We start from the raw sequence: 118350 nt of genomic DNA on the forward strand, positions 1-118350 counted from the left end.
CTGTTTAGGTCCAGTAACTTACGAAATTGCTTACTTTTAGTCCTCTAGCAGATTTTCGGACAATTTTACCCCTATGAGTGCATATGGACTAAAACTGCAACTGCCTTTCAAAAATTGCATAGGGGTAAAATTGTCCGAAAATCTGTCAGAGGACTAAAAACAAGCAATTTCGTAAGTTACTGACCTAAATAAAAATGGACATAGTTATCGGGCTAAAATTAAAATTAGGCATGCTTAACGGACTAAAATAATACTTTTCCCTAATAGTTACTATTGATATATAATTAGACACAAATATTCTAGTCAATTTATTCTTTTCTTAAAAAATGATTGATAATTAATATATCAATAGATTTCAAAGTGCATATTATTCATAAATAAAAAGATAAAAGAATAACAAAAGAAATACAATAAATGTGCAATTAGAAGTCATCCACAAACAACAGTCAAAATCCTGCATACAACACAGAAGAGTTATGTGACATCATTGATGAAATCGATCCACATATTAGATAAAAACAGTCACTTTCACCTCCATAATAAATTGTACTATTAATATGAATAACATAAGATATGAGTTCTCTTGTGCAGATGCATTCCTGAATGAGATGATGCGAGTAATCACACTTCACTTGACAATTCAAAAGTATAAGTTATTTTCAATTGCTTTGATGGATGTGTATGAGTTCTTTCTTTTTAGCTTCATTGGCAAGTGGGAGTTCTCTTTGCTGAATTATGTTGATGTTCGACACATTACGTCCGAAAAATCTCATCGATAGCTTACCCGGTTCCCTTGGCCCAATAGGGATTGGGCAAGGGATATTGATTGGGGGACGAAAAAATGGAGAGGGAAGCACATCATCAATGTTGCCTACCGTGCATTACTTGGCTCGTGCATTTATCATATATGCAAGGAGCGGAATATGAGAAGATTCGAACATGAGGAGAGACTGCCTTTGATATTGGCTAGGTTAATTGTAGAGGATATTCGGCACCAAATAATTAGCATTGAGTTAGCTAGTTCTGTGAGTACACGTGCATTATACAGACAATGGCGTATTCCTTGGCCTATTGAGGATAGTGCCTAGATGAGAGCGTTGTGGTACTATAATTTTACACATTTATGAAGATTACATTTTTCCAAAAAAAAAAATCTCATCGAAAACCAACATCCACAATTAACATAGGATCTTCCACTATACATCATTCTTTCATATAATACCCCATTGGTGAAATTTCTAACTACATCCTTTGTAATTTATTTACAAAAGTTAAATTTTTTTTACTAATTATGTTAAACATATTCTAATATAATTAACAAAATCTTTGAACAGAAAGTAAGTGAAAAGGATGGGAAAAATACTTTTGAAAATAAAATTAGTCTATAAAGTCGGTCATACAAAACGAATTAGCAGTTATAGTTTCTCTCAACTATCTATAGATAATTTAAGAAGTTAATAGTAACTCCACCTCAGTGTTTTGGATGAAAAAAAAGAAGTTAATAACCTGACTCCCAATTGACAAAAAGAAGAGTAAAGTAGGATTTGATACCTAAAGACTTCTCTTGATCCCATTAGTAAAATAATTACACTGAACAAAAATAAAGAGACAGAAGACAACAAGAAACATTTATCACCTATCCTACACTCCCATCTTCTAGGAAATTAGGGTAAACCTTTCACATATAAGGATATATAAGCATGCCTAGTTATTGATTATATATGTGAAAAATATCCACTTACTCACCTACTCCACGAGGCGCAGGCAATATCATATTTCATAAACATGTTGAAGGCACGTACATTCACAAACTTGTATAGATTTTCATTTATGTATCACCTAACACTAAAAAAGCAACAACAACAAGATAAAACTGCAATTAAGAGATCTGTGCAGAGAGAAGTAGAAACATGCTGACGCTAATAATAAAAAGCATAAAGGAGCCATCAATAAAATGAAAGGTTTACCCCTATTCTACTACTCGATCCAGCACTGAGTAATGAACAATATTCTGATGAATAAAAATTACATAGTCTATAACTATATTGTACATAAATATTGTGAATGATAACCTAGTACTCCTTTTAATAATAAAATCGTGCATGAACCACAAACATAAAATATTAAGGCTAAAAATTTCATAAATAACAAAACCTACTAAAGGATAAATATTATAATATCACCAATAAAACATTATCAATCTTTTTTTATTAGAAGTGCCTCTTCGAAATACAAATAAAATTTAAAACAAGTAAATACAATAATGTAACAATGGGTTGAACTTCCTCTGCTCAATAGGCTTTAAGCAAAACCAAAATGAATGGTAAGAAAATAATACATTAAATTAAATTTTCAATTTGTTGATTAATCCAATTCAGATGAGAAAGAGAGATAACAGAACATTCTCACCGTGTAAAGTGAATCCTTGTTGACTGGCACTGGAAGGTTGTGTTCCCTCCTTCATTCAGCAACAGTTTTCATTCCCTGGCAAGCTATGATGTTCTCAATGTGTAAAGTGAATCCTTGTGGACTGGAGCCCCAAGGTTTGCTTCCCCCTTCATTGAGCAACTATTTCATTCCCTGCCAAGTCTTATCAGCAACTGTTTTCACTGGAAGGTTTTGTTCCCTCCTACAACAACTGTATTCATCAAATTTTACCACGTGGTCACAATGCTGTTGTCAAAGGGTTGTAAAAGTGAGGAACTTCGACCTAAGTCCAAGCATGCAAGAGCACACTATCTACCGGACAAGCAGATTTAGTCTACAAAATAAGATTGCTAAGTTTACACGTAATTTTAATTAATAAGGCATCTACAAGAATGAAACTATCGAAAAATTATAATGTGAAAAAGATAGAAAAGACTCATACTTTTAAGAGTTTTACAATGCATGGGAGGAAGGAGGAAAAGATACTCTTTCTGGAACATTCTAGCATTCATGACATTATCTTCTCACAAAGTGAATCCTTGTTGACTACTACTAAAAGGTTCTATTCCCTCTTCCGTTCAGCAACTGGTTTCATTCCCTGTGAAGTCTTAAGGACAATATTACCTAAATATAACTTTCGTAGATCTGACTCAAAAGAGTCCAAACTCAAAACTCTTATCAGGCAAGGTTACAAACCTTACTCATGTTTTAAACAAGTACCAGGAGAAAGTGACATGTAAAATGTTACAAACATTCTAACAGGACTTCTTCAATCATCCAATAGAAACTGACAACACTACCACTTACTTTGGAAGCATCCAAAACCATCAACACAAGATGTGTTGATTTGGCGACTGCAATAACCTAAAACCATACTCAAGAAGCTCCTTTAAGGCATATAATATCCTCCAAATGTCAAGTCAGTTTCACCAAGCATCACATCTAGTTTATCATCTATTATAGTCAAAACCTTTACCTTGGTACCACGCCCCTTTCCTTCAGATGCACCTTTTATAACTCCAGGAAGATCAAGGAGCTGTATTTTAGCATCATTGTAGTGAAGAATGCCCAGAATGCAAGTTAGCGTGGTGAACTCATATGATGGGGCTTCTGAATCAGAATACAAAAGCACTTAAAAGGATTGAATTATTATAATTGAAAAGAATCTTGGAAGATGAATCTATTAGAATAACTTTCTGTGCAAGCAACCATTCACATATTGACACAACAAGAAGAAATGAAAGAAGTTGCATACTTTTGGGGGCTCCAACAATTGCGTCCTCAGTTTTGCTATCTTAACCTTGAGCTGACCCAAATGATATTATGTATAATCAAACAAGTCATTATCATGATTATGCATCTTGCAGCATCGTATACACGGTCAAATCCATCATACCTAAAGTTTAGTATGCAATAGTCAAATCAAGAGCACAGTGTCTACCACACAAGCAGATTTATTCTGTAAAATATGATTTCTACATTTACATGTAATTTTAATTAATAAGACATATATCAAAATGAAACTATTGAAAAGTCATGATGTCAAAAAGATAGAAAACATTCATATTTTTAAGACGAGACATACGAGATGGAATAGTCATCCCAAGTAGAAAAACAACACATGCATCACCCTGTGCACCGAAGGGACCCCCCCGAGGCCTCTTTTGCGGCGGAGAAGGACCGACCACCTAAGTTGTGCGGAGAGGGCTAGAGTGGTCGTTCCTGTAGAGACTCTAGGGAGCCGCAGGCACAGAGCTTCCCACCTACAGTTGGGCTAACTCTTGCTCACCTTTCTATTATTCTCTTATGGTCGCCTTCCTCGCAAGCATGGCGTCGATCTCAAGCTTCTTGCTTGAAAACAAGGGATAGATTAATAAAGCGAAAGGCAAAATCCAAGCAAAACCTAACACATTTAAGCGAAATATATGAAAGGCATATTGAAATAATTTAAACATCGCATGACAATTCCAAGTAAATACTAGATGAAAAATAGTGCGTAATGTCAATCATGTGGCTAAATAGCCCCATTGCCATAAAACTATGGCGAAGTTTTCCCAACTCTTTATGATGCGTGTCTTGATGGGCGAACTGCTCCATTTCGAGACCAACCCCCGACCATCGTCTCTAACATAAAAAAATCTTTCCTTCCAAGGATCCTTAGAGGAAACAAACACTACAAAAAATGGGGGGATTTGTAACGGCTTTTTTGGAACGGCCAAATGGTTGTTCCAATACACACGGTCTTTGTAACGGCTTTATAACGGAGTGGACTTGCTGACATTATTGAGAGGATAATGAAAGTAATTTTTTTGTAACGGCCAAAAATCATTATAAAAATCGTTACAAATTTTATGTGTGCTTAAAACCATACAATTTGTAGGTTGTTACTGTTTTGCTATGGTTTTTCTAACGATTATCTATTTTTATAATGAATATTTGATCAAATAATCAGTCATTACAATGGCAATGGCAAAAATCGTTGCAGAGTATACGAAAAGATAGTGTTACAAGAACCATCACATTAGGAACTATTTTTTTTATAAGAGCCGTTATAAAATAACGACTACACTTTCTAGCGGATAGTTTTCAACGGCTATCTTGGGCGTTTCAAAAGCCGTTAAAAGCCGTTACAAAACAACTTGTATATATATATATATATATGCATTTTATTTCATTTGTTGTAAAAATTCTTATACTAACTACACACACTCTCAACATTTTGATTTTCGTGCATATATATTTGATTAGCTTGTATATTATTACTCGAATTTTGGACCATCAACTAGTGTTGATCATCAGTTAAGTTGATTGACTAGGTAACAAAGACTAATTTAATACTTTATTGTGTTTAATTAAATTAATTGTAGTTTACTTATTTTAGTTTTATAATTTTTTATTAATCTTATATCATGTTAATTAAATGTATTATCCTAAATAGTGTACATAGCACTGTAATATTTATAAATATGTAGGTCGTCAAATTAGAAAATTAATTGGATATATATATATATATATATATTTAGGTGTGAATACAGTGATATATATATCATCACGTTACGAGAATTGAGGAGATGGATGTATAATGAGAACCTCCGAGAGAGGGCAGGTCTGATTTTGGAGTTTGAAAATGGGCTTAAAACTTTCATAAAATGGGCAAATGGTCAGCATGGACATAAGGATGAAACAAAATTAGGTGCCCTTGCCGAAAATGCAAAAACACAAAGTTGAGAACACCCGACGATGTCAATTATCACCTTTGTATGTGAGGGTTTCTGTCATATCATAATTGGACTTCTTATGGCGAGGATAGGGTACAGGAGTACTTTGACTGTCCTTCTATTACCTGAGGAGCAAAACCCAGCTGCCCATGTGGAGGATAATTATTCACATTGGGGTGATCAACAACATATGGATTGGGCCAGCGGATGATTTTTGATGCAGTTGGGCCGTGTTATTTTTCTTCTTCACACGATGTTGTGCCTGATGATGGTATGAGGTCCTGCTCTGTTGATGTCGGTCCTTCTTCATATTATTTTGTCAATGGCGCCTATGATTATGAGTTAGGGTTGGTAGACTATTTTTACAATGTAGCGCATACTGCCAACCAACTATTGGGGAACGGTTGCACACAATCTCAATTGACAATTGTTGCTGAGTTGGTGGATATCAAAGTGGATGGCCATATTTTTTAGCGATCATATGATCAATCTTAACTGACTTTTTCTTGGCAGATTGCTTACTCTCGAACATAATATTTACAAGAGTGGGGGCAATATAATGTGTATGTGAGTAATAAATATTAATTTATAAGAGTAAAGAAGTAATTTTTATATATATAAGCCACGCACTAAGTACGTACATTCTACCACACTACACAATTTTCAGCATCACTATAAATATTCAAAATATTATTTTTTATACCAAATTTACTGTTCATTAATTTGACCATTCAATACACCTTCCCTTTAAAAATTCTCTATCTGAGAACTAATTTCACCTTATGATTATTATTTCGAGGGTAAAATTTCCATATCATCCGTTAACCAAAACCACATCAATAACAATATTATTTTACATATCGTTGCAATTAAAAGATAAAACATTGATTTTTTCTTCTAAAAAATGAATTGATATTATCCATTTAAAAGATGTAATAGAAATAAATGCCATTCATCTTCTCTAAATATTTTATCATATAACCTACAGAAGTCCGGCTCATACATAAATATATATATATATATATATAATTATCATATTCCAAAATACAAAAAATAAAATTTTTTATGTGCATCTAATTTTCGATTTTTTTAATCAAATATAAAGATGGCTTCTTCGTTTTAAATTGCAAATGAAGATCTAAATATTTATCAGATAAAAAGATTAAATAAAATTCACTACTATATAAAATATTAAATAAAAATAAAAAGATAACTACTATATAAAATTAATAGTTCACATCGAGATGAATAATTATAAAGGGAAGGGATAATTACACTCTCCTCTCCTAATGTTTGATGTAATTATACGTAAACTTGAGGTTTGCTTTCATGTAACAAATAAGTCTCTTCGTTAGTCAAAATTCACTGAATTTGTTAATATTAATAAGAAAACTGAACGAAAATTAATATTTACCCTCAAATAACTTATTACTGACTTATTGCAGGTCAAATAATTTTTCTCGGAGTAAACTACCCTTATAATGGTAAAGACATACCTCATCACATGTATTAAACCATGAACATGTATGAGGATAATTTGATCAAAAAAATATTTATTTGACATGCAATAAGTTAATAATAAGTCAATTGAGGCTAAATATAATTTTTTTTTTTTGTTAATATCATAAATTTCGGTGAATTTTGATTAATGGAGGGACTTATTTGTTAGACGGAAGCAAATTTCAAGAATACTAAATAATTTTTCAAATATAGGAGATCGAAATGTAATTACACTAAATTTTAGAGAAGGGGAATGTAATTATCCTAAAGCAAATGCAAATGTCAATCAAGCATTTTTATGTGTATAGTATTGTGCCTATGCAAAGGACCAATACACATAATATGGTTTAAGAATGGCGCGGAACAAAATAATGTATTGATGAAAAAATTAGAAGCACAAATATTTTTAGTGTGTAAATATTATGAATAATTAAAAATATTTAAAAATTTGCATAATTTATTTACTATTATTTGTTATTTTTTGCAATCTATTATTGTAAAAATAAAATATTAAATAATTTATTGAATTTTTCTATGAGATTCTAAATGAATTTAATATATATTTCTCAGAAAATATTTATGCTTCACACGCTATGAGTGTGCATTTTACTAGTTTTATATAAAAGTATAATAAATTAAAAATTATATGTATATTGAATATCAGATTTATTTATAAAATATCTAAATTTAATTAATTTAACAATCAAGTAATCATAATAATTATTTTAATTAGATTTAGGATTTTTTTTAAATTCGGTTAATTGGGTTAAAAACACATGGAACCGAAATTCGTTCGATTTTCTAGTTGAGTATTCGTTACATTATTTTGACATATTGAATTTTTTATTTGATTTTATTAAACAGACACCCGTACTGCAAATTTTTATAATTTATTGGTAGAATTATAAATGATAATTAGTTTTTTCTTTCAACTTTTACATTTTGGTTTCTTTCAATTTTTATTATTGTTTAACTCTTTTTTACAATTTATTTATAGTACAAAATTAGAAACTATTAAAACAACCATATAATCGAATGTCCAAAACCCCTTAAAGTGCACAAAAATCAATACAAATTAAAATAATTACATTAAAATAAAATTCATCTTATTATAAAATAGAAGAAGTTTAATAATAAAACAATCAATTAATTTAAAGGGGAAAAAAATAAAAACAATAAGGAAAAAAATACTATGTTAAATAGGAAAAACAATTATAAAGGAAAATTAGTTATCGCTAGAAGGAGGGCTTGAACCTCCGACCTTGTGGTTAACAGCCACACGCTCTAACCAACTGAGCTATTCCAGCTTTGGTTGTAGGGTTCTTTTATTTTCATATATATCGGTTACGAGATCATAAGCTATAACTACTCGCCGCTCCGGCGTCGATGGCGAGAGGAGAGTGGGGAAGAGAAATGCAGAAGAGAGCTCTGTTCTTGCTTTCAAGACGATCTTTTTCATCAGAACCAGAAATTCCGACCCTTTACTCGTTCCTGCAACCTTCAATTTTTTCACTCAAAAGAACCACTCAGCCACAAGAAGCAATTACACCGAATCCCCATCAAAAGCCCACTTCGAATTCCTTTTCCGAAGCCCAAAAATCCAATCTTGAAGCCACCCTTGAGGAGTCCCTTTGCACGAACAGCACCGATGAGGCGTGGAAGTCGTTCAAGACGCTCACCAGCTGCTCATCTCTCCCCAGTAAGCCCCTCACCAACTCTTTAATTACTCACTTGTCGTCGCTTCCTGACACTCACAATCTCAAGAGAGCATTTGCATCAGTTGTTTTCGTGTTGGAAAAGAATCCGTCTTTGTTAGAATATCAAAGCGTGAAGACCCTTTTGGATTCCATGAGGATTGCAGACACTGCCGCCCCTGCTTTTGCATTGGTGAAAAGCATGTTCAAGAATAGGTTTTTCATGCCTTTTGGTATGTGGGGCGGTGTTCTTGTTGACATATGTAGGAAAAATGGGAGCTTTGCTGCTTTTTTGGGTGTTTTCCATGAGTGTTGTAGGATTGCTTTTGATGAGAAGGTGGACTATATGAAGCCTGATTTGGCTGCTTGTAATGCTGCCTTGGAGCATTACTGTCGTGAGGTTGAATCAGTTGTTGATGCTGAGAAAGTGGTTGAAACTATGTCGGTTTTGGGCGTTAGGCCTGATGAAAATAGTTTCGGATTGCTTGCGTATTTGTATGCAGTTAAGGGGCTAAATGAGAAGGTGATTGAGTTAGAGGGTTTGATAGGTAGGCTTGGTGTTTCTGATAAGCAGAAGTTTATTCATAATTTGATTTGTGGATATGTGAAGTCCGGTAATTTTCAATCGGTTTCTGCTACTATTTTACGTGTTTTGGAAGAAGCGGAAGGACGAGGTTGTAGTCAGGAAACTTGCAATGAAGTGGTAAAAGGATTCGTACACAATGAGAATTATAAGAGTTTAGCGAATTTGATCATTGAGTCTCAGAAGCTTGAACCTACATCCGTTGTGGTAGAGAGATCTTTTGGTTATGGTGTTATCACTGCTTGTATTAGTCTTGGTTTACTAGACAAGGCGCACATAATCCTTGATGAGATGAATGCTCAAGGGGCTTGTGTTGGACTAGGTGTTTATGTGCCAATTCTGAAGGCTTATTGCAAAGAGCAAAGAACAGCTGAAGCTGCACAATTGGTTACAGAAATTTGTAGTTTGGGACTTCGGTTGGATGTTGGTAGCTATGATGCTCTAATAGAATCATCTATGTCTTGCCAAGATTTTCAGTCAGCATTTTCTCTGTTCCGTGACATGAGAGAAGCAAGAATTCAAGAGTTGAAAGGAAGTTACTTGACGATTATGACGGGTCTAACAGAGCATCATCGGCCTGAGCTGATGGCCGCCTTTTTGGATGAGGTTGTTGAGGATCCTAGGATTGAAGTTGGGACTCATGATTGGAATTCAATCATTCACGCTTTCTGTAAGGCTGGGAGGTTGGAGGATGCAAGGAGGACTCTCAGGAGGATGATTTTCCTTCAGTTTGAACCAAACGAGCAGACATATCTATCACTCATTAATGGCTATGTGGTGGTAGAAAAATACTTTAGTGTCTTAATGCTGTGGAATGAGGTGAAGAGGAAGATCTCTGCCGAAGGCGACAAAAGGTTCAAATTAGACCATAGCTTGGTCGACGCTTTTCTATATGCTTTGGTCAAGGGTGGTTTCTTTGACGCTGTTATGCAAGTTGTGGAGAAATCTCAGGAAATGAAAATATTTGTCGATAAGTGGAGGTACAAGCAAGCATTCATGGAGAAGCATAAGAAGCTGAAAGTGTCAACTTTGAGAAAGAGAAACTTCAGAAAAATGGAAGCATTGATTGCCTTCAAGAACTGGGCTGGTTTGAGTTCTTGATGATTGTTACATCTACCTTTGCTGATTTTATTTATTCAATTACACATTAGTTCATCGCTCGACAGCCAGATGAATTCAGGGCTCTCTTCAAACAAATTTTCACATTGGATCAGTGATATTTACCACTGAAAGCAGGTAACAGTAACAAAGCTAAGCCTTCAAGAACTACGGTAAATGTTCGTTCAGAGAATTACTGTAGATTCAAGTCCATATACTAACCAGCACGTCCGACGAAACAAGCTAGGATTTTAACAACCCTTTCATCGAGGTCGTTTTCTTGCTCTTACTGTAGTGCAAATCTCACGAGATATCTGGTACTGAAAAACTACATTCGAATTCGATGAACAATGAGTAGCTTTCCCTTTCTCGATTTACTGTTGCAATTTTGTTGCTATTAGGAGGAGTCAAGTTTCTGATGTATGAAAGTCACTTTCGTACACGGAAACATTGATACTAAAGCTTCATCTCTTGTCTGTTTCCAGACCAGTAAACACCTGTACTTGATGTTGCCATAATGTGAACCTACTGAAGATATGGGCAGCTAAGCTACACTTCCACTCAAAAATGATCGCTCAAAGCTCGTTTGAACTCCATTCATTGAATATGAAAAATCGAGTTTTAAGTACATTTTTTCCCACTAGATTGGAAGTTTTACTCGGGCTCGACGACTCTATTAGTAAAAAGAACGATAGATTATGTGTAGAAAGTTCAAACTAGTAAAAAGAACGACAGATTATGTGTAGAAAATTCAAACTACTTGAGTTCGACTCGATGAAATTTTATTCACAACTGCATTTCAAATATAAATTTATTGAAACTGTAATATATACCCAAATAAATTTAAAAATTATAATAAATTGGAATCCACTTGATTTATTTGGATAGGTGGTCCAAACTGGATAGGACAATTGCATGTGTTATGATTTGCAGCTTTGGTTGAAGTCAATCTTTATGACCTTTTTCTGGAAAACTGCAAGCCGATGCCCATGCTGCTCCCAAGTCCTAGTTGGTTGGCTTAAAAGATAAGAATGATTAGAGTTGGGGGCATATATATATATATATATATATGGGGTTAATTATACGTAGACTTTTTTAAAAATGTAAAATTACGCTTTTAAACAAATTTTGAATTATATTTATGCCCTGTGTAAGAATTTTCCGTTTACATCTTACTTCATTCCCTTAAAGTTTGGATTAAGACTAGCAAAAAAGAATTATATAAATTTTTAATTTTTGTCCCTTATTTAATATTTTTATGTATATGTTTGTATTTATAAAGGGATTATATAAAATTTATATATGGAGTGAGGTTAACATTATTACACTTTTTTTCTTATGAATACAAAATTATTACATGACAATGTTAAATGATGGGTAAAATTAAAAATTTGTGATATTTTTGCCAACGCCAATATTTTTCATTTAAATCACAAGGAAAAAGGGTCAGATATAAACACTACAGTTTTAGAGAAGGTCTAAATATAATTAACCATATATATATATATATAAATAGTCACACAAATGTTTTCATTTCATATTGAGGATGAAATTAATCATATTAATTGCAAAATCAAAAAAATTGAATCAATTCCAATAAGTATGATTTTAAGATTTCAAATACTACTCAAAGATAAGAATCCACCTTTTGGATTCAAGTTGTTATCACCGGACAACTCCTTGTTGGTATATAGAATTGCACGTAGTTTCTCAGATTTGGTGTAATAATACTTAAATCTTATATAATTTAAAAAAAATTATATCTAGTATCTCTAATTTTTATTTCTGCCTAATAAATAGATCAATCTATTAGTAAAAAATCACAAAATTTGCTGATACTAGAAAAAATAAATAAATGAAAATCCATAGTCATCCCCTAATTGACTTATTAGTTATTAATAATTTATTGCAGGTCAGAGAAATTTACACCTCTTATAAGAATATTTTGGTTAAAAAAATTATCTGGCCTTCAATATGTTAGTAATAAATTAATCAGGTGTTAAATATGAATTTTTATTTTATTTATTTATTTATTTTTGCTAATATTAGCAAATTCGGTGAATTTTAATTAATGATGTAACCTATTTGTTAAACAAAAACAAACATCATGAATATTAGATATAATTTCTTAAATTATAACAAAATTACATATAATTACATTAAATCTTACAAGAAGTTGGTATAATTGTTGTCGGTTTTCATTTTAGGCAATGTTCCCTAATTGTGATAAAAAAAAAAAAAGAAAGAAAGAATAGAGAACATTCTTAAACTAGTAATTGATTCAAACTCTATGAAGGAACTATTTATTTTTCAAATAGTATGAAAGTGTATGTCCGGTGCTATGAACGGATGTGATTTAAGTATAACTAAATCATATTTTACAAGAACTTTGAATTATGTGAAAATTAATCAAGATTTTTTTTAAATTAGTCCATAGTAATATATTTTTTTAATTACAATCCATCAATTTTAATTAAACTTAAAGAAGTTTAAGATCATTAAAATAAGAATGAGTGAGGGCCCTGTTCCAAATGGCACCCTTAAAATTCCTGGAGCCCGGTGGTATGTCGTCTATTTTTTTTAAAAAATTTGGCGTATAGTTGGTAGAAACGTCACTGTTTGTGTGTTGAATCTATTGCATTCTTATGTAATACCGCTGGGCTTGAACTTACTCATTTAGTCCTTATTCCTACGTGTAAACACCCGAGTTTCTTACACAATTTCGACCGATTAATTATGCAATGCGGTCTATAAAATTGCTTCAAAAGCCATCGCCTAACCGATTGAACGTTTTCTTAGATAGGATTATTTCTACCACCGCATCAGCTTTTGTGCCTAGCCGGCTTATTTCTGATAACACTTTATGTGCTTTTGATTTTAATCACTTTCTTAACACCAAAACCCGAGGTGAATAGGCTTGGATGGCGCTTAAGCTTGATGTTAGCAAGGCGTATGATAAAGTTGAATGGTCCTTTTTAAAACAGATGATGTCTAAGCTAGGTTTTCCGTCCCCTTTCATTCGCCTTGTTATGCTTTGTGTATCCTCTGTCTCGTATTCCTTTATGATCAATGGCAAACAATTTGGCTCTCTTGTCCGAAAGAGGGGACTCCATCAGGGGTCCCTTTCTCACATTGGTTTGTTTTATTGTGTACAAAATCTTTTAGTTCCCTCTTAGAGTATGTTGAACGGAAAGGTCGTCTTAGGGGCACAGCGGTCTACCAGGAAGCTCCACCCATATCTCATCTTCTCGTCGTCAATGATACGCTAATATTCAACTAAGCTTCCCCCGAAAACTCTCCTGCTATTTGCCACGTGTTGGAGATTTAGAGGTGCCTCGGGCCAAGAAATAAATTTCTCGAAATTTTCGATGGCTTTTACCAAAAACACGGGAGGATTTTTGTCAATATATGATTGGTAAAAATTATGGAGAGAATATTGCTAAGTCTTTGTATCTATCCGATTTGTTATGAAAAATAATTTAGGTTATATACAACAAACTTAAGGAATAATTATACTCTTCTCCCTTGATGTATAGTGTAATTATACGTAGATCTCTTATAGTTTGAAATATTATATCTAGTATTCCTAAGGTTTGCTTCTATATAACAAATAAGTCTCTCTATTAGTCAAAATTAATATTTATTAATGAGAATATAACCACAAAAATTAATGCTTATATATAGATAACAATACACTCATGGTGCACAGTAGGATGGGTTGACTCAGGACGGGCACGAACTAGCAGGAAAAACCCAGCCCAGGAACAACCACTACTACTGTTCATGATCGATCCTCGGACTAGAAATAGGCCCGAATTGGATCCATTTATAAACCCAGACCCAACCTATGAACTGGCCTGGATCAGGTCTGAGTGTGTCTATTTTATTTTTATTGTTTGTGAAATAGAGGTTTTATTTTGAATAATTACTTAATTTATGGTTGTATTATAAAATACATAAATAATAAATTAAATCACACAAAAAATCATAATTAAAAAAAAATAATGGTTAAGATGATATAGTGAACTTAAATAATAATTTGACAAACGAGCTTACAATAATAAACTTAGATGTAATAAATTTAAAAAAGATTTAAAATAAACTTTGGAAAAAATAAACAAAAAGTATTCATGAATTAAAGTACTGAAAATTTGGAAGTAGAGCAATAAAGATAATAAGTTTTAGAGTTTGAAAAGTATAAAAAACTACTAAAATAATTAGGTGGGAGAATAAAATAAAACTTATATGCCATGCATTTTTTTTATAAAAAAAAATGGCTCAACAAGCCCGACTCTAAACTTGGTGGTCTTAGGTCACTGAGCTGGTCCCAAATTTCAGTATTTGATCTTAAGTCACTGAGCTAGACTGGTCCCAGACGGACCTCGACCAACACAGCCTATACAACTTGTCCCACTGCGTATCATGGAATTACACGTATATGGATACTAATTATAATTTACTAAACCTATCAATTAATTTAATTATACAATAAATAGTATTATGTAATTAAATAACAAATATGAAAAAAATGTATGAGTCAATGATTATAATTAACACAAAATCATATATTTAATGAATTTATAAAACAAAAATTGATAATAAAAAAATTAAAAATCAATGATAATAACTAATAATTTCTTGTCTATGTATATATGTGTGTGTGTGTGTGTGTGTTTGTAAATAAAATATACACCTAACATAATAAAGAGACATTAATAAAGATTTATCAAATTTAAATTTTGAACAAATAAGGAAAGAGTAAAATATCTTATGATTTTGTTAGAAATTACGTCTTTCTTCTTTATTAAGCATTGTTATTTATCATAAATATTTTAATAATGTATAAATTTTGAAAACTAAATACTGAAAGTTTGAAAAATTATAAAGGTGAGTTTGAAAATTAAGGAAAATAATCTTTAATATTCTCCGTAAATATGAAACAATCGATTACCATAATTTGAAACAGTTAAAAAAATTAAAATTCTAAAAAATTAGCATTATGTGGAAATTGAAAAATTAAATAATATGATTAAAATTAATAGGAGATTAACTTTAAAAACTATAAGAATTATTTTTATATTCAAAAATCAAATTTTGGTACCACTATATAAATAATGTAAAAAAATAAAAGTTTAAATATTTTTATTATTTTCATGTGAAAGTAATTTTGAATCAATGATTTCAAAATTATTAATTTTTTTATTTATTCATGTATTTGATTACATAATTAAATAGTTTTGCATTACAAGAAAATAAAAAGAAATAAACAGTACCCACTGATATTAAAAATATATGGTTACATTGGTGGATTTTCAATTAAAAATCATTTTAACATAAAATTTATTTAGAAATTAAAAATGAAAGTAATCATTATCATAAATATATATGGGTGTTTGGAATATATATGTTATAGTAAATTAAGAAAATTATTAATATTACCATTAATATTTACCTACTAAATGTGTATTTTTACAATTAAAAAATATTTTAAATTTTTAGGAATTTACTATTTGGTCAAATTAAAGGATTTAGGCAAAAGACCCTCTTCAAATATATATATTAAGAAAGGAAAAAAAATGCAATTTAGCCCTCTATCATATGATAAATGTGCAAATTACCCCGTATAAAAAAAATTAGCAATTTACCCTTTTATATTTTTTAAAATACAGCAATTTATCCCCGTAAGGAATGTAAATTGCTTTATTTTAAAAAATACAGAGAAAAAATTGCTATTTTTTTTTTTTATATAAAAGAGTAATTTGCTTATTTACAATATCATATATGGGTAAATTGCATTAAATCCTATTAAGAAATCATAGATAGTAGATAGATAATACATAAGAGATAACGGATATGGATGTCTACTACATATTAATTTATTATTATTTTTAATTTAATAGTTGATTTGAAAATAAAAAAATATATAATTAATTTTTAAATCTGATTATCTCTAAAGATAAAAACAAAAATCAAATATAGTGTTTGGTTTTATTTTTGGCTCATCTTTGAGATTGGTCAAAATATGGACAATGTTTGCCTTGATTTGTTTTGGAAGTTTTGGTGGTCTTTTGAGATATTTTGAAACAGTGCCTCATTTGTTTTTTGTCAAAATAAGTTTATACTAATTATAGGCCTTACAACTAAAAAAATTATATACATACTCAGACATATATATAAATATATATAAAAGAGACATGATTTGACAATAAACAATAGTTTTTGTCTCTCACTAAACAACATCAAACATACCATACTTATTTTATATTATTTTCAAAAATAAATCCAAACATACATATTATTTTTGTCACATACTTATTTATCTTTATTTTTTTTCTCTCTATCTCCGCAGAACGTACCAAAACAAGTTAAAAATAAAACCCAACGTATTGAAAAATTCTACCAAATAAAGTATTGATTCAAGTTTGTTTTTTTTCCCCCCTCTGATGGGACCAGTTGCGCATCTCAATGATTCACAATTAAAAAATAGCCAAAGAACTAATAAATAAATCACAAGTTGGTGAATTATTGAAAAGCATTATTTCATTGAAGTAGCTGCAAAGCAACTCAAAATTAATTTAAATCAAATTTGTTCAATATTAAGTAATATTTGATATATTATTCAATCCATTTAAATTTAATATAAAATTATTTAATATATTTACAATTTAAAAATTTGATTTAATATATTAATAATTCAAATCAAATTAAAAATAAACTATTTAATTTACACTACCAGTACAGATTGTAACTATATATATTATGAAAAATAGTATGAAGTCAATGAAGAACACCAGCCACAATACGGCCATGTGGTGGACTGTGTACTGAGTTACGCAGCCGTGTTATCCGTCTTTTGTTCCGCTATTTAGAGATTTGCCCTCGATGTTGTATTTGTACAATTTATTTTAGAGATAATTATACTTTCCTTTTTTGAGATTTGATGTAATTACACGTAAATTTTATGAGATTTTGGAAAATTATACATTGCATATCTGAGGTTTGCTTTCGTATAACAAAAAAGTCCCTCTATTGGTCAAAATTTACTGAATCTACTTATATTAACAAAATAAATTTACCTCAATTGACTTATTACTGATTTATTGCATGTTAAATAAATCTTTTTATGATCAACTAAAGGTGAAAATATACCTCCTCACATGCATTAACATGTGAAGATATATGAGCGTTATTTGGTCATAAAAAAATTACCTCACCTGCAATTAATAAAATGACTTATTTGTTAGATGAAAGTAAAATATGAAAGTATTAAATATAATTTTTCAAATTATAAGGAATCGAAACGTAATTATATCAAATTTTAAGAAATAAGAGTATCTTAAATAAACAGTAAAATTTTGGGGGAAGAAAGGGACAAGAAAGGGTGATGTGAACCGGCAAACATGTAATAAGTACTTGAAATTGTGGGAATGTGCCTATCAATATTCCTAGCAACAAAAAGCTGCGGAATGTGCCACTGAAGATTCCATTAGTTGATTTGACTTAGCAAGAAAACTGATTCTTAATCGCCACTCCCGCAGCAATTCTTGCTCAAGCTGTTACTCAATCGATTACTCACCACAAATATCATCAAGAACTGACATAAACGAAAGAGAGCAGAATCAGTACAACGTTAGATTTTGGTCAACTCTTAGTTTTCTATCCCAAGAGCCTAAAGGGTTCTGTCTATTTCAGGTAAGTTCAAACTTCTGCAGTTTATTTGGACATTTTTTCTTGATTCATGGTTGCTATGTTGTAAAGTTTACTTTTTTATGTGTATTTGTTGAGTTTCACTGCCTGCGTGTGTGGTGGAGATCCCTCTTGCTGTGTTTATCTTCACTGCTTCTATTACAAGACTGGAAAACAGTCTGTAATTTGGATTTGATATTTAGGTTCGAAAGAGACATCATGATGTCCGAGGTGGTAATATTTTGTGGTGAACTTTTGATGTCCACTTGCAGATGTTTGTTACACACACCAGCACCTACCACACCTTTCTTTATTCAACAGAATGCCATGTTTGTGGTGATAAGTTTGAACTTTTGATGGCCACTTGCAGTTTTTTATTTCACCAGCACTCATCACACCTTTCTTTTATTCAATAGAATGTATTTATAATTATTCGTCCGTCCTCGTGGAATGATTTTGATCAGAAGTGTTACTTAAGCATGTGTATATGTGAATGATTCTCGAGTTCCTATATATGGAATGTGGATCCGTTTTCGTGCGTCCCTGGCCATTTTAACGACAGACGATTAAGACGTAGTGGATATTGAATTGGTGGGAATGTAGGCCGATGAAAAATTCCATCTGTTTTGTTCATTTGTCGTTTGTACGATGTCCGACTTATGGTCTTATTACAAGATATTGTTTGGACGGTAAGTAGTATGTTTTTACTGACTCCGGTTGGCATTGATTCCTGATCTTGTAGATCTCGTGCAATGAAAGTTTTCCTGATCCTACTGGTGGTTTTGTGGGCTGCCGTGACTCTTGAAGAGGTGAGGTCACACGGGGTTCAACCTCTTTCGCTGATTGCCATCGAGAAGGCCGTTATTGCTCTAGATAATAATGCTTATATCAAAGCCACTCCATCACTTCTTGGAGTCAATGTAAGGTTCTAGTTTGTTGAACACTGCCATGAAACTGAATTTTAGATGGTTCATTGTTGACTTACGTTACTGTTTTCAACAGGAGGAGAACAAGGAATGGATTACTGTAGAATACAGCAGCTCAAGCCCGTCAATTGATGACTGGATCGGAGTATTCTCTCCTGCTAACATCAGGTAAAAACAGAGCATTTCAAGAATTCACCCTCTATAGGTTTGTTAATTAGCTCGAAATGTGATACAACAGAGTTGACCTTATTTAAGGAATTCATACCTCAGCTCATCCACCTGCCCCCCGGAAAATCCACGAGTAGGCCCACCGTATTTGTGCACAGCACCTATAAAGGTTTCGTCCATCTATAGTTTCCGATGATTTTATTACATCAATAACTTCTAAACATGCTATTTCCAAATCAAAAAAGAGGCTGATATATGTAATCCAATCTCCCTGCAGTATCAGTTTGCAAATTTCAGCAATCCGAAGTACAGAGACACAGGCAAAGGATCTTTGAAGCTTCAGTTGATTAACCAGAGATCAGACTACTCGGTTGCTTTGTTTTCTGGTGGTGTCTCAAATGTACTATCCTGTTCTAGAATTGCACCTCAGTTTTTACATTTGGAAGATGATTTCTTGGATGCCAATATCGTGTTGACTGTTTTTTTCTTTAATTATTTTGCAACAGCCGAAGCTGGTGGCTGTGTCGAATACAGTTGCCTTTGTTAACCCAAAGGCACCTCTATACCCTCGTTTAGCACAGGGAAAGACATGGAATGAAGTGAGTTTAAATCTCCACAGCTAAAATTTCTTCAAATTGCACCGGCACCTCATTGTGTTTTATGTGAAAATTTTCTAGATGTTTTCACTACCGGTTCAGATAAACAAGTTGAGCAAATGACTAATTTCAAGTGGTGTGTTACTCAGATGACTGTAACATGGACTAGCGGTTATGATATAGATGAAGCAGAGCCTTTCGTCGAATGGGGTCGGAAAGGAGAAGAACCGAAACGTTCTTTAGCGGTTACCCTCACTATTGATCGAAACAGCATGTGCGGTGTGTTAGCTTCTCCTGTCTGGTTTTAACTTCAAGCAATAAACTGATTTGAATTTCTTCCTTTTCCATATCTATTTTTTTTTTTTAAATTATGGTTGGAGAAATAAGTGGTTATCTATGTGAAGTTTTATGATATATGCCCAACACAAGCCTACGATTTTGCAGGTGCCCCAGCAAGAACTGTCGGATGGCGTGATCCTGGATTCATTCATACTGGTTTTCTCAAGGAGCTATGGCCTAACTCAGTGTATGTTCCATTCCGGAGGATGATCTTTAGATCATTTAGTTAGCCCTTCCCCACCTATCTATTTAAGTGTCTTATTGCATATATCGACGTCCAAGAAATGAAGTTGAACTGCTGATAGATCATCAATATTCTCCTAGATTATAACATATCTCTTAGAATATCTTGTGAATTCATATCTATAAGAAATATAACTGAATAATCCTGCAGAGAAACTTATGAGTTTCTAAAATTTCAAAGACCCTTTTTATTGATTTTTCAGGTACACCTACAAATTGGGCCATAAATTGCTCAACGGTACGTACATTTGGAGTCGTGTTTACCAGTTCAAAGCATCTCCATATCCGGGTCAAAACTCCTTACAACGTGTTATCATTTTTGGCGACATGGGAAAGGTTTGTTTCTTTCTAGAATATGAACTCATGTAGTGTTCTATATCATCAAAGTGCCATCGGTTTACAAGCATGTTATAGTGCAACTTGATTTCCAGCTATTTAAAAGCTCAATTACATAATTATTTGAGAAGTGTTTCTGCTCTCGCTTTATTGTTGCAGGATGAAGCTGATGGTTCGAACGAGTATAATAACTTTCAACGAGGCTCCCTCAACACTACCAAGCAGCTCATTGACGACTTGAAGAATTATGATATAGTCTTTCACATTGGTGATATCTGTTATGCTAATGGATATCTGTCGCAATGGGATCAGTTTACTTCCCAAATTGAGCCAATTGCTTCAAGAGTACCGTACATGATCGCCAGGTGTGTTATAGATTCTTATGGAGCTTGTTAGCATGCACTTGGTTATCGTGTTGCTTTTGTCCGACACTGGTGGTCATCTCTGCAGTGGCAACCATGAGCGTGACTGGCCTGGAACAGGTTCGTTTTACGGCAACATGGATTCAGGTGGAGAATGTGGAGTCTTGGCTGAAACTATGTTTTATGTTCCTGCTGAAAATCGAGCTAAGTTCTGGTATAGTTACATATATATTTCTCTCTTATATATCGCTTTCTAATCATAACTGTGTAAGAATTAAGCTGTAGATTCTCTTACATCATTTTATCTCATTGATCCATGTTTCAGGTATTCCACTGACTATGGAATGTTCCGATTCTGTATAGCTGATACAGAACATGATTGGAGAGAGGGAAGTGAACAATATAAATTCATTGAGCACTGTCTGGCATCTGTAGACCGACGGAAACAACCTTGGCTGATCTTCCTTGCACATCGTGTGTTGGGGTATTCTTCTGCAGCATATTATGCAACTCAAGGATCGTTTGGAGAACCGATGGGGAGAGACGACCTACAAAAGCTCTGGCAGAAGTATAAAGTTGATATAGCTTTCTACGGGCATGTCCACAGTTACGAAAGGACTTGTCCCATATACCAGGTATGTGTTTCAGCAGATTTACTTAAATCATTATTAGACTTACCTTTTTTTTAAAAAAAACAATTTAACTTTGTATAAGCTGCTGAACTATAGTATTCTTGCTGCAGAATATCTGTACAAACAACGAGAAACGTTACTATAGGGGTAGCTTGAATGGAACAATACATGTGGTTGCTGGTGGAGGAGGCGCTAGCCTTTCAGATTTCTCGACTCTAAAACCCAACTGGAGCATTTTCAGGGACGAAGATTATGGTTTTGTGAAGCTGACTGCGTTCGACCATTCAAACATGTTATTTGAGTACAAAAAGAGCAGTGACGGCAAGGTCTACGATTCCTTCAGGATATCCCGGGATTACAGGGATATCTTGGCCTGTGCTGTGGATAGCTGCTCAAGTATGACACTAGCTTCTTGATTGGGATGTTACCTGCAACTCTTTGCTTATGATATTCTCAAGAACCAGGTCCCGTTGATGCTCGTTGCATCGGTTGAACGCACTTGAAGATATACATGCATTTATCAGCTTAAGTTCAGAAAGAACAACTGGGAGGAGAATTGTTTAAGTGCCGTTTGCGAGTTATTTACATTACACTTGAACTGTTAATAAAAGACATGATTTATGTACATGGAGAAATCATTGATTTAGTGCAAGTGTTTAAGGTTCTTTAAGTCTAATGTTCTGACTTTTGTCCTTCTGTTTCTGGAAACAGAGGAAAGATTCCAAATACGATTATTAGAAGTGATTATTACGTTGCTCGTGCTTAAATTAATCCATTTTTAAGCATTCTAATGAGAAAAAGAAGAGCCCTTTTCACATGAACTGAAACAACAAAATCTGAGACTCAGAGTTGAATGAGGATCTCTAATTCACAATCCACAATCTAGTGGCTCTAAAAGCCAGTGTGACATGTGACGGGCCTACCAAACATCCCCCCCCCCCCTGCCTTTCACTCAAAATAAATAAATAAATAACAAGGAAGCAATTAATTTAAGCTTCGTGCTTTCAACCAAGAACAAGATTTATACCGAAAATATTTGACTTTTAACCAATCCCTCACAACGAATGGCCATTCTTTATTTGTAGATAAATTCCATTTTCAAGATTTTCAAGACACGGAAATAGTGAACATTCTTGAGCAAATAATTTCATTTGATCAACATATTCAGAGTTCATCAGTTTTCTTGATCAAGTCCCAGTCTTTCTTTGTGGGATTCTTGGTATCAAGGTTTTCACTTTAGGCAAAGGCTTTTGATTCGTCAAGCAGGGTAAAGTTGATGACTTTCTCCTCAGAAATTGGAGACAGGTTCAAGAATCTTGGGGTTGACTGCTTTCTTCTGAAAAAATGGATTTATGGGTTGTCGCAGCAGCTGCAGGAGCTGGATATATAGCAAAGAACTTGCAGAACTTGCCAGGAGATAGAAAGGAAAGCCTGACTCCAGCCTCTTACAAACACTCGTTCAATGTTCAATCAGAATCAAGAAACTTTCTGCAGCAGTTCAGAGATAAAACCTGCCCGTTACGCAGATTAGCACGAAAGAGAGCTCAGGATGACGATTTCTTGGATGTGGAGAATCATTCAGATGTTAGTTTCTCAGAGATCGATCCAATAAGCAGTAGAAACATAGAAGCTAGTGATGATTATAACATGGGATGGGGTTCTAGCGTGTCATCAGCTGTTAGTGCAGAAGAAAAGAGTCTAGAATTTGAAGATGGTGAAAATAGAATTTTCAGCAGAACGAACAGAGGCAAATTCATTAGAAATAGAAGGAATCGCATGAATTCATTAAGGCCTGTACAGTCTTTTGGAAGTTTCCTTGATTCCCAGCTATTCGGAGAGCATGAAAACATAGAAGATAGTTCAAGTTTTCCATCCATGTCTACAATTAGGCCAGTTTTGGTTACTGATGGAAGTCAAATGATCAGCAAGTTGGTTGAATCTGTCGAGGAGATTCAAAAGAAGCCGGAGAAGTGCACTGGGAAGTTGCAGCTGAGTGGTTCCAGTGACGGGGCGGCTGGAAGATCATTCCATTCACAAGGTCCATTCAAACATCAATTTTTCTAAAAACTCCTTTTCATTTCTTATTTATTTGATGCATCTTTGATTGAAATTTAGCATATTATGTTGTTTTCAAGCTCAGTTTCGGTTTCCTTATGACTTTGTCACTTTTTCTCTTGACAGGACCTGAGACGATGCTTCTTTTCATTACTGGAATGATGGTTGGGATATTGTCTGCTACTACGGCCTGGAAAAATGAAGCTGAGAAGTTGAATTCGCAGTTGGAACAGATGCAGAATTTAGTTCAAGATTTGTATGAGGAACTTGATATGAAAGAAATGGTAATGGTGAAGGAGCTAAGTGATGAGCCTCCTGGAGAAAACGATACGCCTCAGGACTCGATTGTATCTCCTACTGATGTGAAGGTGAAGAAATTGGCTGAATTTGACAGTCTAAAAGCAAATGATAGAAACACAGAGAACCTGGAGCTGTTGAGCAAAATTGAGGCAGAACTTGAAGCTGAACTGGAGATGCTAGAAAATAACTATAAGGCATCTGCCCTGGAGAGAATATCTGGTGTTGTTGAGGTAAGCCATAGATTCAGCTTTTAGAATGTGAAGTTAATGCTTGTATACGTTTACTATTAGTGGACAGTTCTAAGAATTTCTATTAACTGAGATACTAGACCAGGAATTGCCAAGATTTAACATCTGATACTCTTGTGATACGTCAAATTGTATACTTCAATCTTCCAAGATTCCTCAGTTTTCAACTGTTTTCAGCAGCTTGATCCAGATTTTGAACCAGATATTATCCAAAGAGACTTAAAGTCGACAATGGACAATGGTATGTCTGAGTCAGGAGACGAAACGACGGATACAACCACTCATGGCTCTCCACCTGCAAATTATACTGTTTCCCCTTGGGAGCTGAGCTTGCGCCTCCATGAGTTGATAGAATCCAGGCTCCAAATGCGTATAAAGGAGCTGGAGACAGCTCTCTGTAACAGCCAAAACAGGGTTCAAATACTTGGTTCACAGAGCATTGTCTCTGGAAGGAGATTTTCTTACTGTACAACAGAATCCTCATCTGTTCAACAAAGTCCTACAGAAGAACATGACAAACAATATGGGCCTTCGGCAGAGAATCAAGAAAAGGAGACAAATGGGATTTTGCTTAGGGTGAGAGAGAAGGATCAAGAAAGTCAAGATGGGGAATATAGCAGCAATGCTGGAAAGCATTCCATCGATCGACTAATGCCACAGATTGCATACCAGGATACATCAACAAGTTTCATGTCTGATGAAGATTGCCTGAGTGAAGATAACGAGACTGATGAATCAGAAATGCTTCTGATAAAGCAGATACTCGAGAGAAGGAAATCAGGTTCCAGTTGCAATCTTAAAATTGATTAAGGTGTACAAACTCAGATGGCATACTGATAGAATACAGAAGAGTGTATAGTAAGTGTACAGGTAGGAAAATGAGGATTGAGAAAGAACATTAGAAGCACAAATCTCATGAGACAAAGAAATAAGAAAAATAAAAGGTGCCAATTGGCAATGGAAATCGAAATCATTTTTGTTTAGTAAGAAGCAGTTGCCATCTAAAGAGCTGGTTTTTGTAACATTGTTCTTGCATCAGCGTGTTGTGTAACAATGTTTGATATGATAATTGTGCCTTTTCTGGAATAGAAAATAAAGCAAAGATGTCTGTGTAGTGAAGCAAGTGCGCAAGCTTTTGCCAGATCTGGAGATTTTCTTGATTGAGAATGGCTTCAGGAAGCAGATCATATGATTGAGGTGTACGGTGAAATTTTCCATCGACCAACTGTATAATATAGGCAAAATTCCATGGCGATCACATTAGAAAGTTATAACCATTATTGGTAACCAGTTTCAAATCATTTAATCTTGAAAAAATATAATTCCAATGTACTGTTCACAAGGGAAAGACTTTTTTGTGCCTGAAATATATCAAAAAGGCCAAATACAACAGTCCACAAGACACTCCTGTAATGATAAGTACCCAGTTGAATGTTGATGCATTTTCAAATACGGTGTCATCGAAGTTCATACCAAAAACTGCAGTCACAACGGTGAATATAGTAGCCACAAAAGTAGCAGCTGTAAGAAGCAACTCAAATTGGATCAGCTGATTCTGAACATTTCCCTGTTACAACAGTAAAAATACATGAATTTTGCAGATCGTATGTTACTAAGATGTAAAAATGTTTATCATCAATCATCGAACCTTACCAGCTTTATGTTGATTAAATCCTCAGTATCCTCGATATACTCTTTAAGCTGCACTCCCATGAAAAATGGAATATGTAACATCAACATTATGAAGCAGCAAAGCACAGTTTTCATCTTCTTTCCTTTTCTTTAAGTTATTTCTTTGTCTAGGCCTAAACTGTAAATTCTTTAAAGAATCTTGCCCAAATTGTGAAGAGCAAACCACTATTATAAAGAAATTTAGCTGTTTTAAACTTTTTTCCATGAGACACGGCGTACAATAGGTTAATATTCCTATTCCAGTACTTCACATTGCTGGATCTAAGGGACTTGGTATTATTGTGAGACGTAGTTAAAGATTTTTCAAAAGATTGCTGAACTAATTTAACTACATACTTAACAATATCTTGATAGAAAAGGTAAGAAATGTTTTATTGTAAACATTTTCTTACCGATAGCAACTTGTTGAGTGTGTTGTCTATGACGACAAAGTACGCTTCAAGCAACATTTCAAGCTGATCAATGTTTTCCCCACCACTGGATGAACTCAATAAGCTTCCATGTTTAGAGGAACTGATATTGCTCAAAGCTCTCTGTAATTTGGGAACTCCACTATACGATCCCACGGGAGAAACAGGTGCAGATTTAGAGACAACGTTGACATTTTCTTTATTACTGATTGTTTGATCACATAGATCATCGTTGGTGAGGTCGTCCCTTCTTTCTTTCTTTTCTGTTAAATACATCTCTGCCATGTCTCCGTCATCATCCATTAGATGCTCTATTTCATCACAAACCTAAAATTCAAGACGGGTTAAACGACAACTACATCACCTACAAATGTCGGGCTTGACCAATTATAAATTTCTCATACCTTTTGTACACGTTGAGTCAAGGCAAGGAGGTGCCCTTTGAATCTACGCACACGCTCTAGATTGGAAGTGCTTATTGATGATGCCAATTCATCGAGCACTGGATATATCTCCTTTTCTAGTTCCTTTACCTAATAAATTCATGAAGTTAAGATGTCAAAAATACTAGGTTCCTCTTCAGAAGCTTTTGACCATTTTGTGATGATGTGATCAGGCAAGCCCTTTTGTCTAAAGCCTTTGAGCATTTATTGATCAGCTTCATGGATTGGAATTGGGAAATCAGCAGAAGTTTAAGGCATTTGGGCAACAAGTGTTAGATGCTCCTATGAAGAAGATACGTGCTGAATTTAAAACAAAGGGATTCTGCAATGCATTTCAGGCAATAGAAAACTGAAGCATCTATAAAATGACAAAAGAAGACGTGCCGTCAGCACAAACTCCTGAAACAGGCGTCTCCATTTGACCTGATACAAACAAGTAAAAACATCTCATCTCTTGTCCATTATGAATCCCCAGCATCTATCATTGTTTGTTGTTGATTTCCTCTCATTAAATTTTGGTTGGAGGATTCCATAGCCCTTTTTCCAGAGGAGTAGAAAGACAAAAATGGAAGCCCAAAACAGAATCCTCCATTACTTCAAAAGACAAAACTGCATACCTGAGCATCAAGAGACATACATGTACTTTCCAAAGCAAGCTCCAAAGCCCTGAACTCGAAAGGCAGGTCATCTGAATCACATCGCAACAACTGGTATTTACTTTGAAAAGGGAAAAAAGTACAGATATAATAAAGGCTAGAAGCAGAAAGGAAATATCTTGCATAAGATTCCACACAATGAAAGCTATACAACATGCTAATTGTGAGGGAAAATATGAAGAACTGTCATACAGTGAGACCAACGAAAGACTCATATATTCACTAAGAATGGTTTTAACTTTGACAGTTCTTTCTTATCACAGAAGAAATACTCTTATTTGAAGCCAACAATTCTTAGTACTGAGAGTTCATTATGAACATCTACCAAGTGAAACCTTTAGCTCAAACCAACTCCCAATTTATTTTTCCTTGATAGAAAAATTTGTTATGTCTTTTTATGACTCTGTTATAGTATACTTGGTCTCCCTGTCTATGGTTTATTTATTCATATGCTTAGAACTTCCCAGGTTAAACTTGAAATCAGATGACAATAGCTTCACATAGATGTGGTGATGGAATGTATGTCGGCCTCTTTTATCTTTGGTAAGAGCTAAAAAGCTACCTCAATGCCTCAGGAACACTAACACACATTTCAAGTTTACATTTCTGATTCCTCACTCGTATCAGTTCCTTCGCATCAAATGAAGACATAAATGCTGCCACAAGAACTTCATCATCTTACCATACTGATCTTTTGATGTCTCAAGACGCTTGCATAATTCAGATTTGTACTGTAGTGCGGAACCGTCCAATGAGTTCTTCAGTATAACTTCATCAGCTGTGATTATACATCTTATCTGTTCAAGACTGACTACAATAGCTTTCTCACGACCTAATATTGTGGAGGGGTAGATAAACAAAGGATCCAAAAGCCTGAGATCTCTGGAAGGCAAAGAGCAACGTCTCATTAAAGTAAATTTATCCAGTTCCACAACTTTTGAATTCCCTTTCGAATCAATCAATATCCAAGACCGACTTCCAAGATTATGACCTCTCTTCTTTAAGCCTGGAAATCCTGATCCACGTGTATTTTGACCCCCATGCAAATCTGAATAATATCGTGCAGAGTTAAGGAAAGTCATAGTTTCAGGAACAGTACTGGAAGGTGGAGGTCCTGTTTGAGCCATTTGTGTTCAGATCTATCCTTTATTTCATCCAGGCATTTACAGCTGATAAATCTCTTCATCTACGTGTTGAAATGTAGGCTATTCTTTCCTAAGGCAAAATCTTGCTGGAGCCGTCGCAGCCAAATTCTTTCCACATCCTGATGTACAACATGAAAAAGAAACGTAGTTACATAAATAGATGCAGAGTTCTCCGCAAGATTTTTACTTTTCCAACTTAATGGCCAAAAGAACATATTATCAAATGCTAAAATCCAGAACAACTATCCAGTCAATATTATTCGGGACAAAAATCCCCCAAGTTTTGATCCTGAACTACTTCCATTTCTCAAGAACCATACCATCAATATGTACAGCACATTCTGATCATCACTGCACACATTGTTTGTTCTCAGCTCTCCAATTCCCACCTATGTTTGGTTACATTAAACAAGTCAAAATGCTAAAGTTGTTAACTTTCTTTATCCAGTTTATTCAAACTTCTACTCCCAACCTATATCCAAACAAGCTTGCAACTACAGCAAATTCTTATATCAATTTGTTCCCATTTTCATTACTCTTGAAAAGACAAGCTTCGTCCGCAGTCATGTCCCAAAACATGGAATTCAGATTTAAAAGAACAAACGAAGGAATGCGAATACCACCAATCTTGATCAATTAGATGAAGCTGTCAGCCAATTTTCCATGACCAAGAATGAAAACTCTAAGCCATATGCTCAAAGGTAATACTGCTAAAACCTCAGTTGTTCCACATAACATCTTTCACATAATTTGCAATAATATCAGACACCAATTACAGTAAAGACTAGGGAAAACGAGGTAATCAAATCGAACAAGAAAAAACCCACCTCCAATTTCAATCTCTAGTGCTCGTATACACACACAAAACACGCAGTATCTGCGTCGGTAGAGACAGCTAGTGAAAATCATACCTTAGGTTCACTTCAGAGGTCGGTCTTAAAGCCGTGGATAGATAGATACATGGGATATTCACTATGTCATTCTTAACTGTCATTTCGTGTTGGCGTGTGCGAAGCAAGAGAGAGAGCTGAGCACGTTTTTACAGAAAAGGACGGTGTGAAACGCGACTTAACGTTGCAATTAATGGGTAAATTATATCTCCCATCTCTAAATTTTGCGTAATTACAAATACATTATTATTATTTAAAAAATTACAAATACCCCATAATTTTAATATATATCTAGCAACAAACTCATTCTTCTAGCCTTCATTAGGTTCTATCCAATCTTTGTTTGAACTAACCAAACTGTATTTTAAATTTTGAATTGTAATTTTATACATTTTTAAACTTTTTAAAAATACTTTATCAACTAATATGTATGAATTACTTTACCCACGGCCAACTAACTTCATATTTTTGGAAAAGGTTTTTTTTTGTTTTTATTTTAAAAAAAAAATGTTCATCTCACTATTTAAAGGTTACGTTGTTTTTTTTTTTTTCACTTGAGGTTGTATTTGATATTCGTAATTGTGTCAAATCTAAAAATATTTAGTTGTTATTGTAAATACATATATATATATATAAGCATACAATCTTGGTATTTCTTCATAATGCTTATAACCTTTTGTTTCCGTCATGATGTTTTGTAATTATAATATTTATTAATATAGTTTGTAACCATAATTTTGGTGGTCTATAAATACCTCTATGTAATTCATTTGCAAATAAGCTTTTGGAAGAATAAGAATAGAGAATCCGAGAGAATACATATCTTGTTTTCTTATATACTATTAGGAGTAATAGGCTAATAAATTTAGAATTTCTCTAAGTTTATAATACGTTATAAGCATGGCGTTATGCTCGATCAAGGAAGAATGTTAATTTTGCTCCGTATAATTTTTATTCTTTATTCATTTACCTCTACAAATATTATAGTTATTTTTATTCTTGATTATTGAATAATGAGATTTTTGCCTATTCTGTAGCCGTTGAAACAATGGATGAAAATGAAAATGATCCTCAAACTATGAAGGAATGTTGATACTGAAATAATTGGAAAAGTTGAAAAAAGGCAATACAAGATGAGCTTAATTCGCTAAATAAGCAAAAAGTATTTGGACCTATAACTCCAATACCAAAAGGTGTCTTAGCTAGTTGGCAATAAGTGGGGTTTGTACGAAAGAAAAAATGAACAAAATGAAGTTGTAAGGTACAAAGCTAGACTTATGGCTCAATGTTTTATTCAAAAGCCAGAAATTGATTATACTGAAATATATTCACCTGTAGTGGATGCAACCATAATTACATTTTTAATTAGTTTACCAGTAATTGAACAATTGCAAATGCAGCTCATGGATGTGGTAACTGCATATCTATTTGGGTCATTAGATACATATATCTATATGAAAATCCCAAAAGGATTGAATGTGCCCGAAGCATTGAAGTCAAAGCTCCGTCATATGTACTCCATTAAATTGAAAAGATCATTGTACAAACTTAAACAATCAGGATCTATGTGGTACAATCGTCTTAGTGAGTAATTAATAAAAGAACGGTGAAATTTTCATCCATCAACAAATCTATATAGAGAAGGTCCTTAAGCGTTTTTATATGAACAATGCCCATCCATTAAGTACACCTATGATAGTTCCATCGCTTGCTGTTAACAAGGATCCGTTCTGTCCTCAAGCACATAATGATGCTTTTGGGTCTAGAAGTACCATATCTCAGCACAAATGGTGCATTGACGTGTCTTGCCAATAATACCCTACCAGATATAGCCTTTTCAAATAATTTACTAGCAAGATATAGTTCAACACCAACAAAGAGAAACTGAAATGGTGTCAAATACACTCTATGTTATTTATGTTGAACAAGTGACATGAGACTATATTTTGAATGGAACGAGGATACCAAAGCGCTAAAGTAACCAATTTAGTTGGCTATTCAGATGCGGGGTGTTTGTCAAATCCACATAAAGCTATATCTCAATCTGGATATTTAATCATGTATGGTGGAATTGGTATCTCATGGCGTTCAACCAAACACACTTTAGTAGCCACCTCATTAAATCATATAAAGTTAATTGCAGTATACAAGGTTAAGCGTGAATGTCTATGGCTTAGATCACTAATACATTATATTCCTGAATCATGTGGACTGGATCAATCAAGAAAAGTCACACAGTAATATATGAAGATAATACAGCATGTATCGCCCAAATCAAGGATGATTATATTAAATGTGACAAAACCAAGCATATATTGCCAAACTTTTTCTCCACTCACGAGCTTGAAGTGGAAGACAAAGTTGATGTTAAACAGATTCCATCAAGTTAGAATTTTGCAAGTTTATTTATGAAGGCATTACCAACAAAGGTGTGCAAGCAACTTATACATAATATTGGCATTCGATAGCTGAAAGATATCTGCCTTAATTGAGGGGGAGATTATACAACTATACTCTTTTTCTTAGCCTTGATTTTTGTCCCATTAGATTTTTCTAGGCAAGATTTTAACGAGGCAGGATGCATATGTTAAGAGGTAAGCATTTAAGGGAGAGTATTGTAAATACATATATACATAAATTGATACACCCTTGGTATTCCTTCATAATGCTTATAACCTTTTGTATCTCTCATTATGTAGTAACTATCATATTTATTAATATAGTTTGTAACCATAATTTTGGTGGTTTATAAATATTACTATGTAATTCATTTGTAAATAAGGTTTTGGAAGAATAAGAACAGAGAATTAGAGAGAACACATATCTTGTTTTTTTTATATACTTTAGGAGTGATAGGCGAATAAACTTAAAATTTTTCTAAATTTATGCCTACTAGCTCAGTTAGGAGTTGAACTCTGCATTCTTGCACCAATTTGTCAGTAGTAAGCGAACAAAAAGACGACCTTGATTCTTTTCATGGTCCAGCTAACTACTTAAATGCTTTAATATTGTTGCTTTGGAGGTCCCTTCAGCTACTCCGAAAGTTAATGCCAACACCTTCTCTTAGGGATTGTTGGATGGTGATTTATTTAAATCTCTGGCAAAGAAGCTAACCCAAGATTTTGATAGTTTCCTAGCGCGGGCGGAGAAACACATCAACATAGAGGAAGCTTTGGCCTCCAAGAAGGAAGGCTAGGGGGAGAGAAGAAGGATCATAAGGAAGAAGGATCCTCTAAGAGGCCAAAGATGGAGTTTAGGGATAAAAGACCTCCTTTCAGAAGGGGTACCCCAAATACACTCCTTTGAATGCCCCCATTACGCAAGCGCTAATGGCGGTGGAGAGCAATGGGCTGCTAGCTTGGCCGAGAACGACCAAGGATGGGCCTAGCCAACTGAAATTACACAAATATTTCCAGTTCCAAAACGAATAGGTGCATACTATGGAAGAATGTCAACACTTGAAGAATGAGATAGAGAGACTTATCCAAAATGGATACTTAACAGAGTTCATTTGCCGAGAGGAAGTTCAAGGTACCAGTCCTTACTAAAAGTGACACCCATACGAGGAGAAAGACATAAGCTATTGGAATTGATCGGCAAGCCAATGTGCTAGCTCCTGTCATTTATGTTAGAGGTTAATTTTGTTCAATATAGTATTAGTATAATGAATATAGTAAAGTTCATTTGGCTGAATTTGTCGTGTTTACTATATACATGCATGGTTCCATATTACAGACAAAGCCCACAGACCATCATAACAAATGAAGTTGGGTCACGCATATGATGGTAACCATAAAACCAACTTTCGAGTGTTGGTCTGAAATGTTTCAAGTGAAAAACTCCAAAAATGGGTGGAGGTATCTATTGAGACTTATACTAATGAATGTATCCAAATAATGGGCGTCATGTTTTATTGACGATAGACATGTGATGTTATTTAAATGACGTATATCAATATAGTGACATATTTTACTGCATATCAATTTAGGTATGGTTATTTTGCATGTGAAATATGATTTTATTAGTGAAAAATTAATTATGATTAAGTTTAGGAAAATGTTTTCTAATAAAATATGTCTTTATTTGGAATGTCCAAATATTGTTTTTTGAGAGGTATATGATATTTCACATTTTTTATATACTATGATTAAATATATGTTTTGTAAAATATTTAACTTTCCAAAATTTTATGGAAAGTATTTCCATCGAAATTAATATGTTCCCAAATTTGAATTGTTTACTTAGAAATATAATTTTCTTGTACAATTTAGTTAGGTTGAACTTAATCTAATTGTGATTATTTAATATTTAAAATATAATTTTTTTATGAAAAATACATTTCAATTAAATTTGACAAATTCTTTCCTATTTCAACAAGTTCTTTAATATGATTAAATTGAATTTGTTGACAGCTTGGATTTCAATTGAGTATGAGATACTTGGAGAATCAAAGTTCTTACTTGGAAGGTATGCCCATTATTAATTTCAATTTCATATGGCAGATTTGAAAACTATTGGAGCAATATTTATTTAAGTAATATTATCCCGACGAATATGGTAAGCATTCGTCTTTGGTACATGTGTCTGTTGTGCTTACCAATACGTTAAGCTCTGCTTTGATATCACAACAGATGTTTACAGACCATTTAATAACCCATGTAATTGGGCTGCACATTGGATGGCGAATATGAAATCGACTTATGAGGGTTGGTTTGAAATGTTCTAAGTCGAAGACCTCGACACTGTGCATTGATAGTCCTACTAATACTTACACTTAGTATTGCAGTCATTGGATGAGTGTCATGTTTCATTGGCGACAGACGTTGCACGTCTATGCAGTTTCAGTGGCTTAGTTGACAAGGTGACCAACTGACTGAACTGACTCATGGGGATTGTCATATGGAAATATTGGAGGCTTGGTTGGTATAACATGAGTCCCCGACACTTATAGTACGGGATTAGCCAGGTTTTATTAATGGGTATTTGTTTGTTTGGCAAAACAAACAATGCTATACATTTTTATTTTCAAAAATTAAATCAAAAATATTAATTAATTTTTGCCACTTCTTATTTTCAAATATATTAATAAGCAATTGAACTTAGGAGGAGATAAGTGAAAGAGAAATAGCAAAATCGTCATAATTGATTTTTGACGAAGTTGATAAGGACCATTGTTTGGTATATTTGCTAGGTAATTTTCTGTTGTATTAGTCTTTAAGTAATCATCCCTAGCTGGTCTGTCGAGCGTTCGCTCATTTGTCGCTTCTATATTTCGACAAAAAAGGAGTTTGTATTATTAAAATCTTGAAAAATTTCAATCATGTAAAATAAAATGTTGTAATTTATGTTTGCTTCTCATTTGACATTTTATCTGAACTTAGTTAGTTAGATTTTTAGCATAATGGATATTGAAGAAATAGTCCTACAGGGGAGAGATGAATTAGTCTCCTAATCATCAGGGTAGAAGAAAAATCTTGACTCGACAATGCACGTTGGAAAACGGTGTTTGCCTCATTCGACAAAAATAAATAGCCTAAAATCCTTTTACAATATTAAAAAATGGTCCTTCTAATAAATTTCTTTAATTTTTCCTCTATTTCTTGCTCCAGTCCAACACTCCCATCTTTGTGTTGTCGTAAACATTCTTACTCCACCACAACGAACTCCCTTATTGTGGAACTTTGGCTTTCTTTTTAATAATGAGTTAATCCAATAGTCGAATATAATTAATTTGTCTTACTATCATTTATAAGGCCTTATTTGGGCATCGATATTCTTTCACTTTGAATTCATCTATTGCGAGGTAATGGAATATAATTTTTTTGATACATGAAAGAAGAAACTTTTGGATTGTCAGGCGGAGAAAAGAATCAATACTTTGAAGGATTTTATGTGAATAGCTAAACTTTTATTCGAATGACAAGAGTTGAATGGATATGACTTTATAAAATTGAGCGCCACATTCTCATCTCGAAAGCATTTGTTTCGTTCTGTTATTTATAGCATTTTCATTATTCAGGTTACAAGCAGGTCTTTTTGCATTGTCATTGTGTTTAATACAAAAGCTATTAGTTGTTACTCTTTAAATTATGAATAGGTATGCACTAAGGATGGCATTTTTCTGTAAATTGGAGGTTTCTAATAGTCAAGAAGTGAAAGCAACAAACCGAGAGCTTTAAATATAGATGGACTTTTCTATTACAAGATCGAATGGACCATGGTTTTCCCAAATAATATAAACCGTTTCCTAGTTCTTGTTCAGATTGTTCGACGTAACCTCAACTATGCTGATAAGAAATTCAAACTCCTGATTTTTCTTCTTTATGTGTGCACCATCGCTAGTTGCTCCACCAAACACTTTCTTGCACTGTTTGATTTCTTCAGAGGCATCCTTAACTTGAACAGGTATGTTCTTGAAAGCACCCGACTTTAAGTAATTCTTAATGGCTTTAAGATCACGAATGGCGTCATTGTAATTGCTGGAACACGACTGGTATATAGTTTTCAACCGTGAATCGTGGGTTTTATTGACAACGGAGTTTATAACAGAATGGATTTTGTTGGCCTTCTTAGATGCCAAATCAACAGAAACTTCAGCAAGGCCTCTTGCGTCCACATTTGTTGTGCGGGGATCAGACTTTAAGAGTTTGTAGCAGCTCTCAAGATTGCTAGTCTTGGAGCACAAATGCTTTATCTCAATATCCGTCAATTTGTTTCCTGTTGCGGATGGTGCAATCGACATGAAGACTGTGGGTATGAGAATGAGCACAATGGAGGTTTCGAAGATAGCCATGTTTTTCTTTCTCGACTTTACTAGGACTGATTTGCCTCAATTTGCAAATGCCGAAGTCCATCGAAGGCCTCTTATATGATAGCTCAATCAAGCTCTTACATGGATTATAGATTTTTTGTCCCAAGATTTGCCAGGTTTTATTAATGGGTATTTGTTTGTTTGGCAAAAAAAACAATGCTATACATTTTTTTTTTCAAAAATTAAATTGAAAATATTAAGTAATTTTTGCCACTTCTTATTTTCAAATATATTAATAAGCAATTGAACTTAGGAGGAGATAAGTGAAAGAGAAATAGCAAAATCGTCATAATTGATTTTTGACGAAGTTGATAAGGACCATTGTTTGGTATATTTGCTAGGTAATTTTCTGTTGTATTAGTCTTTAAGTAATCATCCCTAGCTGGTCTGTCGAGCGTTCGCTCATTTGTCGCCTCTATATTTCGACAAAAAAGGAGTTTGTATTATTAAAATCTTGAAAAATTTCAATCATGTAAAATAAAATGTTGTAATTTATGTTTGCTTCTCTTTTGACATTTTATCTGAACTTAGTTAGTTAGATTTTTAGCATAATGGATATTGAAGAAATAGTCCTACAGGGGAGAGATGAATTAGTCTCCTAATCATCAGGGTAGAAGAAAAATCTTGACTCGACAATGCACGTTGGAAAACGGTGTTTGCCTCATTCGACAAAAATAAATAGCCAAAATCCTTTTACAATATTAAAAAATGGTCCTTCTAATAAATTTCTTTAATTTTTCCTCTATTTCTTGCTCCAGTCCAACACTCCCATCTTTGTGTTGTCGTAAACATTCTTACTCCACCACAACGAACTCCCTTATTGTGGAACTTTGGCTTTCTTTTTAATAATGAGTTAATCCAATAGTCGAATATAATTAATTTGTCTTACTATCATTTATAAGGCCTTATTTGGGCATCGATATTCTTTCACTTTGAATTCATCTATTGCGAGGTAATGGAATATAATTTTTTTGATACATGAAAGAAGAAACTTTTGGATTGTCAGGCGGAGAAAAGAATCAATACTTTTGAAGGATTTTATGTGAATAGCTAAACTTTTATTCGAATGACAAGAGTTGAATGGATATGACTTTATAAAATTGAGCGCCACATTCTCATCTCGAATGCATTTGTTTCGTTCTGTTATTTATAGCATTTTCATTATTCAGGTTACAAGCAGGTCTTTTTGCATTGTCATTGTGTTTAATACAAAAGCTATTAGTTGTTACTCTTTAAATTATGAATAGGTATGCACTAAGGATGGCATTTTTCTGTAAATTGGAGGTTTCTAATAGTCAAGAAGTGAAAGCAACAAACCGAGAGCTTTAAATATAGATGGACTTTTCTATTACAAGAACGAATGGACCATGGTTTTCCCAAATAATATAAACCGTTTCCTAGTTCTTGTTCAGATTGTTCGACGTAACCTCAACTATGCTGATAAGAAATTCAAACTCCTGATTTTTCTTCTTTATGTGTGCACCATCGCTAGTTGCTCCACCAAACACTTTCTTGCACTGTTTGATTTCTTCAGAGGCATCCTTAACTTGAACAGGTATGTTCTTGAAAGCACCCGACTTTAAGTAATTCTTAATGGCTTTAAGATCACGAATGGCGTCATTGTAATTGCTGGAACACGACTGGTATATAGTTTTCAACCGTGAATCGTGGGTTTTATTGACAACGGAGTTTATAACAGAATGGATTTTGTTGGCCTTCTTAGATGCCAAATCAACAGAAACTTCAGCAAGGCCTCTTGCGTTCACATTTGTTGTGCGGGGATCAGACTTTAAGAGTTTGTAGCAGCTCTCAAGATTGCTGGTCTTGGAGCACAAATGCTTTATCTCAATATCCGTCAATTTGTTTCCTGTTGCGGATGGTGCAATCGACATGAAGACTGTGGGTATGAGAATGAGCACAATGGAGGTTTCGAAGATAGCCATGTTTTTCTTTCTCTACTTTACTAGGACTGATTTGCCTCAATTTGCAAATGCCGAAGTCCATCGAAGGCCTCTTATATGATAGCAATCAAGCTTTTACATGGATTATAGATTTTTTGTCCCAAGATTTGCCAGGTTTTATTAATGGGTATTTGTTTGTTTGGCAAAAAAAACAATGCTATACATTTTTTTTTTCAAAAATTAAATTGAAAATATTAAGTAATTTTTGCCACTTCTTATTTTCAAATATATTAATAAGCAATTGAACTTAGGAGGAGATAAGTGAAAGAGAAATAGCAAAATCGTCATAATTGATTTTTGACGAAGTTGATAAGGACCATTGTTTGGTATATTTGCTAGGTAATATTCTGTTGTATTAGTCTTTAAGTAATCATCCCTAGCTGGTCTGTCGAGCGTTCGCTCATTTGTCGCCTCTATATTTCGACAAAAAAGGAGTTTGTATTATTAAAATCTTGAAAAATTTCAATCATGTAAAATAAAATGTTGTAATTTATGTTTGCTTCTCATTTGACATTTTATCTGAACTTAGTTAGTTAGATTTTTAGCATAATGGATATTGAAGAAATAGTCCTACAGGGGAGAGATGAATTAGTCTCCTAATCATCAGGGTAGAAGAAAAATCTTGACTCGACAATGCACGTTGGAAAACGGTGTTTGCCTCATTCGACAAAAATAAATAGCCTAAAATCCTTTTACAATATTAAAAAATGGTCCTTCTAATAAATTTCTTTAATTTTTCCTCTATTTCTTGCTCCAGTCCAACACTCCCATCTTTGTGTTGTCGTAAACATTCTTACTCCACCACAACGAACTCCCTTATTGTGGAACTTTGGCTTTCTTTTTAATAATGAGTTAATCCAATAGTCGAATATAATTAATTTGTCTTACTATCATTTATAAGGCCTTATTTGGGCATCGATATTCTTTCACTTTGAATTCATCTATTGCGAGGTAATGGAATATAATTTTTTTGATACATGAAAGAAGAAACTTTTGGATTGTCAGGCGGAGAAAAGAATCAATACTTTGAAGGATTTTATGTGAATAGCTAAACTTTTATTCGAATGACAAGAGTTGAATGGATATGACTTTATAAAATTGAGCGCCACATTCTCATCTCGAAAGCATTTGTTTCGTTCTGTTATTTATAGCATTTTCATTATTCAGGTTACAAGCAGGTCTTTTTGCATTGTCATTGTGTTTAATACAAAAGCTATTAGTTGTTACTCTTTAAATTATGAATAGGTATGCACTAAGGATGGCATTTTTCTGTAAATTGGAGGTTTCTAATAGTCAAGAAGTGAAAGCAACAAACCGAGAGCTTTAAATATAGATGGACTTTTCTATTACAAGATCGAATGGACCATGGTTTTCCCAAATAATATAAACCGTTTCCTAGTTCTTGTTCAGATTGTTCGACGTAACCTCAACTATGCTGATAAGAAATTCAAACTCCTGATTTTTCTTCTTTATGTGTGCACCATCGCTAGTTGCTCCACCAAACACTTTCTTGCACTGTTTGATTTCTTCAGAGGCATCCTTAACTTGAACAGGTATGTTCTTGAAAGCACCCGACTTTAAGTAATTCTTAATGGCTTTAAGATCACGAATGGCGTCATTGTAATTGCTGGAACACGACTGGTATATAGTTTTCAACCGTGAATCGTGGGTTTTATTGACAACGGAGTTTATAACAGAATGGATTTTGTTGGCCTTCTTAGATGCCAAATCAACAGAAACTTCAGCAAGGCCTCTTGCGTCCACATTTGTTGTGCGGGGATCAGACTTTAAGAGTTTGTAGCAGCTCTCAAGATTGCTAGTCTTGGAGCACAAATGCTTTATCTCAATATCCGTCAATTTGTTTCCTGTTGCGGATGGTGCAATCGACATGAAGACTGTGGGTATGAGAATGAGCACAATGGAGGTTTCGAAGATAGCCATGTTTTTCTTTCTCGACTTTACTAGGACTGATTTGCCTCAATTTGCAAATGCCGAAGTCCATCGAAGGCCTCTTATATGATAGCTCAATCAAGCTCTTACATGGATTATAGATTTTTTGTCCCAAGATTTGCCAGGTTTTATTAATGGGTATTTGTTTGTTTGGCAAAAAAAACAATGCTATACATTTTTTTTTTCAAAAATTAAATTGAAAATATTAAGTAATTTTTGCCACTTCTTATTTTCAAATATATTAATAAGCAATTGAACTTAGGAGGAGATAAGTGAAAGAGAAATAGCAAAATCGTCATAATTGATTTTTGACGAAGTTGATAAGGACCATTGTTTGGTATATTTGCTAGGTAATTTTCTGTTGTATTAGTCTTTAAGTAATCATCCCTAGCTGGTCTGTCGAGCGTTCGCTCATTTGTCGCCTCTATATTTCGACAAAAAAGGAGTTTGTATTATTAAAATCTTGAAAAAATTCAATCATGTAAAATAAAATGTTGTAATTTATGTTTGCTTCTCTTTTGACATTTTATCTGAACTTAGTTAGTTAGATTTTTAGCATAATGGATATTGAAGAAATAGTCCTACAGGGGAGAGATGAATTAGTCTCCTAATCATCAGGGTAGAAGAAAAATCTTGACTCGACAATGCACGTTGGAAAACGGTGTTTGCCTCATTCGACAAAAATAAATAGCCAAAATCCTTTTACAATATTAAAAAATGGTCCTTCTAATAAATTTCTTTAATTTTTCCTCTATTTCTTGCTCCAGTCCAACACTCCCATCTTTGTGTTGTCTCGTAAACATTCTTACTCCACCACAACGAACTCCCTTATTGTGGAACTTTGGCTTTCTTTTTAATAATGAGTTAATCCAATAGTCGAATATAATTAATTTGTCTTACTATCATTTATAAGGCCTTATTTGGGCATCGATATTCTTTCACTTTGAATTCATCTATTGCGAGGTAATGGAATATAATTTTTTTGATACATGAAAGAAGAAACTTTTGGATTGTCAGGCGGAGAAAAGAATCAATACTTTTGAAGGATTTTATGTGAATAGCTAAACTTTTATTCGAATGACAAGAGTTGAATGGATATGACTTTATAAAATTGAGCGCCACATTCTCATCTCGAATGCATTTGTTTCGTTCTGTTATTTATAGCATTTTCATTATTCAGGTTACAAGCAGGTCTTTTTGCATTGTCATTGTGTTTAATACAAAAGCTATTAGTTGTTACTCTTTAAATTATGAATAGGTATGCACTAAGGATGGCATTTTTCTGTAAATTGGAGGTTTCTAATAGTCAAGAAGTGAAAGCAACAAACCGAGAGCTTTAAATATAGATGGACTTTTCTATTACAAGAACGAATGGACCATGGTTTTCCCAAATAATATAAACCGTTTCCTAGTTCTTGTTCAGATTGTTCGACGTAACCTCAACTATGCTGATAAGAAATTCAAACTCCTGATTTTTCTTCTTTATGTGTGCACCATCGCTAGTTGCTCCAGCAAACACTTTCTTGCACTGTTTGATTTCTTCAGAGGCATCCTTAACTTGAACAGGTATGTTCTTGAAAGCACCCGACTTTAAGTAATTCTTAATGGCTTTAAGATCACGAATGGCGTCATTGTAATTGCTGGAACACGACTGGTATATAGTTTTCAACCGTGAATCGTGGGTTTTATTGACAACGGAGTTTATAACAGAATGGATTTTGTTGGCCTTCTTAGATGCCAAATCAACAGAAACTTCAGCAAGGCCTCTTGCGTCCACATTTGTTGTGCGGGGATCAGACTTTAAGAGTTTGTAGCAGCTCTCAAGATTGCTGGTCTTGGAGCACAAATGCTTTATCTCAATATCCGTCAATTTGTTTCCTGTTGCGGATGGTGCAATCGACATGAAGACTGTGGGTATGAGAATGAGCACAATGGAGGTTTCGAAGATAGCCATGTTTTTCTTTCTCTACTTTACTAGGACTGATTTGCCTCAATTTGCAAATGCCGAAGTCCATCGAAGGCCTCTTATATGATAGCAATCAAGCTTTTACATGGATTATAGATTTTTTGTCCCAAGATTTGCCAGGTTTTATTAATGGGTATTTGTTTGTTTGGCAAAAAAAACAATGCTATACATTTTTTTTTTCAAAAATTAAATTGAAAATATTAAGTAATTTTTGCCACTTCTTATTTTCAAATATATTAATAAGCAATTGAACTTAGGAGGAGATAAGTGAAAGAGAAATAGCAAAATCGTCATAATTGATTTTTGACGAAGTTGATAAGGACCATTGTTTGGTATATTTGCTAGGTAATTTTCTGTTGTATTAGTCTTTAAGTAATCATCCCTAGCTGGTCTGTCGAGCGTTCGCTCATTTGTCGCCTCTATATTTCGACAAAAAAGGAGTTTGTATTATTAAAATCTTGAAAAATTTCAATCATGTAAAATAAAATGTTGTAATTTATGTTTGCTTCTCTTTTGACATTTTATCTGAACTTAGTTAGTTAGATTTTTAGCATAATGGATATTGAAGAAATAGTCCTACAGGGGAGAGATGAATTAGTCTCCTAATCATCAGGGTAGAAGAAAAATCTTGACTCGACAATGCACGTTGGAAAACGGTGTTTGCCTCATTCGACAAAAATAAATAGCCAAAATCCTTTTACAATATTAAAAAATGGTCCTTCTAATAAATTTCTTTAATTTTTCCTCTATTTCTTGCTCCAGTCCAACACTCCCATCTTTGTGTTGTCGTAAACATTCTTACTCCACCACAACGAACTCCCTTATTGTGGAACTTTGGCTTTCTTTTTAATAATGAGTTAATCCAATAGTCGAATATAATTAATTTGTCTTACTATCATTTATAAGGCCTTATTTGGGCATCGATATTCTTTCACTTTGAATTCATCTATTGCGAGGTAATGGAATATAATTTTTTTGATACATGAAAGAAGAAACTTTTGGATTGTCAGGCGGAGAAAAGAATCAATACTTTTGAAGGATTTTATGTGAATAGCTAAACTTTTATTCGAATGACAAGAGTTGAATGGATATGACTTTATAAAATTGAGCGCCACATTCTCATCTCGAATGCATTTGTTTCGTTCTGTTATTTATAGCATTTTCATTATTCAGGTTACAAGCAGGTCTTTTTGCATTGTCATTGTGTTTAATACAAAAGCTATTAGTTGTTACTCTTTAAATTATGAATAGGTATGCACTAAGGATGGCATTTTTCTGTAAATTGGAGGTTTCTAATAGTCAAGAAGTGAAAGCAACAAACCGAGAGCTTTAAATGTAGATGGACTTTTCTATTACAAGAACGAATCGACCATGGTTTTCCCAAATAATATAAACCGTTTCCTAGTTCTTGTTCAGATTGTTCGACGTAACCTCAACTATGCTGATAAGAAATTCAAACTCCTGATTTTTCTTCTTTATGTGTGCACCATCGCTAGTTGCTCCACCAAACACTTTCTTGCACTGTTTGATTTCTTCAGAGGCATCCTTAACTTGAACAGGTATGTTCTTGAAAGCACCCGACTTTAAGTAATTCTTAATGGCTTTAAGATCACGAATGGCGTCATTGTAATTGCTGGAACACGACTGGTATATAGTTTTCAACCGTGAATCGTGGGTTTTATTGACAACGGAGTTTATAACAGAATGGATTTTGTTGGCCTTCTTAGATGCCAAATCAACAGAAACTTCAGCAAGGCCTCTTGCGTCCACATTTGTTGTGCGGGGATCAGACTTTAAGAGTTTGTAGCAGCTCTCAAGATTGCTGGTCTTGGAGCACAAATGCTTTATCTCAATATCCGTCAATTTGTTTCCTGTTGCGGATGGTGCAATCGACATGAAGACTGTGGGTATGAGAATGAGCACAATGGAGGTTTCGAAGATAGCCATGTTTTTCTTTCTCTAATTTACTAGGACTGATTTGCCTCAATTTGCAAATGCCGAAGTCCATCGAAGGCCTCTTATATGATAGCTCAATCAAGCTCTTACATGGATTATAGATTTTTTGTCCCAAGATTTGCCAGGTTTTATTAATGGGTATTTGTTTGTTTGGCAAAAAAAACAATGCTATACATTTTTTTTTTCAAAAATTAAATTGAAAATATTAAGTAATTTTTGCCACTTCTTATTTTCAAATATATTAATAAGCAATTGAACTTAGGAGGAGATAAGTGAAAGAGAAATAGCAAAATCGTCATAATTGATTTTTGACGAAGTTGATAAGGACCATTGTTTGGTATATTTGCTAGGTAATTTTCTGTTGTATTAGTCTTTAAGTAATCATCCCTAGCTGGTCTGTCGAGCGTTCGCTCATTTGTCGCCTCTATATTTCGACAAAAAAGGAGTTTGTATTATTAAAATCTTGAAAAATTTCAATCATGTAAAATAAAATGTTGTAATTTATGTTTGCTTCTCTTTTGACATTTTATCTGAACTTAGTTAGTTAGATTTTTAGCATAATGGATATTGAAGAAATAGTCCTACAGGGGAGAGATGAATTAGTCCCCTAATCATCAGGGTAGAAGAAAAATCTTGACTCGACAATGCACGTTGGAAAACGGTGTTTGCCTCATTCGACAAAAATAAATAGCCTAAAATCCTTTTACAATGTTAAAAAATGGTCCTTCTAATAAATTTCTTTAATTTTTCCTCTATTTCTTGCTCCAGTCCAACACTCCCATCTTTGTGTTGTCGTAAACATTCTTACTCCACCACAACGAACTCCCTTATTGTGGAACTTTGGCTTTCTTTTTAATAATGAGTTAATCCAATAGTCGAATATAATTAATTTGTCTTACTATCATTTATAAGGCCTTATTTGGGCATCGATATTCTTTCACTTTGAATTCATCTATTGCGAGGTAATGGAATATAATTTTTTTGATACATGAAAGAAGAAACTTTTGGATTGTCAGGCGGAGAAAAGAATCAATACTTTGAAGGATTTTATGTGAATAGCTAAACTTTTATTCGAATGACAAGAGTTGAATGGATATGACTTTATAAAATTGAGCGCCACATTCTCATCTCGAAAGCATTTGTTTCGTTCTGTTATTTATAGCATTTTCATTATTCAGGTTACAAGCAGGTCTTTTTGCATTGTCATTGTGTTTAATACAAAAGCTATTAGTTGTTACTCTTTAAATTATGAATAGGTATGCACTAAGGATGGCATTTTTCTGTAAATTGGAGGTTTCTAATAGTCAAGAAGTGAAAGCAACAAACCGAGAGCTTTAAATGTAGATGGACTTTTCTATTACAAGAACGAATCGACCATGGTTTTCCCAAATAATATAAACCGTTTCCTAGTTCTTGTTCAGATTGTTCGACGTAACCTCAACTATGCTGATAAGAAATTCAAACTCCTGATTTTTCTTCTTTATGTGTGCACCATCGCTAGTTGCTCCACCAAACACTTTCTTGCACTGTTTGATTTCTTCAGAGGCATCCTTAACTTGAACAGGTATGTTCTTGAAAGCACCCGACTTTAAGTAATTCTTAATGGCTTTAAGATCACGAATGGCGTCATTGTAATTGCTGGAACACGACTGGTATATAGTTTTCAACCGTGAATCGTGGGTTTTATTGACAACGGAGTTTATAACAGAATGGATTTTGTTGGCCTTCTTAGATGCCAAATCAACAGAAACTTCAGCAAGGCCTCTTGCGTCCACATTTGTTGTGCGGGGATCAGACTTTAAGAGTTTGTAGCAGCTCTCAAGATTGCTGGTCTTGGAGCACAAATGCTTTATCTCAATATCCGTCAATTTGTTTCCTGTTGCGGATGGTGCAATCGACATGAAGACTGTGGGTATGAGAATGAGCACAATGGAGGTTTCGAAGATAGCCATGTTTTTCTTTCTCTAATTTACTAGGACTGATTTGCCTCAATTTGCAAATGCCGAAGTCCATCGAAGGCCTCTTATATGATAGCTCAATCAAGCTCTTACATGGATTATAGATTTTTTGTCCCAAGATTTGCCAGGTTTTATTAATGGGTATTTGTTTGTTTGGCAAAAAAAACAATGCTATACATTTTTTTTTTCAAAAATTAAATTGAAAATATTAAGTAATTTTTGCCACTTCTTATTTTCAAATATATTAATAAGCAATTGAACTTAGGAGGAGATAAGTGAAAGAGAAATAGCAAAATCGTCATAATTGATTTTTGACGAAGTTGATAAGGACCATTGTTTGGTATATTTGCTAGGTAATTTTCTGTTGTATTAGTCTTTAAGTAATCATCCCTAGCTGGTCTGTCGAGCGTTCGCTCATTTGTCGCCTCTATATTTCGACAAAAAAGGAGTTTGTATTATTAAAATCTTGAAAAATTTCAATCATGTAAAATAAAATGTTGTAATTTATGTTTGCTTCTCTTTTGACATTTTATCTGAACTTAGTTAGTTAGATTTTTAGCATAATGGATATTGAAGAAATAGTCCTACAGGGGAGAGATGAATTAGTCCCCTAATCATCAGGGTAGAAGAAAAATCTTGACTCGACAATGCACGTTGGAAAACGGTGTTTGCCTCATTCGACAAAAATAAATAGCCTAAAATCCTTTTACAATGTTAAAAAATGGTCCTTCTAATAAATTTCTTTAATTTTTCCTCTATTTCTTGCTCCAGTCCAACACTCCCATCTTTGTGTTGTCGTAAACATTCTTACTCCACCACAACGAACTCCCTTATTGTGGAACTTTGGCTTTCTTTTTAATAATGAGTTAATCCAATAGTCGAATATAATTAATTTGTCTTACTATCATTTATAAGGCCTTATTTGGGCATCGATATTCTTTCACTTTGAATTCATCTATTGCGAGGTAATGGAATATAATTTTTTTGATACATGAAAGAAGAAACTTTTGGATTGTCAGGCGGAGAAAAGAATCAATACTTTGAAGGATTTTATGTGAATAGCTAAACTTTTATTCGAATGACAAGAGTTGAATGGATATGACTTTATAAAATTGAGCGCCACATTCTCATCTCGAAAGCATTTGTTTCGTTCTGTTATTTATAGCATTTTCATTATTCAGGTTACAAGCAGGTCTTTTTGCATTGTCATTGTGTTTAATACAAAAGCTATTAGTTGTTACTCTTTAAATTATGAATAGGTATGCACTAAGGATGGCATTTTTCTGTAAATTGGAGGTTTCTAATAGTCAAGAAGTGAAAGCAACAAACCGAGAGCTTTAAATATAGATGGACTTTTCTATTACAAGATCGAATGGACCATGGTTTTCCCAAATAATATAAACCGTTTCCTAGTTCTTGTTCAGATTGTTCGACGTAACCTCAACTATGCTGATAAGAAATTCAAACTCCTGATTTTTCTTCTTTATGTGTGCACCATCGCTAGTTGCTCCACCAAACACTTTCTTGCACTGTTTGATTTCTTCAGAGGCATCCTTAACTTGAACAGGTATGTTCTTGAAAGCACCCGACTTTAAGTAATTCTTAATGGCTTTAAGATCACGAATGGCGTCATTGTAATTGCTGGAACACGACTGGTATATAGTTTTCAACCGTGAATCGTGGGTTTTATTGACAACGGAGTTTATAACAGAATGGATTTTGTTGGCCTTCTTAGATGCCAAATCAACAGAAACTTCAGCAAGGCCTCTTGCGTCCACATTTGTTGTGCAGGGATCAGACCTTAAGAGTTTGTAGCAGCTCTCAAGATTGCTAGTCTTGGAGCACAAATGCTTTATCTCAATATCCGTCAATTTGTTTCCTGTTGCGGATGGTGCAATCGACATGAAGACTGTGGGTATGAGAATGAGCACAATGGAGGTTTCGAAGATAGCCATGTTTTTCTTTCTCGACTTTACAAGGACTGATTTGCCTCAATTTGCAAATGACGAAGTCCATCGAAGGCCTCTTATATGATAGCTCAATCAAGCTCTTACATGGATTATAGATTTTTTGTCCCAAGATTTGCCAGGTTTTATTAATGGGTATTTGTTTGTTTGGCAAAAAAAACAATGCTATACATTTTTTTTTCAAAAATTAAATTGAAAATATTAAGTAATTTTTGCCACTTCTTATTTTCAAATATATTAATAAGCAATTGAACTTAGGAGGAGATAAGTGAAAGAGAAATAGCAAAATCGTCATAATTGATTTTTGACGAAGTTGATAAGGACCATTGTTTGGTATATTTGCTAGGTAATTTTCTGTTGTATTAGTCTTTAAGTAATCATCCCTAGCTGGTCTGTCGAGCGTTCGCTCATTTGTCGCCTCTATATTTCGACAAAAAAGGAGTTTGTATTATTAAAATCTTGAAAAATTTCAATCATGTAAAATAAAATGTTGTAATTTATGTTTGCTTCTCTTTTGACATTTTATCTGAACTTAGTTAGTTAGATTTTTAGCATAATGGATATTGAAGAAATAGTCCTACAGGGGAGAGATGAATTAGTCCCCTAATCATCAGGGTAGAAGAAAAATCTTGACTCGACAATGCACGTTGGAAAACGGTGTTTGCCTCATTCGACAAAAATAAATAGCCTAAAATCCTTTTACAATGTTAAAAAATGGTCCTTCTAATAAATTTCTTTAATTTTTCCTCTATTTCTTGCTCCAGTCCAACACTCCCATCTTTGTGTTGTCGTAAACATTCTTACTCCACCACAACGAACTCCCTTATTGTGGAACTTTGGCTTTCTTTTTAATAATGAGTTAATCCAATAGTCGAATATAATTAATTTGTCTTACTATCATTTATAAGGCCTTATTTGGGCATCGATATTCTTTCACTTTGAATTCATCTATTGCGAGGTAATGGAATATAATTTTTTTGATACATGAAAGAAGAAACTTTTGGATTGTCAGGCGGAGAAAAGAATCAATACTTTGAAGGATTTTATGTGAATAGCTAAACTTTTATTCGAATGACAAGAGTTGAATGGATATGACTTTATAAAATTGAGCGCCACATTCTCATCTCGAAAGCATTTGTTTCGTTCTGTTATTTATAGCATTTTCATTATTCAGGTTACAAGCAGGTCTTTTTGCATTGTCATTGTGTTTAATACAAAAGCTATTAGTTGTTACTCTTTAAATTATGAATAGGTATGCACTAAGGATGGCATTTTTCTGTAAATTGGAGGTTTCTAATAGTCAAGAAGTGAAAGCAACAAACCGAGAGCTTTAAATATAGATGGACTTTTCTATTACAAGATCGAATGGACCATGGTTTTCCCAAATAATATAAACCGTTTCCTAGTTCTTGTTCAGATTGTTCGACGTAACCTCAACTATGCTGATAAGAAATTCAAACTCCTGATTTTTCTTCTTTATGTGTGCACCATCGCTAGTTGCTCCACCAAACACTTTCTTGCCTGTTTGATTTCTTCAGAGGCATCCTTAACTTGAACAGGTATGTTCTTGAAAGCACCCGACATTAAGTAATTCTTAATGGCTTTAAGATCACGAATGGCGTCATTGTAATTGCTGGAACACGACTGGTATATAGTTTTCAACCGTGAATCGTGGGTTTTATTGACAACGGAGTTTATAACAGAATGGATTTTTTTGGCCTTCTTAGATGCCAAATCAACAGAAACTTCAGCAAGGCCTCTTGCGTCCACATTTGTTGTGCGGGGATCAGACTTTAAGAGTTTGTAGCAGCTCTCAAGATTGCTGGTCTTGGAGCACAAATGCTTTATCTCAATATCCGTCAATTTGTTTCCTGTTGCGGATGGTGCAATCGACATGAAGACTGTGGGTATGAGAATGAGCACAATGGAGGTTTCGAAGATAGCCATGTTTTTCTTTCTCTACTTTACTATGACTGATTTGCCTCAATTTGCAAATGCCGAAGTCCATCGAAGGCCTCTTATATGATAGCTCAATCAAGCTCTTACATGGATTATAGATTTTTTGTCCCAAGATTTGCCAGGTTTTATTAATGGGTATTTGTTTGTTTGGCAAAAAAAACAATGCTATACATTTTTTTTTTCAAAAATTAAATTGAAAATATTAAGTAATTTTTGCCACTTCTTATTTTCAAATATATTAATAAGCAATTGAACTTAGGAGGAGATAAGTGAAAGAGAAATAGCAAAATCGTCATAATTGATTTTTGACGAAGTTGATAAGGACCATTGTTTGGTATATTTGCTAGGTAATTTTCTGCTGTATTAGTCTTTAAGTAATCATCCCTAGCTGGTCTGTCAAGCGTTCGCTCATTTGTCGCCTCTATATTTCGACAAAAAAGGAGTTTGTATTATTAAAATCTTGAAAAATTTCAATCATGTAAAATAAAATGTTGTAATTTATGTTTGCTTCTCTTTTGACATTTTATCTGAACTTAGTTAGTTAGATTTTTAGCATAATGGATATTGAAGAAATAGTCCTACAGGGGAGAGATGAATTAGTCCCCTAATCATCAGGGTAGAAGAAAAATCTTGACTCGACAATGCACGTTGGAAAACGGTGTTTGCCTCATTCGACAAAAATAAATAGCCTAAAATCCTTTTACAATGTTAAAAAATGGTCCTTCTAATAAATTTCTTTAATTTTTCCTCTATTTCTTGCTCCAGTCCAACACTCCCATCTTTGTGTTGTCGTAAACATTCTTACTCCACCACAACGAACTCCCTTATTGTGGAACTTTGGCTTTCTTTTTAATAATGAGTTAATCCAATAGTCGAATATAATTAATTTGTCTTACTATCATTTATAAGGCCTTATTTGGGCATCGATATTCTTTCACTTTGAATTCATCTATTGCGAGGTAATGGAATATAATTTTTTTGATACATGAAAGAAGAAACTTTTGGATTGTCAGGCGGAGAAAAGAATCAATACTTTGAAGGATTTTATGTGAATAGCTAAACTTTTATTCGAATGACAAGAGTTGAATGGATATGACTTTATAAAATTGAGCGCCACATTCTCATCTCGAAAGCATTTGTTTCGTTCTGTTATTTATAGCATTTTCATTATTCAGGTTACAAGCAGGTCTTTTTGCATTGTCATTGTGTTTAATACAAAAGCTATTAGTTGTTACTCTTTAAATTATGAATAGGTATGCACTAAGGATGGCATTTTTCTGTAAATTGGAGGTTTCTAATAGTCAAGAAGTGAAAGCAACAAACCGAGAGCTTTAAATGTAGATGGACTTTTCTATTACAAGAACGAATCGACCATGGTTTTCCCAAATAATATAAACCGTTTCCTAGTTCTTGTTCAGATTGTTCGACGTAACCTCAACTATGCTGATAAGAAATTCAAACTCCTGATTTTTCTTCTTTATGTGTGCACCATCGCTAGTTGCTCCACCAAACACTTTCTTGCACTGTTTGATTTCTTCAGAGGCATCCTTAACTTGAACAGGTATGTTCTTGAAAGCACCCGACTTTAAGTAATTCTTAATGGCTTTAAGATCACGAATGGCGTCATTGTAATTGCTGGAACACGACTGGTATATAGTTTTCAACCGTGAATCGTGGGTTTTATTGACAACGGAGTTTATAACAGAATGGATTTTGTTGGCCTTCTTAGATGCCAAATCAACAGAAACTTCAGCAAGGCCTCTTGCGTCCACATTTGTTGTGCGGGGATCAGACTTTAAGAGTTTGTAGCAGCTCTCAAGATTGCTGGTCTTGGAGCACAAATGCTTTATCTCAATATCCGTCAATTTGTTTCCTGTTGCGGATGGTGCAATCGACATGAAGACTGTGGGTATGAGAATGAGCACAATGGAGGTTTCGAAGATAGCCATGTTTTTCTTTCTCTAATTTACTAGGACTGATTTGCCTCAATTTGCAAATGCCGAAGTCCATCGAAGGCCTCTTATATGATAGCTCAATCAAGCTCTTACATGGATTATAGATTTTTTGTCCCAAGATTTGCCAGGTTTTATTAATGGGTATTTGTTTGTTTGGCAAAAAAAACAATGCTATACATTTTTTTTTTCAAAAATTAAATTGAAAATATTAAGTAATTTTTGCCACTTCTTATTTTCAAATATATTAATAAGCAATTGAACTTAGGAGGAGATAAGTGAAAGAGAAATAGCAAAATCGTCATAATTGATTTTTGACGAAGTTGATAAGGACCATTGTTTGGTATATTTGCTAGGTAATTTTCTGTTGTATTAGTCTTTAAGTAATCATCCCTAGCTGGTCTGTCGAGCGTTCGCTCATTTGTCGCCTCTATATTTCGACAAAAAAGGAGTTTGTATTATTAAAATCTTGAAAAATTTCAATCATGTAAAATAAAATGTTGTAATTTATGTTTGCTTCTCTTTTGACATTTTATCTGAACTTAGTTAGTTAGATTTTTAGCATAATGGATATTGAAGAAATAGTCCTACAGGGGAGAGATGAATTAGTCCCCTAATCATCAGGGTAGAAGAAAAATCTTGACTCGACAATGCACGTTGGAAAACGGTGTTTGCCTCATTCGACAAAAATAAATAGCCTAAAATCCTTTTACAATGTTAAAAAATGGTCCTTCTAATAAATTTCTTTAATTTTTCCTCTATTTCTTGCTCCAGTCCAACACTCCCATCTTTGTGTTGTCGTAAACATTCTTACTCCACCACAACGAACTCCCTTATTGTGGAACTTTGGCTTTCTTTTTAATAATGAGTTAATCCAATAGTCGAATATAATTAATTTGTCTTACTATCATTTATAAGGCCTTATTTGGGCATCGATATTCTTTCACTTTGAATTCATCTATTGCGAGGTAATGGAATATAATTTTTTTGATACATGAAAGAAGAAACTTTTGGATTGTCAGGCGGAGAAAAGAATCAATACTTTGAAGGATTTTATGTGAATAGCTAAACTTTTATTCGAATGACAAGAGTTGAATGGATATGACTTTATAAAATTGAGCGCCACATTCTCATCTCGAAAGCATTTGTTTCGTTCTGTTATTTATAGCATTTTCATTATTCAGGTTACAAGCAGGTCTTTTTGCATTGTCATTGTGTTTAATACAAAAGCTATTAGTTGTTACTCTTTAAATTATGAATAGGTATGCACTAAGGATGGCATTTTTCTGTAAATTGGAGGTTTCTAATAGTCAAGAAGTGAAAGCAACAAACCGAGAGCTTTAAATATAGATGGACTTTTCTATTACAAGATCGAATGGACCATGGTTTTCCCAAATAATATAAACCGTTTCCTAGTTCTTGTTCAGATTGTTCGACGTAACCTCAACTATGCTGATAAGAAATTCAAACTCCTGATTTTTCTTCTTTATGTGTGCACCATCGCTAGTTGCTCCACCAAACACTTTCTTGCCTGTTTGATTTCTTCAGAGGCATCCTTAACTTGAACAGGTATGTTCTTGAAAGCACCCGACATTAAGTAATTCTTAATGGCTTTAAGATCACGAATGGCGTCATTGTAATTGCTGGAACACGACTGGTATATAGTTTTCAACCGTGAATCGTGGGTTTTATTGACAACGGAGTTTATAACAGAATGGATTTTTTTGGCCTTCTTAGATGCCAAATCAACAGAAACTTCAGCAAGGCCTCTTGCGTCCACATTTGTTGTGCGGGGATCAGACTTTAAGAGTTTGTAGCAGCTCTCAAGATTGCTGGTCTTGGAGCACAAATGCTTTATCTCAATATCCGTCAATTTGTTTCCTGTTGCGGATGGTGCAATCGACATGAAGACTGTGGGTATGAGAATGAGCACAATGGAGGTTTCGAAGATAGCCATGTTTTTCTTTCTCTACTTTACTATGACTGATTTGCCTCAATTTGCAAATGCCGAAGTCCATCGAAGGCCTCTTATATGATAGCTCAATCAAGCTCTTACATGGATTATAGATTTTTTGTCCCAAGATTTGCCAGGTTTTATTAATGGGTATTTGTTTGTTTGGCAAAAAAAACAATGCTATACATTTTTTTTTTCAAAAATTAAATTGAAAATATTAAGTAATTTTTGCCACTTCTTATTTTCAAATATATTAATAAGCAATTGAACTTAGGAGGAGATAAGTGAAAGAGAAATAGCAAAATCGTCATAATTGATTTTTGACGAAGTTGATAAGGACCATTGTTTGGTATATTTGCTAGGTAATTTTCTGCTGTATTAGTCTTTAAGTAATCATCCCTAGCTGGTCTGTCAAGCGTTCGCTCATTTGTCGCCTCTATATTTCGACAAAAAAGGAGTTTGTATTATTAAAATCTTGAAAAATTTCAATCATGTAAAATAAAATGTTGTAATTTATGTTTGCTTCTCTTTTGACATTTTATCTGAACTTAGTTAGTTAGATTTTTAGCATAATGGATATTGAAGAAATAGTCCTACAGGGGAGAGATGAATTAGTCCCCTAATCATCAGGGTAGAAGAAAAATCTTGACTCGACAATGCACGTTGGAAAACGGTGTTTGCCTCATTCGACAAAAATAAATAGCCTAAAATCCTTTTACAATGTTAAAAAATGGTCCTTCTAATAAATTTCTTTAATTTTTCCTCTATTTCTTGCTCCAGTCCAACACTCCCATCTTTGTGTTGTCGTAAACATTCTTACTCCACCACAACGAACTCCCTTATTGTGGAACTTTGGCTTTCTTTTTAATAATGAGTTAATCCAATAGTCGAATATAATTAATTTGTCTTACTATCATTTATAAGGCCTTATTTGGGCATCGATATTCTTTCACTTTGAATTCATCTATTGCGAGGTAATGGAATATAATTTTTTTGATACATGAAAGAAGAAACTTTTGGATTGTCAGGCGGAGAAAAGAATCAATACTTTGAAGGATTTTATGTGAATAGCTAAACTTTTATTCGAATGACAAGAGTTGAATGGATATGACTTTATAAAATTGAGCGCCACATTCTCATCTCGAAAGCATTTGTTTTGTTCTGTTATTTATAGCATTTTCATTATTCAGGTTACAAGCAGGTCTTTTTGCATTGTCATTGTGTTTAATACAAAAGCTATTAGTTGTTACTCTTTAAATTATGAATAGGTATGCACTAAGGATGGCATTTTTCTGTAAATTGGAGGTTTCTAATAGTCAAGAAGTGAAAGCAACAAACCGAGACTTTTAAATATAGATGGACTTTTCTATTACAAGATCGAATGGACCATGGTTTTCCCAAATAATATAAACCGTTTCCTAGTTCTTGTTCAGATTGTTCGACGTAACCTCAACTATGCTGATAAGAAATTCAAACTCCTGATTTTTCTTCTTTATGTGTGCACCATCGCTAGTTGCTCCACCAAACACTTTCTTGCACTGTTTGATTTCTTCAGAGGCATCCTTAACTTGAACAGGTATGTTCTTGAAAGCACCCGACTTTAAGTAATTCTTAATGGCTTTAAGATCACGAATGGCGTCATTGTAATTGCTGGAACACGACTGGTATATAGTTTTCAACCGTGAATCGTGGGTTTTATTGACAACGGAGTTTATAACAGAATGGAGTTTTTTGGCCTTCTTAGATGCCAAATCAACAGAAACTTCAGCAAGGCCTCTTGCGTCCACATTTGTTGTGCGGGGATCAGACTTTAAGAGTTTGTAGCAGCTCTCAAGATTGCTGGTCTTGGAGCACAAATGCTTTATCTCAATATCCGTCAATTTGTTTCCTGTTGCGGATGGTGCAATCGACATGAAGACTGTGGGTATGAGAATGAGCACAATGGAGGTTTCGAAGATAGCCATGTTTTTCTTTCTCTACTTTACTAGGACTGATTTGCCTCAATTTGCAAATGCCGAAGTCCATCGAAGGCCTCTTATATGATAGCTCAATCAAGCTCTTACATGGATTATAGATTTTTTGTCTCAAGATTTGCCAGGTTTTATTAATGGGTATTTGTTTGTTTGGCAAAAAAAACAATGCTATACATTTTTTTTTTTCAAAAATTAAATTGAAAATATTTAGTAATTTTTGCCACTTCTTATTTTCAAATATATTAATAAGCAATTGAACTTAGGAGGAGATAAGTGAAAGAGAAATAGCAAAATCGTCATAATTGATTTTTGACGAAGTTGATAAGGACCATTGTTTGGTATATTTGCTAGGTAATTTTCTGTTGTATTAGTCTTTAAGTAATCATCCCTAGCTGGGCTGTCGAGCGTTCGCTCATTTGTCGCCTCTATATTTCGACAAAAAAGGAGTTTGTATTTTTAAAATCTTGAAAAATTTCAATCATGTAAAATAAAATGTTGGAATTTATGTTTGCTTCTCTTTTGACATTTTATCTGAACTTAGTTAGTTAGATTTTTAGCATAATGGATATTGAAGAAATAGTCCTACAGGGGAGAGATGAATTAGTCCCCTAATCATCAGGGTAGAAGAAAAATCTTGACTCGACAATGCACGTTGGAAAACGGTGTTTGCCTCATTCGACAAAAATAAATAGCCTAAAATCCTTTTACAATGTTAAAAAATGGTCCTTCTAATAAATTTCTTTAATTTTTCCTCTATTTCTTGCTCCAGTCCAACACTCCCATCTTTGTGTTGTCGTAAACATTCTTACTCCACCACAACGAACTCCCTTATTGTGGAACTTTGGCTTTCTTTTTAATAATGAGTTAATCCAATAGTCGAATATAATTAATTTGTCTTACTATCATTTATAAGGCCTTATTAGGGCATCGATATTCTTTCACCTTGAATTCATCTATTGCGAGGTAATGGAATATAATTTTTTTGATACATGAAAGAAGAAACTTTTGGATTGTCAGGCGGAGAAAAGAATCAATACTTTGAAGGATTTTATGTGAATAGCTAAACTTTTATTCGAATGACAAGAGTTGAATGGATATGACTTTATAAAATTGAGCGCCACATTCTCATCTCGAAAGCATTTGTTTCGTTCTGTTATTTATAGCATTTTCATTATTCAGGTTACAAGCAGGTCTTTTTGCATTGTCATTGTGTTTAATACAAAAGCTATTAGTTGTTACTCTTTAAATTATGAATAGGTATGCACTAAGGATGGCATTTTTCTGTAAATTGGAGGTTTCTAATAGTCAAGAAGTGAAAGCAACAAACCGAGAGCTTTAAATATAGATGGACTTTTCTATTACAAGATCGAATGGACCATGGTTTTCCCAAATAATATAAACCGTTTCCTAGTTCTTGTTCAGATTGTTCGACGTAACCTCAACTATGCTGATAAGAAATTCAAACTCCTGATTTTTCTTCTTTATGTGTGCACCAGCGCTAGTTGCTCCACCAAACACTTTCTTGCACTGTTTGATTTCTTCAGAGGCATCCTTAACTTGAACAGGTATGTTCTTGAAAGCACCCGACTTTAAGTAATTCTTAATGGCTTTAAGATCACGAATGGCGTCATTGTAATTGCTGGAACACGACTGGTATATAGTTTTCAACCGTGAATCGTGGGTTTTATTGACAACGGAGTTTATAACAGAATGGATTTTGTTGGCCTTCTTAGATGCCAAATCAACAGAAACTTCAGCAAGGCCTCTTGCGTCCACATTTGTTGTGCGGGGATCAGACTTTAAGAGTTTGTAGCAGCTCTCAAGATTGCTGGTCTTGGAGCACAAATGCTTTATCTCAATATCCGTCAATTTGTTTCCTGTTGCGGATGGTGCAATCGACATGAAGACTGTGGGTATGAGAATGAGCACAATGGAGGTTTCGAAGATAGCCATGTTTTTCTTTCTCTACTTTACTAGGACTGATTTGCCTCAATTTGCAAATGCCGAAGTCCATCGAAGGCCTCTTATATGATAGCTCAATCAAGCTCTTACATGGATTATAGATTTTTTGTCCCAAGATTTGCCAGGTTTTATTAATGGGTATTTGTTTGTTTGGCAAAAAAAACAATGCTATACATTTTTTTTTTCAAAAATTAAATTGAAAATATTAAGTAATTTTTGCCACTTCTTATTTTCAAATATATTAATAAGCAATTGAACTTAGGAGGAGATAAGTGAAAGAGAAATAGCAAAATCGTCATAATTGATTTTTGACGAAGTTGATAAGGACCATTGTTTGGTATATTTGCTAGGTAATTTTCTGTTGTATTTGTCTTTAAGTAATCATCCCTAGCTGGTCTGTCGAGCGTTCGCTCATTTGTCGCCTCTATATTTCGACAAAAAAGGAGTTTGTATTATTAAAATCTTGAAAAATTTCAATCATGTAAAATAAAATATTGTAATTTATGTTTGCTTCTCTTTAGACATTTTATCTGAACTTAGTTAGTTAGATTTTTAGCATAATGGATATTGAAGAAATAGTCCTACAGGGGAGAGATGAATTAGTCTCCTAATCATCAGGGTAGAAGAAAAATCTTGACTCGACAATGCACGTTGGAAAACGGTGTTTGCCTCATTCGACAAAAATAAATAGCCTAAAATCCTTTTACAATGTTAAAAAATGGTCCTTCTAATAAATTTCTTTAATTTTTCCTCTATTTCTTGCTCCAGTCCAACACTCCCATCTTTGTGTTGTCGTAAACATTCTTACTCCACGACAACGAACTCCCTTATTGGGAAACTTTGGCTTTCTTTTTAATAATGAGTTAATCCAATAGTCGAATATAATTAATTTGTCTTACTATCATTTATAAGGCCTTATTTGGGCATCGATATTCTTTCACTTTGAATTCATCTATTGCGAGGTAATGGAATATAATTTTTTTGATACATGAAAGAAGAAACTTTTGGATTGTCAGGCGGAGAAAAGAATCAATACTTTGAAGGATTTTATGTGAATAGCTAAACTTTTATTCGAATGACAAGAGTTGAATGGATATGACTTTATAAAATTGAGCGCCACATTCTCATCTCGAAAGCATTTGTTTCGTTCTGTTATTTATAGCATTTTCATTATTCAGGTTACAAGCAGGTCTTTTTGCATTGTCATTGTGTTTAATACAAAAGCTATTAGTTGTTACTCTTTAAATTATGAATAGGTATGCACTAAGGATGGCATTTTTCTGTAAATTGGAGGTTTCTAATAGTCAAGAAGTGAAAGCAACAAACCGAGAGCTTTAAATATAGATGGACTTTTCTATTACAAGATCGAATGGACCATGGTTTTCCAAAATAATATAAACCGTTTCCTAGTTCTTGTTCAGATTGTTCGACGTAACCTCAACTATGCTGATAAGAAATTCAAACTCCTGATTTTTCTTCTTTATGTGTGCACTAGCGCTAGTTGCTCCACCAAACACTTTCTTGCACTGTTTGATTTCTTCAGAGGCATCCTTAACTTGAACAGGTATGTTCTTGAAAGCACCCGACTTTAAGTAATTCTTAATGGCTTTAAGATCACGAATGGCGTCATTGTAATTGCTGGAACACGACTGGTATATAGTTTTCAACCGTGAATCGTGGGTTTTATTGACAACGGAGTTTATAACAGAATGGATTTTGTTGGCCTTCTTAGATGCCAAATCAACAGAAACTTCAGCAAGGCCTCTTGCGTCCACATTTGTTGTGCGGGGATCAGACTTTAAGAGTTTGTAGCAGCTCTCAAGATTGCTGGTCTTGGAGCACAAATGCTTTATCTCAATATCCGTCAATTTGTTTCCTGTTGCGGATGGTGCAATCGACATGAAGACTGTGGGTATGAGAATGAGCAGAATGGAGGTTTCGAAGATAGCCATGTTTTTCTTTCTCTACTTTACTAGGACTGATTTGCCTCAATTTGCAAATGCCGAAGTCCATCGAAGGCCTCTTATATGATAGCTCAATCAAGCTCTTACATGGATTATAGATTTTTTGTCCCAAGATTTGCCAGGTTTTATTAATGGGTATTTGTTTGTTTGGCAAAAAAAACAATGCTATACATTTTTTTTTTCAAAAATTAAATTGAAAATATTAAGTAATTTTTGCCACTTCTTATTTTCAAATATATTAATAAGCAATTGAACTTAGGAGGAGATAAGTGAAAGAGAAATAGCAAAATCGTCATAATTGATTTTTGACGAAGTTGATAAGGACCATTGTTTGGTATATTTGCTAGATAATTTTCTGTTGTATTAGTCTTTAAGTAATCATCCCTAGCTGGTCTGTCGAGCGTTCGCTCATTTGTCGCCTCTATATTTCGACAAAAAAGGAGTTTGTATTATTAAAATCTTGAAAAATTTCAATCATGTAAAATAAAATGTTGTAATTTATGTTTGCTTCTCTTTTGACATTTTATCTGAACTTAGTTAGTTAGATTTTTAGCATAATGGATATTGAAGAAATAGTCCTACAGGGGAGAGATGAATTAGTCCCCTAATCATCAGGGTAGAAGAAAAATCTTGACTCGACAATGCACGTTGGAAAACGGTGTTTGCCTCATTCGACAAAAATAAATAGCCTAAAATCCTTTTACAATGTTAAAAAATGGTCCTTCTAATAAATTTCTTTAATTTTTCCTCTATTTCTTGCTCCAGTCCAACACTCCCATCTTTGTGTTGTCGTAAACATTCTTACTCCACCACAACGAACTCCCTTATTGTGGAACTTTGGCTTTCTTTTTAATAATGAGTTAATCCAATAGTCGAATATAATTAATTTGTCTTACTATCATTTATAAGGCCTTATTAGGGCATCGATATTCTTTCACCTTGAATTCATCTATTGCGAGGTAATGGAATATAATTTTTTTGATACATGAAAGAAGAAACTTTTGGATTGTCAGGCGGAGAAAAGAATCAATACTTTGAAGGATTTTATGTGAATAGCTAAACTTTTATTCGAATGACAAGAGTTGAATGGATATGACTTTATAAAATTGAGCGCCACATTCTCATCTCGAAAGCATTTGTTTCGTTCTGTTATTTATAGCATTTTCATTATTCAGGTTACAAGCAGGTCTTTTTGCATTGTCATTGTGTTTAATACAAAAGCTATTAGTTGTTACTCTTTAAATTATGAATAGGTATGCACTAAGGATGGCATTTTTCTGTAAATTGGAGGTTTCTAATAGTCAAGAAGTGAAAGCAACAAACCGAGAGCTTTAAATATAGATGGACTTTTCTATTACAAGATCGAATGGACCATGGTTTTCCCAAATAATATAAACCGTTTCCTAGTTCTTGTTCAGATTGTTCGACGTAACCTCAACTATGCTGATAAGAAATTCAAACTCCTGATTTTTCTTCTTTATGTGTGCACCAGCGCTAGTTGCTCCACCAAACACTTTCTTGCACTGTTTGATTTCTTCAGAGGCATCCTTAACTTGAACAGGTATGTTCTTGAAAGCACCCGACTTTAAGTAATTCTTAATGGCTTTAAGATCACGAATGGCGTCATTGTAATTGCTGGAACACGACTGGTATATAGTTTTCAACCGTGAATCGTGGGTTTTATGACAACGGAGTTTATAACAGAATGGATTTTGTTGGCCTTCTTAGATGCCAAATCAACAGAAACTTCAGCAAGGCCTCTTGCGTCCACATTTGTTGTGCGGGGATCAGACTTTAAGAGTTTGTAGCAGCTCTCAAGATTGCTGGTCTTGGAGCACAAATGCTTTATCTCAATATCCGTCAATTTGTTTCCTGTTGCGGATGGTGCAATCGACATGAAGACTGTGGGTATGAGAATGAGCACAATGGAGGTTTCGAAGATAGCCATGTTTTTCTTTCTCTACTTTACTAGGACTGATTTGCCTCAATTTGCAAATGCCGAAGTCCATCGAAGGCCTCTTATATGATAGCTCAATCAAGCTCTTACATGGATTATAGATTTTTTGTCCCAAGATTTGCCAGGTTTTATTAATGGGTATTTGTTTGTTTGGCAAAAAAAACAATGCTATACATTTTTTTTTTCAAAAATTAAATTGAAAATATTAAGTAATTTTTGCCACTTCTTATTTTCAAATATATTAATAAGCAATTGAACTTAGGAGGAGATAAGTGAAAGAGAAATAGCAAAATCGTCATAATTGATTTTTGACGAAGTTGATAAGGACCATTGTTTGGTATATTTGCTAGGTAATTTTCTGTTGTATTAGTCTTTAAGTAATCATCCCTAGCTGCTCTGTCGAGCGTTCGCTCATTTGTCGCCTCTATATTTCGACAAAAAAGGAGTTTGTATTATTAAAATCTTGAAAAATTTCAATCATGTAAAATAAAATATTGTAATTTATGTTTGCTTCTCTTTAGACATTTTATCTGAACTTAGTTAGTTAGATTTTTAGCATAATGGATATTGAAGAAATAGTCCTACAGGGGAGAGATGAATTAGTCTCCTAATCATCAGGGTAGAAGAAAAATCTTGACTCGACAATGCACGTTGGAAAACGGTGTTTGCCTCATTCGACAAAAATAAATAGCCTAAAATCCTTTTACAATGTTAAAAAATGGTCCTTCTAATAAATTTCTTTAATTTTTCCTCTATTTCTTGCTCCAGTCCAACACTCCCATCTTTGTGTTGTCGTAAACATTCTTACTCCACGACAACGAACTCCCTTATTGTGAAACTTTGGCTTTCTTTTTAATAATGAGTTAATCCAATAGTCGAATATAATTAATTTGTCTTACTATCATTTATAAGGCCTTATTTGGGCATCGATATTCTTTCACTTTGAATTCATCTATTGCGAGGTAATGGAATATAATTTTTTTGATACATGAAAGAAGAAACTTTTGGATTGTCAGGCGGAGAAAAGAATCAATACTTTGAAGGATTTTATGTGAATAGCTAAACTTTTATTCGAATGACAAGAGTTGAATGGATATGACTTTATAAAATTGAGCGCCACATTCTCATCTCGAAAGCATTTGTTTCGTTCTGTTATTTATAGCATTTTCATTATTCAGGTTACAAGCAGGTCTTTTTGCATTGTCATTGTGTTTAATACAAAAGCTATTAGTTGTTACTCTTTAAATTATGAATAGGTATGCACTAAGGATGGCATTTTTCTGTAAATTGGAGGTTTCTAATAGTCAAGAAGTGAAAGCAACAAACCGAGAGCTTTAAATATAGATGGACTTTTCTATTACAAGATCGAATGGACCATGGTTTTCCAAAATAATATAAACCGTTTCCTAGTTCTTGTTCAGATTGTTCGACGTAACCTCAACTATGCTGATAAGAAATTCAAACTCCTGATTTTTCTTCTTTATGTGTGCACTAGCGCTAGTTGCTCCACCAAACACTTTCTTGCACTGTTTGATTTCTTCAGAGGCATCCTTAACTTGAACAGGTATGTTCTTGAAAGCACCCGACTTTAAGTAATTCTTAATGGCTTTAAGATCACGAATGGCGTCATTGTAATTGCTGGAACACGACTGGTATATAGTTTTCAACCGTGAATCGTGGGTTTTATTGACAACGGAGTTTATAACAGAATGGATTTTGTTGGCCTTCTTAGATGCCAAATCAACAGAAACTTCAGCAAGGCCTCTTGCGTCCACATTTGTTGTGCGGGGATCAGACTTTAAGAGTTTGTAGCAGCTCTCAAGATTGCTGGTCTTGGAGCACAAATGCTTTATCTCAATATCCGTCAATTTGTTTCCTGTTGCGGATGGTGCAATCGACATGAAGACTGTGGGTATGAGAATGAGCACAATGGAGGTTTCGAAGATAGCCATGTTTTTCTTTCTCTACTTTACTAGGACTGATTTGCCTCAATTTGCAAATGCCGAAGTCCATCGAAGGCCTCTTATATGATAGCTCAATCAAGCTCTTACATGGATTATAGATTTTTTGTCCCAAGATTTGCCAGGTTTTATTAATGGGTATTTGTTTGTTTGGCAAAAAAAACAATGCTATACATTTTTTTTTTCAAAAATTAAATTGAAAATATTAAGTAATTTTTGCCACTTCTTATTTTCAAATATATTAATAAGCAATTGAACTTAGGAGGAGATAAGTGAAAGAGAAATAGCAAAATCGTCATAATTGATTTTTGACGAAGTTGATAAGGACCATTGTTTGGTATATTTGCTAGGTAATTTTCTGTTGTATTAGTCTTTAAGTAATCATCCCTAGCTGGTCTGTCGAGCGTTCGCTCATTTGTCGCCTCTATATTTCGACAAAAAAGGAGTTTGTATTATTAAAATCTTGAAAAATTTCAATCATGTAAAATAAAATGTTGTAATTTATGTTTGCTTCTCTTTTGACATTTTATCTGAACTTAGTTAGTTAGATTTTTAGCATAATGGATATTGAAGAAATAGTCGTACAGGGGAGAGATGAATTAGTCCCCTAATCATCAGGGTAGAAGAAAAATCTTGACTCGACAATGCACGTTGGAAAACGGTGTTTGCCTCATTCGACAAAAATAAATAGCCTAAAATCCTTTTACAATGTTAAAAAATGGTCCTTCTAATAAATTTCTTTAATTTTTCCTCTATTTCTTGCTCCAGTCCAACACTCCCATCTTTGTGTTGTCGTAAACATTCTTACTCCACCACAACGAACTCCCTTATTGTGGAACTTTGGCTTTCTTTTTAATAATGAGTTAATCCAATAGTCGAATATAATTAATTTGTCTTACTATCATTTATAAGGCCTTATTTGGGCATCGATATTCTTTCACTTTGAATTCATCTATTGCGAGGTAATGGAATATAATTTTTTTGATACATGAAAGAAGAAACTTTTGGATTGTCAGGCGGAGAAAAGAATCAATACTTTGAAGGATTTTATGTGAATAGCTAAACTTTTATTCGAATGACAAGAGTTGAATGGATATGACTTTATAAAATTGAGCGCCACATTCTCATCTCGAAAGCATTTGTTTCGTTCTGTTATTTATAGCATTTTCATTATTCAGGTTACAAGCAGGTCTTTTTGCATTGTCATTGTGTTTAATACAAAAGCTATTAGTTGTTACTCTTTAAATTATGAATAGGTAGGCACTAAGGATGGCATTTTTCTGTAAATTGGAGGTTTCTAATAGTCAAGAAGTGAAAGCAACAAACCGAGACTTTTAAATATAGATGGACTTTTCTATTACAAGATCGAATGGACCATGGTTTTCCCAAATAATATAAACCGTTTCCTAGTTCTTGTTCAGATTGTTCGACGTAACCTCAACTATGCTGATAAGAAATTCAAACTCCTGATTTTTCTTCTTTATGTGTGCACCAGCGCTAGGTGCTCCACCAAACACTTTCTTGCACTGTTTGATTTCTTCAGAGGCATCCTTAACTTGAACAGGTATGTTCTTGAAAGCACCCGACTTTAAGTAATTCTTAATGGCTTTAAGATCACGAATGGCGTCATTGTAATTGCTGGAACACGACTGGTATATAGTTTTCAACCGTGAATCGTGGGTTTTATTGACAACGGAGTTTATAACAGAATGGATTTTGTTGGCCTTCTTAGATGCCAAATCAACAGAAACTTCAGCAAGGCCTCTTGCGTCCACATTTGTTGTGCGGGGATCAGACTTTAAGAGTTTGTAGCAGCTCTCAAGATTGCTGGTCTTGGAGCACAAATGCTTTATCTCAATATCCGTCAATTTGTTTCCTGTTGCGGATGGTGCAATCGACATGAAGACTGTGGGTATGAGAATGAGCACAATGGAGGTTTCGAAGATAGCCATGTTTTTCTTTCTCTACTTTACGAGGACTGATTTGCCTCAATTTGCAAATGCCGAAGTCCATCGAAGGCCTCTTATATGATAGCTCAATCAAGCTCTTACATGGATTATAGATTTTTTGTCCCAAGATTTGCCATGTTTTATTAATGGGTATTTGTTTGTTTGGCAAAAAAAACAATGCTATACATTTTTTTTTTCAAAAATTAAATTGAAAATATTAAGTAATTTTTGCCACTTCTTATTTTCAAATATATTAATAAGCAATTGAACTTAGGAGGAGATAAGTGAAAGAGAAATAGCAAAATCGTCATAATTGATTTTTGACGAAGTTGATAAGGACCATTGTTTGGTATATTTGCTAGGTAATTTTCTGTTGTATTAGTCTTTAAGTAATCATCCCTAGCTGGTCTGTCGAGCGTTCGCTCATTTGTCGCCTCTATATTTCGACAAAAAAGGAGTTTGTATTATTAAAATCTTGAAAAATTTCAATCATGTAAAATAAAATGTTGTAATTTATGTTTGCTTCTCTTTTGACATTTTATCTGAACTTAGTTAGTTAGATTTTTAGCATAATGGATATTGAAGAAATAGTCCTACAGGGGAGAGATGAATTAGTCCCCTAATCATCAGGGTAGAAGAAAAATCTTGACTCGACAATGCACGTTGGAAAACGGTGTTTGCCTCATTCGACAAAAATACATAGCCTAAAATCCTTTTACAATGTTAAAAAATGGTCCTTCTAATAAATTTCTTTAATTTTTCCTCTATTTCTTGCTCCAGTCCAACACTCCCATCTTTGTGTTGTCGTAAACATTCTTACTCCACCACAACGAACTCCCTTATTGTGGAACTTTGGCTTTCTTTTTAATAATGAGTTAATCCAATAGTCGAATATAATTAATTTGTCTTACTATCATTTATAAGGCCTTATTTGGGCATCGATATTCTTTCACTTTGAATTCATCTATTGCGAGGTAATGGAATATAATTTTTTTGATACATGAAAGAAGAAACTTTTGGATTGTCAGGCGGAGAAAAGAATCAATACTTTGAAGGATTTTATGTGAATAGCTAAACTTTTATTCGAATGACAAGAGTTGAATGGATATGACTTTATAAAATTGAGCGCCACATTCTCATCTCGAAAGCATTTGTTTCGTTCTGTTATTTATAGCATTTTCATTATTCAGGTTACAAGCAGGTATTTTTGCATTGTCATTGTGTTTAATACAAAAGCTATTAGTTGTTACTCTTTAAATTATGAATAGGTATGCACTAAGGATGGCATTTTTCTGTAAATTGGAGGTTTCTAATAGTCAAGAAGTGAAAGCAACAAACCGAGACTTTTAAATATAGATGGACTTTTCTATTACAAGATCGAATGGACCATGGTTTTCCCAAATAATATAAACCGTTTCCTAGTTCTTGTTCAGATTGTTCGACGTAACCTCAACTATGCTGATAAGAAATTCAAACTCCTGATTTTTCTTCTTTATGTGTGCACCATCGCTAGTTGCTCCACCAAACACTTTCTTGCACTGTTTGATTTCTTCAGAGGCATCCTTAACTTGAACAGGTATGTTCTTGAAAGCACCCGACTTTAAGTAATTCTTAATGGCTTTAAGATCACGAATGGCGTCATTGTAATTGCTGGAACACGACTGGTATATAGTTTTCAACCGTGAATCGTGGGTTTTATTGACAACGGAGTTTATAACAGAATGGATTTTGTTGGCCTTCTTAGATGCCAAATCAACAGAAACTTCAGCAAGGCCTCTTGCGTCCACATTTGTTGTGCGGGGATCAGACTTTAAGAGTTTGTAGCAGCTCTCAAGATTGCTGGTCTTGGAGCACAAATGCTTTATCTCAATATCCGTCAATTTGTTTCCTGTTGCGGATGGTGCAATCGACATGAAGACTGTGGGTATGAGAATGAGCACAATGGAGGTTTCGAAGATAGCCATGTTTTTCTTTCTCTACTTTACGAGGACTGATTTGCCTCAATTTGCAAATGCCGAAGTCCATCGAAGGCCTCTTATATGATAGCTCAATCAAGCTCTTACATGGATTATAGATTTTTTGTCCCAAGATTTGCCAGGTTTTATTAATGGGTATTTGTTTGTTTGGCAAAAAAAACAATGCTATACATTTTTTTTTTCAAAAATTAAATTGAAAATATTAAGTAATTTTTGCCACTTCTTATTTTCAAATATATTAATAAGCAATTGAACTTAGGAGGAGATAAGTGAAAGAGAAATAGCAAAATCGTCATAATTGATTTTTGACGAAGTTGATGAGGACCATTGTTTGGTATATTTTCTAGGTAATTTTCTGTTGTATTAGTCTTTAAGTAATCATCCCTAGCTGGTCTGTCGAGCGTTCGCTCATTTGTCGCCTCTATATTTCGACAAAAAAGGAGTTTGTATTATTAAAATCTTGAAAAACTTCAATCATGTAAAATAAAATGTTGTAATTTATGTTTGCTTCTCTTTTGACATTTTATCTGAACTTAGTTAGTTAGATTTTTAGCATAATGGATATTGAAGAAATAGTCCTACAGGGGAGAGATGAATTAGTCTCCTAATCATCAGGGTAGAAGAAAAATCTTGACTCGACAATGCACGTTGGAAAACGGTGTTTGCCTCATTCGACAAAAATAAATAGCCTAAAATCCTTTTACAATGTTAAAAAATGGTCCTTCTAATAAATTTCTTTAATTTTTCCTCTATTTCTTGCTCCAGTCCAACACTCCCATCTTTGTGTTGTCGTAAACATTCTTACTCCACCACAACGAACTCCCTTATTGTGGAACTTTGGCTTTCTTTTTAATAATGAGTTAATCCAATAGTCGAATATAATTAATTTGTCTTACTATCATTTATAAGGCCTTATTTGGGCATCGATATTCTTTCACTTTGAATTCATCTATTGCGAGGTAATGGAATATAATTTTTTTGATACATGAAAGAAGAAACTTTTGGATTGTCAGGCGGAGAAAAGAATCAATACTTTGAAGGATTTTATGTGAATAGCTAAACTTTTATTCGAATGACAAGAGTTGAATGGATATGACTTTATAAAATTGAGCGCCACATTCTCATCTCGAAAGCATTTGTTTCGTTCTGTTATTTATAGCATTTTCATTATTCAGGTTACAAGCAGGTCTTTTTGCATTGTCATTGTGTTTAATACAAAAGCTATTAGTTGTTACTCTTTAAATTATGAATAGGTATGCACTAAGGATGGCATTTTTTCTGTAAATTGGAGGTTTCTAATAGTCAAGAAGTGAAAGCAACAAACCGAGACTTTTAAATATAGATGGACTTTTCTATTACAAGATCGAATGGACCATGGTTTTCCCAAATAATATAAACCGTTTCCTAGTTCTTGTTCAGATTGTTCGACGTAACCTCAACTATGCTGATTAGAAATTCAAACTCCTGATTTTTCTTCTTTATGTGTGCACCATCGCTAGTTGCTCCACCAAACACTTTCTTGCACTGTTTGATTTCTTCAGAGGCATCCTTAACTTGAACAGGTATGTTCTTGAAAGCACCCGACTTTAAGTAATTCTTAATGGCTTTAAGATCACGAATGGCGTCATTGTAATTGCTGGAACACGACTGGTATATAGTTTTCAACCGTGAATCGTGGGTTTTATTGACAACGGAGTTTATAACAGAATGGATTTTGTTGGCCTTCTTAGATGCCAAATCAACAGAAACTTCAGCAAGGCCTCTTGCGTCCACATTTGTTGTGCGGGGATCAGACTTTAAGAGTTTGTAGCAGCTCTCAAGATTGCTGGTCTTGGAGCACAAGTGCTTTATCTCAATATCCGTCAATTTGTTTCCTGTTGCGGATGGTGCAATCGACATGAAGACTGTGGGTATGAGAATGAGCACAATGGTGGTTTCGAAGATAGCCATGTTTTTCTTTCTCTACTTTACTAGGACCGATTTGCCTCAATTTGCAAATGCCGAACTCCATCGAAGGCCTCTTATATGAGAGCTCAATCAAGCTCTTACATGGATTATAGATTTTTTGTCCCAAGATTTGCCAGGTTTTATTAATGGGTATTTGTTTGTTTAGCAAAAAAAACAATGCTATACATTTTTTTTTTCAAAAATTAACTTGAAAATATTAATTAATTTTTGCCACTTCTTATTATCAAATATATTAATAAGCCATTGAACTTTGGAGGAGATAAGTGAAAGAGAAATAGCAAAATCGTCATAATTGATTTTTGACGAAGTTGATGAGGACCATTGTTTGGTATATTTGCTAGGTAATTTTCTGTTGTATTAGTCTTTAAGTAATCATCCCTAGCTGGTCTGTCGAGCGTTCCCTCATTTGTCGCCTCTATATTTCGACAAAAAAGGAGTTTGTATTATTAAAATCCTGAAAAATTTCAATCATGTAAAATAAAATGTTGTAATTTATGTTTGCTTCTCTTTTGACATTTTATCTGAACTTAGTTAGTTAGATTTTTAGCATAATGGATATTGAAGAAATAGTCCTACAGGGGAGAGATGAATTAGTCTCCTAATCATCAGGGTAGAAGAAAAATCTTGACTCGACAATGCACGTTGGAAAACGGTGTTTGCCTCATTCGACAAAAATAAATAGCCTAAAATCCTTTTACAATGTTAAAAAATGGTCCTTCTAATAAATTTCTTTAATTTTTCCTCTATTTCTTGCTCCAGTCCAACACTCCCATCTTTGTGTTGTCGTAAACATTCTTACTCTACCACAACGAACTCCCTTATTGTGGAACTTTGGCTTTCTTTTTAATAATGAGTTAATCCAATAGTCGAATATAATTCATTTGTCTTACTATCATTTATAAGGCCTTATTTGGGCATCGATATTCTTTCACTTTGAATTCATCTATTGCGAGGTAATGGAATATAATTTTTTTGATACATGAAAGAAGAAACTTTTGGATTGTCAGGCGGAGAAAAAATCAATACTTTGAAGGATTTTATGTGAATAGCTAAACTTTTATTCGAATGACAAGAGTTGAATGGATATGACTTTATAAAATTGAGCGCCACATTCTCATCTCGAAAGCATTTGTTTCGTTCTGTTATTTATAGCATTTTCATTATTCAGGTTACAAGCAGGTCTTTTTGCATTGTCATTGTGTTTAATACAAAAGCTATTAGTTGTTACTCTTTATATTATGAATAGGTATGCACTAAGGATGGCATTTTTCTGTAAATTGGAGGTTTCTAATAGTCAAGAAGTGAAAGCAACAAACCGAGAGCTTTAAATATAGATGGACTTTTCTATTACAAGATCGAATGGACCATGGTTTTCCCAAATAATATAAACCGTTTCCTAGTTCTTGTTCAGATTGTTCGACGTAACCTCAACTATGCTGATAAGAAATTCAAACTCCTGATTTTTCTTCTTTATGTGTGCACCATCGCTAGTTGCTCCACCAAACACTTTCTTGCACTGTTTGATTTCTTCAGAGGCATCCTTAACTTGAACAGGTATGTTCTTGAAAGCACCCGACTTTAAGTAATTCTTAATGGCTTTAAGATCACGAATGGCGTCATTGTAATTGCTGGAACACGACTGGTATATAGTTTTCAACCGTGAATCGTGGGTTTTATTGACAACGGAGTTTATAACAGAATGGATTTTGTTGGCCTTCTTAGATGCCAAATCAACAGAAACTTCAGCAAGGCCTCTTGCGTCCACATTTGTTGTGCGGGGATCAGACTTTAAGAGTTTGTAGCAGCTCTCAAGATTGCTGGTCTTGGAGCACAAATGCTTTATCTCAATATCCGTCAATTTGTTTCCTGTTGCGGATGGTGCAATCGACATGAAGACTGTGGGTATGAGAATGAGCACAATGGAGGTTTCGAAGATAGCCATGTTTTTCTTTCTCTACTTTACTAGGACTGATTTGCCTCAATTTGCAAATGCCGAAGTCCATCGAAGGCCTCTTATATGATAGCTCAATCAAGCTCTTACATGGATTATAGATTTTTTGTCCCAAGATTTGCCAGGTTTTATTAATGGGTATTTGTTTGTTTGGCAAAAAAAACAATGCTATACATTTTTTTTTCAAAAATTAAATTGAAAATATTAAGTAATTTTTGCCACTTCTTATTTTCAAATATATTAATAAGCAATTGAACTTAGGAGGAGATAAGTGAAAGAGAAATAGCAAAATCGTCATAATTGATTTTTGACGAAGTTGATAAGGACCATTGTTTGGTATATTTGCTAGGTAATTTTCTGTTGTATTAGTCTTTAAGTAATCATCCCTAGCTGGTCTGTCGAGCGTTCGCTCATTTGTCGCCTCTATATTTCGACAAAAAAGGAGTTTGTATTATTAAAATCTTGAAAAACTTCAATCATGTAAAATAAAATGTTGTAATTTATGTTTGCTTCTCTTTTGACATTTTATCTGAACTTAGTTAGTTAGATTTTTAGCATAATGGATATTGAAGAAATAGTCCTACAGGGGAGAGATGAATTAGTCTCCTAATCATCAGGGTAGAAGAAAAATCTTGACTCGACAATGCACGTTGGAAAACGGTGTTTGCCTCATTCGACAAAAATAAATAGCCTAAAATCCTTTTACAATGTTAAAAAATGGTCCTTCTAATAAATTTCTTTAATTTTTCCTCTATTTCTTGCTCCAGTCCAACACTCCCATCTTTGTGTTGTCGTAAACATTCTTACTCCACCACAACGAACTCCCTTATTGTGGAACTTTGGCTTTCTTTTTAATAATGAGTTAATCCAATAGTCGAATATAATTAATTTGTCTTACTATCATTTATAAGGCCTTATTTGGGCATCGATATTCTTTCACTTTGAATTCATCTATTGCGAGGTAATGGAATATAATTTTTTTGATACATGAAAGAAGAAACTTTTGGATTGTCAGGCGGAGAAAAGAATCAATACTTTGAAGGATTTTATGTGAATAGCTAAACTTTTATTCGAATGACAAGAGTTGAATGGATATGACTTTATAAAATTGAGCGCCACATTCTCATCTCGAAAGCATTTGTTTCGTTCTGTTATTTATAGCATTTTCATTATTCAGGTTACAAGCAGGTCTTTTTGCATTGTCATTGTGTTTAATACAAAAGCTATTAGTTGTTACTCTTTAAATTATGAATAGGTATGCACTAAGGATGGCTATTTTTCTGTAAATTGGAGGTTTCTAATAGTCAAGAAGTGAAAGCAACAAACCGAGAGCTTTAAATATAGATGGACTTTTCTATTACAAGATCGAATGGACCATGGTTTTCCCAAATAATATAAACCGTTTCCTAGTTCTTGTTCAGATTGTTCGACGTAACCTCAACTATGCTGATAAGAAATTCAAACTCCTGATTTTTCTTCTTTATGTGTGCACCATCGCTAGTTGCTCCACCAAACACTTTCTTGCACTGTTTGATTTCTTCAGAGGCATCCTTAACTTGAACAGGTATGTTCTTGAAAGCACCCGACTTTAAGTAATTCTTAATGGCTTTAAGATCACGAATGGCGTCATTGTAATTGCTGGAACACGACTGGTATATAGTTTTCAACCGTGAATCGTGGGTTTTATTGACAACGGAGTTTATAACAGAATGGATTTTGTTGGCCTTCTTAGATGCCAAATCAACAGAAACTTCAGCAAGGCCTCTTGCGTCCACATTTGTTGTGCGGGGATCAGACTTTAAGAGTTTGTAGCAGCTCTCAAGATTGCTGGTCTTGGAGCACAAGTGCTTTATCTCAATATCCGTCAATTTGTTTCCTGTTGCGGATGGTGCAATCGACATGAAGACTGTGGGTATGAGAATGAGCACAATGGTGGTTTCGAAGATAGCCATGTTTTTCTTTCTCTACTTTACTAGGACCGATTTGCCTCAATTTGCAAATGCCGAACTCCATCGAAGGCCTCTTATATGAGAGCTCAATCAAGCTCTTACATGGATTATAGATTTTTTGTCCCAAGATTTGCCAGGTTTTATTAATGGGTATTTGTTTGTTTAGCAAAAAAAACAATGCTATACATTTTTTTTTTCAAAAATTAACTTGAAAATATTAATTAATTTTTGCCACTTCTTATTATCAAATATATTAATAAGCCATTGAACTTTGGAGGAGATAAGTGAAAGAGAAATAGCAAAATCGTCATAATTGATTTTTGACGAAGTTGATGAGGACCATTGTTTGGTATATTTGCTAGGTAATTTTCTGTTGTATTAGTCTTTAAGTAATCATCCCTAGCTGGTCTGTCGAGCGTTCGCTCATTTGTCGCCTCTATATTTCGACAAAAAAGGAGTTTGTATTATTAAAATCCTGAAAAATTTCAATCATGTAAAATAAAATGTTGTAATTTATGTTTGCTTCTCTTTTGACATTTTATCTGAACTTAGTTAGTTAGATTTTTAGCATAATGGATATTGAAGAAATAGTCCTACAGGGGAGAGATGAATTAGTCTCCTAATCATCAGGGTAGAAGAAAAATCTTGACTCGACAATGCACGTTGGAAAACGGTGTTTGCCTCATTCGACAAAAATAAATAGCCTAAAATCCTTTTACAATGTTAAAAAATGGTCCTTCTAATAAATTTCTTTAATTTTTCCTCTATTTCTTGCTCCAGTCCAACACTCCCATCTTTGTGTTGTCGTAAACATTCTTACTCCACCACAACGAACTCCCTTATTGTGGAACTTTGGCTTTCTTTTTAATAATGAGTTAATCCAATAGTCGAATATAATTAATTTGTCTTACTATCATTTATAAGGCCTTATTTGGGCATCGATATTCTTTCACTTTGAATTCATCTATTGCGAGGTAATGGAATATAATTTTTTTGATACATGAAAGAAGAAACTTTTGGATTGTCAGGCGGAGAAAAGAATCAATACTTTGAAGGATTTTATGTGAATAGCTAAACTTTTATTCGAATGACAAGAGTTGAATGGATATGACTTTATAAAATTGAGCGCCACATTCTCATCTCGAAAGCATTTGTTTCGTTCTGTTATTTATAGCATTTTCATTATTCGGGTTACAAGCAGGTCTTTTTGCATTGTCATTGTGTTTAATACAAAAGCTATTAGTTGTTACTCTTTAAATTATGAATAGGTATGCACTAAGGATGGAATTTTTCTGTAAATTGGAGGTTTCTAATAGTCAAGAAGTGAAAGCAACAAACCGAGAGCTTTAAATATAGATGGACTTTTCTATTACAAGATCGAATGGACCATGGTTTTCCCAAATAATATAAACCGTTTTCTAGTTCTTGTTCAGATTGTTCGACGTAACCTCAACTATGCTGATAAGAAATTCAAACTCCTGATTTTTCTTCTTTATGTGTGCACCATCGCTAGTTGCTCCACCAAACACTTTCTTGCACTGTTTGATTTCTTCAGAGGCATCCTTAACTTGAACAGGTATGTTCTTGAAAGCACCCGACTTTAAGTAATTCTTAATGGCTTTAAGATCACGAATGGCGTCATTGTAATTGCTGGAACACGACTGGTATATAGTTTTCAACCGTGAATCGTGGGTTTTATTGACAACGGAGTTTATAACAGAATGGATTTTGTTGGCCTTCTTAGATGCCAAATCAACAGAAACTTCAGCAAGGCCTCTTGCGTCCACATTTGTTGTGCGGGGATCAGACTTTAAGAGTTTGTAGCAGCTCTCAAGATTGCTGGTCTTGGAGCACAAATGCTTTATCTCAATATCCGTCAATTTGTTTCCTGTTGCGGATGGTGCAATCGACATGAAGACTGTGGGTATGAGAATGAGCACAATGGAGGTTTCGAAGATAGCCATGTTTTTCTTTCTCTACTTTACTAGGACTGATTTTCCTCAATTTGCAAATGCCGAAGTCCATCGAAGGCCTCTTATATGATAGCTCAATCAAGCTCTTACATGGATTATAGATTTTTTGTCCCAAGATTTGCCAGGTTTTATTAATGGGTATTTGTTTGTTTGGCAAAAAAAACAATGCTATACATTTTTTTTTTCAAAAATTAAATTGAAAATATTAAGTAATTTTTCCCACTTCTTATTTTCAAATATATTAATAAGCAATTGAACTTAGGAGGAGATAAGTGAAAGAGAAATAGCAAAATCGTCATAATTGATTTTTGACGAAGTTGATAAGGACCATTGTTTGGTATATTTGCTAGGTAATTTTCTGTTGTATTAGTCTTTAAGTAATCATCCCTAGCTGGTCTATCGAGCGTTCGCTCATTTGTCGCCTCTATATTTCGACAAAAAAGGAGTTTGTATTATTAAAATCTTGAAAAACTTCAATCATGTAAAATAAAATGTTGTAATTTATGTTTGCTTCTCTTTTGACATTTTATCTGAACTTAGTTAGTTAGATTTTTAGCATAATGGATATTGAAGAAATAGTCCTACAGGGGAGAGATGAATTAGTCTCCTAATCATCAGGGTAGAAGAAAAATCTTGACTCGACAATGCACGTTGGAAAACGGTGTTTGCCTCATTCGACAAAAATAAATAGCCTAAAATCCTTTTACAATGTTAAAAAATGGTCCTTCTAATAAATTTCTTTAATTTTTCCTCTATTTCTTGCTCCAGTCCAACACTCCCATCTTTGTGTTGTCGTAAACATTCTTACTCCACCACAACGAACTCCCTTATTGTGGAACTTTGGCTTTCTTTTTAATAATGAGTTAATCCAATAGTCGAATATAATTAATTTGTCTTACTATCATTTATAAGGCCTTATTTGGGCATCGATATTCTTTCACTTTGAATTCATCTATTGCGAGGTAATGGAATATAATTTTTTTGATACATGAAAGAAGAAACTTTTGGATTGTCAGGCGGAGAAAAGAATCAATACTTTGAAGGATTTTATGTGAATAGCTAAACTTTTATTCGAATGACAAGAGTTGAATGGATATGACTTTATAAAATTGAGCGCCACATTCTCATCTCGAAAGCATTTGTTTCGTTCTGTTATTTATAGCATTTTCATTATTCAGGTTACAAGCAGGTCTTTTTGCATTGTCATTGTGTTTAATACAAAAGCTATTAGTTGTTACTCTTTAAATTATGAATAGGTATGCACTAAGGATGGCTATTTTTCTGTAAATTGGAGGTTTCTAATAGTCAAGAAGTGAAAGCAACAAACCGAGAGCTTTAAATATAGATGGACTTTTCTATTACAAGATCGAATGGACCATGGTTTTCCCAAATAATATAAACCGTTTCCTAGTTCTTGTTCAGATTGTTCGACGTAACCTCAACTATGCTGATAAGAAATTCAAACTCCTGATTTTTCTTCTTTATGTGTGCACCATCGCTAGTTGCTCCACCAAACACTTTCTTGCACTGTTTGATTTCTTCAGAGGCATCCTTAACTTGAACAGGTATGTTCTTGAAAGCACCCGACTTTAAGTAATTCTTAATGGCTTTAAGATCACGAATGGCGTCATTGTAATTGCTGGAACACGACTGGTATATAGTTTTCAACCGTGAATCGTGGGTTTTATTGACAACGGAGTTTATAACAGAATGGATTTTGTTGGCCTTCTTAGATGCCAAATCAACAGAAACTTCAGCAAGGCCTCTTGCGTCCACATTTGTTGTGCGGGGATCAGACTTTAAGAGTTTGTAGCAGCTCTCAAGATTGCTGGTCTTGGAGCACAAATGCTTTATCTCAATATCCGTCAATTTGTTTCCTGTTGCGGATGGTGCAATCGACATGAAGACTGTGGGTATGAGAATGAGCACAGTGGTGGTTTCAAAGATAGCCATGTTTTTCTTTCTCTACTTTACTAGGACCGATTTGCCTCAATTTGCAAATGCCGAACTCCATCGAAGGCCTCTTATATGAGAGCTCAATCAAGCTCTTACATGGATTATAGATTTTTTGTCCCAAGATTTGCCAGGTTTTATTAATGGGTATTTGTTTGTTCAGCAAAAAAAACAATGCTATACATTTTTTTTTTCAAAAATTAACTTGAAAATATTAATTAATTTTTGCCACTTCTTATTATCAAATATATTAATAAGCAATTGAACTTTGGAGGAGATAAGTGAAAGAGAAATAGCAAAATCGTCATAATTGATTTTTGACGAAGTTGATGAGGACCATTGTTTGGTATATTTGCTAGGTAATTTTCTGTTGTATTAGTCTTTAAGTAATCATCCCTAGCTGGTCTGTCGAGCGTTCGCTCATTTGTCGCCTCTATATTTCGACAAAAAAGGAGTTTGTATTATTAAAATCTTGAAAAATTTCAATCATGTATAATTAAATGTTGTAATTTATGTTTGCTACTCTTTTGACATTTTATCTGAACTTAGTTAGTTAGATTTTTAGCATAATGGATATTGAAGAAATAGTCCTACAGGGGAGAGATGAATTAGTCTCCTAATCATCAGGGTAAAAGAAAAATCTTGACTCGACAATGCACGTTGGAAAACGGTGTTTGCCTCATTGGACAAAAATAAATAGCCTAAAATCCTTTTACAATGTTAAAAAATGGTCCTTCTAATAAATTTCTTTAATTTTTCCTCTATTTCTTGCTCCAGTCCAACACTCCCATCTTTGTGTTGTCGTAAACATTCTTACTCCACCACAACGAACTCCCTTATTGTGGAACTTTGGCTTTCTTTTTAATAATGAGTTAATCCAATAGTCGAATATAATTAATTTGTCTTACTATCATTTATAAGGCCTTATTTGGGCATCGATATTCTTTCACTTTGAATTCATCTATTGCGAGGTAATGGAATATAATTTTTTTGATACATGAAAGAAGAAACTTTTGGATTGTCAGGCGGAGAAAAGAATCAATACTTTGAAGGATTTTATGTGAATAGCTAAACTTTTATTCGAATGACAAGAGTTGAATGGATATGACTTTATAAAATTGAGCGCCACATTCTCATCTCGAAAGCATTTGTTTCGTTCTGTTATTTATAGCATTTTCATTATTCGGGTTACAAGCAGGTCTTTTTGCATTGTCATTGTGTTTAATACAAAAGCTATTAGTTGTTACTCTTTAAATTATGAATAGGTATGCACTAAGGATGGAATTTTTCTGTAAATTGGAGGTTTCTAATAGTCAAGAAGTGAAAGCAACAAACCGAGAGCTTTAAATATAGATGGACTTTTCTATTACAAGATCGAATGGACCATGGTTTTCCCAAATAATATAAACCGTTTTCTAGTTCTTGTTCAGATTGTTCGACGTAACCTCAACTATGCTGATAAGAAATTCAAACTCCTGATTTTTCTTCTTTATGTGTGCACCATCGCTAGTTGCTCCACCAAACACTTTCTTGCACTGTTTGATTTCTTCAGAGGCATCCTTAACTTGAACAGGTATGTTCTTGAAAGCACCCGACTTTAAGTAATTCTTAATGGCTTTAAGATCACGAATGGCGTCATTGTAATTGCTGGAACACGACTGGTATATAGTTTTCAACCGTGAATCGTGGGTTTTATTGACAACGGAGTTTATAACAGAATGGATTTTGTTGGCCTTCTTAGATGCCAAATCAACAGAAACTTCAGCAAGGCCTCTTGCGTCCACATTTGTTGTGCGGGGATCAGACTTTAAGAGTTTGTAGCAGCTCTCAAGATTGCTGGTCTTGGAGCACAAATGCTTTATCTCAATATCCGTCAATTTGTTTCCTGTTGCGGATGGTGCAATCGACATGAAGACTGTGGGTATGAGAATGAGCACAATGGAGGTTTCGAAGATAGCCATGTTTTTCTTTCTCTACTTTACTAGGACTGATTTTCCTCAATTTGCAAATGCCGAAGTCCATCGAAGGCCTCTTATATGATAGCTCAATCAAGCTCTTACATGGATTATAGATTTTTTGTCCCAAGATTTGCCAGGTTTTATTAATGGGTATTTGTTTGTTTGGCAAAAAAAACAATGCTATACATTTTTTTTTTCAAAAATTAAATTGAAAATATTAAGTAATTTTTGCCACTTCTTATTTTCAAATATATTAATAAGCAATTGAACTTAGGAGGAGATAAGTGAAAGAGAAATAGCAAAATCGTCATTTTGACGAAGTTGATAAGGATCATTGTTTGGTATATTTGCTAGGTAATTTTCTGTTGTATTAGTCTTTAAGTAATCATCCCTAGCTGGTCTATCGAGCGTTCGCTCATTTGTCGCCTCTATATTTCGACAAAAAAGGAGTTTGTATTATTAAAATCTTGAAAAACTTCAATCATGTAAAATAAAATGTTGTAATTTATGTTTGCTTCTCTTTTGACATTTTATCTGAACTTAGTTAGTTAGATTTTTAGCATAATGGATATTGAAGAAATAGTCCTACAGGGGAGAGATGAATTAGTCTCCTAATCATCAGGGTAGAAGAAAAATCTTGACTCGACAATGCACGTTGGAAAACGGTGTTTGCCTCATTCGACAAAAATAAATAGCCTAAAATCCTTTTACAATGTTAAAAAATGGTCCTTCTAATAAATTTCTTTAATTTTTCCTCTATTTCTTGCTCCAGTCCAACACTCCCATCTTTGTGTTGTCGTAAACATTCTTACTCCACCACAACGAACTCCCTTATTGTGGAACTTTGGCTTTCTTTTTAATAATGAGTTAATCCAATAGTCGAATATAATTAATTTGTCTTACTATCATTTATATGGCCTTATTTGGGCATCGATATTCTTTCACTTTGAATTCATCTATTGCGAGGTAATGGAATATAATTTTTTTGATACATGAAAGAAGAAACTTTTGGATTGTCAGGCGGAGAAAAGAATCAATACTTTGAAGGATTTTATGTGAATAGCTAAACTTTTATTCGAATGACAAGAGTTGAATGGATATGACTTTATAAAATTGAGCGCCACATTCTCATCTCGAAAGCATTTGTTTCGTTCTGTTATTTATAGCATTTTCATTATTCAGGTTACAAGCAGGTCTTTTTGCATTGTCATTGTGTTTAATACAAAAGCTATTAGTTGTTACTCTTTAAATTATGAATAGGTATGCACTAAGGATGGCTATTTTACTGTAAATTGGAGGTTTCTAATAGTCAAGAAGTGAAAGCAACAAACCGAGAGCTTTAAATATAGATGGACTTTTCTATTACAAGATCGAATGGACCATGGTTTTCCCAAATAATATAAACCGTTTCCTAGTTCTTGTTCAGATTGTTCGACGTAACCTCAACTATGCTGATAAGAAATTCAAACTCCTGATTTTTCTTCTTTATGTGTGCACCATCGCTAGTTGCTCCACCAAACACTTTCTTGCACTGTTTGATTTCTTCAGAGGCATCCTTAACTTGAACAGGTATGTTCTTGAAAGCACCCGACTTTAAGTAATTCTTAATGGCTTTAAGATCACGAATGGCGTCATTGTAATTGCTGGAACACGACTGGTATATAGTTTTCAACCGTGAATCGTGGGTTTTATTGACAACGGAGTTTATAACAGAATGGATTTTGTTGGCCTTCTTAGATGCCAAATCAACAGAAACTTCAGCAAGGCCTCTTGCATCCACATTTGTTGTGCGGGGATCAGACTTTAAGAGTTTGTAGCAGCTCTCAAGATTGCTGGTCTTGGAGCACAAATGCTTTATCTCAATATCCGTCAATTTGTTTCCTGTTGCGGATGGTGCAATCGACATGAAGACTGTGGGTATGAGAATGAGCACAATGGTGGTTTCAAAGATAGCCATGTTTTTCTTTCTCTACTTTACTAGGACCGATTTGCCTCAATTTGCAAATGCCGAACTCCATCGAAGGCCTCTTATATGAGAGCTCAATCAAGCTCTTACATGGATTATAGATTTTTTGTCCCAAGATTTGCCAGGTTTTATTAATGGGTATTTGTTTGTTTAGCAAAAAAAACAATGCTATACATTTTTTTTTTCAAAAATTAACTTGAAAATATTAATTAATTTTTGCCACTTCTTATTATCAAATATATTAATAAGCCATTGAACTTTGGAGGAGATAAGTGAAAGAGAAATAGCAAAATCGTCATAATTGATTTTTGACGAAGTTGATGAGGACCATTGTTTGGTATATTTGCTAGGTAATTTTCTGTTGTATTAGTCTTTAAGTAATCATCCCTAGCTGGTCTGTCAAGCGTTCGCTCATTTGTCGCCTCTATATTTCGACAAAAAAGGAGTTTGTATTATTAAAATCCTGAAAAATTTCAATCATGTAAAATAAAATGTTGTAATTTATGTTTGCTTCTCTTTTGACATTTTATCTGAACTTAGTTAGTTAGATTTTTAGCATAATGGATATTGAAGAAATAGTCCTACAGGGGAGAGATGAATTAGTCTCCTAATCATCAGGGTAGAAGAAAAATCTTGACTCGACAATGCACGTTGGAAAACGGTGTTTGCCTCATTCGACAAAAATAAATAGCCTAAAATCCTTTTACAATGTTAAAAAATGGTCCTTCTAATAAATTTCTTTAATTTTTCCTCTATTTCTTGCTCCAGTCCAACACTCCCATCTTTGTGTTGTCGTAAACATTCTTACTCCACCACAACGAACTCCCTTATTGTGGAACTTTGGCTTTCTTTTTAATAATGAGTTAATCCAATAGTCGAATATAATTAATTTGTCTTACTATCATTTATAAGGCCTTATTTGGGCATCGATATTCTTTCACTTTGAATTCATCTATTGCGAGGTAATGGAATATAATTTTTTTGATACATGAAAGAAGAAACTTTTGGATTGTCAGGCGGAGAAAAGAATCAATACTTAGAAGGATTTTATGTGAATAGCTAAACTTTTATTCGAATGACAAGAGTTGAATGGATATGACTTTATAAAATTGAGCGCCACATTCTCATCTCGAAAGCATTTGTTTCGTTCTGTTATTTATAGCATTTTCATTATTCGGGTTACAAGCAGGTCTTTTTGCATTGTCATTGTGTTTAATACAAAAGCTATTAGTTGTTACTCTTTAAATTATGAATAGGTATGCACTAAGGATGGAATTTTTCTGTAAATTGGAGGTTTCTAATAGTCAAGAAGTGAAAGCAACAAACCGAGAGCTTTAAATATAGATGGACTTTTCTATTACAAGATCGAATGGACCATGGTTTTCCCAAATAATATAAACCGTTTTCTAGTTCTTGTTCAGATTGTTCGACGTAACCTCAACTATGCTGATAAGAAATTCAAACTCCTGATTTTTCTTCTTTATGTGTGCACCATCGCTAGTTGCTCCACCAAACACTTTCTTGCACTGTTTGATTTCTTCAGAGGCATCCTTAACTTGAACAGGTATGTTCTTGAAAGCACCCGACTTTAAGTAATTCTTAATGGCTTTAAGATCACGAATGGCGTCATTGTAATTGCTGGAACACGACTGGTATATAGTTTTCAACCGTGAATCGTGGGTTTTATTGACAACGGAGTTTATAACAGAATGGATTTTGTTGGCCTTCTTAGATGCCAAATCAACAGAAACTTCAGCAAGGCCTCTTGCGTCCACATTTGTTGTGCGGGGATCAGACTTTAAGAGTTTGTAGCAGCTCTCAAGATTGCTGGTCTTGGAGCACAAATGCTTTATCTCAATATCCGTCAATTTGTTTCCTGTTGCGGATGGTGCAATCGACATGAAGACTGTGGGTATGAGAATGAGCACAATGGAGGTTTCGAAGATAGCCATGTTTTTCTTTCTCTACTTTACTAGGACTGATTTTCCTCAATTTGCAAATGCCGAAGTCCATCGAAGGCCTCTTATATGATAGCTCAATCAAGCTCTTACATGGATTATAGATTTTTTGTCCCAAGATTTGCCAGGTTTTATTAATGGGTATTTGTTTGTTTGGCAAAAAAAACAATGCTATACATTTTTTTTTTCAAAAATTAAATTGAAAATATTAAGTAATTTTTGCCACTTCTTATTTTCAAATATATTAATAAGCAATTGAACTTAGGAGGAGATAAGTGAAAGAGAAATAGCAAAATCGTCATAATTGATTTTTGACGAAGTTGATAAGGACCATTGTTTGTATTATTTGCTAGGTAATTTTCTGTTGTATTAGTCTTTAAGTAATCATCCCTAGCTGGTCTATCGAGCGTTCGCTCATTTGTCGCCTCTATATTTCGACAAAAAAGGAGTTTGTATTATTAAAATCTTGAAAAACTTCAATCATGTAAAATAAAATGTTGTAATTTATGTTTGCTTCTCTTTTGACATTTTATCTGAACTTAGTTAGTTAGATTTTTAGCATAATGGATATTGAAGAAATAGTCCTACAGGGGAGAGATGAATTAGTCTCCTAATCATCAGGGTAGAAGAAAAATCTTGACTCGACAATGCACGTTGGAAAACGGTGTTTGCCTCATTGGACAAAAATAAATAGCCTAAAATCCTTTTACAATGTTAAAAAATGGTCCTTCTAATAAATTTCTTTAATTTTTCCTCTATTTCTTGCTCCAGTCCAACACTCCCATCTTTGTGTTGTCGTAAACATTCTTACTCCACCACAACGAACTCCCTTATTGTGGAACTTTGGCTTTCTTTTTAATAATGAGTTAATCCAATAGTCGAATATAATTAATTTGTCTTACTATCATTTATAAGGCCTTATTTGGGCATCGATATTCTTTCACTTTGAATTCATCTATTGCGAGGTAATGGAATATAATTTTTTTGATACATGAAAGAAGAAACTTTTGGATTGTCAGGCGGAGAAAAGAATCAATACTTTGAAGGATTTTATGTGAATAGCTAAACTTTTATTCGAATGACAAGAGTTGAATGGATATGACTTTATAAAATTGAGCGCCACATTCTCATCTCGAAAGCATTTGTTTCGTTCTGTTATTTATAGCATTTTCATTATTCAGGTTACAAGCAGGTCTTTTTGCATTGTCATTGTGTTTAATACAAAAGCTATTAGTTGTTACTCTTTAAATTATGAATAGGTATGCACTAAGGATGGCTATTTTTCTGTAAATTGGAGGTTTCTAATAGTCAAGAAGTGAAAGCAACAAACCGAGAGCTTTAAATATAGATGGACTTTTCTATTACAAGATCGAATGGACCATGGTTTTCCCAAATAATATAAACCGTTTCCTAGTTCTTGTTCAGATTGTTCGACGTAACCTCAACTATGCTGATAAGAAATTCAAACTCCTGATTTTTCTTCTTTATGTGTGCACCATCGCTAGTTGCTCCACCAAACACTTTCTTGCACTGTTTGATTTCTTCAGAGGCATCCTTAACTTGAACAGGTATGTTCTTGAAAGCACCCGACTTTAAGTAATTCTTAATGGCTTTAAGATCACGAATGGCGTCATTGTAATTGCTGGAACACGACTGGTATATAGTTTTCAACCGTGAATCGTGGGTTTTATTGACAACGGAGTTTATAACAGAATGGATTTTGTTGGCCTTCTTAGATGCCAAATCAACAGAAACTTCAGCAAGGCCTCTTGCGTCCACATTTGTTGTGCGGGGATCAGACTTTAAGAGTTTGTAGCAGCTCTCAAGATTGCTGGTCTTGGAGCACAAATGCTTTATCTCAATATCCGTCAATTTGTTTCCTGTTGCGGATGGTGCAATCGACATGAAGACTGTGGGTATGAGAATGAGCACAGTGGTGGTTTCAAAGATAGCCATGTTTTTCTTTCTCTACTTTACTAGGACCGATTTGCCTCAATTTGCAAATGCCGAACTCCATCGAAGGCCTCTTATATGAGAGCTCAATCAAGCTCTTACATGGATTATAGATTTTTTGTCCCAAGATTTGCCAGGTTTTATTAATGGGTATTTGTTTGTTCAGCAAAAAAAACAATGCTATACATTTTTTTTTTCAAAAATTAACTTGAAAATATTAATTAATTTTTGCCACTTCTTATTATCAAATATATTAATAAGCAATTGAACTTTGGAGGAGATAAGTGAAAGAGAAATAGCAAAATCGTCATAATTGATTTTTGACGAAGTTGATGAGGACCATTGTTTGGTATATTTGCTAGGTAATTTTCTGTTGTATTAGTCTTTAAGTAATCATCCCTAGCTGGTCTGTCGAGCGTTCGCTCATTTGTCGCCTCTATATTTCGACAAAAAAGGAGTTTGTATTATTAAAATCTTGAAAAATTTCAATCATGTATAATTAAATGTTGTAATTTATGTTTGCTACTCTTTTGACATTTTATCTGAACTTAGTTAGTTAGATTTTTAGCATAATGGATATTGAAGAAATAGTCCTACAGGGGAGAGATGAATTAGTCTCCTAATCATCAGGGTAGAAGAAAAATCTTGACTCGACAATGCACGTTGGAAAACGGTGTTTGCCTCATTGGACAAAAATAAATAGCCTAAAATCCTTTTACAATGTTAAAAAATGGTCCTTCTAATAAATTTCTTTAATTTTTCCTCTATTTCTTGCTCCAGTCCAACACTCCCATCTTTGTGTTGTCGTAAACATTCTTACTCCACCACAACGAACTCCCTTATTGTGGAACTTTGGCTTTCTTTTTAATAATGAGTTAATCCAATAGTCGAATATAATTAATTTGTCTTACTATCATTTATAAGGCCTTATTTGGGCATCGATATTCTTTCACTTTGAATTCATCTATTGCGAGGTAATGGAATATAATTTTTTTGATACATGAAAGAAGAAACTTTTGGATTGTCAGGCGGAGAAAAGAATCAATACTTTGAAGGATTTTATGTGAATAGCTAAACTTTTATTCGAATGACAAGAGTTGAATGGATATGACTTTATAAAATTGAGCGCCACATTCTCATCTCGAAAGCATTTGTTTCGTTCTGTTATTTATAGCATTTTCATTATTCGGGTTACAAGCAGGTCTTTTTGCATTGTCATTGTGTTTAATACAAAAGCTATTAGTTGTTACTCTTTAAATTATGAATAGGTATGCACTAAGGATGGAATTTTTCTGTAAATTGGAGGTTTCTAATAGTCAAGAAGTGAAAGCAACAAACCGAGAGCTTTAAATATAGATGGACTTTTCTATTACAAGATCGAATGGACCATGGTTTTCCCAAATAATATAAACCGTTTTCTAGTTCTTGTTCAGATTGTTCGACGTAACCTCAACTATGCTGATAAGAAATTCAAACTCCTGATTTTTCTTCTTTATGTGTGCACCATCGCTAGTTGCTCCACCAAACACTTTCTTGCACTGTTTGATTTCTTCAGAGGCATCCTTAACTTGAACAGGTATGTTCTTGAAAGCACCCGACTTTAAGTAATTCTTAATGGCTTTAAGATCACGAATGGCGTCATTGTAATTGCTGGAACACGACTGGTATATAGTTTTCAACCGTGAATCGTGGGTTTTATTGACAACGGAGTTTATAACAGAATGGATTTTGTTGGCCTTCTTAGATGCCAAATCAACAGAAACTTCAGCAAGGCCTCTTGCGTCCACATTTGTTGTGCGGGGATCAGACTTTAAGAGTTTGTAGCAGCTCTCAAGATTGCTGGTCTTGGAGCACAAATGCTTTATCTCAATATCCGTCAATTTGTTTCCTGTTGCGGATGGTGCAATCGACATGAAGACTGTGGGTATGAGAATGAGCACAATGGAGGTTTCGAAGATAGCCATGTTTTTCTTTCTCTACTTTACTAGGACTGATTTTCCTCAATTTGCAAATGCCGAAGTCCATCGAAGGCCTCTTATATGATAGCTCAATCAAGCTCTTACATGGATTATAGATTTTTTGTCCCAAGATTTGCCAGGTTTTATTAATGGGTATTTGTTTGTTTGGCAAAAAAAACAATGCTATACATTTTTTTTTTCAAAAATTAAATTGAAAATATTAAGTAATTTTTGCCACTTCTTATTTTCAAATATATTAATAAGCAATTGAACTTAGGAGGAGATAAGTGAAAGAGAAATAGCAAAATCGTCATAATTGATTTTTGACGAAGTTGATAAGGACCATTGTTTGGTATATTTGCTAGGTAATTTTCTGTTGTATTAGTCTTTAAGTAATCATCCCTAGCTGGTCTATCGAGCGTTCGCTCATTTGTCGCCTCTATATTTCGACAAAAAAGGAGTTTGTATTATTAAAATCTTGAAAAACTTCAATCATGTAAAATAAAATGTTGTAATTTATGTTTGCTTCTCTTTTGACATTTTATCTGAACTTAGTTAGTTAGATTTTTAGCATAATGGATATTGAAGAAATAGTCCTACAGGGGAGAGATGAATTAGTCTCCTAATCATCAGGGTAGAAGAAAAATCTTGACTCGACAATGCACGTTGGAAAACGGTGTTTGCCTCATTCGACAAAAATAAATAGCCTAAAATCCTTTTACAATGTTAAAAAATGGTCCTTCTAATAAATTTCTTTAATTTTTCCTCTATTTCTTGCTCCAGTCCAACACTCCCATCTTTGTGTTGTCGTAAACATTCTTACTCCACCACAACGAACTCCCTTATTGTGGAACTTTGGCTTTCTTTTTAATAATGAGTTAATCCAATAGTCGAATATAATTAATTTGTCTTACTATCATTTATAAGGCCTTATTTGGGCATCGATATTCTTTCACTTTGAATTCATCTATTGCGAGGTAATGGAATATAATTTTTTTGATACATGAAAGAAGAAACTTTTGGATTGTCAGGCGGAGAAAAGAATCAATACTTTGAAGGATTTTATGTGAATAGCTAAACTTTTATTCGAATGACAAGAGTTGAATGGATATGACTTTATAAAATTGAGCGCCACATTCTCATCTCGAAAGCATTTGTTTCGTTCTGTTATTTATAGCATTTTCATTATTCAGGTTACAAGCAGGTCTTTTTGCATTGTCATTGTGTTTAATACAAAAGCTATTAGTTGTTACTCTTTAAATTATGAATAGGTATGCACTAAGGATGGCTATTTTTCTGTAAATTGGAGGTTTCTAATAGTCAAGAAGTGAAAGCAACAAACCGAGAGCTTTAAATATAGATGGACTTTTCTATTACAAGATCGAATGGACCATGGTTTTCCCAAATAATATAAACCGTTTCCTAGTTCTTGTTCAGATTGTTCGACGTAACCTCAACTATGCTGATAAGAAATTCAAACTCCTGATTTTTCTTCTTTATGTGTGCACCATCGCTAGTTGCTCCACCAAACACTTTCTTGCACTGTTTGATTTCTTCAGAGGCATCCTTAACTTGAACAGGTATGTTCTTGAAAGCACCCGACTTTAAGTAATTCTTAATGGCTTTAAGATCACGAATGGCGTCATTGTAATTGCTGGAACACGACTGGTATATAGTTTTCAACCGTGAATCGTGGGTTTTATTGACAACGGAGTTTATAACAGAATGGATTTTGTTGGCCTTCTTAGATGCCAAATCAACAGAAACTTCAGCAAGGCCTCTTGCGTCCACATTTGTTGTGCGGGGATCAGACTTTAAGAGTTTGTAGCAGCTCTCAAGATTGCTGGTCTTGGAGCACAAATGCTTTATCTCAATATCCGTCAATTTGTTTCCTGTTGCGGATGGTGCAATCGACATGAAGACTGTGGGTATGAGAATGAGCACAGTGGTGGTTTCAAAGATAGCCATGTTTTTCTTTCTCTACTTTACTAGGACCGATTTGCCTCAATTTGCAAATGCCGAACTCCATCGAAGGCCTCTTATATGAGAGCTCAATCAAGCTCTTACATGGATTATAGATTTTTTGTCCCAAGATTTGCCAGGTTTTATTAATGGGTATTTGTTTGTTCAGCAAAAAAAACAATGCTATACATTTTTTTTTTCAAAAATTAACTTGAAAATATTAATTAATTTTTGCCACTTCTTATTATCAAATATATTAATAAGCAATTGAACTTTGGAGGAGATAAGTGAAAGAGAAATAGCAAAATCGTCATAATTGATTTTTGACGAAGTTGATGAGGACCATTGTTTGGTATATTTGCTAGGTAATTTTCTGTTGTATTAGTCTTTAAGTAATCATCCCTAGCTGGTCTGTCGAGCGTTCGCTCATTTGTCGCCTCTATATTTCGACAAAAAAGGAGTTTGTATTATTAAAATCCTGAAAAATTTCAATCATGTAAAATAAAATGTTGTAATTTATGTTTGCTTCTCTTTTGACATTTTATCTGAACTTAGTTAGTTAGATTTTTAGCATAATGGATATTGAAGAAATAGTCCTACAGGGGAGAGATGAATTAGTCTCCTAATCATCAGGGTAGAAGAAAAATCTTGACTCGACAATGCACGTTGGAAAACGGTGTTTGCCTCATTCGACAAAAATAAATAGCCTAAAATCCTTTTACAATGTTAAAAAATGGTCCTTCTAATAAATTTCTTTAATTTTTCCTCTATTTCTTGCTCCAGTCCAACACTCCCATCTTTGTGTTGTCGTAAACATTCTTACTCCACCACAACGAACTCCCTTATTGTGGAACTTTGGCTTTCTTTTTAATAATGAGTTAATCCAATAGTCGAATATAATTAATTTGTCTTACTATCATTTATAAGGCCTTATTTGGGCATCGATATTCTTTCACTTTGAATTCATCTATTGCGAGGTAATGGAATATAATTTTTTTGATACATGAAAGAAGAAACTTTTGGATTGTCAGGCGGAGAAAAGAATCAATACTTAGAAGGATTTTATGTGAATAGCTAAACTTTTATTCGAATGACAAGAGTTGAATGGATATGACTTTATAAAATTGAGCGCCACATTCTCATCTCGAAAGCATTTGTTTCGTTCTGTTATTTATAGCATTTTCATTATTCGGGTTACAAGCAGGTCTTTTTGCATTGTCATTGTGTTTAATACAAAAGCTATTAGTTGTTACTCTTTAAATTATGAATAGGTATGCACTAAGGATGGAATTTTTCTGTAAATTGGAGGTTTCTAATAGTCAAGAAGTGAAAGCAACAAACCGAGAGCTTTAAATATAGATGGACTTTTCTATTACAAGATCGAATGGACCATGGTTTTCCCAAATAATATAAACCGTTTTCTAGTTCTTGTTCAGATTGTTCGACGTAACCTCAACTATGCTGATAAGAAATTCAAACTCCTGATTTTTCTTCTTTATGTGTGCACCATCGCTAGTTGCTCCACCAAACACTTTCTTGCACTGTTTGATTTCTTCAGAGGCATCCTTAACTTGAACAGGTATGTTCTTGAAAGCACCCGACTTTAAGTAATTCTTAATGGCTTTAAGATCACGAATGGCGTCATTGTAATTGCTGGAACACGACTGGTATATAGTTTTCAACCGTGAATCGTGGGTTTTATTGACAACGGAGTTTATAACAGAATGGATTTTGTTGGCCTTCTTAGATGCCAAATCAACAGAAACTTCAGCAAGGCCTCTTGCGTCCACATTTGTTGTGCGGGGATCAGACTTTAAGAGTTTGTAGCAGCTCTCAAGATTGCTGGTCTTGGAGCACAAATGCTTTATCTCAATATCCGTCAATTTGTTTCCTGTTGCGGATGGTGCAATCGACATGAAGACTGTGGGTATGAGAATGAGCACAATGGAGGTTTCGAAGATAGCCATGTTTTTCTTTCTCTACTTTACTAGGACTGATTTTCCTCAATTTGCAAATGCCGAAGTCCATCGAAGGCCTCTTATATGATAGCTCAATCAAGCTCTTACATGGATTATAGATTTTTTGTCCCAAGATTTGCCAGGTTTTATTAATGGGTATTTGTTTGTTTGGCAAAAAAAACAATGCTATACATTTTTTTTTTCAAAAATTAAATTGAAAATATTAAGTAATTTTTGCCACTTCTTATTTTCAAATATATTAATAAGCAATTGAACTTAGGAGGAGATAAGTGAAAGAGAAATAGCAAAATCGTCATAATTGATTTTTGACGAAGTTGATAAGGACCATTGTTTGGTATATTTGCTAGGTAATTTTCTGTTGTATTAGTCTTTAAGTAATCATTCCTAGCTGGTCTATCGAGCGTTCGCTCATTTGTCGCCTCTATATTTCGACAAAAAAGGAGTTTGTATTATTAAAATCTTGAAAAACTTCAATCATGTAAAATAAAATGTTGTAATTTATGTTTGCTTCTCTTTTGACATTTTATCTGAACTTAGTTAGTTAGATTTTTAGCATAATGGATATTGAAGAAATAGTCCTACAGGGGAGAGATGAATTAGTCTCCTAATCATCAGGGTAGAAGAAAAATCTTGACTCGACAATGCACGTTGGAAAACGGTGTTTGCCTCATTCGACAAAAATAAATAGCCTAAAATCCTTTTACAATGTTAAAAAATGGTCCTTCTAATAAATTTCTTTAATTTTTCCTCTATTTCTTGCTCCAGTCCAACACTCCCATCTTTGTGTTGTCGTAAACATTCTTACTCCACCACAACGAACTCCCTTATTGTGGAACTTTGGCTTTCTTTTTAATAATGAGTTAATCCAATAGTCGAATATAATTAATTTGTCTTACTATCATTTATAAGGCCTTATTTGGGCATCGATATTCTTTCACTTTGAATTCATCTATTGCGAGGTAATGGAATATAATTTTTTTGATACATGAAAGAAGAAACTTTTGGATTGTCAGGCGGAGAAAAGAATCAATACTTAGAAGGATTTTATGTGAATAGCTAAACTTTTATTCGAATGACAAGAGTTGAATGGATATGACTTTATAAAATTGAGCGCCACATTCTCATCTCGAAAGCATTTGTTTCGTTCTGTTATTTATAGCATTTTCATTATTCGGGTTACAAGCAGGTCTTTTTGCATTGTCATTGTGTTTAATACAAAAGCTATTAGTTGTTACTCTTTAAATTATGAATAGGTATGCACTAAGGATGGAATTTTTCTGTAAATTGGAGGTTTCTAATAGTCAAGAAGTGAAAGCAACAAACCGAGAGCTTTAAATATAGATGGACTTTTCTATTACAAGATCGAATGGACCATGGTTTTCCCAAATAATATAAACCGTTTTCTAGTTCTTGTTCAGATTGTTCGACGTAACCTCAACTATGCTGATAAGAAATTCAAACTCCTGATTTTTCTTCTTTATGTGTGCACCATCGCTAGTTGCTCCACCAAACACTTTCTTGCACTGTTTGATTTCTTCAGAGGCATCCTTAACTTGAACAGGTATGTTCTTGAAAGCACCCGACTTTAAGTAATTCTTAATGGCTTTAAGATCACGAATGGCGTCATTGTAATTGCTGGAACACGACTGGTATATAGTTTTCAACCGTGAATCGTGGGTTTTATTGACAACGGAGTTTATAACAGAATGGATTTTGTTGGCCTTCTTAGATGCCAAATTAACAGAAACTTCAGCAAGGCCTCTTGCGTCCACATTTGTTGTGCGGGGATCAGACTTTAAGAGTTTGTAGCAGCTCTCAAGATTGCTGGTCTTGGAGCACAAATGCTTTATCTCAATATCCGTCAATTTGTTTCCTGTTGCGGATGGTGCAATCGACATGAAGACTGTGGGTATGAGAATGAGCACAATGGAGGTTTCGAAGATAGCCATGTTTTTCTTTCTCTACTTTACTAGGACTGATTTTCCTCAATTTGCAAATGCCGAAGTCCATCGAAGGCCTCTTATATGATAGCTCAATCAAGCTCTTACATGGATTATAGATTTTTTGTCCCAAGATTTGCCAGGTTTTATTAATGGGTATTTGTTTGTTTGGCAAAAAAAACAATGCTATACATTTTTTTTTTCAAAAATTAACTTGAAAATATTAATTAATTTTTGCCACTTCTTATTATCAAATATATTAATAAGCAATTGAACTTTGGAGGAGATAAGTGAAAGAGAAATAGCAAAATCGTCATAATTGATTTTTGACGAAGTTGATGAGGACCATTGTTTGGTATATTTGCTAGGTAATTTTCTGTTGTATTAGTCTTTAAGTAATCATCCCTAGCTGGTCTGTCAAGCGTTCGCTCATTTGTCGCCTCTATATTTCGACAAAAAAGGAGTTTGTATTATTAAAATCCTGAAAAATTTCAATCATGTAAAATAAAATGTTGTAATTTATGTTTGCTTCTCTTTTGACATTTTATCTGAACTTAGTTAGTTAGATTTTTAGCATAATGGATATTGAAGAAATAGTCCTACAGGGGAGAGATGAATTAGTCTCCTAATCATCAGGGTAGAAGAAAAATCTTGACTCGACAATGCACGTTGGAAAACGGTGTTTGCCTCATTCGACAAAAATAAATAGCCTAAAATCCTTTTACAATGTTAAAAAATGGTCCTTCTAATAAATTTCTTTAATTTTTCCTCTATTTCTTGCTCCAGTCCAACACTCCCATCTTTGTGTTGTCGTAAACATTCTTACTCCACCACAACGAACTCCCTTATTGTGGAACTTTGGCTTTCTTTTTAATAATGAGTTAATCCAATAGTCGAATATAATTAATTTGTCTTACTATCATTTATAAGGCCTTATTTGGGCATCGATATTCTTTCACTTTGAATTCATCTATTGCGAGGTAATGGAATATAATTTTTTTGATACATGAAAGAAGAAACTTTTGGATTGTCAGGCGGAGAAAAGAATCAATACTTAGAAGGATTTTATGTGAATAGCTAAACTTTTATTCGAATGACAAGAGTTGAATGGATATGACTTTATAAAATTGAGCGCCACATTCTCATCTCGAAAGCATTTGTTTCGTTCTGTTATTTATAGCATTTTCATTATTCGGGTTACAAGCAGGTCTTTTTGCATTGTCATTGTGTTTAATACAAAAGCTATTAGTTGTTACTCTTTAAATTATGAATAGGTATGCACTAAGGATGGAATTTTTCTGTAAATTGGAGGTTTCTAATAGTCAAGAAGTGAAAGCAACAAACCGAGAGCTTTAAATATAGATGGACTTTTCTATTACAAGATCGAATGGACCATGGTTTTCCCAAATAATATAAACCGTTTTCTAGTTCTTGTTCAGATTGTTCGACGTAACCTCAACTATGCTGATAAGAAATTCAAACTCCTGATTTTTCTTCTTTATGTGTGCACCATCGCTAGTTGCTCCACCAAACACTTTCTTGCACTGTTTGATTTCTTCAGAGGCATCCTTAACTTGAACAGGTATGTTCTTGAAAGCACCCGACTTTAAGTAATTCTTAATGGCTTTAAGATCACGAATGGCGTCATTGTAATTGCTGGAACACGACTGGTATATAGTTTTCAACCGTGAATCGTGGGTTTTATTGACAACGGAGTTTATAACAGAATGGATTTTGTTGGCCTTCTTAGATGCCAAATCAACAGAAACTTCAGCAAGGCCTCTTGCGTCCACATTTGTTGTGCGGGGATCAGACTTTAAGAGTTTGTAGCAGCTCTCAAGATTGCTGGTCTTGGAGCACAAATGCTTTATCTCAATATCCGTCAATTTGTTTCCTGTTGCGGATGGTGCAATCGACATGAAGACTGTGGGTATGAGAATGAGCACAATGGAGGTTTCGAAGATAGCCATGTTTTTCTTTCTCTACTTTACTAGGACTGATTTTCCTCAATTTGCAAATGCCGAAGTCCATCGAAGGCCTCTTATATGATAGCTCAATCAAGCTCTTACATGGATTATAGATTTTTTGTCCCAAGATTTGCCAGGTTTTATTAATGGGTATTTGTTTGTTTGGCAAAAAAAACAATGCTATACATTTTTTTTTTCAAAAATTAAATTGAAAATATTAAGTAATTTTTGCCACTTCTTATTTTCAAATATATTAATAAGCAATTGAACTTAGGAGGAGATAAGTGAAAGAGAAATAGCAAAATCGTCATAATTGATTTTTGACGAAGTTGATAAGGACCATTGTTTGGTATATTTGCTAGGTAATTTTCTGTTGTATTAGTCTTTAAGTAATCATCCCTAGCTGGTCTATCGAGCGTTCGCTCATTTGTCGCCTCTATATTTCGACAAAAAAGGAGTTTGTATTATTAAAATCTTGAAAAACTTCAATCATGTAAAATAAAATGTTGTAATTTATGTTTGCTTCTCTTTTGACATTTTATCTGAACTTAGTTAGTTAGATTTTTAGCATAATGGATATTGAAGAAATAGTCCTACAGGGGAGAGATGAATTAGTCTCCTAATCATCAGGGTAGAAGAAAAATCTTGACTCGACAATGCACGTTGGAAAACGGTGTTTGCCTCATTCGACAAAAATAAATAGCCTAAAATCCTTTTACAATGTTAAAAAATGGTCCTTCTAATAAATTTCTTTAATTTTTCCTCTATTTCTTGCTCCAGTCCAACACTCCCATCTTTGTGTTGTCGTAAACATTCTTACTCCACCACAACGAACTCCCTTATTGTGGAACTTTGGCTTTCTTTTTAATAATGAGTTAATCCAATAGTCGAATATAATTAATTTGTCTTACTATCATTTATAAGGCCTTATTTGGGCATCGATATTCTTTCACTTTGAATTCATCTATTGCGAGGTAATGGAATATAATTTTTTTGATACATGAAAGAAGAAACTTTTGGATTGTCAGGCGGAGAAAAGAATCAATACTTTGAAGGATTTTATGTGAATAGCTAAACTTTTATTCGAATGACAAGAGTTGAATGGATATGACTTTATAAAATTGAGCGCCACATTCTCATCTCGAAAGCATTTGTTTCGTTCTGTTATTTATAGCATTTTCATTATTCAGGTTACAAGCAGGTCTTTTTGCATTGTCATTGTGTTTAATACAAAAGCTATTAGTTGTTACTCTTTAAATTATGAATAGGTATGCACTAAGGATGGCTATTTTTCTGTAAATTGGAGGTTTCTAATAGTCAAGAAGTGAAAGCAACAAACCGAGAGCTTTAAATATAGATGGACTTTTCTATTACAAGATCGAATGGACCATGGTTTTCCCAAATAATATAAACCGTTTCCTAGTTCTTGTTCAGATTGTTCGACGTAACCTCAACTATGCTGATAAGAAATTCAAACTCCTGATTTTTCTTCTTTATGTGTGCACCATCGCTAGTTGCTCCACCAAACACTTTCTTGCACTGTTTGATTTCTTCAGAGGCATCCTTAACTTGAACAGGTATGTTCTTGAAAGCACCCGACTTTAAGTAATTCTTAATGGCTTTAAGATCACGAATGGCGTCATTGTAATTGCTGGAACACGACTGGTATATAGTTTTCAACCGTGAATCGTGGGTTTTATTGACAACGGAGTTTATAACAGAATGGATTTTGTTGGCCTTCTTAGATGCCAAATCAACAGAAACTTCAGCAAGGCCTCTTGCGTCCACATTTGTTGTGCGGGGATCAGACTTTAAGAGTTTGTAGCAGCTCTCAAGATTGCTGGTCTTGGAGCACAAATGCTTTATCTCAATATCCGTCAATTTGTTTCCTGTTGCGGATGGTGCAATCGACATGAAGACTGTGGGTATGAGAATGAGCACAGTGGTGGTTTCAAAGATAGCCATGTTTTTCTTTCTCTACTTTACTAGGACCGATTTGCCTCAATTTGCAAATGCCGAACTCCATCGAAGGCCTCTTATATGAGAGCTCAATCAAGCTCTTACATGGATTATAGATTTTTTGTCCCAAGATTTGCCAGGTTTTATTAATGGGTATTTGTTTGTTCAGCAAAAAAAACAATGCTATACATTTTTTTTTTCAAAAATTAACTTGAAAATATTAATTAATTTTTGCCACTTCTTATTATCAAATATATTAATAAGCAATTGAACTTTGGAGGAGATAAGTGAAAGAGAAATAGCAAAATCGTCATAATTGATTTTTGACGAAGTTGATGAGGACCATTGTTTGGTATATTTGCTAGGTAATTTTCTGTTGTATTAGTCTTTAAGTAATCATCCCTAGCTGGTCTGTCGAGCGTTCGCTCATTTGTCGCCTCTATATTTCGACAAAAAAGGAGTTTGTATTATTAAAATCTTGAAAAATTTCAATCATGTATAATTAAATGTTGTAATTTATGTTTGCTACTCTTTTGACATTTTATCTGAACTTAGTTAGTTAGATTTTTAGCATAATGGATATTGAAGAAATAGTCCTACAGGGGAGAGATGAATTAGTCTCCTAATCATCAGGGTAGAAGAAAAATCTTGACTCGACAATGCACGTTGGAAAACGGTGTTTGCCTCATTGGACAAAAATAAATAGCCTAAAATCCTTTTACAATGTTAAAAAATGGTCCTTCTAATAAATTTCTTTAATTTTTCCTCTATTTCTTGCTCCAGTCCAACACTCCCATCTTTGTGTTGTCGTAAACATTCTTACTCCACCACAACGAACTCCCTTATTGTGGAACTTTGGCTTTCTTTTTAATAATGAGTTAATCCAATAGTCGAATATAATTAATTTGTCTTACTATCATTTATAAGGCCTTATTTGGGCATCGATATTCTTTCACTTTGAATTCATCTATTGCGAGGTAATGGAATATAATTTTTTTGATACATGAAAGAAGAAACTTTTGGATTGTCAGGCGGAGAAAAGAATCAATACTTTGAAGGATTTTATGTGAATAGCTAAACTTTTATTCGAATGACAAGAGTTGAATGGATATGACTTTATAAAATTGAGCGCCACATTCTCATCTCGAAAGCATTTGTTTCGTTCTGTTATTTATAGCATTTTCATTATTCGGGTTACAAGCAGGTCTTTTTGCATTGTCATTGTGTTTAATACAAAAGCTATTAGTTGTTACTCTTTAAATTATGAATAGGTATGCACTAAGGATGGAATTTTTCTGTAAATTGGAGGTTTCTAATAGTCAAGAAGTGAAAGCAACAAACCGAGAGCTTTAAATATAGATGGACTTTTCTATTACAAGATCGAATGGACCATGGTTTTCCCAAATAATATAAACCGTTTTCTAGTTCTTGTTCAGATTGTTCGACGTAACCTCAACTATGCTGATAAGAAATTCAAACTCCTGATTTTTCTTCTTTATGTGTGCACCATCGCTAGTTGCTCCACCAAACACTTTCTTGCACTGTTTGATTTCTTCAGAGGCATCCTTAACTTGAACAGGTATGTTCTTGAAAGCACCCGACTTTAAGTAATTCTTAATGGCTTTAAGATCACGAATGGCGTCATTGTAATTGCTGGAACACGACTGGTATATAGTTTTCAACCGTGAATCGTGGGTTTTATTGACAACGGAGTTTATAACAGAATGGATTTTGTTGGCCTTCTTAGATGCCAAATCAACAGAAACTTCAGCAAGGCCTCTTGCGTCCACATTTGTTGTGCGGGGATCAGACTTTAAGAGTTTGTAGCAGCTCTCAAGATTGCTGGTCTTGGAGCACAAATGCTTTATCTCAATATCCGTCAATTTGTTTCCTGTTGCGGATGGTGCAATCGACATGAAGACTGTGGGTATGAGAATGAGCACAATGGAGGTTTCGAAGATAGCCATGTTTTTCTTTCTCTACTTTACTAGGACTGATTTTCCTCAATTTGCAAATGCCGAAGTCCATCGAAGGCCTCTTATATGATAGCTCAATCAAGCTCTTACATGGATTATAGATTTTTTGTCCCAAGATTTGCCAGGTTTTATTAATGGGTATTTGTTTGTTTGGCAAAAAAAACAATGCTATACATTTTTTTTTCAAAAATTAAATTGAAAATATTAAGTAATTTTTGCCACTTCTTATTTTCAAATATATTAATAAGCAATTGAACTTAGGAGGAGATAAGTGAAAGAGAAATAGCAAAATCGTCATTTTGACGAAGTTGATAAGGACCATTGTTTGGTATATTTGCTAGGTAATTTTCTGTTGTATTAGTCTTTAAGTAATCATCCCTAGCTGGTCTATCGAGCGTTCGCTCATTTGTCGCCTCTATATTTCGACAAAAAAGGAGTTTGTATTATTAAAATCTTGAAAAACTTCAATCATGTAAAATAAAATGTTGTAATTTATGTTTGCTTCTCTTTTGACATTTTATCTGAACTTAGTTAGTTAGATTTTTAGCATAATGGATATTGAAGAAATAGTCCTACAGGGGAGAGATGAATTAGTCTCCTAATCATCAGGGTAGAAGAAAAATCTTGACTCGACAATGCACGTTGGAAAACGGTGTTTGCCTCATTGGACAAAAATAAATAGCCTAAAATCCTTTTACAATGTTAAAAAATGGTCCTTCTAATAAATTTCTTTAATTTTTCCTCTATTTCTTGCTCCAGTCCAACACTCCCATCTTTGTGTTGTCGTAAACATTCTTACTCCACCACAACGAACTCCCTTATTGTGGAACTTTGGCTTTCTTTTTAATAATGAGTTAATCCAATAGTCGAATATAATTAATTTGTCTTACTATCATTTATATGGCCTTATTTGGGCATCGATATTCTTTCACTTTGAATTCATCTATTGCGAGGTAATGGAATATAATTTTTTTGATACATGAAAGAAGAAACTTTTGGATTGTCAGGCGGAGAAAAGAATCAATACTTTGAAGGATTTTATGTGAATAGCTAAACTTTTATTCGAATGACAAGAGTTGAATGGATATGACTTTATAAAATTGAGCGCCACATTCTCATCTCGAAAGCATTTGTTTCGTTCTGTTATTTATAGCATTTTCATTATTCAGGTTACAAGCAGGTCTTTTTGCATTGTCATTGTGTTTAATACAAAAGCTATTAGTTGTTACTCTTTAAATTATGAATAGGTATGCACTAAGGATGGCTATTTTACTGTAAATTGGAGGTTTCTAATAGTCAAGAAGTGAAAGCAACAAACCGAGAGCTTTAAATATAGATGGACTTTTCTATTACAAGATCGAATGGACCATGGTTTTCCCAAATAATATAAACCGTTTCCTAGTTCTTGTTCAGATTGTTCGACGTAACCTCAACTATGCTGATAAGAAATTCAAACTCCTGATTTTTCTTCTTTATGTGTGCACCATCGCTAGTTGCTCCACCAAACACTTTCTTGCACTGTTTGATTTCTTCAGAGGCATCCTTAACTTGAACAGGTATGTTCTTGAAAGCACCCGACTTTAAGTAATTCTTAATGGCTTTAAGATCACGAATGGCGTCATTGTAATTGCTGGAACACGACTGGTATATAGTTTTCAACCGTGAATCGTGGGTTTTATTGACAACGGAGTTTATAACAGAATGGATTTTGTTGGCCTTCTTAGATGCCAAATCAACAGAAACTTCAGCAAGGCCTCTTGCGTCCACATTTGTTGTGCGGGGATCAGACTTTAAGAGTTTGTAGCAGCTCTCAAGATTGCTGGTCTTGGAGCACAAATGCTTTATCTCAATATCCGTCAATTTGTTTCCTGTTGCGGATGGTGCAATCGACATGAAGACTGTGGGTATGAGAATGAGCACAATGGTGGTTTCAAAGATAGCCATGTTTTTCTTTCTCTACTTTACTAGGACCGATTTGCCTCAATTTGCAAATGCCGAACTCCATCGAAGGCCTCTTATATGAGAGCTCAATCAAGCTCTTACATGGATTATAGATTTTTTGTCCCAAGATTTGCCAGGTTTTATTAATGGGTATTTGTTTGTTTAGCAAAAAAAACAATGCTATACATTTTTTTTTTCAAAAATTAACTTGAAAATATTAATTAATTTTTGCCACTTCTTATTATCAAATATATTAATAAGCAATTGAACTTTGGAGGAGATAAGTGAAAGAGAAATAGCAAAATCGTCATAATTGATTTTTGACGAAGTTGATGAGGACCATTGTTTGGTATATTTGCTAGGTAATTTTCTGTTGTATTAGTCTTTAAGTAATCATCCCTAGCTGGTCTGTCGAGCGTTCGCTCATTTGTCGCCTCTATATTTCGACAAAAAAGGAGTTTGTATTATTAAAATCTTGAAAAATTTCAATCATGTATAATTAAATGTTGTAATTTATGTTTGCTACTCTTTTGACATTTTATCTGAACTTAGTTAGTTAGATTTTTAGCATAATGGATATTGAAGAAATAGTCCTACAGGGGAGAGATGAATTAGTCTCCTAATCATCAGGGTAGAAGAAAAATCTTGACTCGACAATGCACGTTGGAAAACGGTGTTTGCCTCATTCGACAAAAATAAATAGCCTAAAATCCTTTTACAATGTTAAAAAATGGTCCTTCTAATAAATTTCTTTAATTTTTCCTCTATTTCTTGCTCCAGTCCAACACTCCCATCTTTGTGTTGTCGTAAACATTCTTACTCCACCACAACGAACTCCCTTATTGTGGAACTTTGGCTTTCTTTTTAATAATGAGTTAATCCAATAGTCGAATATAATTAATTTGTCTTACTATCATTTATAAGGCCTTATTTGGGCATCGATATTCTTTCACTTTGAATTCATCTATTGCGAGGTAATGGAATATAATTTTTTTGATACATGAAAGAAGAAACTTTTGGATTGTCAGGCGGAGAAAAGAATCAATACTTTGAAGGATTTTATGTGAATAGCTAAACTTTTATTCGAATGACAAGAGTTGAATGGATATGACTTTATAAAATTGAGCGCCACATTCTCATCTCGAAAGCATTTGTTTTGTTCTGTTATTTATAGCATTTTCATTATTCGGGTTACAAGCAGGTCTTTTTGCATTGTCATTGTGTTTAATACAAAAGCTATTAGTTGTTACTCTTTAAATTATGAATAGGTATGCACTAAGGATGGAATTTTTCTGTAAATTGGAGGTTTCTAATAGTCAAGAAGTGAAAGCAACAAACCGAGAGCTTTAAATATAGATGGACTTTTCTATTACAAGATCGAATGGACCATGGTTTTCCCAAGTAATATAAACCGTTTTCTAGTTCTTGTTCGGATTGTTCGACGTAACCTCAACTATGCTGATAAGAAATTCAAACTCCTGATTTTTCTTCTTTATGTGTGCACCATCGCTAGTTGCTCCACCAAACACTTTCTTGCACTGTTTGATTTCTTCAGAGGCATCCTTAACTTGAACAGGTATGTTCTTGAAAGCACCCGACTTTAAGTAATTCTTAATGGCTTTAAGATCACGAATGGCGTCATTGTAATTGCTGGAACACGACTGGTATATAGTTTTCAACCGTGAATCGTGGGTTTTATTGACAACGGAGTTTATAACAGAATGGATTTTGTTGGCCTTCTTAGATGCCAAATCAACAGAAACTTCAGCAAGGCCTCTTGCGTCCACATTTGTTGTGCGGGGATCAGACTTTAAGAGTTTGTAGCAGCTCTCAAGATTGCTGGTCTTGGAGCACAAATGCTTTATCTCAATATCCGTCAATTTGTTTCCTGTTGCGGATGGTGCAATCGACATGAAGACTGTGGGTATGAGAATGAGCACAATGGAGGTTTCGAAGATAGCCATGTTTTTCTTTCTCTACTTTACTAGGACTGATTTTCCTCAATTTGCAAATGCCGAAGTCCATCGAAGGCCTCTTATATGATAGCTCAATCAAGCTCTTACATGGATTATAGATTTTTTGTCCCAAGATTTGCCAGGTTTTATTAATGGGTATTTGTTTGTTTGGCAAAAAAAACAATGCTATACATTTTTTTTTTCAAAAATTAAATTGAAAATATTAAGTAATTTTTGCCACTTCTTATTTTCAAATATATTAATAAGCAATTGAACTTAGGAGGAGATAAGTGAAAGAGAAATAGCAAAATCGTCATAATTGATTTTTGACGAAGTTGATAAGGACCATTGTTTGGTATATTTGCTAGGTAATTTTCTGTTGTATTAGTCTTTAGGTAATCATCCCTAGCTGGTCTGTCGAGCGTTCGCTCATTTGTCGCCTCTATATTTCGACAAAAAAGGAGTTTGTATTATTAAAATCTTGAAAAATTTCAATCATGTAAAATAAAATGTTGTAATTTATGTTTGCTTCTCTTTTGACATTTTATCTGAACTTAGTTAGTTAGATTTTTAGCATAATGGATATTGAAGAAATAGTCCTACAGGGGAGAGATGAATTAGTCTCCTAATCATCAGGGTAGAAGAAAAATCTTGACTCGACAATGCACGTTGGAAAACGGTGTTTGCCTCATTCGACAAAAATAAATTGCCTAAAATCCTTTTACAATGTTAAAAAATGGTCCTTCTAATAAATTTCTTTAATTTTTCCTCTATTTCTTGCTCCAGTCCAACACTCCCATCTTTGTGTTGTCGTAAACATTCTTACTCCACCACAACGAACTCCCTTATTGTGGAACTTTGGCTTTCTTTTTAATAATGAGTTAATCCAATAGTCGAATATAATTAATTTGTCTTACTATCATTTATAAGGCCTTATTTGGGCATCGATATTCTTTCACTTTGAATTCATCTATTGCGAGGTAATGGAATATAATTTTTTTGATACATGAAAGAAGAAACTTTTGGATTGTCAGGCGGAGAAAAGAATCAATACTTTGAAGGATTTTATGTGAATAGCTAAACTTTTATTCGAATGACAAGAGATGAATGGATATGACTTCATAAAATTAAGCGCCACATTCTCATCTCGAAAGCATTTGTTTCGTTCTGTTATTTATAGCATTTTCATTATTCAGGTTACAAGCAGGTCTTTTTGCATTGTCATTGTGTTTAATACAAAAGCTATTAGTTGTTACTCTTTAAATTATGAATAGGTATGCACTAAGGATGGCATTTTTCTGTAAATTGGAGGTTTCTAATAGTCAAGAAGTGAAAGCAACAAACCGAGAGCTTTAAATATAGATGGACTTTTCTATTACAAGATCGAATGGACCATGGTTTTCCCAAATAATATAAACCGTTTCCTAGTTCTTGTTCAGATTTTTTCGACGTAACCTCAACTATGCTGATAAGAAATTCAAACTCCTGATTTGTCTTCTTTATGTGTGCACCATCGCTAGTTGCTCCACCAAACACTTTCTTGCACTGTTTGATTTCTTCAGAGGCATCCTTAACTTGAACAGGTATGTTCTTGAAAGCACCCGACTTTAAGTAATTCTTAATGGCTTTAAGATCACGAATGGCGTCATTGTAATTGCTGGAACACGACTGGTATATAGTTTTCAACCGTGAATCGTGGGTTTTATTGACAACGGAGTTTATAACAGAATGGATTTTGTTGGCCTTCTTAGATGCCAAATCAACAGAAACTTCAGCAAGGCCTCTTGCGTCCACATTTGTTGTGCGGGGATCAGACTTTAAGAGTTTGTAGCAGCTCTCAAGATTGCTGGTCTTGGAGCACAAATGCTTTATCTCAATATCCGTCAATTTGTTTCCTGTTGCGGATGGTGCAATCGACATGAAGACTGTGGGTATGAGAATGAGCACAATGGTGGTTTCAAAGATAGCCATGTTTTTCTTTCTCTACTTTACTAGGACCGATTTGCCTCAATTTGCAAATGCCGAACTCCATCGAAGGCCTCTTATATGAGAGCTCAATCAAGCTCTTACATGGATTATAGATTTTTTGTCCCAAGATTTGCCAGGTTTTATTAATGGGTATTTGTTTGTTTAGCAAAAAAAACAATGCTATACATTTTTTTTTTCAAAAATTAACTTGAAAATATTAATAAATTTTTGCCACTTCTTATTATCAAATATATTAATAAGCAATTGAACTTTGGAGGAGATAAGTGAAAGAGAAATAGCAAAATCGTCATAATTGATTTTTGACGAAGTTGATGAGGACCATTGTTTGGTATATTTGCTAGGTAATTTTCTGTTGTATTAGTCTTTAAGTAATCATCCCTAGCTGGTCTGTCGAGCGTTCGCTCATTTGTCGCCTCTATATTTCGACAAAAAAGGAGTTTGTATTATTAAAATCTTGAAAAATTTCAATCATGTATAATAAAATGTTGTAATTTATGTTTGCTACTCTTTTGACATTTTATCTGAACTTAGTTAGTTAGATTTTTAGCATAATGGATATTGAAGAAATAGTCCTACAGGGGAGAGATGAATTAGTCTCCTAATCATCAGGGTAGAAGAAAAATCTTGACTCGACAATGCACGTTGGAAAACGGTGTTTGCCTCATTGGACAAAAATAAATAGCCTAAAATCCTTTTACAATGTTAAAAAATGGTCCTTCTAATAAATTTCTTTAATTTTTCCTCTATTTCTTGCTCCAGTCCAACACTCCCATCTTTGTGTTGTCGTAAACATTCTTACTCCACCACAACGAACTCCCTTATTGTGGAACTTTGGCTTTCTTTTTAATAATGAGTTAATCCAATAGTCGAATATAATTAATTTGTCTTACTATCATTTATAAGGCCTTATTTGGGCATCGATATTCTTTCACTTTGAATTCATCTATTGCGAGGTAATGGAATATAATTTTTTTGATACATGAAAGAAGAAACTTTTGGATTGTCAGGCGGAGAAAAGAATCAATACTTTGAAGGATTTTATGTGAATAGCTAAACTTTTATTCGAATGACAAGAGTTGAATGGATATGACTTTATAAAATTGAGCGCCACATTGTCATCTCGAAAGCATTTGTTTCGTTCTGTTATTTATAGCATTTTCATTATTCGGGTTACAAGCAGGTCTTTTTGCATTGTCATTGTGTTTAATACAAAAGCTATTAGTTGTTACTCTTTAAATTATGAATAGGTATGCACTAAGGATGGCATTTTTCTGTAAATTGGAGGTTTCTAATAGTCAAGAAGTGAAAGCAACAAACCGAGACTTTTAAATATAGATGGACTTTTCTATTACAAGATCGAATGGACCATGGTTTTCCCAAGTAATATAAACCATTTCGTAGTTCTTGTTCACATTGTTCGACGTAACCTCAACTATGCTGATAAGAAATTCAAACTCCTGATTTTTCTTCTTTATGTGTGCACCAATGCTAGTTGCTCCACCAAACACTTTCTTGCACTGTTTGATTTCTTCAGAGGCATCCTTAACTTGAACAGGTATGTTCTTGAAAGCACCCGACTTTAAGTAATTCTTAATGGCTTTAAGATCACGAATGGCGTCATTGTAATTGCTGGAACACGACTGGTATATAGTTTTCAACCGTGAATCGTGGGTTTTATTGACAACGGAGTTTATAACAGAATGGATTTTGTTGGCCTTCTTAGATGCCAAATCAACAGAAACTTCAGCAAGGCCTCTTGCGTCCACATTTGTTGTGCGGGGATCAGACTTTAAGAGTTTGTAGCAGCTCTCAAGATTGCTGGTCTTGGAGCACAAATGCTTTATCTCAATATCCGTCAATTTGTTTCCTGTTGCGGATGGTGCAATCGACATGAAGACTGTGGGTATGAGAATGAGCACAATGGAGGTTTCGAAGATAGCCATGTTTTTCTTTCTCTACTTTACTAGGACTGATTTTCCTCAATTTGCAAATGCCGAAGTCCATCGAAGGCCTCTTATATGATAGCTCAATCAAGCTCTTACATGGATTATAGATTTTTTGTCCCAAGATTTGCCAGGTTTTATTAATGGGTATTTGTTTGTTTGGCAAAAAAAACAATGCTATACATTTTTTTTTTCAAAAATTAAATTGAAAATATTAAGTAATTTTTGCCACTTCTTATTTTCAAATATATTAATAAGCAATTGAACTTAGGAGGAGATAAGTGAAAGAGAAATAGCAAAATCGTCATAATTGATTTTTGACGAAGTTGATAAGGACCATTGTTTGGTATATTTGCTAGGTAATTTTCTGTTGTATTAGTCTTTAAGTAATCATCCCTAGCTGGTCTGTCGAGCGTTCGCTCATTTGTCGCCTCTATATTTCGACAAAAAAGGAGTTTGTATTATTAAAATCTTGAAAAATTTCAATCATGTAAAATAAAATGTTGTAATTTATGTTTGCTTCTCTTTTGACATTTTATCTGAACTTAGTTAGTTAGATTTTTAGCATAATGGATATTGAAGAAATAGTCCTACAGGGGAGAGATGAATTAGTCCCCTAATCATCAGGGTAGAAGAAAAATCTTGACTCGACAATGCACGTTGGAAAACGGTGTTTGCCTCATTCGACAAAAATAAATAGCCTAAAATCCTTTTACAATGTTAAAAAATGGTCCTTCTAATAAATTTCTTTAATTTTTCCTCTATTTCTTGCTCCAGTCCAACACTCCCATCTTTGTGTTGTCGTAAACATTCTTACTCCACCACAACGAACTCCCTTATTGTGGAACTTTGGCTTTCTTTTTAATAATGAGTTAATCCAATAGTCGAATATAATTAATTTGTCTTACTATCATTTATAAGGCCTTATTTGGGCATCGATATTCTTTCACTTTGAATTCATCTATTGCGAGGTAATGGAATATAATTTTTTTGATACATGAAAGAAGAAACTTTTGGATTGTCAGGCGGAGAAAAGAATCAATACTTTGAAGGATTTTATGTGAATAGCTAAACTTTTATTCGAATGACAAGAGTTGAATGGATATGACTTTATAAAATTGAGCGCCACATTCTCATCTCGAAAGCATTTGTTTCGTTCTGTTATTTATAGCATTTTCATTATTCAGGTTACAAGCAGGTCTTTTTGCATTGTCATTGTGTTTAATACAAAAGCTATTAGTTGTTACTCTTTAAATTATGAATAGGTATGCACTAAGGATGGCATTTTTCTGTAAATTGGAGGTTTCTAATAGTCAAGAAGTGAAAGCAACAAACCGAGAGCTTTAAATATAGATGGACTTTTCTATTACAAGATCGAATGGACCATGGTTTTCCCAAATAATATAAACCGTTTCCTAGTTCTTGTTCAGATTTTTTCGACGTAACCTCAACTATGCTGATAAGAAATTCAAACTCCTGATTTGTCTTCTTTATGTGTGCACCATCGCTAGTTGCTCCACCAAACACTTTCTTGCACTGTTTGATTTCTTCAGAGGCATCCTTAACTTGAACAGGTATGTTCTTGAAAGCACCCGACTTTAAGTAATTCTTAATGGCTTTAAGATCACGAATGGCGTCATTGTAATTGCTGGAACACGACTGGTATATAGTTTTCAACCGTGAATCGTGGGTTTTATTGACAACGGAGTTTATAACAGAATGGATTTTGTTGGCCTTCTTAGATGCCAAATCAACAGAAACTTCAGCAAGGCCTCTTGCGTCCACATTTGTTGTGCGGGGATCAGACTTTAAGAGTTTGTAGCAGCTCTCAAGATTGCTGGTCTTGGAGCACAAATGCTTTATCTCAATATCCGTCAATTTGTTTCCTGTTGCGGATGGTGCAATCGACATGAAGACTGTGGGTATGAGAATGAGCACAATGGTGGTTTCAAAGATAGCCATGTTTTTCTTTCTCTACTTTACTAGGACCGATTTGCCTCAATTTGCAAATGCCGAACTCCATCGAAGGCCTCTTATATGAGAGCTCAATCAAGCTCTTACATGGATTATAGATTTTTTGTCCCAAGATTTGCCAGGTTTTATTAATGGGTATTTGTTTGTTTAGCAAAAAAAACAATGCTATACATTTTTTTTTTCAAAAATTAACTTGAAAATATTAATAAATTTTTGCCACTTCTTATTATCAAATATATTAATAAGCAATTGAACTTTGGAGGAGATAAGTGAAAGAGAAATAGCAAAATCGTCATAATTGATTTTTGACGAAGTTGATGAGGACCATTGTTTGGTATATTTGCTAGGTAATTTTCTGTTGTATTAGTCTTTAAGTAATCATCCCTAGCTGGTCTGTCGAGCGTTCGCTCATTTGTCGCCTCTATATTTCGACAAAAAAGGAGTTTGTATTATTAAAATCTTGAAAAATTTCAATCATGTATAATAAAATGTTGTAATTTATGTTTGCTACTCTTTTGACATTTTATCTGAACTTAGTTAGTTAGATTTTTAGCATAATGGATATTGAAGAAATAGTCCTACAGGGGAGAGATGAATTAGTCTCCTAATCATCAGGGTAGAAGAAAAATCTTGACTCGACAATGCACGTTGGAAAACGGTGTTTGCCTCATTGGACAAAAATAAATAGCCTAAAATCCTTTTACAATGTTAAAAAATGGTCCTTCTAATAAATTTCTTTAATTTTTCCTCTATTTCTTGCTCCAGTCCAACACTCCCATCTTTGTGTTGTCGTAAACATTCTTACTCCACCACAACGAACTCCCTTATTGTGGAACTTTGGCTTTCTTTTTAATAATGAGTTAATCCAATAGTCGAATATAATTAATTTGTCTTACTATCATTTATAAGGCCTTATTTGGGCATCGATATTCTTTCACTTTGAATTCATCTATTGCGAGGTAATGGAATATAATTTTTTTGATACATGAAAGAAGAAACTTTTGGATTGTCAGGCGGAGAAAAGAATCAATACTTTGAAGGATTTTATGTGAATAGCTAAACTTTTATTCGAATGACAAGAGTTGAATGGATATGACTTTATAAAATTGAGCGCCACATTGTCATCTCGAAAGCATTTGTTTCGTTCTGTTATTTATAGCATTTTCATTATTCGGGTTACAAGCAGGTCTTTTTGCATTGTCATTGTGTTTAATACAAAAGCTATTAGTTGTTACTCTTTAAATTATGAATAGGTATGCACTAAGGATGGCATTTTTCTGTAAATTGGAGGTTTCTAATAGTCAAGAAGTGAAAGCAACAAACCGAGACTTTTAAATATAGATGGACTTTTCTATTACAAGATCGAATGGACCATGGTTTTCCCAAATAATATAAACCGTTTCCTAGTTCTTGTTCAGATTGTTCGACGTAACCTCAACTATGCTGATAAGAAATTCAAACTCCTGATTTTTCTTCTTTATGTGTGCACCATCGCTAGTTGCTCCACCAAACACTTTCTTGCACTGTTTGATTTCTTCAGAGGCATCCTTAACTTGAACAGGTATGTTCTTGAAAGCACCCGACTTTAAGTAATTCTTAATGGCTTTAAGATCACGAATGGCGTCATTGTAATTGCTGGAACACGACTGGTATATAGTTTTCAACCGTGAATCGTGGGTTTTATTGACAACGGAGTTTATAACAGAATGGAGTTTTTTGGCCTTCTTAGATGCCAAATCAACAGAAACTTCAGCAAGGCCTCTTGCGTCCACATTTGTTGTGCGGGGATCAGACTTTAAGAGTTTGTAGCAGCTCTCAAGATTGCTGGTCTTGGAGCACAAATGCTTTATCTCAATATCCGTCAATTTGTTTCCTGTTGCGGATGGTGCAATCGACATGAAGACTGTGGGTATGAGAATGAGCACAATGGAGGTTTCGAAGATAGCCATGTTTTTCTTTCTCTACTTTACTAGGACTGATTTGCCTCAATTTGCAAATGCCGAAGTCCATCGAAGGCCTCTTATATGATAGCTCAATCAAGCTCTTACATGGATTATAGATTTTTTGTCTCAAGATTTGCCAGGTTTTATTAATGGGTATTTGTTTGTTTGGCAAAAAAAACAATGCTATACATTTTTTTTTTTCAAAAATTAAATTGAAAATATTAAGTAATTTTTGCCACTTCTTATTTTCAAATATATTAATAAGCAATTGAACTTAGGAGGAGATAAGTGAAAGAGAAATAGCAAAATCGTCATAATTGATTTTTGACGAAGTTGATAAGGACCATTGTTTGGTATATTTGCTAGGTAATTTTCTGTTGTATTAGTCTTTAAGTAATCATCCCTAGCTGGTCTGTCGAGCGTTCGCTCATTTGTCGCCTCTATATTTCGACAAAAAAGGAGTTTGTATTATTAAAATCTTGAAAAATTTCAATCATGTAAAATAAAATGTTGTAATTTATGTTTGCTTCTCTTTTGACATTTTATCTGAACTTAGTTAGTTAGATTTTTAGCATAATGGATATTGAAGAAATAGTCCTACAGGGGAGAGATGAATTAGTCCCCTAATCATCAGGGTAGAAGAAAAATCTTGACTCGACAATGCACGTTGGAAAACGGTGTTTGCCTCATTCGACAAAAATAAATAGCCTAAAATCCTTTTACAATGTTAAAAAATGGTCCTTCTAATAAATTTCTTTAATTTTTCCTCTATTTCTTGCTCCAGTCCAACACTCCCATCTTTGTGTTGTCGTAAACATTCTTACTCCACCACAACGAACTCCCTTATTGTGGAACTTTGGCTTTCTTTTTAATAATGAGTTAATCCAATAGTCGAATATAATTAATTTGTCTTACTATCATTTATAAGGCCTTATTTGGGCATCGATATTCTTTCACCTTGAATTCATCTATTGCGAGGTAATGGAATATAATTTTTTTGATACATGAAAGAAGAAACTTTTGGATTGTCAGGCGGAGAAAAGAATCAATACTTTGAAGGATTTTATGTGAATAGCTAAACTTTTATTCGAATGACAAGAGTTGAATGGATATGACTTTATAAAATTGAGCGCCACATTCTCATCTCGAAAGCATTTGTTTCGTTCTGTTATTTATAGCATTTTCATTATTCAGGTTACAAGCAGGTCTTTTTGCATTGTCATTGTGTTTAATACAAAAGCTATTAGTTGTTACTCTTTAAATTATGAATAGGTATGCACTAAGGATGGCATTTTTCTGTAAATTGGAGGTTTCTAATAGTCAAGAAGTGAAAGCAACAAACCGAGAGCTTTAAATATAGATGGACTTTTCTATTACAAGATCGAATGGACCATGGTTTTCCCAAATAATATAAACCGTTTCCTAGTTCTTGTTCAGATTGTTCGACGTAACCTCAACTATGCTGATAAGAAATTCAAACTCCTGATTTTTCTTCTTTATGTGTGCACCAGCGCTAGTTGCTCCACCAAAGACTTTCTTGCACTGTTTGATTTCTTCAGAGGCATCCTTAACTTGAACAGGTATGTTCTTGAAAGCACCCGACTTTAAGTAATTCTTAATGGCTTTAAGATCACGAATGGCGTCATTGTAATTGCTGGAACACGACTGGTATATAGTTTTCAACCGTGAATCGTGGGTTTTATTGACAACGGAGTTTATAACAGAATGGATTTTGTTGGCCTTCTTAGATGCCAAATCAACAGAAACTTCAGCAAGGCCTCTTGCGTCCACATTTGTTGTGCGGGGATCAGACTTTAAGAGTTTGTAGCAGCTCTCAAGATTGCTGGTCTTGGAGCACAAATGCTTTATCTCAATATCCGTCAATTTGTTTCCTGTTGCGGATGGTGCAATCGACATGAAGACTGTGGGTATGAGAATGAGCACAATGGAGGTTTCGAAGATAGCCATGTTTTTCTTTCTCTACTTTACTAGGACTGATTTGCCTCAATTTGCAAATGCCAAAGTCCATCGAAGGCCTCTTATATGAGAGCTCAATCAAGCTCTTACATGGATTATAGATTTTTTGTCCCAAGATTATCCAGGTTTTATTAATGGGAATTTGTTTGTTTGGCAAAAAAAACAATGCTAAAACATTTTTTTTTTCAAAATTTAAATTGAAAATATTAATTAATTTTTGCAACTTCTTATTTTCAAATATATTAATAAGCAATTGAACTTAGGAGGAGATAAGTGAAAGAGAAATAGCAAAATCGTCATAATTGATTTTTGACGAAATTGATGAGGATCATTGTTTGGTATATTTGCTAGGTAATTTCTGTTGTATTACTCTTTGAGTAATCATCCCTAGCCGATCTGTCGAGCGTTCGCTCATTTGTCACCTCTATATTTCGACAAAAAAGGAGTTTGTATTATTAAAATCTTGAAAAATTTCAATCATGTAAAATAAAATGTTGAAATTTATGTTTGCTTCTCTTTTGACATTTTATCTGAACATAGTTAGTTAGATTTTTAGCATAATGGATATTGAAGAAATAGTCCTACGGGGGAGAGATGAATTAGTCTCCTAATCATTAGGGTAGAAGAAAAATCTTGACTCGACAATGCACGTGGGAAAATGGTGTTTGCCTCATTGGACAAAAATAAATAGCCTAAAAACCTTTTACAATGTTAAAAAATGGTCCTTCTAATAAATTTTATTTAATTTGTCCTCTATTTCTTGCTCCAGTCCAACACTCCCATCTTTATGTTGTCGTAAACATTCTTACTCCACCACAACGAACTCCCTTATTGTGGAACTTTGTCTTTCCTTTTAATAATGTGTTAATCCAATAGTCGAATATAATTAATTTGTCTTACTAGCATTTATAAGGCCTTATTTGGGCATCGATAGTCCTTCGCTTTGAATTCATCTATTGCGAGGTAATGGAATATAATTTTTTTGATACATGAAAGAAGAAACTTTTCGATTGTCAGGCAGAGAAAAGAATCAATACTTTGAAGGATTTTATGTGAATAGCTAAACTTTTATTCGAATGACAGGAGTTGAATGGATATGAATTTATAAAATTGAGCGCCACATCCTCATCTCGAACACATTTGTTTCGTTCTGTTATTTATAGCATTTTCATTATTCAGGTTACAGGCAGGTTTTTTTGCATTGTCATTGTGTTAAATACAAAAGCTATTAGTTGTTACACTTTAAATAATGAATAGGTATGCACTAAGGATGGCATTTTTCTGTAAATTGGAGGTTTCTAATAGTCAACAAGTGAAAGCAACAAACCGAGACTTTTAAATATAGATGGACTTTTCTATTACAAGATCGAATGGACCATGGTTTTCCCAAGTAATATAAACCATTTTCTAGTTCTTGTTCAGATTGTTCGACGTAACCTCAACTATGCTGATAAGAAATTCAAACTCCTGATTTTTCTTCTTTATGTGTGCACCATCGCTAGTTGCTCCACCAAACACTTTCTTGCACTGTTTGATTTCTTCAGAGGCATCCTTAACTTGAACAGGTATGTTCTTGAAAGCACCCGACTTTAAGTAATTCTTAATGGCTTTAAGATCACGAATGGCGTCAGTGTAATTGCTGGAACACGACTGGTATATAGCTTACAAACGTGAATCGTGGGTTTTAATGACAACGTAGTTTATAACAGAATGGATATTGCTGGCCTTCTTAGATGCCAAATCAACAGAAACTTCCGCAAGGCCTCTTGCGTCCACATTTGTTGTGCGAGGATCAGACTTTAAGAGTTTGTAGCAGCTCCCAAGATTGTTGGTCTTGGAGCACAAATGCTTTATCTCAATATCCGTTAATTTGTTTCCTGTTGCGGATGGTGCAATCGACATGAAGACTGTGGGTATGAGAATGAGCACAATGGAGGTTCCAAAAATAGCCATTTTTTTCTTTCTCTACTTTACTAGGACTGATTTGCCTCAATTTGCAAATGCCAAAGTCCATCGAAGGCCTCTTATATGAGAGCTCAATCAAGCTCTTACATGGATTATAGATTTTTTGTCCCAAGATTAGGCAGGTTTTATTAATGGGAATTTGTTTGTTTGGCAAAAAAAACAATGCTATACATTTTTTGTTTCAAAAATTAAATTGAAAATATTAATTAATTTTTGCAACTTCTTTTTTTCAAATATATTAATAAGCAATTGAACTTAGGAGGAGATAAGTGAAAGAGAAATAGCAAAATCGTTATAATTGATTTTTGACGAAATTGATGAGGACCATTGTTTGGTATATTTGCTAGGTAATTTTCTGTTGTATTACTCTTTGAGTAATCATCCCTAGCCGATCTGTCGAGCGTTCGCTCATTTGTCGCCTCTATATTTCGACAAAAAAGGAGTTTGTATTATTAAAATCTTGAAAAATTTCAATCATGTAAAGTAAAATGTTGAAATTTATGTTTTCTTCTCTTTTGACATTTTATCTGAACTTAGTTAGTTAGATTTTTAGCATAATGGATATTGGAGAAATAGTCCTACAGGGGAGAGATGAATTAGTCTCCTAATCATCAGGGTAGAAGAAAAATCTTGACTCGACAATGCACGTAGGAAAATGGTGTTTGCCTCATTGGACAAAAATAAATAGCCTAAAAACCTTTTACAATGTTAAAAAATGGCCCTTCTAATAAATTTTCTTTAATTTGTCCTCTATTTCTTGCTCTAGTCCAACACTCCCATCTTTGTGTTGTCGTAAACATTCTTACTCCACCACAACCAACTTCTTGTTGTGGAACTTTGTCTTCCATTTTAATGATGAGTTAATCCATTATTCGACTATAATTAATTTGTCTTACTAGCATTTCTAAGACCTTCATCGGGCATCAATATTCTTTTGTATTGAATTCTTCTATTACGAAGGTAATGGAGTATAGATTTTTTATTATATCAAAAGAAGAAACTTTTAGATTGTCAAGAAGAGAAAACAACCAATACTTTGAAGGATTTTATATGAATAGCTGAACTTTTATTCAATTTACAGGAGTTGAATGGATAGGAATTTCTAGAGGTGAGCACCACATTCTCATCTCTTGCGCGTTTGTTTCGTTCTCTTATTTATAGCATTTTCATGATTTAGGTTACAACAACTGTTACAAAATTATTTTGTAATGACCAAAATCGTTACAACAATCATAATAAAATTTGTGTTTGCCTAAAGCCATACAATTAGTAGGTTGTTATAATCTGCTATGGATTTTGTATTGGCTAGTAAAAATTTTTAACAGTTTTTTGGTGAAATAAGGAGCTGTTACAAAGGTAGTGGCAAAAACCTTTGGAAATCATTCGAAAAGAAAGTGTTACAAAAACCGTCACATTAGAGACGTTTTTTTTTCTTTTTTTTTTGAAATGGCCGTTACAAAAGCCATTACCAAATAATGGCTACATTATCTAATGGCTAATTTTAAACGGCTATATTAAGAGTTTCAAAGACCGTTACAGAAGCCGTTACAAAAAAACTTATATATTTATTTCATTTGATATCATTTCATTTGTTGTTGAAATTCTTATACTAACCGACACACTCTCAACACTCTGATTTTTGTGCATATACATTTAGTTTACTTATTTTAGTTTTATGATTTTTTATTAATTTTTATATCATGTTAATTATATGTATTCTCCTAAATAGTGTAGTGTAATATTTATATATAAATTTGTAGGTCATTAAATTAGAAATTAATTATATATATTTACGTGTGAATACAGTGATATCATCATGCTACTAGAGTTGAGGATATGGATGTATATTAAGAACCTCCCAAGGAGGGCAGGTTTTAAACAGGAATTTGAGGATGGGCTTAAAACTTTCATAGAATGGTAAGAATGGACATATGGATGTAGATAAAATTAGGTGCCCTTGCGGAAAATGCAAAAACACAAAGTTCAGAACACCCGATGTTGTCAGTTATCACTTGTGTATGCGAGGGCTTATTCCAGAATATTATAATTGGGCTTTTCATGGCTATGATAGGGTGAAAGAGTACTACGAGGCTGTGATTGTCCCTCCAGTGCTAGAGGAACAAACTCCAGTTGCCCATGCCGAGGGTAATTATTCACATTAGGGTGATGAACAATATATAGATTGGGCGCAGAGGATGGTTTTTAATGCAACCGGACCGAGTTATTTTTCTTCTTCTCACAATGGTGTACCTGATGATGGTACGAGGTACTGCCCTGTTGATCTCGGTCCTAGTTCATATTATTATGGCTTTGTGGCCCCTATGATTATAAATCAGGGTTGACAGACTTTTTTTACAATGTAGTGCATGTTGCCAACCAGCAATTATGGAATGGTTGAACCCAATCTCAATTCTCATTTGTTGCTGAGTTGGTGGATATCAAGGTGGACGGTCATACTTCTGAGCGATCATATGATCCAATATCCCAGTGGGCTAATAAAATACTGCCCCCAGGACACACTCTATCAAGAGATTACTACAACACAAAGAAGTTGATAAAGGATTTGGATTTACCCGTTAAGAAGATCGATGGATTGAGCTGCAGACATTAGTATGACGTTCGTAGAATTTTTTACATAATTGGGAGACTAATTGATAATTATTAGAAATTTAAATTTAATTAGTAAATACATTATAGATTGAATTTGAGATATAATAAAACTTGAACGGATTAAATTAGAGTTCGTTATAATATTTTGGAGCAAATTATATTAATTAAGAAAATTAGGAAGGACGTAATAGTAATTATTAAAAATAATTTAATAAAAAAAAGGGGAAAAAAAGGCGGGCAGCGGCATGCACTGCCACTGCCTCACCAATCATTAAACATATATATATGTGTACGTTAAATTGAAAAGTCATTTGCATTTTAAACAAATAGAACACACACACACCGACGTGCACAATTGCGGAGAACAGAGGTACGGGATTTTGGATTTTAATCTTTAATAATTTATATAATTATATTATTTAATTAGTTCGTTTATCAAATATTGATTATATTGAGCGATGTACTATTTAATCGGAGTACTTTATGATTCTGGCTATTTAAATTAGTGCCGAAGTAAACATCACATTTGATATAAAAATGATATAGTTGGTTAATTAAATTATTAGATTTGTTAGATGTAATTATTATTATTACAGCTAATTTACAGAATTCTATTGGAATGATTAACCAAATACGTAATTCTATGTATTATTGTTTAATTAAATTGTATAGCAACGATAAATTGACAGAAAATTTATAGAAATATTTTTGAAATTATATTTAAGAAATATTATGTTATTAAAGAGGGAAGATGAGGTTGAATGATAATCTCATTTAGAGATTTTTTTAAAAACGATAGTTATAAATATGTAAGGGGTTTGATTAAATGAATTCTTATGAATTAGTTGATAAATTAAATA

General features: G+C 33.9%; 43 protein-coding genes and 1 non-coding gene across 51 annotated transcripts; 3 read left to right on the forward strand and 41 right to left on the reverse strand.

Annotated features, from left to right (window-relative positions):
* Positions 1-8378: 8378 nt before the first annotated feature.
* On the reverse strand, positions 8379-8452 carry TRNAN-GUU (transfer RNA asparagine (anticodon GUU)). Its single transcript has one exon. It is a non-coding gene; the product is annotated as a tRNA-Asn (tRNA).
* Positions 8453-8509: 57 nt separating this feature from the next.
* LOC105160100 (Pentatricopeptide repeat (PPR) superfamily protein) lies at positions 8510-10893 on the forward strand. The gene has a single exon (XM_011077366.3). It carries the CDS (start codon positions 8532-8534, stop codon positions 10521-10523), a length of 1992 nt encoding a protein of 663 aa, XP_011075668.1. The 5' UTR covers positions 8510-8531; the 3' UTR covers positions 10524-10893.
* Positions 10894-17944: 7051 nt separating this feature from the next.
* LOC105160104 (Purple acid phosphatases superfamily protein) lies at positions 17945-22478 on the forward strand. Of its 5 annotated transcripts, none has more exons than XM_088879941.1 (13): positions 17945-18212; positions 18949-19126; positions 19209-19300; positions 19388-19469; positions 19578-19700; positions 19807-19899; positions 20046-20175; positions 20341-20422; positions 20682-20814; positions 20974-21179; positions 21265-21390; positions 21502-21811; positions 21919-22478. In XM_088879941.1, the coding sequence occupies exons 2-13, from the start codon at positions 18959-18961 to the stop codon at positions 22222-22224; spliced, it is 1851 nt and encodes a 616-aa protein (XP_088736067.1). In that variant the 5' UTR covers positions 17945-18212; positions 18949-18958; the 3' UTR covers positions 22225-22478. The 5 variants fall into 5 exon arrangements, with proteins under 5 accessions (XP_088736067.1, XP_088736071.1, XP_088736069.1 ...); XM_088879945.1 differs by having other exon boundaries at positions 19403-19469; XM_088879943.1 differs by lacking the exon at positions 17945-18212 and adding an exon at positions 18578-18849.
* A 323-nt stretch (positions 22479-22801) lies between these two features.
* LOC105160099 (uncharacterized) lies at positions 22802-25530 on the forward strand. Of its 2 annotated transcripts, none has more exons than XM_011077364.3 (3): positions 22802-23846; positions 23990-24393; positions 24589-25530. In XM_011077364.3, exons 1-3 carry the CDS (start codon positions 23153-23155, stop codon positions 25219-25221), a joined length of 1731 nt encoding a protein of 576 aa, XP_011075666.1. In that variant the 5' UTR covers positions 22802-23152; the 3' UTR covers positions 25222-25530. The 2 variants fall into 2 exon arrangements, with proteins under 2 accessions (XP_011075666.1, XP_011075667.1); XM_011077365.3 differs by having other exon boundaries at positions 24592-25530.
* A 158-nt stretch (positions 25531-25688) lies between these two features.
* On the reverse strand, positions 25689-29807 carry MGT3 (magnesium transporter 3). 3 transcript variants are annotated; one of them, XM_011077361.3, is made up of 7 exons: positions 29669-29807; positions 28295-28876; positions 27574-27644; positions 26918-27046; positions 26496-26840; positions 26065-26112; positions 25689-25978 (listed from the first exon to the last, which is right to left on the reverse strand). In XM_011077361.3, exons 2-7 carry the CDS (start codon positions 28737-28739, stop codon positions 25748-25750), a joined length of 1269 nt encoding a protein of 422 aa, XP_011075663.1. In that variant the 5' UTR covers positions 28740-28876; positions 29669-29807; the 3' UTR covers positions 25689-25747. The 3 variants fall into 3 exon arrangements, with proteins under 3 accessions (XP_011075663.1, XP_011075664.1, XP_088735835.1); XM_011077362.3 differs by having other exon boundaries at positions 29585-29729; XM_088879709.1 differs by having other exon boundaries at positions 25745-25978; positions 26060-26112.
* A 6087-nt stretch (positions 29808-35894) lies between these two features.
* Positions 35895-36440, reverse strand: LOC148788314 (pectinesterase inhibitor-like). The gene has a single exon (XM_088879989.1). The coding sequence runs from the start codon at positions 36438-36440 to the stop codon at positions 35895-35897; it is 546 nt and encodes a 181-aa protein (XP_088736115.1).
* Positions 36441-37855: 1415 nt separating this feature from the next.
* LOC148788315 (pectinesterase inhibitor-like) lies at positions 37856-38401 on the reverse strand. Its single transcript, XM_088879990.1, has one exon. The coding sequence runs from the start codon at positions 38399-38401 to the stop codon at positions 37856-37858; it is 546 nt and encodes a 181-aa protein (XP_088736116.1).
* A 1413-nt stretch (positions 38402-39814) lies between these two features.
* On the reverse strand, positions 39815-40360 carry LOC148788316 (pectinesterase inhibitor-like). Its single transcript, XM_088879992.1, has one exon. The coding sequence runs from the start codon at positions 40358-40360 to the stop codon at positions 39815-39817; it is 546 nt and encodes a 181-aa protein (XP_088736118.1).
* A 1417-nt stretch (positions 40361-41777) lies between these two features.
* Positions 41778-42323, reverse strand: LOC148788317 (pectinesterase inhibitor-like). Its single transcript, XM_088879993.1, has one exon. It carries the CDS (start codon positions 42321-42323, stop codon positions 41778-41780), a length of 546 nt encoding a protein of 181 aa, XP_088736119.1.
* A 1413-nt stretch (positions 42324-43736) lies between these two features.
* LOC148788318 (pectinesterase inhibitor-like) lies at positions 43737-44282 on the reverse strand. Its single transcript, XM_088879994.1, has one exon. The coding sequence runs from the start codon at positions 44280-44282 to the stop codon at positions 43737-43739; it is 546 nt and encodes a 181-aa protein (XP_088736120.1).
* Positions 44283-45697: 1415 nt separating this feature from the next.
* Positions 45698-46243, reverse strand: LOC148788319 (pectinesterase inhibitor-like). The gene has a single exon (XM_088879995.1). It carries the CDS (start codon positions 46241-46243, stop codon positions 45698-45700), a length of 546 nt encoding a protein of 181 aa, XP_088736121.1.
* Positions 46244-47658: 1415 nt separating this feature from the next.
* On the reverse strand, positions 47659-48204 carry LOC148788320 (pectinesterase inhibitor-like). Its single transcript, XM_088879996.1, has one exon. The coding sequence runs from the start codon at positions 48202-48204 to the stop codon at positions 47659-47661; it is 546 nt and encodes a 181-aa protein (XP_088736122.1).
* Positions 48205-49692: 1488 nt separating this feature from the next.
* On the reverse strand, positions 49693-50163 carry LOC148788321 (pectinesterase inhibitor-like). The gene has a single exon (XM_088879997.1). The coding sequence runs from the start codon at positions 50161-50163 to the stop codon at positions 49693-49695; it is 471 nt and encodes a 156-aa protein (XP_088736123.1).
* A 1415-nt stretch (positions 50164-51578) lies between these two features.
* LOC148788322 (pectinesterase inhibitor-like) lies at positions 51579-52124 on the reverse strand. The gene has a single exon (XM_088879998.1). It carries the CDS (start codon positions 52122-52124, stop codon positions 51579-51581), a length of 546 nt encoding a protein of 181 aa, XP_088736124.1.
* Positions 52125-53613: 1489 nt separating this feature from the next.
* Positions 53614-54084, reverse strand: LOC148788323 (pectinesterase inhibitor-like). The gene has a single exon (XM_088880000.1). The coding sequence runs from the start codon at positions 54082-54084 to the stop codon at positions 53614-53616; it is 471 nt and encodes a 156-aa protein (XP_088736126.1).
* Positions 54085-55499: 1415 nt separating this feature from the next.
* Positions 55500-56045, reverse strand: LOC148788324 (pectinesterase inhibitor-like). The gene has a single exon (XM_088880001.1). The coding sequence runs from the start codon at positions 56043-56045 to the stop codon at positions 55500-55502; it is 546 nt and encodes a 181-aa protein (XP_088736127.1).
* Positions 56046-57461: 1416 nt separating this feature from the next.
* LOC148788325 (pectinesterase inhibitor-like) lies at positions 57462-58007 on the reverse strand. Its single transcript, XM_088880002.1, has one exon. The coding sequence runs from the start codon at positions 58005-58007 to the stop codon at positions 57462-57464; it is 546 nt and encodes a 181-aa protein (XP_088736128.1).
* Positions 58008-59422: 1415 nt separating this feature from the next.
* On the reverse strand, positions 59423-59968 carry LOC148788326 (pectinesterase inhibitor-like). The gene has a single exon (XM_088880003.1). It carries the CDS (start codon positions 59966-59968, stop codon positions 59423-59425), a length of 546 nt encoding a protein of 181 aa, XP_088736129.1.
* A 1415-nt stretch (positions 59969-61383) lies between these two features.
* On the reverse strand, positions 61384-61928 carry LOC148788327 (pectinesterase inhibitor-like). The gene is made up of 2 exons (XM_088880004.1): positions 61713-61928; positions 61384-61626 (listed from the first exon to the last, which is right to left on the reverse strand). Exons 1-2 carry the CDS (start codon positions 61926-61928, stop codon positions 61384-61386), a joined length of 459 nt encoding a protein of 152 aa, XP_088736130.1.
* Positions 61929-63343: 1415 nt separating this feature from the next.
* LOC148788328 (pectinesterase inhibitor-like) lies at positions 63344-63889 on the reverse strand. Its single transcript, XM_088880005.1, has one exon. It carries the CDS (start codon positions 63887-63889, stop codon positions 63344-63346), a length of 546 nt encoding a protein of 181 aa, XP_088736131.1.
* A 1415-nt stretch (positions 63890-65304) lies between these two features.
* Positions 65305-65850, reverse strand: LOC148788329 (pectinesterase inhibitor-like). The gene has a single exon (XM_088880006.1). It carries the CDS (start codon positions 65848-65850, stop codon positions 65305-65307), a length of 546 nt encoding a protein of 181 aa, XP_088736132.1.
* Positions 65851-67265: 1415 nt separating this feature from the next.
* On the reverse strand, positions 67266-67811 carry LOC148788330 (pectinesterase inhibitor-like). The gene has a single exon (XM_088880007.1). The coding sequence runs from the start codon at positions 67809-67811 to the stop codon at positions 67266-67268; it is 546 nt and encodes a 181-aa protein (XP_088736133.1).
* A 1416-nt stretch (positions 67812-69227) lies between these two features.
* LOC148788331 (pectinesterase inhibitor-like) lies at positions 69228-69773 on the reverse strand. Its single transcript, XM_088880008.1, has one exon. It carries the CDS (start codon positions 69771-69773, stop codon positions 69228-69230), a length of 546 nt encoding a protein of 181 aa, XP_088736134.1.
* A 1414-nt stretch (positions 69774-71187) lies between these two features.
* On the reverse strand, positions 71188-71733 carry LOC148788332 (pectinesterase inhibitor-like). Its single transcript, XM_088880011.1, has one exon. It carries the CDS (start codon positions 71731-71733, stop codon positions 71188-71190), a length of 546 nt encoding a protein of 181 aa, XP_088736137.1.
* A 1415-nt stretch (positions 71734-73148) lies between these two features.
* Positions 73149-73694, reverse strand: LOC148788333 (pectinesterase inhibitor-like). The gene has a single exon (XM_088880012.1). It carries the CDS (start codon positions 73692-73694, stop codon positions 73149-73151), a length of 546 nt encoding a protein of 181 aa, XP_088736138.1.
* Positions 73695-75109: 1415 nt separating this feature from the next.
* Positions 75110-75655, reverse strand: LOC148788334 (pectinesterase inhibitor-like). Its single transcript, XM_088880013.1, has one exon. The coding sequence runs from the start codon at positions 75653-75655 to the stop codon at positions 75110-75112; it is 546 nt and encodes a 181-aa protein (XP_088736139.1).
* Positions 75656-77071: 1416 nt separating this feature from the next.
* LOC148788335 (pectinesterase inhibitor-like) lies at positions 77072-77617 on the reverse strand. Its single transcript, XM_088880014.1, has one exon. It carries the CDS (start codon positions 77615-77617, stop codon positions 77072-77074), a length of 546 nt encoding a protein of 181 aa, XP_088736140.1.
* A 1415-nt stretch (positions 77618-79032) lies between these two features.
* On the reverse strand, positions 79033-79578 carry LOC148788336 (pectinesterase inhibitor-like). The gene has a single exon (XM_088880015.1). It carries the CDS (start codon positions 79576-79578, stop codon positions 79033-79035), a length of 546 nt encoding a protein of 181 aa, XP_088736141.1.
* Positions 79579-80986: 1408 nt separating this feature from the next.
* LOC148788337 (pectinesterase inhibitor-like) lies at positions 80987-81532 on the reverse strand. The gene has a single exon (XM_088880016.1). It carries the CDS (start codon positions 81530-81532, stop codon positions 80987-80989), a length of 546 nt encoding a protein of 181 aa, XP_088736142.1.
* A 1415-nt stretch (positions 81533-82947) lies between these two features.
* Positions 82948-83493, reverse strand: LOC148788338 (pectinesterase inhibitor-like). Its single transcript, XM_088880017.1, has one exon. It carries the CDS (start codon positions 83491-83493, stop codon positions 82948-82950), a length of 546 nt encoding a protein of 181 aa, XP_088736143.1.
* A 1416-nt stretch (positions 83494-84909) lies between these two features.
* Positions 84910-85455, reverse strand: LOC148788339 (pectinesterase inhibitor-like). Its single transcript, XM_088880018.1, has one exon. It carries the CDS (start codon positions 85453-85455, stop codon positions 84910-84912), a length of 546 nt encoding a protein of 181 aa, XP_088736144.1.
* Positions 85456-86870: 1415 nt separating this feature from the next.
* Positions 86871-87416, reverse strand: LOC148788340 (pectinesterase inhibitor-like). The gene has a single exon (XM_088880019.1). It carries the CDS (start codon positions 87414-87416, stop codon positions 86871-86873), a length of 546 nt encoding a protein of 181 aa, XP_088736145.1.
* Positions 87417-88832: 1416 nt separating this feature from the next.
* On the reverse strand, positions 88833-89378 carry LOC148788341 (pectinesterase inhibitor-like). The gene has a single exon (XM_088880020.1). The coding sequence runs from the start codon at positions 89376-89378 to the stop codon at positions 88833-88835; it is 546 nt and encodes a 181-aa protein (XP_088736146.1).
* A 1415-nt stretch (positions 89379-90793) lies between these two features.
* LOC148788342 (pectinesterase inhibitor-like) lies at positions 90794-91339 on the reverse strand. Its single transcript, XM_088880021.1, has one exon. It carries the CDS (start codon positions 91337-91339, stop codon positions 90794-90796), a length of 546 nt encoding a protein of 181 aa, XP_088736147.1.
* Positions 91340-92754: 1415 nt separating this feature from the next.
* On the reverse strand, positions 92755-93300 carry LOC148788343 (pectinesterase inhibitor-like). The gene has a single exon (XM_088880022.1). The coding sequence runs from the start codon at positions 93298-93300 to the stop codon at positions 92755-92757; it is 546 nt and encodes a 181-aa protein (XP_088736148.1).
* Positions 93301-94715: 1415 nt separating this feature from the next.
* Positions 94716-95261, reverse strand: LOC148788344 (pectinesterase inhibitor-like). The gene has a single exon (XM_088880023.1). It carries the CDS (start codon positions 95259-95261, stop codon positions 94716-94718), a length of 546 nt encoding a protein of 181 aa, XP_088736149.1.
* A 1416-nt stretch (positions 95262-96677) lies between these two features.
* LOC148788345 (pectinesterase inhibitor-like) lies at positions 96678-97223 on the reverse strand. Its single transcript, XM_088880025.1, has one exon. The coding sequence runs from the start codon at positions 97221-97223 to the stop codon at positions 96678-96680; it is 546 nt and encodes a 181-aa protein (XP_088736151.1).
* A 1415-nt stretch (positions 97224-98638) lies between these two features.
* Positions 98639-99184, reverse strand: LOC148788346 (pectinesterase inhibitor-like). Its single transcript, XM_088880026.1, has one exon. The coding sequence runs from the start codon at positions 99182-99184 to the stop codon at positions 98639-98641; it is 546 nt and encodes a 181-aa protein (XP_088736152.1).
* A 1407-nt stretch (positions 99185-100591) lies between these two features.
* On the reverse strand, positions 100592-101137 carry LOC148788347 (pectinesterase inhibitor-like). The gene has a single exon (XM_088880027.1). The coding sequence runs from the start codon at positions 101135-101137 to the stop codon at positions 100592-100594; it is 546 nt and encodes a 181-aa protein (XP_088736153.1).
* A 1415-nt stretch (positions 101138-102552) lies between these two features.
* Positions 102553-105060, reverse strand: LOC148788348 (uncharacterized). The gene is made up of 2 exons (XM_088880028.1): positions 104508-105060; positions 102553-103052 (listed from the first exon to the last, which is right to left on the reverse strand). Exons 1-2 carry the CDS (start codon positions 105058-105060, stop codon positions 102553-102555), a joined length of 1053 nt encoding a protein of 350 aa, XP_088736154.1.
* Positions 105061-106403: 1343 nt separating this feature from the next.
* LOC148788349 (uncharacterized) lies at positions 106404-108983 on the reverse strand. Its single transcript, XM_088880029.1, has 2 exons — positions 108431-108983; positions 106404-106975 (listed from the first exon to the last, which is right to left on the reverse strand). The coding sequence occupies exons 1-2, from the start codon at positions 108981-108983 to the stop codon at positions 106404-106406; spliced, it is 1125 nt and encodes a 374-aa protein (XP_088736155.1).
* A 1415-nt stretch (positions 108984-110398) lies between these two features.
* On the reverse strand, positions 110399-110944 carry LOC148788350 (pectinesterase inhibitor-like). Its single transcript, XM_088880030.1, has one exon. The coding sequence runs from the start codon at positions 110942-110944 to the stop codon at positions 110399-110401; it is 546 nt and encodes a 181-aa protein (XP_088736156.1).
* Positions 110945-112360: 1416 nt separating this feature from the next.
* Positions 112361-112906, reverse strand: LOC148788351 (pectinesterase inhibitor-like). Its single transcript, XM_088880031.1, has one exon. It carries the CDS (start codon positions 112904-112906, stop codon positions 112361-112363), a length of 546 nt encoding a protein of 181 aa, XP_088736157.1.
* Positions 112907-114322: 1416 nt separating this feature from the next.
* Positions 114323-114868, reverse strand: LOC105179823 (pectinesterase inhibitor-like). The gene is made up of 2 exons (XM_011103465.1): positions 114641-114868; positions 114323-114565 (listed from the first exon to the last, which is right to left on the reverse strand). The coding sequence occupies exons 1-2, from the start codon at positions 114866-114868 to the stop codon at positions 114323-114325; spliced, it is 471 nt and encodes a 156-aa protein (XP_011101767.1).
* Between the last annotated feature and the right edge of the window lie 3482 nt (positions 114869-118350).

The sequence above is a fragment of the Sesamum indicum genome, linkage group LG4, assembly GCF_026168435.1.
Source record: "Sesamum indicum cultivar Baizhima isolate 11 linkage group LG4, ASM2616843v1, whole genome shotgun sequence".
Lineage (NCBI taxonomy): Eukaryota > Viridiplantae > Streptophyta > Magnoliopsida > Lamiales > Pedaliaceae > Sesamum > Sesamum indicum.

Bases quoted from the DNA above. Each gene is read 5' to 3' on its own strand.
- LOC148788316 (XM_088879992.1), bottom strand. From the start codon at position 40,360: ATGGCTATCTTCGAAACCTCCATTGTGCTCATTCTCATACCCACAGTC.
- LOC148788314 (XM_088879989.1), bottom strand. From the start codon at position 36,440: ATGGCTATCTTCGAAACCTCCATTGTGCTCATTCTCATACCCACAGTC.
- LOC148788325 (XM_088880002.1), bottom strand. From the start codon at position 58,007: ATGGCTATCTTCGAAACCTCCATTGTGCTCATTCTCATACCCACAGTC.
- LOC148788326 (XM_088880003.1), bottom strand. From the start codon at position 59,968: ATGGCTATCTTCGAAACCTCCATTCTGCTCATTCTCATACCCACAGTC.
- LOC148788351 (XM_088880031.1), bottom strand. From the start codon at position 112,906: ATGGCTATCTTCGAAACCTCCATTGTGCTCATTCTCATACCCACAGTC.
- LOC148788341 (XM_088880020.1), bottom strand. From the start codon at position 89,378: ATGGCTATCTTTGAAACCACCACTGTGCTCATTCTCATACCCACAGTC.
- LOC148788339 (XM_088880018.1), bottom strand. From the start codon at position 85,455: ATGGCTATCTTTGAAACCACCACTGTGCTCATTCTCATACCCACAGTC.
- LOC148788340 (XM_088880019.1), bottom strand. From the start codon at position 87,416: ATGGCTATCTTCGAAACCTCCATTGTGCTCATTCTCATACCCACAGTC.
- LOC148788315 (XM_088879990.1), bottom strand. From the start codon at position 38,401: ATGGCTATCTTCGAAACCTCCATTGTGCTCATTCTCATACCCACAGTC.
- LOC148788350 (XM_088880030.1), bottom strand. From the start codon at position 110,944: ATGGCTATCTTCGAAACCTCCATTGTGCTCATTCTCATACCCACAGTC.
- LOC148788344 (XM_088880023.1), bottom strand. From the start codon at position 95,261: ATGGCTATCTTCGAAACCTCCATTGTGCTCATTCTCATACCCACAGTC.
- LOC148788330 (XM_088880007.1), bottom strand. From the start codon at position 67,811: ATGGCTATCTTCGAAACCTCCATTGTGCTCATTCTCATACCCACAGTC.
- LOC148788323 (XM_088880000.1), bottom strand. From the start codon at position 54,084: ATGGCTATCTTCGAAACCTCCATTGTGCTCATTCTCATACCCACAGTC.
- LOC148788335 (XM_088880014.1), bottom strand. From the start codon at position 77,617: ATGGCTATCTTTGAAACCACCACTGTGCTCATTCTCATACCCACAGTC.
- LOC105179823 (XM_011103465.1), bottom strand. From the start codon at position 114,868: ATGGCTATTTTTGGAACCTCCATTGTGCTCATTCTCATACCCACAGTC. The intron at 114,566-114,640 runs GCCAGCAATATC...GCTATATACCAG, and splicing joins TTGATTTGGCATCTAAGAAG to TCGTGTTCCAGCAATTACAC.
- LOC105160099 (XM_011077364.3), top strand. From the start codon at position 23,153: ATGGATTTATGGGTTGTCGCAGCAGCTGCAGGAGCTGGATATATAGCA. The intron at 23,847-23,989 runs GTCCATTCAAAC...TTCTCTTGACAG, and splicing joins AAGATCATTCCATTCACAAG to GACCTGAGACGATGCTTCTT. The intron at 24,394-24,588 runs GTAAGCCATAGA...AACTGTTTTCAG, and splicing joins GAATATCTGGTGTTGTTGAG to CAGCTTGATCCAGATTTTGA.
- LOC148788347 (XM_088880027.1), bottom strand. From the start codon at position 101,137: ATGGCTATCTTTGAAACCACCATTGTGCTCATTCTCATACCCACAGTC.
- LOC148788329 (XM_088880006.1), bottom strand. From the start codon at position 65,850: ATGGCTATCTTCGAAACCTCCATTGTGCTCATTCTCATACCCACAGTC.
- LOC148788331 (XM_088880008.1), bottom strand. From the start codon at position 69,773: ATGGCTATCTTCGAAACCACCATTGTGCTCATTCTCATACCCACAGTC.
- LOC148788328 (XM_088880005.1), bottom strand. From the start codon at position 63,889: ATGGCTATCTTCGAAACCTCCATTGTGCTCATTCTCATACCCACAGTC.
- LOC148788321 (XM_088879997.1), bottom strand. From the start codon at position 50,163: ATGGCTATCTTCGAAACCTCCATTGTGCTCATTCTCATACCCACAGTC.
- LOC148788327 (XM_088880004.1), bottom strand. From the start codon at position 61,928: ATGGCTATCTTCGAAACCTCCATTGTGCTCATTCTCATACCCACAGTC. The intron at 61,627-61,712 runs GCATCTAAGAAG...ACTATATACCAG, and splicing joins CTGAAGTTTCTGTTGATTTG to TCGTGTTCCAGCAATTACAA.
- LOC148788322 (XM_088879998.1), bottom strand. From the start codon at position 52,124: ATGGCTATCTTCGAAACCTCCATTGTGCTCATTCTCATACCCACAGTC.
- LOC148788334 (XM_088880013.1), bottom strand. From the start codon at position 75,655: ATGGCTATCTTCGAAACCTCCATTGTGCTCATTCTCATACCCACAGTC.
- LOC148788346 (XM_088880026.1), bottom strand. From the start codon at position 99,184: ATGGCTATCTTCGAAACCTCCATTGTGCTCATTCTCATACCCACAGTC.
- LOC148788333 (XM_088880012.1), bottom strand. From the start codon at position 73,694: ATGGCTATCTTCGAAACCACCATTGTGCTCATTCTCATACCCACAGTC.
- LOC148788332 (XM_088880011.1), bottom strand. From the start codon at position 71,733: ATGGCTATCTTCGAAACCTCCATTGTGCTCATTCTCATACCCACAGTC.
- LOC148788318 (XM_088879994.1), bottom strand. From the start codon at position 44,282: ATGGCTATCTTCGAAACCTCCATTGTGCTCATTCTCATACCCACAGTC.
- LOC105160104 (XM_088879941.1), top strand. From the start codon at position 18,959: ATGAAAGTTTTCCTGATCCTACTGGTGGTTTTGTGGGCTGCCGTGACT. The intron at 20,423-20,681 runs GTATGTTCCATT...TTGATTTTTCAG, and splicing joins GAGCTATGGCCTAACTCAGT to GTACACCTACAAATTGGGCC. The intron at 21,812-21,918 runs GTATGTGTTTCA...TTCTTGCTGCAG, and splicing joins GGACTTGTCCCATATACCAG to AATATCTGTACAAACAACGA.
- LOC148788324 (XM_088880001.1), bottom strand. From the start codon at position 56,045: ATGGCTATCTTCGAAACCTCCATTGTGCTCATTCTCATACCCACAGTC.
- LOC148788348 (XM_088880028.1), bottom strand. From the start codon at position 105,060: ATGGCTATCTTTGAAACCACCATTGTGCTCATTCTCATACCCACAGTC. The intron at 103,053-104,507 runs GTTTATATTATT...TCATACCCACAG, and splicing joins TGAACAAGAACTAGGAAACG to TCTTCATGTCGATTGCACCA.
- LOC148788337 (XM_088880016.1), bottom strand. From the start codon at position 81,532: ATGGCTATCTTTGAAACCACCATTGTGCTCATTCTCATACCCACAGTC.
- LOC105160100 (XM_011077366.3), top strand. From the start codon at position 8,532: ATGGCGAGAGGAGAGTGGGGAAGAGAAATGCAGAAGAGAGCTCTGTTC.
- LOC148788343 (XM_088880022.1), bottom strand. From the start codon at position 93,300: ATGGCTATCTTCGAAACCTCCATTGTGCTCATTCTCATACCCACAGTC.
- LOC148788349 (XM_088880029.1), bottom strand. From the start codon at position 108,983: ATGGCTATCTTTGAAACCACCATTGTGCTCATTCTCATACCCACAGTC. The intron at 106,976-108,430 runs GTTTATATTATT...TCATACCCACAG, and splicing joins TGAACAAGAACTAGGAAACG to TCTTCATGTCGATTGCACCA.
- LOC148788338 (XM_088880017.1), bottom strand. From the start codon at position 83,493: ATGGCTATCTTCGAAACCTCCATTGTGCTCATTCTCATACCCACAGTC.
- LOC148788319 (XM_088879995.1), bottom strand. From the start codon at position 46,243: ATGGCTATCTTCGAAACCTCCATTGTGCTCATTCTCATACCCACAGTC.
- LOC148788342 (XM_088880021.1), bottom strand. From the start codon at position 91,339: ATGGCTATCTTCGAAACCTCCATTGTGCTCATTCTCATACCCACAGTC.
- LOC148788317 (XM_088879993.1), bottom strand. From the start codon at position 42,323: ATGGCTATCTTCGAAACCTCCATTGTGCTCATTCTCATACCCACAGTC.
- LOC148788320 (XM_088879996.1), bottom strand. From the start codon at position 48,204: ATGGCTATCTTCGAAACCTCCATTGTGCTCATTCTCATACCCACAGTC.
- MGT3 (XM_011077361.3), bottom strand. From the start codon at position 28,739: ATGGCTCAAACAGGACCTCCACCTTCCAGTACTGTTCCTGAAACTATG. The intron at 27,645-28,294 runs GTAAGATGATGA...GATGTGATTCAG, and splicing joins GACATCAAAAGATCAGTATG to ATGACCTGCCTTTCGAGTTC. The intron at 26,841-26,917 runs GTATGAGAAATT...CTTGAATTTTAG, and splicing joins TGACTCAACGTGTACAAAAG to GTTTGTGATGAAATAGAGCA.
- LOC148788345 (XM_088880025.1), bottom strand. From the start codon at position 97,223: ATGGCTATCTTTGAAACCACCACTGTGCTCATTCTCATACCCACAGTC.
- LOC148788336 (XM_088880015.1), bottom strand. From the start codon at position 79,578: ATGGCTATCTTCGAAACCTCCATTGTGCTCATTCTCATACCCACAGTC.